The following is a 109,844-nucleotide window of genomic DNA, read 5'->3' as shown; positions in this document are numbered from 1 at the left end:
ACGCACGCACATATACACACATCCCCTGACTCTCCCAGAGAATATATCAGATCTTCTCCTTAAATCTCTACCAGCGAGTCTTCCCTGGTTGTCCGGTGGCTAAGACGTCATGCTCCCAATGCACAGGGCCCGGGTTCCATCCTGATCAGGATCTAGATACCACATGTCAAAATGAAGACTGAAGAGCCCATGTGCTGCAACTAAGGCCCAGAACAGCCAAATAAATAAAATAAAATAATCAAACCCTCTAACATCATATTCCTCTCAACAGTGTCTTTCTTCTTGCTTCCTGAGAGAACCACAGCCACCCTCCCCCAACATCCTCTCTCCTGCATCTTCACCGCCCACTCCACCTTCCCACTTTTAAGTGGGGTAACTAGCCATGTTCCCATCTGCTGAGCTTCTTCTTTTTTTTCCCCTATGCATAATCTTATTTTTTTTCTTCACCTATTCAAGAAATTGGTCTCCTGTGGGCTCAGGGTCTCAGGAGAGAAATGTGAGAAGCCCCAAAGCAGGAGTAGGTCAGGTTTCTTTTCTTTTTTTAAAGCCTCTTCAGGGCTTTGAACGGAAATAGCTTCATGGTCTGTTGGGCCTCAAATTGAAAACTCAGATGCCTTTAGGGGTTAATGGGTAAAGCTGGCCTGGTAGGGGAAAAATTCTCAGTTGCATTACAGAGTTGTGACTTAATTTTCCTCAAGCTTTACTGAGATATGCCTGACTTTCAAGAAACCATACATATTCAAAGTATACAGTTGATGGGGACTTCCCTGGCAGTCCAGTAGCTGAGACTCCTAACGTCCAGTGCAGGGGGTGCAAGTTCGATACCTGGTCAAGGAATTAGGATCCCACATGCCACACAGTGCAGCCAAAAATAATTTTTAAAAATAAAATTAAAACTATAAAGTATACAGTTGATGAGTTTTGACTTACGTATAAACCTGTGAAAATACTACCACAGTCAAGATAATGACCCAAAGAAACAAAAGACCTACTATTGTACAGCACAGGGAACTATACTCAATATTTCATGATAGCCCATATGGGAAAAGAATCTGAAAAAGAGTGTATGTATATATATATGTACACACACACATACACACAGACTTCCCAGGTGACGCTAGCAGTAAAGAACCCACCTGCCAATGCAGGAGTTCGATCCCTGGGTCAGGAAGATCCCCTGGAGAAGGAAATGGCAACCCAGTCCAGTATTTTTTCAGGGAGAATCCCATGGACAAAGGAGCCTTGCTACAATCCATATTGCAAAGAGTCAGACATGACTGAACCAATTTAGCATGCACACATGCATATATATGTATATATATAATATATGAATCACTTAGCTGTACACCGAAAACTAACACATTGACGTTGTAAATCAATTATACTTCAATAAAAAATAAATTAATTAAAAAAATTAAAAAGGGAGTCTGAAAAAGAATATATATGTGTATAACTGAAACACTGTGCTGTATACCTGAAACTAACACAGTATTGTAAGTCAACTATCCTTCAATTAAAAAAAAAAAAAAAGGTGACTTCTCTGGTGGGCCAGTAGCTAAGAATTCTATGCTCCCAATGCAGGGGCCTGGTTTTGATCCCTGATCAGGGAGCTGAACCCCCCATGCCACAGCTAAAAGATTCCCACATGCTACAAAGAAGATGGAAGTTCCCATGTGCCACAACTAAGACCCAGTGCAGCCAAATAAATAACAACAACAAAAAAAATAAGAAGCAGCAGCAGCAGCAGCAATGGCTTAACCATGAAGACAACAAAAATTGAAAATAAATAAATAAGTTAAATGTATGTTCTGAAGAACGTCAAAAAAAAAAAAAAAGATAATGACTCAAAAGTAATGAACATATCCATCATGTCTGAATTTCCTCCTGCTTCTTGATAAACACTTCATCCCTCACCCTTCCACACACACACATCCCCAGACAAGTACCAATCTACTTTCTATCACTATTGGTTAGTTTGCATTTTTTAGAATGATTTTCTGTAGGATGTACTCTCATGTCTGGCCTTTTTCCTTCAGTATAATTCTTTTGAGATTCGTATATGTTTAGCAATAATTCATTCTTTTTATTTCTGAGTACTGTTCCACTGCATACAACAGTTTATTTATCAAGTCACCACAATTTGTTTACGAGTCACCCACTGGTGGACATTTAGGTTATTTGTAATTTTTGGCAATTACAAATGAGGGTGGTATGAACATCGATGTGCATGTCTTTTTTTTTTTTTTAATCTTACTTATTTGGCTGAACTGGGTCTTGGTTGTGGCGTGTGAGATCTAGTTCCCTGACCAGGGATCGAACCTGGACCCAGTGCACTGGAAGCTCGGAGTCTTAACCACTGGACCACCAGGAATGTCCTGATGTACAAGTCTTTGTGTAGATATTTTTCATTTTTTTTTTAGCGTATATACCCAGGAGTAGAATGCCTGGATCATATGGTGGGTATATATTTAACTTTTAAAGAAAAGTCATTTTCCAAAGTAGTGTACCACAGTGTCCAACCAACTTCTATTTACTTTTAAAAAATTATTATTTATTTATTTATGGCTATGTGAGGCCTTTGCTGCTGCTCAGGCTTTTCTCTAGTTGTGGAGAGCAGGGGCTACTCTCTAGTTGTGATCTTCTCATTGCAGTGGCTTCTCTTGCTTCAGAGCACAGGCTGTAGGGCGTACACGATTCAGTAGCTGGGGTGTGTAGGCTCAGTAGTTGCAGCTCCTGAGCTCTAGAGCACAGGCTCAGTAGCTCTTCCCCAACAAGGGATGGAACCGGTGTCTCCTGCATTGGCGTGTGGATTCTTCACTACTGAGCTACCAGGGAAGCCCTCAACTTCTATTACTTTTAACAAAAAAATTTAGTATTTATTTTAATTCATTTATTCCTTGATCAGACAACTATTTACTGGGTACTGCCAGACCCTGTTCTAGACACTGGGGATTCAGTAGTGAACAAGACACACAAAATTCCCACTCTTGGGCAGCTGGTGTTCGACTTAGAACATCTCTCAGCCCAGGTGAGTTGGTCTTCTAGGTTGGGACCACACACACGCTAAGGAGACAGATGACTTGGTCCAAATCCTGGCTCTGCCATTTCCTAACTATGTGTCCTGGACAAGACCCCTTATCTCTGAGTCTTACACTGTGAAAAGGGGATGCTGATAATACCATCTTTACCTCCTAAGGTTGTGGCATTGTTGATTCACAAACTGGCCCCTGGACATAGAGGGTCAGAAAATGCCAAGAAAGAGGGATGTCCAGATAGAAAAGTGAAAGTGTTAGTTGCTCAGTCCCATCCGACTCTTTGTGGCCCCGTGGACCACAGCTTGCCAGACTCCTCTGTCCATGAAATTCTCCAGGCAAGAATACTGGAGTGGGTTGCCATTTACATCTGCAGGGGCTCTTTGTGACTCAGGGGTCGAACTCGGGTCTCTTGCATTGCAGGCAGATTCTTTGCGGTCTGAGTCACCAGAGCAAACCTGGTGGTAGATGGCAGGTGTAACAAGCAAGGGGAAGTTCATAGGAGGCTTATCTTGGGCAGCAAAAGATGAGCAGATCTCTGCACCCACCTGCAAGAATCTTCAAACTCTATGTACAGAGGCCTTGACTGGGCCGTTAGGTATACCATCTAGATGATCTCAACAACACCCTACTTTCCCAGGGTTGTGTGCCCCTGGAACAACTCCCATTGTGGGAACATTGGGCAGTGTACATTCCAAGGACAGGGGAGGGGGTGAGGAGCCTCTGATTGCCTGGGTCCAGCTCTCAGGTCAACTGGCAGTCATGTGTGTTCTCTTGATGACCTCCTCCAGCAGGCAGGCAAGCCACTAAACATTAGTTAGTATCTATCCTTGGGTTGCTGGGGAGCCAGAGAATAAATAAGCGAAACATACCGAAAGGTTGTTGTTGAATCACGACGCTGGGATTCTTGGGCCCCGGAGGAGAAGAATTCAATCCGGGGCCAGAGAGGAGGCTTGATCGCTCAGAGCTTTTGTGTAATAAAGTTTTATTAAAGTATAAAGGAGATAGAGAAAGCTTCTGACATAGGCATCAGAAGGGGGCAGAAAGAGTACCCGCTTGTTAGTGTTAGCAATGAGTTTATATACTCTCCAATGAATCCAAAGAATGTCTGGAGGTTGTAAAGACCTCACCAGACCTACTCCTATAATTTACATTTTAAGATAACAGAATTAGCCAGAAGGTTTAATCCATAGACTGTCCTCAGGCAGAATACATTGTTGTTACATAATCCTAAGGAATGTAGAGAAGGAAAAAAAAAAGTTTGTCCTTTCTTCCTCCTTGAGAATTCCAGACCCCTCTCTCCTTGGGGACCCCTAGACTTCTTATCAACCTGCCTAGGAAATGACTGTCTCATATACCATGCCTCTTTAAGGGTCATGAAATGGTGGCTTGTAGTGATTTTGATTTGCACTTCTTGAATGATGAGTGATATTTATTATCTTTTCAAGGCTTCTCTGATGGCTTGGCGGTAGAGAATCTGCTTGCAATGCAGGAGATGTGGGTTCGATCTCTGGGTCGGGAAGATCCCTTGGAGAAGTAAATGGCAACCTGCTCCAATATTCTTGCCTGGGAATTCCCATGAACAGAGGAGCCTAGTGGGCTACAGTCCATGGGATCTCAAAAGAGTTGGACACCACTGAGCACATTATCTTTTCATGAGCCTTTTAGCCACATGCATATCTTTTTTGGAGAAATCTCTATTTAATTCTTTTGCCTGTTTAAAAAAAATTTATTGTTTGGGTTTTGATGTTGCTGAGTTTTAGAAATCATATATATATATATCATATATATTCTGGATATTAATCCCTTATGATTTGTGGATACTTTCCCGTATTCCATGGGTTGATTTTACATTCTATTGATTGTTTCCTTTCATGCATACTCCAACCCCCCCCGGGCGGGGGGCCCCCGCCCCTTATACACTGCTGCTCCTGCTAAGTCACTTCAGTCATGTCCGACTCTGTGCAACCCCATAGACGGCAGCCCACCAGGCTCCCCCGTCCCTGGGATTCTCCAGGCAAGAACACTGGAGTGGGTTGCCATTTCCTTCTCCAATGCATGAAAGTGAAAAGTGAAAGTGAAGTCACTCAGTCATGTCCCACTTCTCGACCCCATGGACTGCAGCCTGCCAGGCTCCTCCATCCATGGGATTTTCCAGGCAAGAGTACTGGAGTGGGTTGCCATTGCCTTCTCCATTGACCATACTTGTGAGCATTTATTTCCAGAATTTGTATTTTTAACAAATTGCTGCTGAGAATAATTGATACATAGTATCAGATTGTTGCAGGAAGAGGGACTGCTTCTGTTACCAAGTCCAAGCTCTTTCTACTAGTCCTAGGCCTTGAAGACAAGGTGCTGAGGCAAGGAATTCAACTTTATTTAGAGAGCTGGCTGACCAAAATGGCAGGCTAATGTCTCAAAATAACCATCTTATCTGGGTCGGGATACCAGGTTCTTCTAAATATCAGAGATGAAGAGGAGATAAGGAAACAAAGTAACATGGTCATTAATCTTGCAAATATCTCCTAGAATGGTACACCTCAGGGAGATGTGTTAATTTCTTCCTTCCTGCCACCTACAGGTGGACAGGGTTCTGAACAAAGGCATTTAATTGTCAGGCAGAGGGGCAGGATTCTCCTAGGCAGGCCATTATGTATGATCATCATAATAAAAGCAATGGAAAGCAAGTCAGAGAAACTGTTTCAACATGGAATCAGAATTGACTTCTCCATGCAACACTTCCAGGGTCTGAGTGAGGACTCTTTTCTAACACTCAGAGATGAATTGTTTGAGGAGACACCCTTGCTGATAAAGCAAGAGACTTTATTGGGAAGGGTCGCCCAGGTGGAGAGCAGCAGGTTAAGGGAACCCAGGAAAGCTGCTCTGCCACATGGCTTGCACTGTCAGGTTTTATGGTGATGGGATTAGTTTCCAGATTGTCTCTGGCCAATCATTCTGACTCATGGTCCTTCCTGGTGGCGAGTGCATCTTTCAACCAAGATGGATTCCAGCAAGGAAGATTCTGGGAGGTTGGCAGGACACAGCATCAGTAGCAGTAGCAAATTCTTCTGAGTTAGTTTTTTTTTTACAAGACATAAAATGGGCTGGTGTGTCCTCCCTCCTTTTGTCTCCTCCTGAATTCTGGTTACTTATCGGTGACAGCACCCTGTTTTGTTTTTTTTTTTTAATCAGGACCTCCTGCTGTGAGACAATTCAGGCAAGCAGTTAGCATCACGCCTGGCCAAGGCATGTGGTTTTGGTCAATGGTTCCCTAACAAGATAAACAGGAAGGGAGGCTGTACTTTCTGAGAAGTCATAGAGAAGATGATGCAGAGATGCGAGTTTGATCTCTGGGTAGGGAAGATCCCCTGGAGAAGGAAATGGCAACCGGCTCCAGTATTCTTGCCTGGGAAATCCCATGGACAGAGGAGCCTGGCAGGCTACCTTCCATGGGGCTGCAAAAGAGTTGGACAAGTTGAACAACTAAACAACCACTGCCACAACAACAAAGTTTGAGCCTTATTATGTGCTCATTGTAATACATTCAGTTCAGCCACTCAGTCCTGTCTGTAATACATTAGCATATGTTAAATGACACACCCACAGGCACCAGGACAGTTCCAAGGCTGGCCATAAAAGGCCAAAAAGTGGGCAGTGGTGGCCCAATTCCTGGAAATCCCTGCCCCTTCCCCCAAATAGTTAGAATATTGTTTGTTCATTAGCATATGAAATTACCCAGCCTATAAAAACTAACACCCGCCGCCCCCATACCCCAGAGCCTCTCTCACCTGAGATGACACACATTCTGTCTATGGAATATGTGTTTCCCAAGATTGCTTTCAGTTGCTGAGATGACCCTACTTCTGCTTGTGGAATGTGTTTCTCTCTAAATAAAGTCGCTTTCACTTTACCACAGCTTGCTCTTAAATTATTTTCTGCCTGAAGCCATGGACCATAACTTGGCAGCCCATCCTGAATCCTTGGCAGCCTGCCCCATCAAGACCTGGGATGTGACCATTCTCTCGCTCCCCCTTCTCCTGCAACACAGGTAGAGGAAAGTCCGGCAAAGGCCCTGGGCTGGGTGGCTGCCTGGCAGATGTGGGGAGCAATGAGGAGGTGAGTGAGGCTGGAGCAGGTGATGAGGGGGTGAGTGGGAGGAGATGAGAGTCTGGCAGGTCCTCTGGGAACCTGTGGGCTTCCAGGGCCCTGGGCAGCGCATTCTCCTGGAGTGAGCTGGGTCATGTGACCTGGGCAAACGGTGGAACTGCAGGATGAGAAGAGGCCTCAAGATCAGGACGGTGGGTTGTCTCCAGCTGACTTCTGTGACTAGGGCCTAGGATGAACCAGGGGGACGTGGGAGGCTTATGGTATTAAACAAATTAAATTTTCCTCTCAGGTTAAAATTTCTTCCCAACATGGTGGGAGGAGGGCTCAACTTAGATTTCAAAGAATAAAAAAATAAAATTGTGTTTCTTGCAAACCTAATTTTTGGCCTGAGAGGTAGACCTCCGATCTATTTTTAAAATTTCCTCTGGCTGCCACTTGGAGGGCATGGGACAGGATTCCCAGGACTGGGAGCCAGGAGGCAGGGGGAGGCTGGGGCTGGACTATGATGGAGCTGTGGAAGGAGGGGAAGTGTGGGAAAGAGGGAGGGGAGGAAGGGTCCAGGGTGAGGCTTGGGCTCTGGTCTAGGGACTTGGGGATCATGAGGGCCCCCTGAAATGCAGACTAGAAGGAGGAATGGGTTTCTGGGAGATGCTGTGGCCAGTTTGGGACATCATGGGAATGGGAGTCCAAGAGGAGGTATCCAGTAGGAAGCCCAGAGCTTCAGAGTGAAGCCAAAGCCATAATTAACCAATGATACTCCAAACATCAGCCATTTAATTTCACTTTCCCATACTTTGCCTCGTATCTATGTGCCACCTATACACTTAGCTACTTAATCATTTTCTTTAAATCGATTTACTTAAAAAAAATTAAACACGTTTATTTATACAGGAAACATCATTTCACTCCAGGAAATGGAAAACGGCCATAAACAGAATAGAATAGTACAAATAAACCCAATGATTCAGCAAGGATCAAAGAGAGGTGCTGAGAGCATGGGCTAAAAAGTTGTTGGTGGACAAGTTATTCAGGGTCTCAAGACACTGCCCACAGAGCGTCAAAAAAGCTGAATTGTGTCCCCTCCCCAAATTTATATGTTGACGTCTTAACCCCTGGAACTCAGAGTGTGACTATATTTGGAGAAAGGGCTTTTAAGAGGTGATTAAGTGAAAGTGAAGTCATACAGGTGGGCTCTGATGCAACATGAAAGAAAAGAAAGAAAGTGAAGTCGCTTAGTCGTGTCCGACTCTTTGCGATCCCATGGACTGTAGTCTACCAGGCTTCTCTGTCCATGGGATTTTCCAGGCAAGAGTACTGGAGTGGGTTGCCATTTCCTTCTCCAGGGATGCAACATGAGTGGTGTCCTAACATGAAGAGGAGATTAAAACTCAGACACACACGCAAAAGAAAGACCATGTTGGGACTTTCCTGGTAGTCCACAGGCTAACACTGCACTCCCAGTGCAGGGGGCCTGGGTTTGAACCCTGGTCAGGGAACTAGACTTTTCCCACATGTTGCAACTAATAGTTCACATGTTGCAACTAAAAATCCCCTCATGCCGCAACTAAGACCCAGCACAGCCAAATAAATAAAATAAATATTTAAAAAAATACCCACTCCAGTATTCTTGCCTGGAGAATCCCATGGACAGAGGAGCTTGGTGCTTGGCAGGCTACGGTCCATGGGGTTGCAAAGAGTTGGACACAACTGAAGCAACTAAGAGTATTGTACGTAAAATAGGTAAACAACAAGGACCAAGTGCATAGCACAGGGAACTGTACTTAGCATCTCATAATAACCTGCAATGGAAAAGAATCTGAAGAATATATATATACATATATATTCTTTAAATATTCTTAAAACTAACACAACATTGTAAATTAACTATACTTCAGTTTTAAAAAACAAACAAAGTCAAAGGCTGAGTCCCCTCTGAGATTCCAGGGGAAAATCCATTCCTTGTCTTTTCCAGCTTCTACAGGATGCCTACATTCTTTGGCTCCTAGCCACATCACTCCAATCTGTGTGTGCGTCATCATATCTCTTCCTCTGACTCTGATCTCCCTGCCTCCCTCTTATAAGGGGATTTACATTGGGTCCACCTGAATCCAGGATAATCTCCCCATCGCAAGATCCTTAATTTAATCACATCAGTAAAGTCCCTTTTGGGCTTCTCTGGTGGCTCTGATGGTAAAGAATTCACCTGCAATGCAGGACACCCAGGTTTGATCCCTGGGTCAAGAAGATTTCTGGGAGAAGGGAATGGCAATCCACTCCAGTATTCTTGCCTGGGAAATCCAATGGACAGAGGAGCCTGGTGGGCTACAGTTCATGGGGTCGCAAAGAGTTGGACATGACTGAGAGACTAACACTATCACTTTTCAAAGTCCCTTTTACCACTTAAGGTAAAATATTCACAGATTATGGCTATTAGCAGGTGGACATCTTGGGAGGGGCATTATTCTGTTTACCCCAGGGAGGATCCAGTCAGAGAAGCTGTAGTTTTAGACAGCAGTGCCTGAGAGAGCCTCACTAAGAAGGTGATGTCTACCTAAGGGTCTGAAAGAAGGGAAGGAAGGAGCAAGGCGGATAATGGGGAATGGCATGCCAGGAACAGGAACAGCCAATGTAAAGGTTCAGAGGTCTTTCCTCAGACCTGTTTCCTTTTCCTGGAAACTCCTGCCTCTAAACGACAGGGGTCAGAAGTTGGTGTTGTCCCAGATGCCTCCTGAATCTTGCTTGTGGGGCAGAAGGGTCTGAGATCTCTAATCATCGTTGGTCTCTCGCATAATCTCTATAGCCCATGGTTCCTCAAAGGGCAGCTTGGCCTGTGGAGAGAGGCAGGAGCCTGGGTCAGAAAGGAAACAGGTCCAGCCCTCCCTGCCACCCGCAGTCCTGAGGAGAGATCACCTGGTCCCCGGCGGGGCTCTGTCTGTGCAGGGTCCGCCTGCGGTGCCACTGGCGCAGGGAGGCCCGGACTTCAGAGCTGAGGCCCTTGGGCGCGCGGGCCGTGTCAGGCTTGTAGTGGGCAATGTGGTACAGCGCCCCAAACCACGTGGTCAGGTAGTACCCGGCTATGGACAAGAAGAGGAGGTCAGCGCAGCCATCTCAACTCCCCCGAAGCCCGCCCCCCCCACCCCCGCAGGTTGCCCGCCTTCCCTCCCACTGCAGGCAGGGGGCCCAGGGCGCCCCTTGTCGGGTCCCGGGGTTCTAGGGCTGGGGGCTCACCTTCTCCCCGTAGTTCGTCCGGATCCAGGAGCTCCATGAGAAACTCTACGTCCAGCTGCGTCTCCCCAATGTCTGGACTCCAGATCAGTTCCTCTGTCAGCGCTGGCAGGAAGGCGTCGGCCCCCAGGGGCTCTAAGGGAGGGAAGGACAGGCTCTGGGGTTGGAGGGGACGTGCTGGCAACTTCCATCCCGTCCCCAAGACCGCGAGTGCTGGCTACCCTTCCACTTTGCGTATGCAAACCATCCTCACCCCAGGTCCCGCGGGACGTGTGCACAGTCGCCTGCTGCCTGGCTCCCACAACCCTCAAGTCACTCCACATACAGGTAGACTCAAGACCCCTACTTTACCTTGGTTCTCCCCACGAGCCAGACCCTCGTAGACGTCACTGCACACCGCCAGCAGGAGCGACACCTTGCGGCGCGGGACGCAGGCCGCGTGGAGGTGCGCCAGGCGCGCATGAATGCGGCTCCGTAGGGCGGGGGCGGGGCTTCGCCTCTCACGCCCCGCCCCCTGGGCTCCTGGAGGCCCCGCCTCCGCCCGCAGGGCTACCTGTCGCCGCCGTAGTTGCCGCAGCTGTGAGGCGCGGAGCGTGCGGAGTCGCATCCACAGGGCGGGCTTCAGAGGCGCCAGCACCGCGCGGTACAAGGCGGCCTCCACTGCGGGGCCTGTAGGGGTTGAGATGGGATTAGGCAGGGACGCCAGGTTGACCCACGCCACTTTCTCTCCACTGACCCACCATCACCAATCACCACCTCTCCCTAGTCTCTGTCCACCCACTTGTGTACACGTAGGTGTGAGCACATGTGGAAGAAGGATCCTGGGAATGAACAACCGCTTGGGAGAGACAATATGCGCTGTCACACATGCGTGAAACGGAGCAGTGGTGAACGGAGCAGGTGTTGCTACGTGTGGGACAGGGAGCGTGAGTAGAAAAGGAAACAGATGTGCTCAGAGATGGAGAGAACGAAGTTGGATGTGAACACCGATGCAGGGCCAAGAGAAGGCAAGTGTGACCCTCAGTTCCCTCTCAGCCCTCCCCCTTACCTAGATCCTCCTCCTTCTGGGGGGCCCCAGGCCCCCTGCTTGCGAAGACAGCCCTGACATCGGGATCCTTTGCTAAATGATCCTGGAGGTCAGTAAGGAGGTGCCGGACGTCCTGAAGCAGCTCTGTGGCCGGGTCCCCAGGCCTGTGGGGGCCCCCAGCATCTGAGGTGAGGCGTGCCCGGAAGCCCCGGAACTGCTTGGCCACGTAGCTGCTCCGGGCCCTGGCTAGAGCCCGGACGTGCCGAGTGAGCATGTCCTCAGGTCCTTCTTCATCATCTCTGTCATCCTCCTCCTCCTCTTCCTCCTTCTCCTCCACCAGGCTGGCCAGAGCTGGCCTAAGATGGTGTTCCTCTGGGCTGAGCGGGCCTTCCACCCAGGAGACACGGTGAGGGGCTGGGTTCCTGGGGGCTGATGTGAGGAGAGAGTTGGGTTCCACAGAAGAGCAGCAGCAGTTCCTTCATCCCTCAGGGGCCCCGGGCCTGCTTATCTAACCTGGACTGTGTGTCTCTGCAGTCTCTGGAGTTGTCTCTGCCGGGGTCTGGTCCATCTCCCATCCTCTGTGGGTCTCCAGGTAGAGCTTGTTCACCAGGAAGACCACCCTCCTTGAGGTGTTGAGTTGGATGCTGCCCATCTGCAGAGAATCTGGGGGACAGCAGGAGTGAGGTGTCCCAGGTGTCCAAGGGGCCAGCCTTGGAGTCTTAGTGTTCAGCCTCATTACTAGAGGAACTGGGATTCAGTTCCTGGTACCTCCTCACTCAGACCCAGGAGCTGAGCACCACCCCCCTCAACGTTTTCAGGTCCCCTTGTGCTGTGGGCTTAGTGGCCCACTTGTGTCCAACTCTTTGCAATGCCATGGACTGTAGTCTGCCAAGCTCCTCTGTCCATGGGGATTCTCTAGGCAAGAATACTGGAGTGGGTTGCCATGTCCTCCTCCAGGGGATCTTCTCAACCTAGGGAACGAACCAAGGTCTCCCGCATTGTGGGCGGATTCTTTACCATCTGAGCCACCAGGGAAGCCCCTCCAGCCCCCTTTCAGTTCACAGTCCCCTTTATCCTCCCTCAAACCCTGTAGTTCGGTCCCCCAGGTACCATCCTCCTGGACCGAGGAGGTGGATAGGTGGACTCTTTCTCCCTTGGAGAATCATGTCTCACCTGTGTTTTGGTCTTCAGGCCCCAGGGTAGGAGGGGGCAAGAGCAATGTTCTAGGCAAAATATCCCTGAGGAAAGATAAGCAGGAGCCACGGTGTGGGTGGGGTGTCATAGGGAAGGATCCTCCTTAGCACCTTTGATGGGTGACCTGTACCTGCTGGCTGATAGGAAGGCCAGGAGGTGGGGCAGATCTGGCATGCAGAGCTTAGAGGATTCCAGACACACACCTGGGATAGTGGAGGGGAAAAAGGGCAAGAAGGAATAAGTTAGAAAACTTGAGGGGTAGCATCGTTCTTTTTTCTGGGACTCTGTCTTCCCCAATCCTGCAGTTCCCCCCAACAACCTTCAGAACAGAAAAATTTCTAGCCCTTGCAGTCCCCTTCTTTTCCTGTGTTCTTATGCTAGCATCCCACTTATGCCACCAGATATGATTCATTCATTAGGCAACATTTATTAAGATAACTATTTATTTTCAGATACATTTGTCAAAAGGCTGATACATTCACTGCCTATTTGTAGCTTACCTTTTAGTGGAGGGAGACGAAAATGAATGAGCAAACAAATAATGCTAAGTGTATAGTGTATTGAGTGCCAGAAATGAAATAGAGTGATCGAAAGTGACTAGGGCTATCATTAGCTGTGGTGGTCAAAGAAGATTACATTTCTATAGAGGTCGAAAGGATGGAGACTAAACTAGCCATTCAGGGAAGGGCACTCATACAGGAAAAACAAATACAAAGGCCCTGAAGTTAGGACACATTTAGCCTGCTCAAAGAACAGAAAAAAAACAGTCTCTAGAGCAGAGAGAATGACAGGCAGTAGTGAGCAAGTGCTAATCATAATGTTATAGGCCATGATAAGGAGTTTATTTTTTAAATATTTATTTATTTGGCCATACTGGGTCTTAGTTGCAGCCTATGGGCTCTTCATTTTGGCATGAAAACAGCTGCCGCATGCAGGATCTAGTCTCTCAACCAGGGATTGAACCTGGGCCTCCAGCATTGGGAGTATGGAGTCTCAACCACTGGACCACCAGGGAAGTCTCATGAGGAGTTTAATGTTTATCTAAAATGTTGCGGGGCTTCCCTGGTGGCTCAGAGAGTAAAGTGTCTGCTTGCAATGTGGGAGACCCGGGTTTGATCTCTGGGTTGGGACTATCTCCTGAAGAAGGAAATGGCAACCTACTCCAGTATTCTTGCCTGGAGAATCCCATGGATGGAGGAGCCTAGTAGGCTACAGTCCACAGGGTCGCAGAGTTGGACACCACTGAGCGACTTCACTTTCCTTTTTTTTTTTTTTTAAAAGATGTTGTGTGTCCTTTGCAGGGTTTAAGGCAGGAATGTATAACATCTGGTTGATGTTTGAAAATACCACTCTGGCTGCTATGTCCAGAATGGACTGCAGGAAGAAAAGGGTGGGAGCACAGAAACCAGAGAGGTGGCCGCTGCAATTGTCTGGGCAAGAGGTGATGGTGGTCAGGATTAGGGTGATGGATGTAGAGAGGATTAGGAAGATTCAGGAGATATTTTACAATTAAAAATGACTGATCTTGGTGATAAATTTGTTGTAGACTGGAAACTTGAGGGTAGGCTTCTTACCTCCCGGAAGCTTCTGGATCTGGTAGGTGTTGACTTCCCCTGATGAAGGTCCTGTCTTCAACACCAGGACCTGTCCGGGATCATGTCCTATGACCAGGAAACTCTGGGGGAAGGGAGACAAAGGCCAAGTTGAAGAGGAATGCTGCAGAAGTCTATTACTATTGCCTGCCTAGTGTCCATTTCCTTTATTTTGTGTCCCACACTCCAAATTTCCTTTAGAAAACTCTATTCCACTCTCTACTCTAGGTCCTGCAGGTTGGACTAACTCTCCCAAGAGCCCTAAGGGTGGGTCCATGACCTGATCTAGCCACTAGGATTGAGTGTTCTCTGACCACTGTGGCTGGTTCAGAGATGGACATGTGAATCAAATGCAGCCAATGGAAATCTCCCACAGGAGCTCTTTGGAAAGAGGCCTCTTTTTACACTGGGGTTGCTAACCTGGTAAGTAAGATGTGGCCCTGTGCTTGGGCCAGCCATCTAGAATTGCTTTATCCAAATCTATTCTCTACTCCTTGCAGAACTCTAGCTTTGTTCAGGGCATTAACAGGCCCAGCCATAGAAGATAGGTAGTGATCAATGTAGGCACTGGTTCTCACCTCTGGCTGCGTAATTCCCAGGAGAGCTTTTATTTTTTGGTTTGTTTGCTTTTTGGCTGCACAGCATGGCTTGTAGGATCTTAGTTCCTCCACCAGGGATCAAACCTGAGCCCTCAGCAGTGAAAGCTCGGAGTCCTAACCACTGGACTGCCAGGGAATCCTTTCCAGGTGAACTTTTAAAACATACTGCTACCTGGGCCTTGTCTGTATATTCTGAATCAATTGTGAAGGCTTTTGTTTTTGCTGGTAAAGGGAAAAAATGCAGCTGGTGCCTCCTTTCTTCCTTCCTCCTGCCTGGAATGCATACATGTGCTTGGGTCTGGGGCAGCCAGCCGCTGGGCAACCAATAAAGGAAGTCTAGGAGAACTGCTGAGAGGTCCTTGATGTCGTTTGAGGAGCAGAACTAGAGCCTTCAGCTGTCTTTCTGGTTATGTTAGAAAGATAAAAGCCTACTTATCAAGATATTGAAGAACAAGTATTTATTTGCATTGAAAAATATTTAGAATTTCCCAAAGTTTAAAGCAAAGCCAAGGAATTCCCTGGAGGTCCAATGTTAGGACTCTGCACTTCCATTGCAGGGGGTCTGGGTTCAAGCCTTGGTCAGGAAATTAAGATCTCAGAAGCTGTGCAGTGTGGTTAAAAAAAAAAAAAAAAGCCAAGAAAAAAAGCCAAGAAAAAAAAAAAAAATGGGATGAAGAGAAATATATATATTGTCTGATGTTCAAGATCCAGACATCCCTAAAATTACTTTTACTTCTGGACTTTTTGTGCTTCCCTGGTGGCTGAGATGGTAAAGAAGCTGCTTATAATGCAGGAGACCTGAGTTCGATCCCTGGGAAGATCCCTTGGAGAAGGGAATGACTACCCACTCCAGTATGCTTGCCTGGAAAATCCCAAAGACAGAGGAGCCTGGCAGGTTACAGTCCATGGGGTCGCAGAGACTCGGCCATGACTGGGTGACTAACACTTTCACTTTCACTGGCCTTTTCAGTCATGTGAATCAATAAGCAGGGCTTTGGTTTGCCTGGTTTGTGTTGTGCTTGTCACTGGCAACCGGCAGGGTCCTAACTGGTTCAGGGTGTCATGGGGAGGGGCAGAGAGGGTGCCTAGGGGTGAGTACTTACCCCTGGTGGCCACAGGTCCAGAAGGGCTTTCGCACTGTGGGCGTCCAGCTCTGGGATCTGCCACACCCCCCATGTCCTCTGAAGGCGAAGGAGTGACTCTGGGGTCCCAAGGACCCTTAAGGGGGTCTCACCAGCTCCATTCGCCTGTGATGGGATTAGTCTGGGACAGGCAGGGACCAGGAGACCAGGGGACAGAGGAAGGCAGTTGGACTTTGAGATGGGGTCAGAGGTACAGGAAGGGGAAGCCTGGGGGCAAAGGGTCAGAGATGGGGTTCTGGGTCCTGTCTGGGGTTGGGTGGGACTTGGATGGAAGGGGCTTCTGAATCCAGGGAGGCAGAGACAGCCTCAGCAACCCTCACCTCTCCCGGTCCGTGGGGCCTGCTGAGGCCTTGTCCTCTGGCTGGGCCATCATCCTCAGCATGCAGGAGGCCAGGGAGCCATGGTCTGGCCTCTGGCAGGGAGGAAAGTATGTCTCAAGGCTGCTCCAGCCCAGGGGTAATATTCCAAATATTTACAACCCACATGGCAGAGACCTTGACCAACCAGGATGGACTTGAGACCCCTCGCTGTGCCAGGTGTTAATTCTTCAGTTCCTGGGTGGTGGGGAGATCTGGGGATCCTAGCGGGGAGGTCGGTAGGGGGAGAGGGAGGGGGAGGTAGGGGGAAAGGAAGAGGACTCAAAATAGCAGCTATTTACCAAGTGGTAGGGTAATATTTTTTTAGGGAAGCCCAGGTGCTCAGCTGTAAAGAATCTGCCTGCCAATGCAGAAGAGGTTTTGATGCCTGGGTCAGACTGATCCCCTGGAGAATGAAATGGCAACCCACTCCAGTATTCTTTAATTTAAAAAATATTTACTTGGCTGCACCAGGTCTTATCTGTGGCATGTGGGATCTTCAACGTTTGCTGCAGCCTGCAGTTTCTTCAGCTGTGGCATGCAGGATCTAGTTCCCTGACAGGGGATCAAACATGGGCCACCTGCATTGGGAGCGTGCAGTCTTAGCTACTGGACTACCGGGGAAGTCCCCTACTCCAGTATTCTTCCCTGGGAAATTCTATGGACAGAGGAGCCTACAGTCTATAGGATCACAAAAGAGTTGGACAGGACTTAGTGACTAAGCAGCAATAACAGGATGATATTTTATATTTTAACATCTAGTGAAGACTTATGAAAGTGGACCAAATGAATAACAACCGTTGTCAAAACCCAGGGCCTGGAAAAGGGCTCTGCCCATTGTAGACACTCTGTAAATGTGATAATATTTTTATCACATTATACGATGTCTCTTCTTCCTCCCTTCCCTGATCACAAAGGGGCCTTCAAATATTTTCCCCCAAGGTTTTATCATGAGAGGTCTCAGACAGAAAAATTAAAATAGGAACTTCCCTGGTGGTCCAGTGGTTAAGAATCGGCCTTCCCATGCAGGGGGTTCAGCTTTCATCCCTGGTCGGGGAACTAAGACCCCACATGCAAGTGAAAGTGCTAGTCGCTCAGCTGTGTGAGACTCTGCGACCCCATAGACTGTCGCCTGCCACAGCCTCCTCTGTCCGTGGGATTTCCCAGGCAAGAACACTGGAGTAGGTTGCCATTCGCTTCTCCAGGGGATCTTCCCCACTCAGGGATCGAATGTGGGTCTCCCACATTGTAGGTAGACTCTTTACCTTCTGGGCCACCAGGGAAGCCCAGGATACCACGCTGCAGAGCAAGTAAGCCCATGTGCACTGCAAGTACTGAGCCCAGGAGTTCTAGACCATGCTCCTCAGCAAGAGAGGCCCTCAGGCCCAAACAAAGACCCAGTGCAGCCAAAATAAGCAAATTAAAAAAAAACGGAAAGATTTTACAGGGAACATTTATCTACCCACTACCCAGATTCTACTATTGACATTTTACTCTCTCTGCTTTGTCACACATCTGTCCCTCTAGCCACTGGATCCCCACTCTTAAGCTGGTGTAGCTTCCTATGGTGGGTTATCAGTTAAGGAGGGCATTCTAAAATATTTTCCTTGCAGGAGTCCCAGGAGCAGAATCCTAGGTCCTTCCATCCATCCATCCATGTGCCCATACATCCAACAAATATTTACTGAAGTACAGGACCACAATTAGGTGCCTGGGGAAAGGGTGATGGGCAGAATAGGCCCCTGCTCCCAAGGGCTTCCCTTCTTCTTGGGGTGGGTATAAGGGATGCATAATAAGCAGCTAAACCAATCCATCAGCCCACTGTCCCGAAGTCCAGGGTGTTAGGAAGTGGGGGACAGAGAGCAGGTGCCCTGCCTAGGGGAGAGCAGGCAGGAAGGCTAAGGAGAGGGAGGCAGAGGCTTGCCTGGGCCCCATGAGAAGGCAGAAGGAGACGAGGGGTGCTGGGCAGGGTGTGACGGGGGCAGCTGCCTGATGCCACAGGGAGGCTGCGGGTCAGTGTAGCGGAGCAGGGTGGTGATGCCAGCTGCTCGGTCCCCTGGGGGCCCCTACCTGTTCTCCGAGGGGAGGCCTGAAGTAGCAGGAAGTGAAAGTTCCTCACAGAGAGAGAGGGGAAGCTGAGCTGGCAGGGGAAGAGGCGGGGCTGGGGGGGTCTGAAATGGACCCTCCTCCCTCCTTCTGGGGGTTCAGGTCTTAGGTGACCTGGCTTTGGAGGAAGGGACTCTGGCAGGTGCCTGGGAGTCCAGGGGTAACAGCCACGACACAAGGCTCCCACGGCCCCGAGCCCGCTCTCGGCACCTTTCAGCACTCTTCACGCTGCTTCTCATGATGGTTTCCTTAGCGGCCAGAGATCTAACCCCCTTCCTCCGGCAGCTTCCCTCTGGGCCCCAGAAAAGAAGAGCGAGGCCAGACAGCTAATCGTTAGTTGTTTTTTGTTTTTAATTCATCTCTAATAAGCAACACCATCTGCCCACCCCCACATGGGAAGTGGGACCCAAGAGAGGGGGCCTAGCACCCACTTTCAGAGTTGGAGGCAGAGGCCTGGGAGGCCTTGAGGCTCAGATCTCCCCATTGGGTGCATGGAGGGCACAACCCCCAACCCAGGGTAGGTTAGGTTTCATCTACTTGACCAGGGACCCTTGGGAGCAGTAGAGAGCGTGTGGGCCCTGGGGCTCTTGTCCTGGGACAGTTAGCTTCTGGAGGTACCCGTGGCCCCCTGAGCAGTTAGAGATTAGGGGGGCTGATCCTCGGCCGTAGGGGTGGTTAGAGGCTGTGGGCTGTTAGAGACAGGCTGCCCAAGCCTCTGCCCCCAAGAATGTTAAGAGATTTGCTGAGGTCAGGGGTGCTGGGACACCAGTTTTGGGAGGGAATCGTTAATACGAAGAAATGTTCTGAGCTCCCCAGAAAAGAGCTGTAAGTTAGAGGAGGGCCAGGGCTGGTTGGGGCTCAGCGGTCCCAAGGCTGGGGGTCCTGCCTGGGAGACGCAGTGGTCACTGGGGTTTCTCTCCCTCAGTGGTCCTGGGCTCCTCCTTGGTGGGAGGTGGTGGAGAATTCCTGGGGGAAGCTGAAGTAGTGGGGTTGGGGGACCGAGACCCCGACTGAGCATCTATGCTCGCATGCTCCTTCCGAACAAGGTCCTCCAGCTCCTTCTGCAGGGGAAAAATTCACAGAGGTCAGAGGTCATCATGTGTCATTCGGTCAGAGGACCTGCGGGAGGGGGATCCAGGGACTAGGCTCGGGGTGAGCTGGGGTGATAGCTCCTCACCTTCCATCCGAGGAGGTCGGCAAGGGCCAGGCAGCCCTGGTCGCAGTCGCCCAGCCAGGCCACGTCCCTGAGGGCGAGGGAAGAGTCAAAGCTCCAGGGCTTGTCCCAGCACCGGTGGCTCTGCCTGTCCTTTGCCTCCGTGCCTTCCCTCCCACCTGGGCCCTGTCCCTCCCAGGCTCCACCTCATCCTGCTGCAGGCCCGGGCCTCACCTGTAGGCCTTCTTGGAGTCAAAGTCCATGCCTCCTCCGAGGGCCATCATCATCCCGAGGAAAGGGTCAGTCTGTGGGGGAGGGGGAGCTCAGAGCACAGACTCTGGAGCCAGGGGGCCTGGGTTTGAATCCCAGCTCTGTGACTTCACTCAAGTGGCCTGGCCTCTCTGAACCTCAGTTTCCTTCTCCGTAGAGTGGGGGTAATCACCACACCCACTCCTAGGATGATGCTATCAGTGGGTTAACACAGAGAAAATGCTGAGCACAGTGTCTGCCACACAGAATGCTTTTTGCCTGCTGGAGGAAACAGCTGTCCCCAGGGGGGACAGAGGTCACCTCAGTTTGAAAAGACAGCTGAGAGCACAGTGACTCCTGACGGCACCGCTGCCGGCCCGGGGACCAGCAAGCCCAGACTCTTCAGTCACAGGAAGCTCAAGGTTCCTGTTTTGGCTTAAGTTGCTTTGGGCTGGGGTTCTATCATCTCCTCAAAAGGGTGAATGGGACTTCCTGGCAGTCCAGTGGTTAAGAATCCGCCTGCCAATGTAGGGGACATGGGTTCCATTCCTGGTCTGGGAAGATCCCACGTGCTGCGAGACGACTAAGCCCGTGTACCCCAACTACTGAGCCCATACCCTAGAGGCTGTGCTCTGCAACAAGAGAAGCCACTGCAATGCGAAGCCCGCCTTCCCCACGCCCCTAGAGGAGCCCCTAGCCACAACTAGAGGGAGCCCAAGTACAGCAATGAAGGGCTACTATAGACAAAAAGGAAGATAAAATAGGGTGACTGACCCAGAGGCCTGTGGAACCCTGGAGTCGGGGGAGCCTGGAATCTGACCCTGAGGATTCCAAGACCCCCAGGTCTGAGCTGAGGGGCCCAGAGCATTGGGCTTCCCCAGAGACCTGTCCCCTGGTTCCCGGGGGGCCTGGGGGAGGTGATGTGGGGCTCATGTGTGGGGGTGGCGGGGTAGGACGAAGAGGACTCACCTGGCCAGTCTTCTCCTTGTTGATGAGCAGGCGCGGGGTCGACAGGGGCGCCCTGGGGGATGGTGATCTGAGTGGTGAGGGCCTGTCGCGGCTCCCCCAGCCTCCCAGCAGCCCCCACAGCCCCAGCCCCCAACCTACTTGCCGATGAGGGACGCGAAGGGCTGCACCTGCAGGGAGGTGCCCATGATGATAAGGAGGTCCACCTTCAGGAAGTCCTACACAGCGGGAGCGGCCAGTGAGGTCAGCTGCCGGCCCCTGCCCCGCCCCTGCAAGCCCACCCGCAGCTACTTGGGGCAGCCACCTGCCGCAGGGCAGGACCTAGGCTGCCACCGCGTGGGCCGAGACGGGGCGGCCGGGACACTTACTGACTGCATGCAGGAGAAGAAACGCGCTGGGAGGTTCTCGCCGAAGAACACAATATCTGAGGGGGAGACAGATGGACAGACAGACATGGGGACAGAAAGAGATGGTGAAAAAGCAGGGGACAGAGACAGGGAAGGGGAGAGAGAACGGGCCGGAGCAGAAGGCGGACCGCAGGGCTGGGGCGGGAGTGTGGATGGGGCAGTGGGGATAGGCCAGGGGGCTATGGCGCCCCCTCTCCCTAGTCACGGAGAGAGGGTGACCAGGGTCGGGTGGATGGATGGGGAGCGTGGCCTTCTTGGGAAGGGGTTAGCGGGTGTGCAGGGTCCCAGCCCGGATCTACCTTGGTTGGTCCCAGGCCCCGCGGCTCACCAGGCTTCACTATGCTCTGACATTTCTCACACTTGGGAGTCACCTCGGAGAAGATCTTCTCTGGGCGTGGGGAAGGGGAGGAGAAGGAGGAGGTAAGAGGCTCTGGGTTGGGGCTGCAGCCTGCCCACGCCACCCCCTTCACTGTCAATACAAACACAGCTCAGTCATGGGGGAGCCTCCTGGGGCGTTTGCCCTGCCCAGGAAGGACCTCTTCCCAGCACCAGTCCACAGCTATTACATGAAAGAACAAATAAGCAGACACTTGTCCCCAAAAGGGGCAACTGGGTTCCACCAACCCCCAACTTGGGGAATCTGGACTTGGGAGTGAAGTTCTTTCCGTGGGTCTTTTTTTTTTTTTTTTTTAAATTTATTGATTTTTGGCTGTGCTGGGTCTTCATTGCTACACAGGCTTTCCTCTAGTTTCGGTGAGTGGGGGCTACTTTTTAGTTGTGGCGCATGAGCTTCTCATTGAGGTGGCTTTTCTTGGAGCATGGGTTCTAGGGCGCATGGGCTTCAGTAGTTGAGGCTGCCGGACTCTAGAGCACAGGCTCAATAGTTGTGGCGCACACATGGGGCTTAGTTGCTCCACAGCATGTGGGATCGTCCCAGATTATAGGTTTGATCTCTAATCTGGCAGGTGGATTCTTTACCACTGAGCCACCGGGGAAGCCCTTCCCATGGGCCCTTGAGGGCAGCCCTACTTCCATCACGCGTCAGGTCAGAGAGACCTGGTGGGTGCTAGGTCAGTGGCAGAGAGGGAAGAATTATGCAGATAATCTTGGGATGGGGACAAAACCTTAGGTCCAGGTGCTTCCCACTCTTAGGCTCAGTGACAGACCCCCTCTCCTCAACACACACACCATGCTAGGACAATCCTCCTCATTGCTTATTGATCAAAGCTGCAAAGGACTCTGTCACTTGCAATCCACAGAATCCTAGCTTGTTCATTCAAATATTCACTCATTCCTTCAACAAATATTTATATAGAGCAATGCGTTAAGATCTGCCATTTACTTTAAAATATTTCTGCATTGACAGCTCATATTTTGTGGGTGATGCTTGTGTTACTGCTGGAAGGGAACAGATAATGGGGTAATGTTAATTGTACATGACCCCCAGCTGCTTGCACTTGGGCTATTCAGGAACCCTTGCCCCAGGGGCAGTCAGCTGGCATTTTGTCAGAAGGGCTACATTCCAAAAGCCCTACTATCAGCACTGCAGCTGTCCTTGTCCCACATGGACACCAGAGGCTTTGTGAAATCAGCATAAAGAAGGTCAGAAACGGGTTTGCATGGATGAAATAAGTGGATTCTTAATTAGCACAATGGATATCAGAAATCAACTCTCACTGGCATTCTAGAAATGTGGATTGACTGGGTTTTTCTTCTTCTTCTTCTCTTTTTGGACACTCTGCCCTCACGTGAACAGGGACAATGACTTTAGCAAGCCCTGGAGTCTCTTCCCTTAGAGACAGCCCCTACCCAGCCTTCATACCAGCGTTGTGCGCAGCTTCACATGTCATGGACTCCGCTCACCTGAATCCAGCTAATGGGCTGGCTGAACCCTGTGTCTCTGGGGCAGTGCTGTCCAATATGGTGGTTACAGCCACATGTGGCTTTTACATTTTAATTAATACAAGCTGAAGAAAGTTAGAGATTCGGTTCCTTGGTCATTTTAGCCACATTATAAGAGCTCAGTTGCCTCATGGAGCAGATGGCTGCTATGTTGGACAGTGAAGATATATATAGAACATGCCCCTCACCACAGAAAGTTCTCTTAGATACTTCTGCTCTTCTCAGAATGTAGTTGTGTTGGCCTGGATGAGGCCTTCATGTAAGAAGGGGTCAGAACACCAAAAGGACAAAGGGCTAGGGTTTCATGACCTCATCCAACAGGCTGCATGACCACGTGGAGGCTGGTATACTAACACACGTTGCCGTGTCTGGGGCCTGCATCCATTATATCCTGGCTATGAGATGGGGTTGGGAGCAGAGAACCCCCACTGCCACCTCACATCTTTAGGGGCTGCCATTACCTGCTAAAAAGAGCCGCAGGGACTTCCCTGGGAGTCCAGTGACGGAGACTCCACACTCCCAATGCAGGAGGCCTGGGTTCGATTCCTGGTCAGGGAACTAGATCCCACATGCCCCAACTAAAGACCCCACATGCTATAATAAAGATCAAAGATCCTGCATGCCCCGATTGAAACCTGGCACAGCCAAATACAGAAACAAATAAATTTTAAAAAGAGAGAGAGAAAGGAAGAGCTGCAGAACTGCATAGGACAGAGCTGGTGTCTGTGTATGGAGACCCTTTCCCTGGTGCTGAGGAGCAGACAGGGGACAGGAAGCCTGCCCTCGGGGGTAACCTCCAGCCCCTCACCTTTCATCCAGCCCAGTGAGTACTCCTGCCGGCAGCCTGAGCTGATGCAGTGGGACGTGTAGAAGGTGCCGTGGGCCTCCACCAGGTCTTCCGGCTCCAGCCCAGCCACTCGCTCCAGGGTGTCTATGTTCTGGAGGGAGACACGGAGGGGAGTGGGTCAGGAGTGAACCACCTTCCCCTCCTAGGGGTCAGAAGACAGAGCAGGGGACTGCAGCTGAGAGAGCCAAGTGGGATAGGCTGAGAAGAGAGGAGGGGAGAGGCAAGGGGCAGGGGTGTGTCTAAAACTTTTTGTTTCCCCCTGATGGTGCCTCTGAAAAGTAAGTCATGGATGCTTCAAGGCAGGGGCCCAAATTCAAGTGCCTATGAACCCAGGCCACTGCCACCAACCAGCCCTGGTGTTTTTCTGCAAAACCAGGTCATTTTCCTTCCCTTTTGCGGAAGATCTGTTCTGTTAGAACCAGACTCTCTAGTGGCACCGGCCAGAAATTTGGTGAAATAAATGTACCAATCTTCAGCGTCTCTGCTGTGAACACAACCCTCTCAGATATGGCACCCTTGTGCAGTACCCAACCTGCACAGCTGTCTGTGGCAGGCTTGGCCAGATATTAACACAAATCAGTGAATCAGGAAGTTTTTTTGAGTTTTAATTACAGTTTTCCTATTTAACAGTTCGGTTTCTTACTTTGATCTGCTGCATAGGTAGTACATTAAATTCTTTTCAGACAGAATTACTTTCCTTAGTCAACACACAAGGATATTTGTCTCTTTCACATTTGTGCTTTCGCCAGCCATTTTGGAGCAGCTTTTGTTTGCCCACAAGAAATGCCACTGAGGCAGGTGCTTCTGGAGGACCTAGCGGATGTTACAGAGATGGCCAGGAACGTGCGGTCCACAGCTGACCCAATAAGGTTTCCCAGAGACTCTGCGAACAACCATTCCATTTCCAACTGCCCTCTCTGCTTCCAGCCAGCCATCAGTTTGTCCCCAAACCATGCAGACCAGAGCCTCTGTTTCCAGACTTTCTGCGGCTCTCCCTTGCCCCAGCCTGGCAGAAACGCTAGTTCTGCCTTTGTTCCTGAACTTAGTTTACCAACTTCCTCACACGCGAGTAAGCAGTGTGTATGCAAATAGCTGGGTTTCCCTGGTGCTCGGATGGTAAAGAAGGAGGGAGACCTGGGTTCGATGGCTGGGTGGGGAAGGTTCCCCTGGAGAACGGAATGGCAACCCACTCCAGTATTCTTGCCTGGAGAATCCCATGGACAGAGGAGCCTGGTGGGCTACCGTCCGTGCGTGGGGTCGCAGAGAGTTGGACATGACTGAGCAACTGACACTACTCACTACTACTCATGCAAATAACTAAACAGCACATCAAAGGACTACCTATGGCCTCTGTGTTACCTTTTGAGGCCCCTTAAGAGAAATTACCTATTTGGCTGCACCAGGTTGTGGCACGAGGGATCTCTGACCTTCGTGGCTGCATGCAGGAGCTTTGGTTGTGGCATGCAGGATTTTGTTCCCTGACCAGGGATAGAACCTAGGCTCCCTGCACTGGGAGCTTGGAGTCGGCCACTGGACCACCAGGGAAGTCCCTTGATGCCACTTTTGATGGGGCACCCACAAATAAAAACGAATGTGGCTGGGGAGTTCCCTGGTAGTCCAGTGGTTAGGACTTGGTCCTTTCACTGCCATGGCCTGGGTTCAATCCCTGGTTGGGGAACTAAGGTCTTGCAAGCTGTGAGCACAGCCAAAAAGAAAAAAAGAATGTGCCCAGATTTCCTGAGTGTTCTAGTGGTTAAGCATCTGCTGACGATGCAGGGGACATGAGTTCGATCCCTGGGCTGGGAAGATTCCACATGCCTTGGGGCAACTGAGCCCAAGTATCACAACTACTGAGCCTGTGCTCTAGAGCCCATGCACCACAATTACTGGAGCCAGCACATCGAGAAGCCTTGGCACCATAATGAGGAGTGCAACTAGAATGCACTCTTCAACTAGCGTGCAACCAACAAAGAGCAGCCCCTGCTCATGGCAACTAGAGAGAGCCCACATGTAGGAACAAAGACTCAGTGCAGCCAAAAAACAAATAAATCTTGGAAAAAAAAAATCTATCTTTAAAAGAAAAAAAATGATGTGGCTGACCCGTATGTACTGGTATGAAGGAATCTCTTCAAGATGTTAGAAGGCCCTGTGTACAAGATGTGGAAAAAGTCAACATATGAATTTTTTTGTTTGCTTGCCTAAGTGTGGACTATTTTCAAAGGAAACCCAAGAAGCAGGGAACAGTAGTGGCCCCCGGGGAGGGAAGCTAGGGCTGGGGAATACGGCCCAAGAGGCTCAGTATAAAGGACAAGCAGCAATGACCGCATGGAGACAGAGCAGCTGGCGTCTGGCCTCAGTGCCAGGCAGGGAACAGGGTGTGGTGAGGAGGTGGGCCACTCAGCTCTAGTCAACTGCTCCCCCCTCCACCCCGCCTAGAAAGCCACCCAGGGTGCAACCAGCTCTTCTAGATCTGCAAGAGGAGCCTGAAGTCTGAGTTTTCATCTGTAATCTCTTTTGATTGTCAAACCTTAGCTCACTTTCGGTTTCAAGACATCATGTCTCTGACTGACATGTTTTTAAAAAGCACGAGTTGTGCTTCTCCAGTGGCTCAGTGTTAAAATATTCGTGTGCCGATGCAGATGTGAATTTGATCCCTGGTCTGGAAAGATACCACATGCCAAGGGACAACTAGGGACAACTGCGCAACTACTGAAGCCCAAACAAAGCCCCTAAAGTCTGTGCTCCACAACAAGAGAAGTCACTGCAACGAGAAGCCCCTGCACGGCAACGAGAGAGCAGGCCCTGCTTGCTGCAACTAGAGAAAAGCCTGTGCAGCAAGAAGACCCAGCACAGCCAAAAACAAATAGGCTTCTCCCCTATAAATGGCAGGTTTTTTTTAATTAATAAAAAGCATGAAGCTGCTATGTGGCTGAGTATAAGGAAGGGTCTTCTAGATAAGGGCTTAAGGAAAAGAAAGCTGAGTATAAATCCAATGTATAATGTGAATGCCACAGATAGATTCAAAAGAGTGGAGATCACAGTGACTTGACTGAAGGAGACAACTGTTCTTCTGTTTGAATGGATCCTTGTGTCTTGAGATAAAAATAGCATCTCTTCAAAAGTGCTACATCGTCACAATTCAGGAAGACCTGAAGACAGTGTGTTGCAGAAAACTGGGTCAATGTCTCAAAAAGGGGCTGAGGCTGAAGAAGAGGGTGAGGAGGAGTTGAAAAAAAGAATGGTTTCATGAAACATGAGAGTGGAAAAAATGTTTCCACCTGTGTGTAATGTAATGCACCAATGTGAATATATATGTAGACTTGAATCTGTGTGTGAAGTATTCTAAGTAGTGGGAAATGCCACCACATTTCACACTGACCCCAGAACATATTCGTGTTGGCTTTCACGTAAAAATACCCTGTAGCTGCTGTGCTTTCATGGTTTGGGGCAGGGGAGGGGAGTGCCTCATATGGAGTTGGGGAGTCAGCCCTCTGAGCATTTGGGATGAACCAGGTGGTCCTGGCCCTGTGTTTCTCATGCTGAGACCCCTGTGATCTCCTGGTCTCTCTTGCTCTCCAGCTCGAGTCCAGAAGCCTTAGTATCTGGCTATCTGCCTACAGCTCCATGTGACTGTCTAATGGGCATCTCAACCTCGATGTGCCTTCAATTAAACTCCTCCTCTGCCCCCAACGCCTGCACAGCCCACTATCTCAGTAAAAGACAGCAGGTGCTCAGGCTGAGAGATGTCCAGCCATCCCTGACTCTTCTGCTTCTCTCAAGAACTGTTCATTCAATCCAACAGCAAGTCCTGTTAGTTCCACCTTCAAAACGGGTTCACAAGTCACCCACTTCTCCCCTTGGACAGCACCCTCCCTGGCCCAGCCTCCATCCTCTCCTGCTTGGACCATCACTGCAGCCCCCTTCCTGGCCTCTGTACCCACCCCTACCCCCACTGCTCCCTCCCACAGTCTGCCCTCCACATGCAGCCAGAGGGACCCTGCGAACACCTGGGGTAGGTCACATCTTGGCCCTGTCCAGAGCACTCCTGTGGTTCTATCTCCCACTAGGCAAAGGACAAAGCCCTCCCGGTGGCCCCCAAATGCCCACATGGTCCACCTGTCACCTCCCTGACCCCATCTCCTCTGTCCTTTCCTACTACTGTCCTCGCTCACTCAGATCCAGCTATTTGAACATGCCAAGTGCAGCCTCACCTCAGGGCCTTTGCACTGGCTGTTCCCTTTGCCTCTCTCCCTGAGATATCCCATGGCTCCCTCCCTCTCCTCCTACAGGTCTTTGTTTAAATGTCCCTTTTTTCTGTGAGGCCTTCCCTGACTTATTGTTCACAACAGCACCCTTCTCCCCACTCACACACAGAACTTCTGATTCCCCTTTTCTGCTCAGCCCAGTGCTCCATAGACATCTCAGCATTAACATTAACATTAAGCATTAACATCTCAGACTAGATACTCCACTCATCCTTCTTGTCCACTCTCCCTCCCCACCCTAGTGTCAGCTCCAGGAGGGCAGGGATGTCTGCTCCTTCTGTCTACTGCCTGTACGGCCTGGCACTTGTTGGCACTCAGGAAACACCAGGACAGAAGCTGACGAACAGGATTGACAGCAGGGCCATGGTGAAGATTTCATGAAATCACACACAGAAGGTGCTTGGCTTCAGGTGAACTGTTTGTATCATGTCTCAGCGCATTCCATGGATAAAAGGTCAAGTCTATCCTGACCTGGGGCTCCCCCACAACCCCTACCAGCCCGAGGTGGGAGTACCTGCCCCCTTCTGAGAATTCTGGACCTGAACAAAAAGACTTCATCCTCCCCCTGGTGGCAGATTCTGAGGCTGCAGGGTCCAGATTGCCAGGCCAGGAAGGAAATAATAGAACACCTATTTCTATCCATGGGTTCTCTCTCTATTTTACAAATTTGGGTTCTGAGATATGAATTAGAGCAGGCACAGTATCACTGCTCTAGAAGATCATGTAATTCAACACGTATTTATAAAACAAAAGTAGAGGCACACTTTTCACTATTGGGTGTGCGAGACCCCAAAAGTCTCACCAACTAGGAAGTCAAGAATGTGAGCTGTCCTTACCTGAGGACCTCTTGGTGAGGCCCTCAGCTAAGTGCCTGACATACATAAGCCGTGGCCCCATGGCCCACACAAGGCCTTTGTGCAAATTATAAGAGGGTACCCCTTTCTTAAGACTCTATAGCCACCAACCGGAAAATTGTCAGCATGCAGCGACCGTGTTGGGCTTCCCTGATGGCTCAGATGGTAAAGAATCTGCCTGCAACGTGGGAGACCTGGGTTCAGTCCCTGGATGGGGAAGATCCCCTGGAGAAGGAAATGGCAACCCACTCCAGTATTCTTGCCTGAGAAATCCCATGGACAGAGGAGCCTGGTGGGCTACAGTCCATGCGGTCACAAAGAGTCAGACACGACTGAGCGACTAACACTTTTACGCTTCAGTGATCATGCTAGACCAAGTCACTTCAGATCATCTGATGGAAAACCCAAACAACTATGGTGCCAAAGGTGTCTGCTCAGAGAAGGGGTCTTTTCTCAGTACTCATGGGGTGGCCCTGAGGGAGGTCACTGCCACGTTACCACAGGCCTGAGAAGGTGAAGTGGTTCTGACCTCTGCTTTTTTTTTTTTCATCCATCCTGTGTGGCATGTGGAATCCTTGTTCCCTGAACAGGGATCAAACCTGTGCCTCTGCATTGGAAGCAGCATGGAGTCGTAACCACTGGATTGCCAGGGAAGTCCCTGGCCTCTGTTTCATAGAAAGGGAAACTAAGGCTGAGAGAGGCGACGTGACTGACTGCAAGTCACACAACAGAGAGGCTGCGGCCTGAGCTCTTGACCCCTCCTGCCCGCCCGCTTCCTCCCAGGATCCCGAGGTCCTGCCTACCTGTGTGTAGCAGCGCAGGAGCAGTCCTTTTTCCTTCAGCAGGCGGATGAAGTAGTGGCAGATGGTGGGCTGGAGGGAAGCAAGCACGGCAATGCTGAATGTACACCGCCCTGTGCCAGGAACTGTTCCAGACCTGTTTCTCCTAATGGAATCTTCACACCATGAGGCACAGACCTTCATTATCCCCATTTCACTGGTAGGGAACTGAGGCTCAGGGAGGGTGACTGGCTGGCCAAAGTCACACAAACTGTGGAGTTGGGGTTAGCACAGAAGCAGCCTGGCTCCAGAGTCTGGGCTCTTACATGTATCATTAGCTCATTTAAGCCTCACAGCATTTCTTTTCAGGGACTATTATCTGCTCCATTTTACAGATGGGAAAACTGAGGTCCAAGGACACAAGAGCATGATATGAGAGAACAGGACTTGGACTCAGGTAGTCTGGGCCCAAAGCCCACACTGTTTTGTTTTGTTTTTTACTGTGCTTCAAGGCTTGCAGGATCTCAGTTTCCTGACCAGGGACTGAACCTGGGCCATGGCAGTCAAAACACAGAATCCTAACGATTAGGCCACCAGGGCCCATGTATTTAATAGCTGTAGGATATTTGTCTAAAGGGCCCTGAAGGGGTCCTTCCCATGCCTGCTGGCCCCCAATTTTTCCTGTCCCCACTTCCACAAAAAAGAGCTTACCTTGAACTGCCCAGGATAGAGTTCCTTGGCGAGAGCAAAGAAGGGCTCTGGATGTTTCTGTGGGAGAGAGAGCCGGAGGGCAGGTGGGCACCCAGATGCCCCTGGTGAGATGTGAGCAGGAGCCAGGAGGCCCATCCACCCCTCATCACTACAGACTTTCCTCGCTGTGTGACACGCACCTTGAAGTAGCTGATTTCAAAGATGGCCTCCGGGTAGGGAAGACGGTATTTCTCCAGGTTGGCGTAGAGGCCCGTGTTTGGGGATCGAAAGTCAGGGATGCCCGCAGCTGGGGGAGGAGGGGTAATCAATAAGGGACTCTGGCTCCTTTTCTTTCACAGCCCCCCCCCAACACAGCTCCTCCCCAGGCCCTCGCAGGGGCGCCCCCACCAGGAAGTGGCTTTTCGGGGAGGGGAAGCACTTACAGGTGGAGATTCCAGCTCCCACCAAACAGATGACCCTGCGACCTGGAGGAGGAGAGTTTAGGCAGCGTGCGCATTTCTCTTTTTCAACTTACATTTGTGTATTGTTGTTTTGAACATCAAACATTCCTCCAAAATATGAACCATTTACCTTAAGAGAGTTGTCTTTGCCATAAATTAAGTACTGAGCTGATGTTTACAATAGATTTTTGACAACTTAAAAAACTTATTAGTGGCACTGCTGTCTAATAATCAGATATATTATCAGAGACTGAATGTAATGATTAAGAAAGTAAAGTTTACAAAAAAAAAGAGCAATGTTTCCCCTTCCCATTCTTACCTTTAAGTAATTTCACCTATCACAGTCCCTGAAGCCATTTACTCTGTGCCAGGCCCTGTGGCGAGCACTCCAGATCCCTGAATGGCTTTCCCAGCCATCTCAAGGTGGGTGGTGTTAACATTCCCATTTTACAGATGAGGAAACTGAGGCTTAGACAGGGGAAGGGGTCATACAGTTGACTGAGGGAAGAGCCAGCATGGGGTCAAAGAATCCATTGGTTAAGATTACACCAGTGTAGTAAAGATTCATGAAAAGGCCACTTGGAGAGAAATTTCTCCTCCTAGCTAGATCTAGACAAACAGGAGATCTTCGTGAGAGGTAGATCTTAGGGAGAAGGCTGGGAGGGTGTGTTCCCCCGGAAGTGCTGCAGGTTATTGTGAAAAAGAATCTCTGGCCATCTCTTTATCTTCTGGACACAATATTGCACAGCCATCTATTTCCAAAGTCTGATACACATTCCTCCATCCTATCCCTTCCCTCTATAATCAAATGCATGTTAGCCACCAGAAGTCAAGAATTTTCAAGAGAGGATCCAAGCTGGGCCATTCTCAGCTCACACCCAGTGAGCAGCAGAGTGGATAAGGGCTCCCCATCCCGGCTTTCCTGTGCCCCAGCAGAGTTGTGGAGCAGGTGGGGTGGGGGTGGGTCTTAGTTCAGATCACCACACTGGGCTTTAGCTTCCTGCTCTGTAAAATGGGCACAATCACTGTACTGGCCTCGTGGGAGCTGTTGAGAGAAGGAATTCTCTCCTGTGAAGCTGAGATCAATGCCTAGCACTAATGATTCTTCGAGACACTAGTACTCAACTTCTTCAGACACGTGATTCGTATCCCTATAAGTACTCTGTTTCCCCATTGTCACCAGCTTTTGGAAAAGATGGGAAGATGTGGGAGGGGAGAGGTCGAATCATTTCACAAGCATGCAGGGCTGTGAAGAAATAGCCTGACTGTCTCTCTGGTGGCTGGCTGGCAGCCCTGCCATGCAGCACCCTTGGCATCTGTCAGTCAGCTGATGGACGCACATGAGTGTGAGGGCCTCTGGGGTGTCAGGATGCCATTGGACCAGGGTTGGCAGGCCCAGTGGACCCAGTGGAAGGGAGTGAGTGTGCACTCTAGATTCAGGAGCCCTGACTGCCTCTCGCCAGCTGTGTAACCCTGCCCCAGGTTACAAGCTCTCTGTGTCTCAGTTTCTTCCTCTGCCCAGCTGACTCCCCACAGGTCTCCTGTGAAGATCATATGAGGCTACGCCTGCCAAGTGCATAGCCCAGTGCCTGGCAAAAGGCGAGAGCCCAATTCATTGTTATTTATTACTATCCCTCACAGGCACCATCAATTATTCTAAAACCCAGGTGCAGGAGGACGGATGGAATGAAAGCTTTGTAGCCACTGCCTGTATTCTCTTTGGGGCCCACCCAAGCCAGAAGATGGGGCTTCCTGAGTAGCTCCGTGGTAAAGAATCCACCTGCCAATGTGGGCAATGTGGGTTGGATCCCTGGGTCAGGAAGATCCCCTGGAGAAGGAAAGGGCAACTGACTCCAATATTCTTGCCTGGGAAATCCCATGGACAGAGGAGCCTGACGGGCTACGATCTGTGGCATTGCAAAGGAGTCGGACATGATTTGACTAAATGACAACAACAAAGGCAGGAGATGGATGAAGGCCATCAGGGTGAGGACCCCCAGGAGAGGGGGGCTCAGGACGTCCAGCCTGGCTGCCTGCGGAGAGATGGCAGCAGCTAGAGGACAGGGAAACTGCAGGAGATGTCCTCAACAAAAGGCTGTTCAGGACCCTCAAAGGGTCGATTGTTCTAGTCAAGGACTGCTTAGGGCTCGGTTTCTCAGACTCTGGTGACCTCAACTCGAGGCAAGAAATATAAATTACCCGGTGACCTGGTAAAAAGATCTCTACACCACACCCGGAACAAGCCTCTTATAAGAATCGTCACGGGGCACACTTAGGCAACGCTTGCTCTGTTTCAGGTATTTACATCTATGAATTTATGTAATCCTTCTTTATAATCCTGGGGCTTCCCTGGTGGCTCAGACGGTAAAGAGTCTGCCTGCAACTCAGGAGATGAGGGTTTGATCCCTGGCTTGGGAAGATCCCCTGGAGAAGGGTATGGCAACCCACTCCAGTATTCTTGCCCGGAGAATCTCATGGCCAGAGGAGCCTGGCAGGCTACAGTCCATGCAGTCCCAAAGAGAAGGGAGGAAGCCACGGGGATCCCTGGGGGAAGAGTCTATTCCATAATCTTATAAGGTAACTACTATTATTACCATCTTCACTCTAATAAGCAAGCCTGACCAATAGAGACATGGTGATGGTTCGGCGAGTAAGACTGTGACCCAAGCTGGGCCAATCGGAGCCAATCTCTGCTCTTGTGCTTGAACCACTGGGAGAAAGATGCTGTTTTTCAGTGGGAGCTGCTAGGCTGGTGGAACTTGTTTTTACAGCTTCTAGGAGCTCCCAATACAGAGAAGAGTGGAGAAAGGGCTCAGCATAGAAGTTGCTGAATCCAGCCACACTTCAGGGTCAACAGTTACAGGATCAACACACTCCCTTTTTGGCACCAGACAGTTTGAGTTGGGTTTCTTGCGACTTGCAGATGTAAGCTGTGAATGGTTTGGAGCTGAGAAGTCATGAGAAGAAGTGGCGGGGTCGGGTGGGGGGAGAGTCACGCAGGAAGGGGCCCAGGGCGGGGAACTCACAGCGCTCGCTCTGCATGTAGCGGCTCACTCCTTCCAGGGTTAGCTCATCTAGGAGTCGCTCCTTCTGGGTGCCCAGGCCCAGAGTCTGGGAGAAGAAATTCCGCAGGAAGTCCACTGCCCAGAAAGAAGAGAGACAGCGGTTGGGTGGGTGTTTGTTCAAGGGGACACAGAGGCCCTGAGTGCCCCTGCCCAGCCCTGGGTCTCCTGTCTTGCCACGACTAAAGGCTGGATGCCTGGCCAGGCCAGGGATCCCGAAATGCTGCATCTGGTCTTACACACTTTGCATGTCACCCCCAGTGGAGGTGAACACCCAGATCCCTGACTTAAACTGCCCTCCAGCACCCCCCAGAACCGTGCTCCCAAGGCAGATACTCACTCTCTGCTTCTCCGCCAGTGGCTCCTGCCTCAGTGTCTGAATCTGAATCCTGGAAGGGGTGGAGGTGGGGTGACGAGGCCCCAGAAGTGGGGTTAGGGAGGGGAAGAGGGGATGACACCAGGGTTCTGGGGAAAGGCTGTGGCTGGGAGGTAGGCCCGAGGGAGTGAAGGGCAGCGGGGACCGTGCTGGGGGCGCGTGTGGGCTCTGGGACAGGCCGCCTGTGTTGGAAACTCAACTCTGCAGCTCGAGAGGAGCGCGGCCTCCTGTGGGCAACCACGTTTTTTTCTGAGACTCCGCGCCCCTCCTCTCACAAGTGGAGCTCGGAGGACTGAGGAAGGCCACCTGGAGGGCTGCGAGAAGTGAGTTCCTACGTGAGGCTCTCAGAATAGCCCTGGTTGGGGGCGGCAGTGGTGGTGAGTGCTCAGGAAGTGCTCGCTACTGCTCTCATCACCTCCCATTGCCCACGTCCTCACCTCATATCCCCTCCAGTCCCCTGCCCTGCCCAGCCGCCCTGCAGCCTGCATCACCTACGTCAATAATGCTGGTAGAAACGCCTGGGTCCTCACCCTGCGCCGTCAGCCCTCTGGCTTAAAGCCTCCCCACTCCACCCTTCCAACCTTTCCGTCTCCTTTATCAACTTCTCTCCTCGGCCAGGCGCCCAAATCGCGGGTCTGGGACTCTGTCCCGGGCCCTCCCTCCCGTCTCTGTCCGCTTTCCCTGGGCCAGCTCCCTCATGCACGCCAGTGGTCTCAGCCTAGTTTCTGAGGATGCCACCTTTCTGTCTCCAGATCCAGGGTTTCTGCAGCCCCCGGATGCCTCCCCCTAAGTATGATCCCAGACCCCTCACTCTCACGGTGTCCCAGACTGGCTTCAGTATCTCTTCCAAACCTGCTCCTCCTCCTGGGGCCCTAACTTAGTGTGGCTTCTGTCCCCGTGTTTGCCAGATGTCTCCTGCCTCCCTCACCTGCCCTCCTGCCATAGCACGTCCCCTCCCCGGGGCTCCACGTGGGCCAGCCTGTCCCTCCAGGACCCCTGCCCTGGCCTCCGCCCTAGCTCTCAGTCTCAGTCTCCATCTCTGATCTACTCTCCTCCTCTCTCTGTGTTGACCTGTCTGGGTCCACCCTTTGCCCTCCACATCAAAGGCCTTTCTCTTTGGCTTCCCCAGTTTAATCATCTGATCACAAACATCTGTGGCGTTTACCATGATGCCCGCTCCAAGAAGTCTGGGATTTTTCACGGTCACCACTGGGTAAAAATGTGTGAAGTCCCTCAGTCGTGTCTGATTCTTTGCAACCCCATGGACTGTAGCCCGCCAGGCTCCTCAGTCCATAGGATTCTCCAGGCAAGAATATTAGAGTGGGTTGCCATGCCCTTCTCCAGGGGATCTTCCCAACCCAGGTCTCCCGCATTGCAGGCAGATTCTTTACTGTCTGAGCCACCAGGAAAGCCAGGTTTCCTTGCTTTAAGATTGTATCTATATAAGCTTTACAAAACTCTGACCATTAGGCAATGTATAACTTGAAGGTGCTTGCCTCCTGAGTCCCTCACCCACAGCCCCGCCTCCCCCACCCCATCCTCCCCTTCAAGATAGCCACTATTAACAGTACAATGGTAATTACTCCAGATTTTTTTCTCTGAGTTGGCGATGGACAGGGAAGCCCGGCATGCTGCAGTCCATGGAGTCGCAAAGAGTTGGACACGACTGAGCGACTGAACTGAACTGAAAACTCATTATTTCCCCAGAAATGGGTCACCCCACAGTACAATGCTGCGCCTCGCATTTTCCACCAAACAATATATCACAGACCCGCCAGCTACAGAGTGTTGCATTGTACGGTTCATAGTTCATTTAACCCATCAACTGACAGTCGTTTGGGCTGTTTCCAGTTTGGCTGTATTGCACAATGCTGCAATTTACACCCTCGGATCTCTCTCTTTGGGACTGAGGGTCCCTTTTCCACATGAAACCTTTTTCTCTAACAGTGGCCAGGCTTTGGGAGCTAGGCGAGGGAGAAGCCTGGTCTGACAGGGAGCTCTTGTCCCCTTGGTGTGGCTCGGCCGTGCATCTGTGGGGCGCTCTCGTCACAGCTTCTGCTCTGCCCTACATGTGAACCGCGACCTCGTGTCTGTGGGTGGGCTGGCACGCTTTCAGGCTGCAGACAGTGAAGCTCTGTGGAAGGAGGCGAGGGCCCTGCCCAGCACGTGGGAGCAACTTGGTCTCAGGGGGAAGCTGAAGGTGATGGTGGAGCCTCTGTGACCCCTGCTTCCAGTGAAGTGTCTGGGAGGCAATATGTCAAGGCGCCGAGGGTTGCAAACCTGTCCCTGCTCTTCTAGCCAATGGACAGAGGACAAGTTGTTAAAGAACTCAGTTTCTAATTCCTTGGCTATAAAATGACCACAGTAGACCTGTATTCCTCCCCTCCACCGCTGCCCCCGGGATGCTAGGATGCCCATCAAACACAAAGCAGAGTACCCAGTTGGCTTAAATACTCAGTAAATGCTAACCATCAAGGTAATCAGCCACCTGAATCCTGAATACATGACACTCTTTCATGCCCCCCAGGATACCCTCTGCCTGGGACAGCACTTCTCACCTTGCCTAAGAAAATCCTAAGTTACTCTACACTGACTACCATGTGCTGTATCTCAGTCTGACTCTGCGATCAGCCTGTGGATTCTTGCCGGGAGGGGACTGGCTGGAATCTGTGTGATCTCACACAGTTTACTCTGCGCTCCCAAAGTGCCCTGCGCTACTTTCATGATCACCAGCAGAGTCACTGTCGAGTCACATGTCTGTGAGATCTGTGAATTCAGGAACCAAATCTCTTCCATGCCCACTGGGAACAAGGTTCAGGAGGGAAGGCGGGTAGGAGGGGTGTGCAGGGAGAAAGGAAAGTTTGCAAGGGCAGGCCTAGGCTTGAGGCCGCACACCCTTCTCTGACAGGCCCCAGAATCCACCATTCCCCCACAAGGGGAGGCGGGGTGAGGAGCTGGGGCAGTGAGCTGAGGGCCCTGGGGTATCTGACCCCCTTCTGCCACCTCCCCCCGGTGCTGGGTGTGGGAAGTCCATCTCTCTCCTTCCCTCCACCCTTGTCCCCATCTCACCTGAGCCTCCTGCACCTTCCCTGCCTGGGTCTCCTCAGGGTCAGAGGCTGGGGGAGGAGGGGGAGCAGACGTGGTTACAGTGAAGAGGTGGTTAAGGGGAAAGAAGGGCTTCCACGTGGGGGTGTAGAGAGGGGCAACAAGACCTTCCAACCTAGTTACACGGGGTGGGGGCGTAAAAAGGGAGTAGCTGGAGGGAGGGAGAGGAAGAGAAACAGACCTTATTGGAGTGGAGAGTGCTGGGAGGAGAGATGGTTGGTGAAGGACAAAGCCGCTGGGACAAGGAGGCTTAGGAAAGCGGAAAGAAAGTAAAGGCTATAAGGGCATGAAGGAAGACTTAGGAGGAGTTAGGAAGGACACAGTAGTGGGAGGGTTAGGTTTACAAGCAGAAGAAAATGTAGAAAGAAAGAGAAGAGAAGGGATACTGGGCCTGGAGGCAAGTTTGCAAGAAGAGGTGGTGGGGGCGGAACGGAAGGGCGAGATGGTAGGTTTAGAAGAGGAAGGAAGAGATACGAGAGGACACCAGGGGTCCCCAGCACCCTACAGTTCCCACTAACAACCAGGTACCCTTAGCAACCCGGACAGCGATATTCTAAGTCCCTAGTAACAAGGGTCCTTAGCAACTAAGGTGCGAGACACACGCTATCATTAGTCACTTAGGGGACGTGGCAAACGGACCCTTAAAATCTCGCGACCCAGAAACCCACCAATCTAGCAATATGTATCACAACGGCTCCCTGAACCTCATTCCCCTCCATGCAGCCCCCATCTCCTGCCCCACCATTCCCGCCCTCGGGCCCCGGGGCCTGCAGCCCTCAGCCAGGCCCCGGCGCGGCCCGACCCTCCCACCAGGGCCCCCGACTCACGATCCGGATCGGCCATGGGCGCGGGGCGGGGGCCCTCGGGACTGTCACCGACTGCTCTATCCCGTGACGGCACCGGAAACAGGAGGGGGCCGAGATAGGTCAAAGAACTACAACTCCCAGGAGGCATAGAAAACGTCCGGAGCGTGCCCCTCTGAGGTAAGAGGAGACACGCGAGAGCCGGACTACGAATCCCAGAGTGCCTCGCGTCCGCAGCCATGTTGGTAAAGGGCGCGCGGAATGAGTGGGAAAGGGTAGAGAGTCGCAGTCCATCTGAATACTCTGATTGGTCACGGTGTAGTATGAGGGCGGGGCGCTTACTATTTAGCCGACTCTGATTGGATGAGTCCGGGGGGAGTGTTGGGGAATTCCCAGCAGGGCGGAAGCGCCAGAATTCCAGGCAGAGCCCAGCGACTGGCGGGCAGTCGCTGGGGTCCCCTGAGGCTTTGGGGGCTATGGCCGGGGTCGCGTGTTTGGGGAAAGCTGCGGACGCCGATGAATGGTGCGACAGCGGCCTGGGCTCTCTGGGTCCGGACGCGGCGGTCCCCGGAGGACCTGGGCTAGGCGCGGAGCTGGGCCCGGGGCTTTCGTGGGCGCCCCTCGTTTTCGGCTACGTCACTGAGGATGGCGACACGTGAGTGAACCTTAGCCTGCCACACCGAGCCTTAGGATCCCACATCTAATTCCCTGTTAGTCCCTGATACTGACTTTCCAACCTCTTAATCCTAAATTTGTCTTCTAATGCTTGCTCTGACCTCTAACCCCCAAGTCTAACCCTTGATAAAATCAATTTCCAAGCTAGTTTTTATCATAACCCCGTCCTTTCTGAAACTTTGGCCCTCAGAGTTTCATATCCATTGATTGATTCCACATTCAAAACTCAATTTGAGCTTCCTGACCCCCAGTCCTGAGACCTATCTTAAAACTATAGCTCACAGGCTCCTGACATCTCACCTCCAAATATGATCTTTGATCCTTAGCTCCTAATTTAGGAGCTTTAAATTTTGATTTCCAAAATTAACGTTTGGCTTTTGACTCTAAGATCTCCCACTTTCTGAGCACTGATCTTCAAATCCTCATTGAAAGAGAAAATGTAAACTCTATGACAGCAAGGATTCCTCTGTTAAACAAGTATTTATCTAGCACCTACAGCGTTTCAGGCCCAGTTGTAGATGCTGGTGATAAGGCAGTGAAGAAAGCACAACAACTTATGCCTTGTGGAGCTTACATTCTAGTGTGTGGGGGGGTCTATAAATGGAAGGGCAGACAGACTTACAGGAAGGAAGAAAGGAACGGTGGGAGGAAGAAAAAAGAGAGAAGGAAAGAAAGAAACAGAAAGCCGTATAGACACAAAGTAAGAGAGAGAGAGAAGGAAAGAGAGAAGAAACAGAAAAATGAACGAAAGAAAAATGGTATGTCAGAAGACAGTAATTTCCTTGGTGAAAAATAAAGCAGGAAAGAATGAGACAAGTAGATTATCTGGGGAGAGTATTCCAGGTAGAAGGAACAACGTCATAAAGACCTAATTGAGGGAATGTACCCGGGGTTTTTGTGTGTTGTTTACTGCCGTAGCCCCAGTGACAGAACAGTGTTTGACCCATAGGAGGCGCTCAAGAAACACCAGTCTGCTCAGAGAACCAGCTGTGCTTTCATTTATTTTCTGTCTCTTTTCTTGCTTTCTGTTGTGTTTATCTCTGTTTTGACTTTCGTTATTTACTTTCTTCTGCTTACTTTGAGTTTATTTTTGTTCTTTTTCTAGTTTCTTAAGGTGAAAGCTGAGGTCACTGATTTGAGGCCTTCCTATTTTTCTAATATAGGATTCATGTAAATTTCCCGAAGTAGCGCTTTAGCTGTATCTCATCAATTCTAATGTGCTGTGCTTTAATTTCCACTTAATTCAGTATAGTTTCTAATTTCTCCTTTGGGCGGTGGATTATTTAGGAGTATGTTATTTAGTTTCCAGATATTCCAAATACCTTCCTTTTGTTGGTTTTTAGTTAAATTCTATTGTGTGTGTGAAAAGAATGTCTGTTATCTTGTTGTTGAGTGTAGTTCTCCAGATGTCAGTTAGAGGTTGTATGGGTTTCTTTTCTAAAACTTTTATTTATTTACTTTTGGCTGTGCTGCGTCTTTCTTGCTACCCACGGACTTTCTCGAGTTCCGGTGAGCCGGGACTCCTCTAGTTGCGGTGTGAGGGCCTCGCATTTTGGTGGCTTCTCTTGTTGCGGAGCAGTGTGTCTAGGGCACAGGCGCAGTAGTTGCTTCGCGTTGGCTTAGTTTCCCCGAGGCATGTGGGATCTTCCCGGATTAAAGACTGAGCCTGTGTTCCCTATCTTGGCAGGTGGATTCTTTAGCACTGGACCACCAGTAAGTACTGTGCTGGTTTCTTTGGTTCTTCTCTTTTCCAAGTCTTGCTGGTAATTTCTGTCTACTTGATCTATCAGTTATTGAGAGTAAGGTATTGAAATCTTCAAGAATAATTGTAGGTTTCCTTGTTGTTTTATCAGGTTTTCCTTCATGTGATTGGATGCTCTGTTATAAGGGGTGCAAATGTTTAGGTTTATTGTGTCCTCTTCCTGAACTGACCTCTTTATCATTGTGAAGTAATCTGCACTATCCCAGGTAATATTCCTTGCTCTGAAATCTACTCTTATTTTAAAAAACTCCTACTGACTGACAGGCGTTAGTATGGTATATCTTTTTCCATCTTTTTATTCTTAACCTAGTTTTAAATTTATTTGAAAAGCTGTTACTTGTAGGCATCATATAGTTAGGTTTTGCTTATTTATTTATTTATTTATTTTTGCTTTTATTTTTGTTTTTTTTTTTTTGCTTTTTTTTTTTAATGTTTATTTTTAATTTATTTGGCTGCATCGGCTCCTAGTTGCAGCGTGTGGGATCTTGTTCTCTGACCAGGGATTGAACCCTGGCCCTCTGCATTGGAAGTGCAACATCTTAACCACTGAACCATCAGGGAATACCCTAGGTTTTGCTTTTTTATCCACTCTGACAGCTTCTCTGTTTTTTAAAATTTGTGTTTATTTAGCTGTTTCTTTTTGGCTGCACTGGGTCTTGGTTGCTGCGCACAGGCTTTGTCTAGTTGTGGCGAGTGGGGTCTGCTCTCTAGCTGTGCTGTGCAGGCTTCGCATAGTGGTGGTCTCTCTTGTTGGGGGGCACGGGCTCTAGAGCACATGGGCAGTTGTGGCTCATGGCGTTAGTTGCCCCACGGCATGTGGAATCTTCCCAGACCAGGGATCAAACCCATGCCCCCTGACTGCCAGTGTGTTGGCAGGCAGATTCTTAACCACTAGACCACCAGGGAAGTCCAGTGTCTACCTTTTAATTGGAGTGTTTAGACTATTTGTATTTAATTAATTATTGATATGGTTATGTCTGTCATCTTGTTATTAGTTTTCTACTTATCTCTCCTTTGTTTACCTTTTTTCCCTGCCTTTTGGAATGAGCACATTTTGTTCCATTGTATTTGTTTTGTCAGCTTGTTACCTTTTACTCATTATTTTTTATTTTATTGGTTGCTGGGAAAGATAGGTTGGCAAACTGGTTTCCAGGCAAAATCCAGCCAGCCACCAGCTTTTGTATGGCTGTGAGCTAAGCATGGTTTTTTACATTTTTAACTGGTTGGAACAAAATCAAAAGAAGAACATTTCATGGCAAGTGAAAATTACCTGAAATCCAAATTTTAGACTCCATAAAGTAAGTTCTGTTAGAATCCCGCCACGCTGCCCATTCACTTATCAATACATATCACCCATGGCTGCTTTTGTATGCTAACAGCAGAGCTGAATAGTAATAGACCATAGCATCCACTAAGCCTGAATTATGCATCTGGCCCTTTACAGAAAATGTTTGCTGACTCCTGCTTTAGGGCTTATAGTGGCCCATGGGCTTAGTACATGCTCCCCAACCAGGGATCGAACCTGCGTCCCCTGCATTGCGCGGCAGATTCTTAACCACTGGGCCACCAGGGAAGTCCCCACTTTAACTTTATTATGTGCCACCTTCAAGTGCTGTTGTGCTCCTTCTCATAACACAAAAGAACCTTAGAATCGTGGGTTTCCATTTGTCTCTTCCTGGCCTTCAGTGTGTTGCTGTCATAGATTTCCTTTACCCATGTATTCTAAACTTCAGACATTGTTGTTACTTTTGCTTAAACACTCATTTCTTTTTAAACCCTATCAGAAGAGAGGAGATTTACATATTGAGAAAGAAAAAAATCTTATGTACTTACCCATATAGTGACTGTTTTCAGGGTTCTTTATTCTTTTGTTTTCCATATTTTCGTTTGATGTCATTTTCCTTTTTTGCTCACAAGTTTCCTTGGACATTTCTTGTGATGTGGGTCGGCTGGTGATGAGTTCCTTCAACTTTTGTGTAGTGGAAAGCATGTATTTTTGTCTCTGTCTTGGAAAAATATATTGGCTGGGTTAAAGCATTCTAGGTTGACAGCCTGTCTTTGAGTACTTGAAAGCAGCAGCTCCGCTGTGTTCTCTTGTATTATTTCCTTTGTGAAATCTGCTGTCATGCTTATTTTTATTCCTCTGTACTTAAGGTATCTTTTCCTCTGACTACTTTGAAGGTATTTATCTTTATTGTTGGTTTTGAACAGAGTTTCCATGTTGGGCCCTGGTGTGTGTGTGTGTGTGTGTGCGAGCTAAGTCGCTTCCGCTGTGTCTGCCTCTTTGCGACCCTATGGACTGTGGCCCACCAGGCTCCTCTGTCCGTGGGATTCTCCAGGCAAGAACACTGGAGTGGGCTGCCGTGCCTTCCTCCAGGGGCTCTTCTGACCCAGGGATCCAACCTGTGCCTCCTGTGATTCCCGCACTGGCAGGCAGGTTCTTTACTGCTCAGTCGCTGGGGAAGCCCCATGCTGACCTCAGTTACAGATATGTCCCATGGCTCACTGACGTTCTTCCCATTTTTAAATATTTCTCTTTGTGTTTCATTCTGGACAGTTGCTATTGTGAAGTCCTGAAGTTTGCTAATCTATTTTCTGCAATATGTAATCTGTTGTTAATGCCATCCAGCATATTTTTCATTTTAGGTGCTGTAGTGTTTTTTTTTTTCAATATTTATTTATTTGCCTGCACCAGGTCTTAGTTGCAGCGTGTGGGATCTGGCTCCCTGATCAGTGATTGAACCCTAGCCCCCTGCATTGGGAGCACAGAGTCTTAGCCGCTGGACCACCAAGGAAGTCCCTGTGTCTGATTTTTTTGGTGGATTTGAGATGGGCGTGAAACCTGGTCCATGTTACTTCTTCTTGGGAGAGAGTAAAACTCCTACTTAGTAAACATTGGAGACCTGTCCCTGGTGGTCCAGTGGTTAAGACTCCATGCTTCCACTGCAGGGGGTGAGGATTCCATCCCTGATTAGGGACCTAAGATCCCATATGTGGCCAAAAACAAAAACAGAAAAATGAAATAAAACACCAAAGAAAGATCTTAAAAAAAATAAATAAATAAAATAAAAATAAAAAATAAAACACCAAAGAAACAAAAAATACCAAACCAAACCAAAGCAAAACAAAAAAGCACATTGATTAAATAAATTTGCTGAATTAACTCTGACCTGACCCTCCCAGATTCCTGACGGCTGGTTCTAGAACTGTGGGTCATCATGCTTCGCCCAGTGGGTCCTCCATGTTTGTTGAAGGAATGAGTGCAAGAGTGCTTGTCCTCATAAGAAGGAAAACAAACAAACAACCCCTCCACCAACCAAAGAAAAAAATCCCCAGTTCAGTTCAGTTGCTCAGTCATGTGCGACTCTTTGCGACCCTATGAATCGCAGTGTGCCAGGCCTCCCTGTCCATCACCAACTCCCGGAGTTCACTCAAACTCATGTCCACAAAGTTGGTGATGCCATCCAGCCATCTCATCCTCTCGACCCCTTCTCCTCCTGCCCCTAATCCCTCCCAGCATCAGGGTCTTTTCCGAGTCAATTCTTCACATGAGGTGGCCAAAGTATTGGAGTTTCAGCTTTAGCATCAGTCCTTCCAATGAACACCCAGGACTGATCCTCTTTAGGATGGACTGGTTGGACCTCCTTGTAGTCCAAGGGACTCTTAAGAGTCTTCTCTAACACCACAGTTCAAAAGCATCAATTCTTCGGCACTCAGCTTTCTTCACAGTCCAACATTCACATCCATACATGACCACCGGAAAAACCATAGCCTTGACTAGACAGACCTTTGTTGGCAAAGTAATGTCTCTGCTTTTGAATATGCTATCTAGGTTGGTCATAACTTTCCTTCCAAGGACTAAAGTGAAAGTGAAGTTGTTCAGTCGTGTCCGAATCTTTGTGACCTCGTGGACTGTAGCCCACCAGGCTCCTCTGTCCATGGAATTCTCAAGGAAAGAATACTGGAGTGGGTTGCCATTTCCTTCTCCAGGGGATCTTCCCGACCCAGGGATCGAACCCAGGTCTCTTGCATTGCAGGCAGATGCTTTACACTCTGAGCCACCAGGGAAGCCAATTTCCTGGCTGCAATCACCATCTGCAGTGATTTTGGAGCCCAAAAAATGAAGTCTGACACTGTTTCCCCATCTATTTCCCATGAAGTGATGGGATCAGATGCCAATATCTTAGGTTTCTGAATGTTGAGCTTTAAGCCAACTTTTTCACTCTCTTCTTTCACTTTCATCAAGAGGCTTTTTTGTTCCTCTTCACTTTCTGCCATAAGGGTGGTGTCTTCTGCATATCTGACGTTATTGATATTTCTCCCGGCAATCTTGATTCCAGCTTGTGCTTCTTCCAGCCCAGCGTTTCTCATGATGTACTCTGCATAGAAGTTAAATAAGCAGGGTGACAGTACACAGCCTTGATGTACTCCTTTTCCTATTTGGAACCAGTCCATTGTTCCATGTCCAGTTCTAACTGTTGCTTCCTGACCTGCATATAGGTTTCTCAAGAGACAGGTCAGGTGGTCTGGTATTCCCATCTCTTTCAGAATTTTCCACAGTTTATTGTGATCCACACAGTCAAAGGCTTTGGCATAGTCAATAAAGCAGAAATAGATGTTTTTCTGGAACTCTCTTGCTTTTTCCATGATCCAGTGGATGTTGGCAATTTGATCTCTGGTTCCTCTGCCTTTTCTAAAACCAGCTTGAACATCTGGAAGTTCACGGTTCATGTATTGCTGAAGCCTGGCTTGGAGAGTTTTGAGCATTACTTTGCTAGCATGTGAGATGAGTGCAATTGTGTGGTAGTTTGAGCATTCGTTTGCATTGCCTTTCTTTGGAATTGGAATGAAAACTGACCTTTTCCAGTCCTGTGGCCACTGCTGAGTTTTCCAAATTTCTGGCATATTGAGTGCTGCACTTCCACACCATCATCTTTCAGGATTTGAAATAGCTCTACTGGATTTCCATCACCTCCACTAGCTTTGCTCGTAGTGATGCTTTCTAAGGCCCACTTGACTTTACATTCTAAGATGTCTGGCTCTAGATTAGTGATCACATCATCATGATTATCTGGGTCGTGAAGCTCTTTTTTGTACAGTTCTTCTGTGTATTCTTGCCACTTCTTCTTAATATCTTCTGTTTCTGTTAGGTCCATACCATTTCTGTCCTTTATCGAGCCCATCTTTGCATGAAATGTTCCCTTGGTATCTCTAATTTTCTTGAAGAGATCTCTAGTCTTTCCCATTCTGTTCTTTTCCTCTATTTCTTTGCATTGATTGCTGAAGAAGGCTTTCTTATCTCTTCTTGCTATTCTTTGGAACTCTGCATTCAGATGCTTATATCTTTTCTTTTCTCCTTTGCTTTTTGCTTCTCTTCTTTTCACAGCTATTTGTAAGGCCTCCCCAGACAGCCATTTTGCTTTTTTGCGTTTCTTTTCCATGGGGATGGTCTTGATCCCTGTCTTCAGTACAATGTCATGAACCTCCGTCCATAGTTCATCAGGCACTCTGTCTATCAGATCTAGTCCCTTAAATATATTTCTCACTTCCACTGTATAATCATAAGGGATTTGATTTAGGTCATACCTGAATGGTCTAGTGGTTTTCCCTACTTTTTTCAATTTAAGTCTCAATTTGGCAATAAGGAGTTCATGATCTGAGCCACAGTCAGCTCCTGGACTTGTTTTTGCTGACTCTATAGAGCTTCTCCATCTTTGGCTGCAGAGAATATAATCAGTCTGATTTCGGTGTTGACCATCTTGTGATGTCCATGTGTAGAGTCTTCACTTGTGTTGTTGGAAGAGGGTGTTTGCTATGACCAGTGTGTTCTCTTGGCAAAACTCTATTAACCTTTGCCCTGCTTCATTCTGCATTCCAAGGCCAAATTTGCTTGCCTGTTACTCCAGGTGTTTCTTGACTTCCTACTTTTGCATTCCAGTCCCCTAAAATGAAAAGGACATCTTTTTTGGGTGTTAGTTCTAAAAGGTCTTGTAGGTCTTCATAGATCCATTCAACTTGAGCTTCTTCAGCGTTACTGGTTGGAGCATAGGCTTGGATTACCATGATATTGAATGGTTAGCCTTGGAAATGAAAGCAAGCAAAGCATAAAAAGAATACTTGACCTCTGCCTTCTGACCCTGGTCCTTGTTCTCAGGGCACTGCACTTGGCGGTGATTCACCAGCATGAGCCCTTCCTGGACTTCCTCCTAGGCTTTGCAGCTGGTACCGAGTACCTGGACCTGCAAAATGACTTGGGCCAGGTGAGCCGCCCGTGGACAGCATAGGGCTTGGGGGCCAGGATTCTCAGTATGGCCCCTCACCCCTACCTTCTGCTCCTGCAGACGGCCCTGCACCTGGCCACCATCCTGGAGGAGGCGTCCGCGGTAGAGAAGTTGTATGCAGCAGGTGCCAATTTGCTGGTGGCGGAGCGTGGAGGCCACACGGCGCTGCACCTGTCCTGCCGCGTGGGGGCCCATGCCTGCGCTCGCGTGCTGCTCCAGCCTCGCCCCCAGCACCCCAGGGGAGCCCCCAAAACCTACCTCGCTCAGGGCTCTGACCATACCCCTGACACTGACCACACCCCTTTTGCCCTGTACTCTGAACCTGACGTGGAGAAAGAAGAGGATGAGAGTGAAGAGGACTGGAAACTGCAGCTGGAGGCTGAAAACTATGAGGGTGAGGGTCCCCAGTCACCGTGAAGGGCGCAGGCTCCCAAGAAGAGTGGGGACAGCTGGCTCTGGGCTCAGCTCTCCTGATGCAGAGCTTGGCTCCTTGGGAAATAATCCCAGTAATGATAATAATACTCAAGGGACCCAGGCATCAGAACCAAGGATGCCTGCTCAGCCCCAGGTTATTGAGAACCACAGGCCCCAGCCCACCTGGGACAAGGGAACTCAAAGGCCAGGCCCTCTGAAACTCTGGCGACTCAGGTTCCCAGAGGCTGATAGCGAGGTTCAGGGACAGCTGTCCTCAGCCAGACCTCATGGGAAAATAGATTCTGTCTACCCAGGGCCCTCCCCCATCTCTAAGCCCAACTATTCAGTACTTGGGACCAGACCCCCACCACGGGTGGAAGGTCAGGACCCAGGGTTCAGGGACCACCTCACCCCCCAAGGACATGGACCCAGGAATTTGGGGACCTGGTTCTTTGTGAAGTAAGACCAGAGACTCAGGTCCCCTGTCCGAAGCCCCTGGGCTCTTCACCCCTAGGCCCCAGACAACCCCACAACCCAGGCGTTGGCACTGCCAGCAAGTTCCAGATCACCTGAGACTTAAGGGATTTGGAATACAGGGCCTCTTTGATGTACCCAGGAATGCAGAAGTCAGACCCCAAACTCCGTCAAACTCAGGTCACAAAACCCTCCCCAAAGATGGTGGCATTGGGGGCCCAGTCCCCTCCCCTCCATCATCTGACATCGGTCACTCTGTCCCTAGGCCACACCCCACTCCACGTGGCTGTCATCCACAAAGATGCAGAGATGGTCCGACTGCTCCAGGAGGCAGGAGCTGACCTCAACAAACCCGTGAGCCACCCTACGGAGAAGGTGTGGCAGGGTGGGGGGTCATCTCTGAGTGGGGCAGGGCCCCAGTGACCTCTCTGCTGCACCCCTCAGGAGCCCACCTGCGGCCGGAGCCCCCTGCACTTGGCCGTGGAGGCCCAAGCAGCTGATGTACTGGAGCTTCTCCTGAGGGCCGGTGCTGACCCTGCCGTCCGCATGTATGGTGGCCGCACCCCACTCGGCAGTGCCACGCTTCGGCCCAACGCCATCCTCGCCCGCCTCCTCCGTGCTCATGGAGCCCCCGAGCCCGAGGACGAGGACAAGCCTGGCCCCTGCAGCAGCAGCAGCAGCAGTAGCGACAGCGAGAGCGGGGATGAGGGCGTGAGTCAGGAGAGAGCGGGCGGCCCAGCGGGGGGGTCAGGGTAAAAGCGGGCAGGTAGAAGGGGGAGAGAAGACATTAGGCAGCTTACTGAGACCCACTGACATTAGGGCTGCTCTGATTAGAGAGCTCAGGCAGCCGTGCCGGTGGTATTAGGGGAGACCTGGACAGGGGTGGTGGGGAGAGCTCGGGCACCAGCGGGTGAGAATTGAAGGCAGTGGCAGAGGCAGAACTCAGGCAGAGAGAGAGGTAAGACCTCAGTCGTAGTGGTTGGTAAACACAGGCAGCAGAGGATGGCCGCAGGAGGAGTTTTTTTTTCAGGGAGCAAGAGCGGGAGAACGCAGGCTGCGGGAAGGTGACCTTGGGCAGCAGTGATTCAAACACTGGCAGCAGTGGGGAACGACCTCAGCCAGCGGTGAAGGGGCTTCCTTGGAGAACCCAGGCAGCGAGACATGACTGTGGGCAGGGGTTGTCGCTGACTGGCAGGGGTTGAGGAATTTGGGTAAAGGCAGGAGGAAGTGGGGCAGAGGGGGGAGACCTCCCTGTGGCGGCTGAAGGACTGGAGAGGCCGCAGGGCCGGGAGGACACAGGTGGCCTTGGAAGAGGTGGTGAGAGAACTAGGAGCTGGGATTCAGACTTGGGAGCGGGGACCTCGGGCTTTGACGCAGCACCCGGTTCCCACAGCGGGTGGGGGAGCTTGGGCAGCAGGCAAGGTGGCAGCTGCCTGAGCCCCTCTGCCTGGCCCCTCTGCCCCCAGGATGAATACGACGACATCGTAGTCCACAGTGGCCGGAGCCCCAACCAGCTACCTCCCACCCCAGCGTCAAAACCTCTCCCTGACGACCCCATCTGACTTAACTGTTAATAGTTTCCCATTTAATAAAATGTTAGTTCCGACAACCAGTGACTAGATCAGCGGTTGCCTTGCCAGGCCTCCAGGTCGTTCCTGAGCCCCTGTCCCTCTGAAATCAAGTGTGATGCCATCAGCCTTGGTGGTTTTCTCTGTGCTTTATTCACTCGGGGTCGGGGGTTGGAGCGGGTTAGGGCATCCGGGCTGTGACCTGAGTCAGGCGGAGCCCAGCCCCTCCACCCAGCTCAGACTTGGCCCCTGAGGCCTGGTTTCAAGGCACAGCCTTCTCCCCTCTCCTGCCGGTTGGGGAGCAGGGTGGGGTGGCAGGTTGGGGGTCAACGGTACTAAGCCGTATAGGGTGTGTGGGGGAGGAGGACGTGAGGTCAGGGGTCAGCCCCCCTCCTGAGCTCCTCTCGCAGCATCTCCATCACCTTCTTCAGCTCATTGTTCATGTGCTCCAGCCGCTCCACATCGTGCCCCTGGCGGCAACAGAAGCAGGGTCTCAGCACCCACCTTCAAAGGCAGGCCACCTCAGTGGTTGTCCACAGATGTGGGCCAGGTCAGTTCACACGGTGGCAACTGCAGCAGTCTCCCTGGTCATCGTGGACTACGATAGTGACCCCGCTGGCTGACCCTGGAAGAGTCCCGTGGGCTAACATGGCCAGCGGTGAGGCCCACGGTGTCTGCCATAGCCAGCGGGGCGGACAGAGGACTCGCAAAGGCGCTCAGCTTGCATGCCGTGACCCATCTGCCAGGTGAGGGCCGTTTCTGTCACTGCTGTTGACCATGTGACGGCTCTGCTCTCCACGACCCACCAGTGGTGTCCGCCTAGGCCCAGTGAGCTGCGCACGGCCGCTGCTTTTCATGGGGCCAACACACTGGTCACAGACTAGCAATGGTAGCTAACTCCGGCGCTTCTGGGTAATAAGGGTGGCCTCTTGGTTGCTGTACGGGAAGTAGGCATGGAAGCCCTCCTGGTCCGGGGAAGGCCCCGCCTAGATGTTGCTACCTGCTCCTTGGGTCAGCCCATTCATGGTGGATGTTGCTGTTGGTGGCTACTTGGTAGGATGTCCACTGACCTCTGGTCTACCCTGCTCCCCCATTGCCGCCTCCACTCACCTCCCTGTCCGAAGCCTCTTCCTTCTCCTCCTGCTGGGGCTCGGCTTCTGGCTGGCGGGAGTGGTGGCGGTCCTCGTGTCTCTCTCCGCCCGCCTTGACCCCCTGCCACAGGCTGCGGCCCTCACCCAGCACCTGCACTCCCTTCTCCTCTGCCTCGAACTGGGCCGTCTCATCGCTGGCCTGCTCTGCCAGCCGCTTCTGGGGGGCCCTGCCGCCCTCCAGATGCTTCTTCCACAGGCCCTCCAAGGCCTCCATGGGCCCCCTCTTTTCTTCCTCTTCCTCCTCTTCATGGTCCTCCTGGTGGAGCTGGCTGTGGAGCTGCTCATGGACGGCCTGTTCCCGCACCTCAGACTTGTGGGTCCTTTCTGCTGCCTCCTCCTCCTCTTCCTCGTCGCTCACCTCCTGGCTGGACCTCGTCTTCCCAGCCTCTGGCTTTTTAAAATCCCCAACCAGTAGGCCGTTCTCTTCATACATTTCTTGATGGAAAGAGGGGATGTTCTCTGTGCAGCTAATCAGGAGACAGACCTAGACAAGTTCCGGGGGGTGGGGGTGCCCGGGGTCCCTCAGGTGACAGCCCAGACCTGGGAGAGGAGGGTCAGTACTGGGAGACACTCTGCCCCCATCCTGTACCCTTGCAGGGAGCCCCAAGGGTGGGGCTGTGGGCCAGGCTCCTTCAGTCTGGACATGCTTAACAGTGCCGTGCCAGTCCAGAGAGTGGCTCTGGGATGAGAAGGGGATGCCACTGCCTCCAGGCAGCCCTGGGCAGACCCCTGGTGGGGCGGGGGCTCCTAAGAGGAACTGGGGCCTGAGCACCTCTTACCTCTGTGGAGGAGAGCCACGCAGGGACCTCGCCTCGCCTGGCCCAGCATCAGCACTTCTGTGATCACCTCTGCCAGACAGTGCGTCAGCTGGGGGTGAAGGGTCAGAGGGGAGATTGAGGGCAGGGCAGATGGGGAGAATGAGAGCGTAGGAGGGTTGGAAGGGAGACGGAGATGGTGGAGGGGGCTGGGGTCCCAGGGAGATGAGGTGGGGTGAAAGGGCCACAGTCCTTACCTCCTCCTTGGAGGGTCTGGGTGCCAGGGGAGCCGCGGTGGCTGTGGGGGAAGGAGGTGGGTGCTGGGCTCGGACCCCAGGCACTGTCCCTGGTGCTGATTCCAGCTCCAAGGTCGTCCCGGTACCCACAAGTCCACTCCCCCCAGCCCACCTGCCAGGGGCACTGGCTCTACTTGGAAGCTCAGTTAGGAAAGCTCTAGTCTGGCCCCGCTGGGTACACTGTCCCCATCCCTGGTCACCTGAGTCCCTGCTACCCCAGCTGGCTGCTGAGGTTGCCCTGGTCTCTGGCACTCACCAGCCCCCAGCAGAGCAGGCAGCAACAGCAAGAGCAGCATGGTGGACCCTTGGCGCTGCATGGTTGGGCGTCCAGACCAGGGTCCTTGGTGCTGTGTGGCCAGGATGGCAGCTCCTTTTAACCCGCACCCGCCCTCCCCCATTGAGTGGCCTCCACAGGGGAGGAAGTGATGTCACCGCCTCCCCCTCGCTGCCTGAGGCAGGGCAACAGCTGTGGGGCGGAGAGAGACCTGTTTGTCTGAGACCCTCAATTATTCATGGGGGCGCGCTGCCCTGCACCCTCCTCTCCAGCTTCCGGCCCCTGAATGCCTGCTTGGAGGGTGGGGGCTTCTCTTCCCACATAAACAGGGTCTGACTGGGGCTTCCCTGGTGGCTCAGACAGTAAAGAATCTGCCTGCAATGCAGGAGACCCGATTTCAATCCCTGGGTCAGGAAGATCCCTTGGAGAAGGGAATGGCTACTCACTTCAGTATTCTTGCCTGGAGAATCCCATGGACAGAGCAGGCTACAGCCCACAGGGTCACAAAGAAGTGGACATGTTAGCACGATGAGCTTAAGGCCCCGCTGGGAGGTGGGACCTGCTCTGAATGGAGAGGCAGCCACTTACAGACCATCCTCAGGCAACCCCTTGCCTTCTGGAAAGCAGGTCTCATAAATCTACTTCCTCAGAGTTGTATCTGGACCCCACCTAAGTCCCAGCTCCTCTGCTACCAGCAGTGCAGCCCTGGGACAAGTGCTTCATCCAAGACCTGTTAACTCACTTGTGAAATGGGGCTGGTGACAACCTATTCCACAGTTGATAGGAAAGATTAAAGTGATGCACATACATATTAGCTTGGGTGGTGCCTGACACGGAGAACTACACGGGCCCGAGCTCCTTCATCCCAGTGATTTTTATTGGACACACACTGTACGTCCAGGCCTCTTCTAGACCCTGGGACTACAACAGAGAATGAGGCTATGGGCAAACCTCCCTGGCCTCTTAGAGAGGGGAAGAGAGACAACACTCAAGGAAGGAGGAGGGACTTCCGTGGTGGTCCAGCGGTTAAGAATCCGCCTTGCAATACAGGGGACACAGTTTCAATCCCTGGTCAGGGAACTAAGTCCCACATGCCCCGGGGCCAACCAAGCCTTCGAGGCAACTTCTGAAGCCCACTCGCGCCACAAACAGGGAATCCGCGCACTACAATGAAGATCCTGCATGCTGAAAGTAAGATCAATGCTGCAACTAGGACCAGAGGCTGTCAAATTAAAAAAAAAAAAAAAAAAATCTGCCGTCTAATGTTCCAGTGCAAGGGACGTGGGTTTGGTTACTGACCAGGGAACTAAGATCCCACATGCCATGGGGCAGCTGAGCCCTCGTGCTCTGGAGCCTGCATACCACACCTAGGGAGAAGCCTTCGCACTGCAACCAAGCCCCGACAGTCAAAAATATTAAAAAAAAAAAAAAAAAATGGCAAGAAGGAAACAGATGTGGCACATCACAGGAGCACGGCAGCTAGAGCCCGGGATTTTACTTTGGCCAGGCTGGTCAGGGGAGCCCTCTCTGAGGAGGTGACATTTGGGCTAAGGCCTGAGGGATAAAATGCAGGCAATCGCACAAAATTTAGGGGAAGAATAGCTAGGATAGAAAAGTCGAGCAAGTGCAGAGGCCTGAGTTGGGACTGAGTCTGAGCGAACAGGCAGGCAGGTTGGGGGGCCGGCCAGAGCACAACAGGGAAGAGGCCAGCAGAAGGGGAAGGTGGGGGGCAGTTCCCGGGGACCCCGGTGACAACTTGTCCTCCTCCCCCAGGGAGATGGAGCCACAGGAGGGCTCTGAGCAGGGAGGCCTGATGCAGTTGCCCACAGGGTCCCTCTAGCTTTGCGTGGGGGGACAGGAAGCAAGAAGAGGCTGCTATGATTCTCCAAATGGGAGATATAAGGATGGACAGGACAGGGGACGAGGCAGCAAACGCAGGCTCTGGGAATTTTTTTTTTTTAAGATTTATTTATTTTTGGCTGCACTGGGTTTTCGTTGCTGCATATAGGCTTTCTCTGGTTGTAGAGAGTACAGGTTCTAGGCGCACAGGCTCAGCAGTTGCAGTTCTTGGGCTCCAGAGCTTGGGCTCAGTAGTTGTGGAGTACAGCCTTAGTTGCTCCATGGCATGTGGGATCTTCCCAGACCAGGGATCGAACTTGTGTCCTCTGCATTGGCAAGTGGATTCTTAACCACTGGGCAACCAGAGACCCCCTGGAAATATTTTGAAGGAGGAGCTGCCAGGGTTTGCTGAAGGATGGGATGTGGACGTGAGAATAGCCGAGGATGACCTCAAGTGCTGTAGTTGGAGGAGCTGCGAAAGCAGTTCCAGGTACGGAGGTGGGGGCTCCAAGGGGGAAGTGGGTTCTGGCTTCACCGAGCTCAAGCTGCTTCCCGGCCCACCTGGGGCTGGGGACTGAGGCGGAAGGTTGGGTGTGAGGTGCCACTTATCCCAGGGTCAGGGGAGAGGCCTCAGCATCCTCTTGGTTCCCTCAGTGACCCCCAAGCTACCCTCTATGTGCTCCGGGGTTGCTGGACATTTCTGGCATGGTCCCTGTAGCCACAGACCCCTGGATGGTTCAGCACCTCTGAGAAACTGGCCAGCATCCCTGGCAAGTCGGCCAGGCCACCTCCCTCACTCACAGACCCACACAAGCCTTTGTTCTGACTATTTATTAGGGAACTTTCTCTTAACCACTGAGGGTGGGAAGAAGGAAGGAGGCATGGAGGCCTCCTCTCCCTCTCCTTCACCCTCCCCCAGACCTCCAAGTCCCCTTGGAGGAACCACTGCTTCCCACTGCAGGATGGGACCCCCAATGACAACAGGGTCTCTGACTGATCCCCAGGAAAAAGAGGCATAGGAGAGGTGGACCCTGAAGTCCAGAGGCCCAGGTGAGGAGTGGACATGAAGAAGGTAGATATCGGGAGAGACTCAGGACACCAGGTCCCAGGGGCCCAGGGACCCCTAAGCTCCAGGAAGTGGTGACAACCCTACTGGCCAACAAGGATGAATCCTCAGCTCAAGGCAGGCTGGCCCGGGAGCCTGGGCTTCTGGGGCTGGTTGGGGCCGATGTACTGGAGAGGCACGTGGGTGGGGGTGGTGATCCGATCGGTGCCGAGGTAGGGCTGGAGGGCAGGGGGCACAAGCACCGAGCCGTCCTGGGGAGAGAGCAGGCCTCAGGCGGCTGCCCGGCCAGCCTTCCAGCCTCTGGCCTCCACCTCCCACCGTGGGATCCTCCCGCCACCCCTGCCCCTCACCTTCTGCTGATAGCTCTCCAGGAGGGCGATGAGGAGCCGAGGGACAGCACAGCCAGTGGCGTTCACCTGAGAGGAGGGGACGCTCAGATCCAGGCTCCAGCGGGCCCAGGGGAGGGGCTGCGGTGGTGGGTCTCCGGCGTGGGGGTGCAGGGCAGGGCAGGCGAGGGTGTGGGCTCACCGTGTGTGCGAACTGCAGCTCCCCGGCCTCGGTCTGGAACATGATGTGTAGACGGCGGCTCTGGAAGTCCGTGCAGTTGGAAGCACTGGTGACCTGGGCGTGGGGGTGGGGTGGGCTGAGATGATGGGCCGTGGGGGGCAGTGGACGGGAGGGTCCTCTTTCTCACCCTGAGGGCCCCGCCGGGCAGGGGGCTCACCTCGCCAAAGCGGCCTCGCCCTGGCATCCAGGCCTCGATGTCGAACTTGCGGTAGGCAGGCAGGCCCAGCTCCTGTGTGGGCATGTCCAGGACTCTGCAGCCCCGGAGAAAGACAGGGCGAAGGGTATCGGGTGAGAGGTGGGGCAGGGGGCGCAGTGGGAGGTGACGGAAGGGGAGGAAGCCCCAAAAGAGGAAAACGGAGGTGATAAAGAGATGATGGTGGCAAAGGGGACGAGATGGTCACGTCACCGGGCTGTTTGTTCACCTGGCTCTTTTTCCTTCTATAGCAACAGCACCCCCAGATTTCTGTAATGGGTCACCCAGAAAAAAGTCCACACTCCTCAGCCTCTCCTGAAAACGTGTGTCTGACAGGGTGAGCGAGGCGGTGGGGCTTGCGACATCCAGTCACCCCCTTAGAGGGAAGGGGTGTGCCCTCTCCTCAACCTCCCCTTCCCACTGGAACGTAAAAAGCCGTCCTGGGGCTTCCCTGGTGGCTCAGTGGTTGAGAATCCACCTGCCAATGCAGGGCACATGGGTTCGATCTCTGATCCAGGAAGATCCCACATGCTGTGGAGCAACAAAGCACACGCGCCGCAACTACTGGGCCTGCGCTCCGGAGCCTGGGAGCCGCAACTACTGGGCCTGCGCTCCGGAGCCGCAACTACTGGGCCTGCGCTCTGGAGCCCGGGAGCTGCTACTACTGAACCCGCGTGTCGCAACCAGGGAAGCCCGAGCACTCCAGAGCCCATGCTCTGCGAGAGAAGTCACCGCCACGAGAAGCCTGCACACGGCCACTAGAGTAGCCCCCGCTCGCTGCAACTGGAGAAAGCCCGCACAGCAATGAAGACCCAGCACCGCCAGTAATAATAATAAGTAAATGAAACAGTATTTTAAAAAGCCATTTGGACTAGGCGGATGAGACAGCACGCTAGGGACGGGGAGTCACGGGAGGCAAGGGACTTGGTCTCGACACTGAATCGTACACAGGCTTTTATGGGTTGACAGGTAGACGTCCTGTATACAATCCTAACACGGGCAAAAGGGGGCAGGGGAGAAGAGGCGATGAGGGTTTTCAAGATGGGGGAGCACCAGCCAGCCTTTCCCCACCCCTCACCCTCTGTCCCCGACCCCAGACCCCACCATCCACCTCAGCCCCTGGCCCCTCCCCGCACCGGAAGTGCAAGCCCAGCTCTGTCAAGATCTCCATCTGAAGGGACAGGAACTCCTCCAGCAGCTCCGAGCTCTGCTCCAGCCCGGGGCCCGTCACCCCAAACATCTCCACCTGGGGCAGGGTGAGGGGCACAGGAGTCAGGAGGCGCCAGGCTGTTGGGGTGTCCCCGCCACAGTCCTAGCTATGTCAACCTTGGTGAAGTGGTGTACTCGATACAGCCCCCACGGCTCCTTCCCCGTGTCTGTTTCCGCCCGGTAGCAGGTACTGGAACAAACCATCCTGGCGAGGGGGTGGGTAAGTGGGGTCAGGGAGAGGACAGGGGATGTCACAGGTGGGGACAAGTTCTAAAGGAACAAGGCATCACCTGATTGGCAGGTCCCTGAAGGCCACGGAGTGGTCCATGAAGTAGCCTGGGAGGAGAAGGGGACAGAAGGGGTCAGCCAGGGCCACCATCCATCCACCCACAGGAAACCTTTGTGGGAATTAGAAAAGGTGTCCCTTCTGGCAGACACAACCTCATGTCAGGACACGTGGCTGGAACAACCTACACAACTGTACACGTAGGCCCTGGGCGTGCAGCCGCCACCCCCGGGATGCTCCCGGCTGCCCCCTTCTGGTCCCTCCTGCTCCGAGGACCCCTGAGGGGCTCTCGCTCGGCTCTGGCCCCCAGGTGTGCTCTCACCTGCAAGTCCCACCTCTGCTGTCCCGGCCAGGTTGAGGTCTTCGAAGCGGGAGGGGTCGATGTTGTAAATTTGGGATGGTTTGGCATTTGGTGTCATCCCACAGCCTTCCTGGGGAGGAGGCCAGAGGACAGGTAACCGCGGGGGCCCCCGTTCTGTCATCACATCCCCTGCTCCTCCCCTGGAAGAAAGGGAAGCCCCCCGCATGCGTGTGCACGCTCAGTCACTCAGTCGTGTCTGACTCCTTGTGGCCTCATGGACTGCTGCTCGCTCGCCAGGCTCCTCTGTCCACGGAATTTTCCAGGCAAGAAGACTGGAGTGGGTTGCCATTTCCTCCTCCAGGGGATTATCCTGACCCAGGGATCAAACCCACAGCTCCTGCATTGGCAGGCGGATTCTTTACCACTGAGCCACCTGGGAAGCCCCAGATTCACCCTGAGTTCCCTGTTATGAGGCGACCCCCTCAACCCAGCCCCAGGGCAGTTTCTTTGGGGGAGCAGGCTGGTCTTGCTGAGTGGGGCCCCCATAACAGGGCCTGACACATGGCTGGGCATGGGGGACAGAGAGTCTTCACTCACAAACACAACTCCTCGGAGAAGGTCTGGCACCGTCATGGGGGTGAAGCCCTGGGAAATGGTAGGGAAGGGGTGAGGAGCAGAGCTAGGACCCCCACCAGACCCCAAGCTCAGGCCTGAAGAACACACACTGCAGAGGGGGCTAACAGCTGCCCCGTGTCACTCTGAAGCCCATTCCACTGGAGAGGACACTGAGGCAGGCCCGAGCAGTGGGCCCCTGGGGTGCTGGGGCCCTATCACTGGGGCCTCCCGATGTCCTCACTCAGGTTACCATACAGGGCAGTGGAGGTGTAGTTCTCCGTACAGATCTGACTGTGTCCCCCACCAGTGAACACCCTCTGTGACTCCCAGCACCCTGAGGATATGTCCGAGCCCCTCACTGTGACCAGCGTCCCATCGGTTGCTGCATGACCAGCCCTCGGCCCTTGCCGACCCCCCCAGTTTCAACAGACACTGTTCTTTCCCCAACACTTGCTGTCCACTGCAGGCAGGCAGTGAGAGCCAATGGTGACAGGTGCAGGCTCTCGGGCCAGCCCCACACGAGCCAGAGGTCCTGGACAGCTCCTCCCTCAACTTCTCCATCTCTAAAGGGGACAGTAAGAGCACTCTCCTCTTAACGCTGCCTAAGAATGAAGTATGCCAATGATACACATAAGCTCTGAAAACAGTGACTGGAGTAGATGTCACCCCCTCCTCTCCACCTTGAGCCTTTGGAGCTCAGCATCAAAGCCACCCCCTCCAGGCAGCCCTCCCATTCTGGCCCATACCCGGCGGATGAGCTTGTTGAGTGTGAAGTTGACCAGGCCGTACTGCAGGAGGGCCCCAGCCCCGCGCAGGTAATAGGAGCGGTGGCCAGACACGTGCGACAGGCGCCTGGGAGACAGATGGGCAGACAGGTGGGGGCCTGTGGGCTGGGGCTGGTGGGGGAAGAAGGGGGACTCAAGCACCCCGGGGCAGAGGCCCAGCTGCCAGGCGGGAGGCCGGTCATCAAACATTCATGCCAGGCGAGGCCCTGGTGGTTCCACATCCCAAGCTGAGCCCAGTGAAGTGGAGCCGGCAGCCAGCTGCTGGGGTGGGGGGCTGCTGAATGGCAGGGTCTGGGAGGGGGGGCTCACTTCTGACGGATGATGTCGAGTTTCTCGGCTATTTCCAGGTGGCCCCGGGGTTGGAAGGAGAAAGCTGTATGTGGATGAAAAGCAATGGGGTAAGAGGAGAAGAGACAGGGAACAGGGGATAGAGAGAAAGGGGATTAGAGAGACAGCGAGGGGAGAGGGAGGGAGAGAAAAGGAGAGAGAGAGGAGGAGAAAGAGCCAGACACACGCACACACACATGTGCTCACACAGGAACACACACACGCACGAGACAGTGTGAGAAAGCCCAGGGCTTTACAGGCTCCAGCCGCAGTCCCAGATCCCAGGAGCCCCCACCCCCAGCCTGGGGTCCCCCAGCCTGGGCTCTGGCCTACCTGGCTTGTCTCCAACCACATGGAGCACACGGGCCTGGCTTTCGTCCCCAACAGGCTGTGGGAAACAGTGGGTGTCAGAGGGAAGGGGGCGCCGGACAGGGCCTTGGTTTCCCCTGCCACCCAGCGAGGGGCTCACCACGTCTGGGTGGGTCTGGTTGGGCAGCCTCAGTGCCCGCAGGTAGAACTGCTCTTCGAGCTGGGCCTCCTTGGGGTAGAGGAGTGTGAGCTGCTTCCGGATCTCCCGGCCACGTGCCCGCAGACTCTGATATTGGGGGTCCTGGGAGCGGGACACATGGGGTCAGCCCAGGAAAGGGTGGGGTCCTGGCTAGGATAACCTGTGGGGTGGACTCTGTTGCTTCTTCTTCGGGCTCAACATCCTGAATTTCCTTTCAGACACCTCCCCTCACCACCCCGTGGCACGTCCACAAGGACATGACTCTGGCTTGGCCTACTAGAACATTCCACCGCTCAGCCAAAGTGACTGGCTTAAAGACAGGATCCAAGACAAACTCATGACAATCAGCCCCAGGGCTTTGTCTGGAAGTATCAAGAAAATGGTCCTCTTTGCACCAGACCTTGTCTTCCCTTCCCCCAAGGGGAGAAAGCGGAACCAAATATGGAGGAGCCAGGAGCTGGATCCAGCTGTACCTGAAGCCAGGATTTTCAGTTTTATGAATCAACAGAGCCCGTTGTTATCTTTCTTACTCCTACTTGAGTTACGTTTTCCATCACATACAATGGAGACTTTATGACTGATAATGGTTATCTGTGCTGCCCACCCCTGATCAGGGACAGGATATCAACTCTGTAGTACCTGCTGCACTTCACTGTTGTCCCGGTTTGCCTGGTAGAAGAGAGATGAGGAGGTGATTAGAGTGATGAAGGTGGGGATGAGGGGGAGGGGAGAGGGGTGAAAGGTCAGGGCTAGGGGATCTGGATTCCTTGCTCTGCCAGTGCCGGGCTGGACCCTCCTCCACTCTGTACCTCAGTTTCTCCATCAGTAACACTGGGAGGAGGCGAGGTAACATGACGGCAGTCACACCCCGCAGCTCAGTTTAGTGCTGCCTCGTGGCTAGCCCTGTGCAGAGGACTCTCAGATGATCCGGTTTCTTCATAACCCCCACTGTGAGGTTCGCATCAATGTGGTTCCCATTTTGTGGATGAGAGAACTAAGACTCGGAATGGTAAAGTCTATGAGCATGCATATGGAGGCCTGACACCAACAATCTTTGATACTCGGAAACTTCTGCGGTCCTGAGCACCAGGGCATGCAGCAGAACTGGGTCTGAAAGTTGGGTGCCAACCAGAGTGTGCTCTTGGGCAAATCTCTTTCCCTCTCCAAGCCTTGGTATCCTGGTCTGTGAAATGGGCTGAGAGCAGGAGCTCCCCAGTCAGGCTGTTGCCTGCTGTCCCCCAGATGATGAGCTAGGGACTTCCCTGGTGGTCCATTGGTTAAGAATCAGCCCCAGGGATGCCTGGCCCTGGACGGTTGTGGTGTGAGATGATGAATGTCCATATCCTTCAAACTCCTGAAACTGGGTTTCCCGCTACCTGTAGCCAGAGGCATCTTGCTGCCAGCCCCACACCTGCCCAGGACCCCCGCGCTCACCACCAGGGCCCGCACTGCCTCCGTCACGGCCCCCTTCTCCTCCTCCAGGCTCTGGATCTGTTCCCGCAGCTGCCTCAGCTCCTGCCATGTTGAGATCTGGGATAAAATATACACAGAATTTTGCACATTAACTGTTTTTTAAGTGTACATTTCAGTGGCATTAAATACGTTTATATTGTGCTAGCATCACAACTACCCATCTCTGGAACCACTGAACCTTCCCAAACTGAAACTCTGTACCCATTAGACATTCCTGCCCCTGGCAACTACCATTCTACATTCTGTCTCTGTGGATTTGACTGAGACAAATCCAGAAGCCTCACAGAACTGGAGTCACATAGTGTTTGCCCTTTTGCGACTGGCTTACTTCACCTAGCGTAACGTACTTAAGATAAATCCATTTTGTAGTATGGGCTTCCCAGGTGGCTCAGTGCTAAAGAATCCACCTGCCAACGCAGGAGACACAGGGGTCGGGAAGATCCCCTGGAGGAGGAAATGGCAACCCACTCTAGTGTTCTTGCTGGAAAATCTCATGGACGGAGGAGGCCGCCAGGCTACAGTCCATGGAGTTGGAAACAGGCAGACATGACTGATCAACTGATCACATTGTAGCATGTGTCCGAATTTCCTTCCTTTTTAAGGCTGAATATTATTCCATTGCAAGTATTTGCCACATTTTCCTTTACAAGATTCTTTTTGACATGGACCGTTTTTAAAGTCTTTATTGTATTGGTTACAGTATTGCTTTTGTTTCACGTTTTGGTTTTTTGGCCTCAGTGCTTGTGGGGTCTTAGCTTCCTGGCCAGGGATCGAACCTGCATCCTCTGCTTTGGAACATGAACCACTGGATTAACATCTTAACCACTGGATTACCAGTGAAGTCCCTACCACATTTTCTTTATCCATTCATTGATTAGTGGACACTTGGGTTACTTCTACTTTTTGGCCACTGTGAATAATGCTGCTATAAACATGAACATACAGGTATCTGTTTGAGTCCCTGCTTTTCTTTCTTTTTTTTTTTTGGCGGGGGGGGTGGGGTATGTACTCAGAAGTGGGATTGCTTGATTACATGGTAATTCTATGTTTAATTTTTTGAGGAACTGCCATATGTTTGTTTCAAGTTAACTTCTCTGAGCCTTAGTTTCCCCTCTGTTAAAATTGTGGAAATAATGGCACCCATCTCACAGGGTTGCTGTGAAACTTAGAGACTCATCTGTATAAAGCACTTAACTAGATTGAATGTATACGGGGTGGGGTCCAAGAGAGGGCTGGGAGGATTTGGGGTCCCTATCGCCCCCAGCACTTCAGCAGGGTCTAGAAATATGCTAATTTCAGTCCTAGTTCACCAGCATGTGATATTATGTAAGTGCTAGCTTTATTAGTAGTAGTAGAGTGAGTATGCGGAGAAGGCGATGGCACCCCACTCCAGTACTCTTGTCTGGAAAACCCCATGGACAGAGGAGCCTGGCAGGCTGCAGTCCATGGGGTCAAGAAGTGGGACATGACTGAGTGACTTCACTTTCACTTTTCACTTTCATGCATTGGAGAAGGAAATGGCAACCCACTCCAGTGTTCTTGCCTGGAGAATCCCGGGGACAGGGGAGCCTGGTGGGCTGCCGTCTATGGGGTCGCACAGGGTCGGACACGACTGAAGCGACTTAGCAGCAGCAGCAGCAGAGTGAGTATGAATTCGGAGAAGGCAATGGCACCCCACTCCAGTACTCTTGCCTGGAAAATCCCATGGACGGAGGAACCTGGTGGGCTGCAGTTCATGGGGTCACTAGGAGTCGCACGACTGAGTGACTTCACTTTCACTTTTCACTTTCAGGCATCGGAGAAGGAAATGGCAACCCACTCCAGTGTTCTTGCCTGGAGAATCCCAGGGACAGGGGAGCCTGGTGGGCTGCCGTCTATGGGGTCGCACAGGGTCGGACACGACTGAAGCGACTTAGCAGTAGCAGCAGAGTATGAATGTGTGTGTTAGTCGCTTAGTCGTGTCCAACTCTGCGATGCTATGGACTGTAGCCCGCCAGCCTCTTCTGTCCATGGAACTCTCCAGGCAAGAAACCTGGAGTGGGTAGCCCTGCCCTTCTCCAGGGAATCTTCCCGACATAGGGATCGAGCCTGGGTCTCCTGCATTACAGGCAGTCTCTTTACCGTCTGAACCACCAGGGAAGCCCAGTAGTATGAATATTAATATTCACTGCCTTATTCTCAACACCAGGTACAGAACATACGCACTCCCTGCTGCTGCTGCTGTTAAGTCGCTTCAGTCGTGTCCGACCCTGTGCGACCCCATAGACGGCAGCCCACCAGGCTCCCCCATCCCTAAATACGTTCAAAAACACATTCGTTCATAAAATAACACTACTTAACAGCACTCTTGCCTGGGAAGTCCCATGGACGGAGGAGCCTGGTAGGCCGCAGTCCATGGGGTCGCTGGGAGTCAGACACGACTGAGTGACTTCACTTTCACTTTTCGCTTTCATGCATTGGAGGAGGAGATGGCAACCCACTCCAGTGTTCTTTCCTGGAGAATCCCGGGAACGGGGGAGCCTGGTGGGCTGCCCTCTATGGGGTCGCACACAGTCGGACACGACTGAAGCGACTTAGCAGCAGCAGCAGCAACTGCCTGATACTTGCGGGGTAAGTGCATAACTCTTCCTCTCACTCCCCAAAGGCAAGAGTCTCCCCTTATCCACTGATTCATATCTCTGTTTCCCGTTTTCCTTTGTGGCTTTACCATAAGCCTGTCAAGAGGTCTGAGCACAGAGGACGCGAGAAGACAGTAAGTTCCCAGCACGCTTTATGGACTAGGAGCATCATGGCTATACGGACAGTAGGGCCTTAGCACTCCGTGGTATCTGACACGTACTTAGATGCCAGGCACATCACATTGGCTAAACTGGGAAGGAACTAAAATTCTTGCGATCAGAACGCCCCCTGCGGGATAGTATCTTGTAAGCCTATTTCGTCCGTAAAGCGAACAGCCAATAGGCAAAGCGGACAGGCCCCGCGGAGGTTGGGCCGCGCAAGCGCACTCACGATGCCGGGCAGATCCTTCGACCGCAACTCCCCCTTGCGGAGCTCCAGCGCGCGCGCGGCATCTTCCGGGTGTGCGCACAGTGGTTCCATATCCAGCTGAGGGAGCGCGCTGTAGCCCTCACGCGCGTGTTCGTACAGGAGGTTCCGGTCCTGTCTCTCCGTAGCGAAACTTCTCTTGAAGCTCTGGTTACAGACACAGCCTCCTCGAAGCCGCAGGCACCGACCAGCCACTAGAGGACCCAAGCGCCGCACTACGGACGCAGCCATCTTGGAAGGCGGACAGGAAGTCACGCACCCTTCATTCCGCCCACTACTCATTTAGACCAATTACAAAGCTGCTATTCTGCTCGAGACTAGCCAATCAGACCGTGGAAGGGGTGAAGCCCTTCCATGCCTCAAAAAAACAGTTCAATGAGAACAGTTGCCCAAGATTGACACTATCGTTGTCCAATCGTTCTCTGTTCCCCGCTGCTTCTGTGTACACGAAGAGGCAGAACCAGCCAATCACTGCCAGGGTAATCCCCAGATCGAGCTAGGGATCGGTTTCTGCGTGTCGGCGACCCGGCTAGGGTCTGTAAGGTCTACAAAGCTCGAGTTCTCCAAACCTCCGGGGTCTCCCTTCAGGTTCCCGTTTTATTCTGTGTGTGAGCAGAGACAGTTGGCTCCCCGAGAGCTTATTCAGTGCAAGCCTAAATTTACGGAGGGACTTTCTGTTAGCAGCGTTAGGGGTTGAGGTTATACGGTAGAGGAAATTGCTTAGATTTAACCGGAAGGCTAAATAGGGAGGGTGGGGGAGAATTTGGGGTTCCATTTTGGGTCAGCTCGTAAAGAATCCGCCTGCAGTGTGGGGCACCTGGGTTCTATTCTTGGGTTGGGAAGATCCCCTGGAGAAGGGAAAGGCTGCCCACTCCAGCATTCTGGCCTGGAGAATTCCATGGCCTGTATAGTCCATGGGGTCACAAAGAGTCGGACACGACTGAGTGACTTTCATTTCACTAAATAGGGAGAGTAACGAAGGCCACTTTCTCTTAACCCCTTATACAGGGACTCTGCAGGCGGTGGAATGTCTTGGTCCGGCCTTCTCCGTGGCCTTAGCATGTCCCTAAATTATGGTAAGTGGGGGGCTTGGGCTGCCCCTGGGTGGGAATTTGGCTCTTCATCTGACTGAGATGGAGCCATAGGGAGGCTCTGAGCAGGGGAGGAATGTATCTGACCCAGTGTCCACAGGGTGCCTCTGGCTGCGTGTGGGGAGCGGACAGTAGAAATAGAGAGACATGGGAGGAGGAGGACAGGAGAGTCCAGTGGGAATCAAGGGTAGACAGGACCAGGGTGGATGCTGTGGAGGAGGAAGGGATTCCGATCAGTTTTGAAGTCTCAGTTGACAGAATCTGCTCATGGGGATGGGATTGGGGGTGACAGGAGGAGGAGTGACACGGCTCAGAGACCAGCCTCCCCTCCGCCTCATAGGGTGGCTGTGGGGCGGTGTGTGTTAATGTAGATATGATGCATAGAACAGTACAGGACCCAGTGGAAACCTGTGAGTTAATTCTTACGAAATGCTCAAAAAAGAACCCAACACATGGTGATTGCTCCATAAATGTTATTAATATTACTCTCAGCCATGAGTACCCCCAGCCATAAACAAATATAGCCCCGGGAAGTACTTGGAACGGCATCTCGAACAAAACAGCGAGTGGCTGATGCTATTATCTGTTCGCTAGGATAATAATCCCTCTTCCGCCCTCTTGGTTGTCTTTCCAGGCCTAGCCCTGGCCCCCCGGCCTTGGTCCATGCGTCCGATGGCCACCCTGAACCAGCTACACCGTCGGGGCCCCCCGAAGTTTCCACCTTCGAAACCAGGCCCAACGGAGGGCCGGCCACAGCTGAAGGGCGTGGTCCTGCGCACCTTTATCCGCAAGCCCAAGAAGCCCAACTCAGCCAACCGCAAGTGTTGCCGCGTGAGGCTCAGCACTGGCCGGGAGGCCGTCTGCTTCATCCCTGGAGAGGGCCACAACCTGCAGGAGCACCACGTGGTCCTTGTACAGGGTGGCCGCACGCAGGACCTGCCGGGTGTCAAGCTCAAGGTCGTGCGCGGCAAGTACGACTGTGGCCACGTGCAGAAGAAGAAGTGACTGTGGGGGACCTGGTGGGTGGATCATCACGCAGGAGAACTTTCTTTCCCTTGGTGCACCCGCAGTGCCCTCAGGAAGCAAGTCCAGCTCTAGAAGCAGCTGGTCTGGGTTCAAAGCCCAGCCCAGTGGACCCTTAACCCATAGGGGTCCTGGGTGCCCCTCTCCCAACACCCTTGGCTTCCATGCTGGCTCCAGCAACCTCTTCTGCTGAGACAAGACTCTGTACTGCCATCTACTGGGGAGGGGTTGCAGTAGAGACCCCCAGCCCCCAAGGTTTGTGACCTGGACCCTCTTGTGTGGTATTCACCCTCTTTGTGGTCTTGGCAACTGGACATTCCCCCTGGCCTCAATTTCCTTCATCAGAAAAAAAAATAACTCCGCTCACAGTATCCCCTCTGTTGGATTTGGTGACGATTAAACCAGATGCTTTTACGTGTATAATAGCACATGCAGTGACTGCTGTTATAAGCTTTGGAATCAGGTGGGCAGCACTGAAGTCCAGTTCCCCTCCCTTCAGGCCAAGGGCCTGGACATGAAAGCCCTCCTGTCAAGCTTCCTCATCTGAAAAGTGGCAGTAATTGTAATGTTGGTGGCAAAGGGGTGTTGCTGGGATTGGTTGGCGTGAATGGCTCTGCTCAGACACACACACCTGGGTTCAAATCCTACTTCCACCTCTTCCTTGCTCTGTGACTCCAGGTATATTTGTTCCCCACTCTGGCTCCATTTCCATGGCACTGAGAGTGATGCGGACCTCACCTGATCACGTGCTTGGCCAGGTTAGAGGTTTCTTTCCCTGTTTTTTGGCCACACTGTGCGGCATGCGGGATCTTAATTCTTCTACCAAGGATTGAACTCTCTCCCCTCAGACTGGAAGTGCAGCGTCTTGCTCACTGGACCACTGGGGAAGTCCCGTGGTTTTAAGACTTGGGAGCTGAGCATATATCATTGGGCTCTGGAGCCCAACGTCTGGTGCAAGTCTGGCTTCCCCTACTTCCCAGCCAGGTGACCCTGGGCAGGCCTTTTAAACTCTGAACCTGTTTCCTTCTGGACCAAATGGCAGCGACAACCGGGTACCTCCCTGAAAACTGCTGGGAGAACAGCTGAGAACAGGCAGGGGAGCTGTTGGCTGAGTCCTGGTGACCCATCTGTGTTCTCGAAGCTCACCCACTTCTTGCATGGTACTTAGCACACCTGAGGTTCTCACTTTTGGAAATATCCCACACGGCCTTCTAGGATCAGATCTGGGGGCAGACAAGCACATCAGTTACAGATAAAATCCCCCATCAGCTCACGCTCTGCACCAATTTTTTATTAAGCTAGCTTGTCAGCTGCACTCAGCTAGGGAAACAGTGGAAGACACCAGAGAAGCTTTGCTCCTGGAGTCCTTCTCCAAGTGGGCTCAAGTGTGGAGAAAAGGAGGCTGTCACCTTGGCAGAAGGAGGGCTGCCCGACGCAGGGCCAGGAGGTGGGGGTAGAGGATATAGTTTGGGGGTCAGTGCAGACTGCGCCTTAGGAATTCTGAAAGAAATGGCACCTGTATGGCTCAGAGGACAAGTGCTGTTGGGTGCGGTGCTGGAGGAGCTTGCATGGGCCCCACTACTGAGTCCCAGAGACTCCCCCAAACGAGAGGACGGGTTCCCTTTGAGGCCCCTGTCGGTCCCCCCGAGGACAACCTCTGCTCCCTGCCAGCAATTGCCTTACCCCCAAAATATGCTGACAAGAGTCCTTGTCCAGGATTGTCAGCAGCATTCCTCTGTTTTTAACCTGGGCTTGGCCTTTGTTTTTTGACTCAGTGGGTTTGATCCCTGGGTTGGGACGATCCTCTGGAGAAGGGAATGGCAATCCACTCCAGTATGCTTGCCTGGAGAATCCCATGGACGGAGAAGCCTGGTGGGCTACAGTCCACGGGGTCACAAAGACTTGGACACGACTGAGCGACTAACACATCAACTGATAGGGTTTCCCTGGTGGCTCAGTCACTAGAGAATCCACCTGCAATGCAGGAGATGTGGGTTCAATCCCTGGGTCAGGAAGATCACCTGGAGAAGGAAATGGCAATCCACTCCAGTATCTTTGCCTGGGAAATCCCATAGACAGAGGAGCCTGGTGGGCTACAGTCCATGGGGTCGCAAGAGTTGGACATGACTTGGTGACTAAACCAGCATCAACTGATCAGCACACGTGTGAAAAAGAAATTTACAAGTACAATACAGGTCTCTGAGTTACTCTTTGACACTGCCCTGGGGAAGCAAGTGACCAGCCCGGTTGGATCCCTGGTTCCTTGGCTGAAGTAGCAGCAAATGGGGTTCACTGGAAGAGTGCCGGGAACAGGCCACACAGGACCTCCCCCGACCCTTCCTCAGGCATTCTCTGGCTCCTGGCTGCAAAAGCCGCCCTTGATTGATGTTAGTGTCCGGCAGATGGCAGTCTGTCCAGGAAGGCTGGGTCAGGCTGGTTGGCTAGGACAGGCGGATCCTGACCCTCACACTGGAGTGGGTCACAAGGGTGCCGTAGTGCCCCACCCAGGAACGCGTGTCTCTTCCATACTGCTCAAAAGACACGTAGCGGATACCCTTGCCAAAGTTGGTAAAGACGTGGGAGACCTGCGCAGAGAAGGAGAGGGAGGGAGTGAGGCTCCAGGGGCTCATCTTCCTCCGCCTCCTTGACACATCATCACCATCACCTGACCCTACTCCAGGCATTGGGGATATCGCAATGCAGAAAGCAGCCCAAAGAGCTCATCCCGGGACATCCTTCTAGTCCAGTGGTTAAGAATCTGCCTGCTAAGGCAGGGGACATGGGTTCGAGCCCAGTCTGGGAAGATCCCACATGCCCTGGAGCAACTAAGCCTGTGTGCTGCTGCTGCTGAACCCACAAACCCTAGAGCCTGTGCTCTGCAGCAAAAGAAGCCGCCGCTGTGAGAAGTCTATGCACTGTAACTGGAGAGTAACCCCCGCTCGCTGCAACTAGAGAACAGCCTTTGTGCAGCAATGAAGACCCATTGCTGCCAAAAATAAATAAATAAATCTCCTGGTGAAGCTGAGAGTCTAGACTCTGATGCTGAAGACAGAGGAGGGAAAGGGCAGAGGAAATTCTGCAAGTGGGTGGGGTTGTAATTTGAGTAAGCAAGGGGGCTGCACTGAGATGACATTTGAGCAGAAACCTGGTGGAGGTGGGGATCTGGAGGAAGAGTGATCCAGACAGAGGAACAGTGCAAAAGCCCTGAGGTGGCAGCGTGCCTCGAGCAGAGTGAGAGAAGTAGGAAAGGGGGTCAAGGAGGCAGTGGGCAGATCGCGTGGGGCATTTGAGATGGGCCCCAGAAGGACTTTGGCTTCTGGCCTTTAATTTTTGGGGGACATGCCACTTGGCTTGTGGGATCTTAGTTCCCCCACCAGGGATGGAACTTATGCCTCCTGTAGTGGAAGCAGAGTCTTAACCACAGGGAAGTCCCTTGCTCTGGCTTTTTTTGTAATTTTTTAAATTGAGCTGAAATTCAAATTCACCTAACGTACCATTTAAGACTACAATTCAGTGTTTTTTTTTTTTTATTTTTTTTTTACATATTTGTAATGTTATGCAACCATCACCACTATCTAAATCTGGAACATTTCATCACCCTAGGAAAAAACCTCAAATCCATTAGCTGTCATTTCCAATTCCTCCCTCCCTCTGTCCTCTGGCAACCACTAATCTATCTGCTTTTTGTCTCTATGTTGTTGAGTCACTAAGTCGTGTCTGACTCTTTGCAACCCCATGGATTGCAGCATGTCAGGCTTTCCTGTCCTTAACTATCTCCTGGAGTTTGTTGAACTCATGTCCATTGACTTGGTGATACCATCCAACCCTTTCATCCTTTGTCGCCCCTTTCTCCTCCTGCCCTCAGTCTTTCCCAGCATCAGTCTTTTCCAGTGAGTCGGCTCTTTGCATGTGTCTCTAGGGTTTGCTTATTCTTGAAATTTCATATAAATGCTATCATACAATATATGGCCTTTGTGTCTGACCTCTTTCATTTAGCACAATGTTTCCATGCCTCACCCACGCTGAGGTGTGAATCTGTACTTCACTCTTTTTTATAACTGCATGATAGGATATTGGCTTTTGTTCTGAGATGTAGTCGTGGGAGGGTTACAGGCAGGTGAAATCCGTGGTCTGACTCACTTTTTTTTTTTTAAAAATTCACTTTTTAAGGTGGCTCAGAGGGTAAAGCGTCTGCCTGCAATGCAGGAGACCTGGGTTTGATCCCTGGGTCAGGAGGATCCCCTAGAGAAGGAAATGGCAACCCACTCCAGTACTCTTGCCTGGAAAATCCAATGGACAGAGAAGCCTGGTAGACTGCAGTCCATGGGATTGCAGAGTCGGACACGACTGAGCGACTTCCCTTCACTTTCTAGATGCTGAGTCTGAGTGTTGGGTTGGGGTTGGAGGGAGGAGATCAGGAATTGAAGCAGAAGACCAAAGGTTACTTTGATAAGTGAGGTATGATGACCGTGACAGCTTAGGCTCAGGAGCCACTGTGGCTTTGAATCAAGCCCTGCATGCTTTAGGGTGAGTTTGGGTGTCTCTCCCATCCCTCAGTTTCCCCAACTCTAGAATGGGGATGGAGCAAGGATTTTGGTTCACCACTGCTTTCCGAGCAACTACAGCAGTGCCCAGTACACATTAGGTGCTCAATAAATGTCGATTGAATAACTAGGCCATTGTGCTAATGAAATGAATTAATGGGTAAAACTTTTGGACAGGCCTATAATAAGGGCTTAATAATTGTTAGCTGTTGTTATTATAGATACAGATGGTGGTGCTGAGAGCTGAGAACCGAATTTGAGCAGGGTGAGAAGTGGGTGTGCCTTTGGACAGGTCAAGGGTGGTGTGGAAGGCGGTCTGGACCCACCTGTCGGCAGCCTCTCTCAGTCCACTGAAGGACCGGGTTGGGTGAGGCCGAGAACTTGACCACTTCATTTTCATACACGTCCAGGAGGCGGACCCGAAGCCGGTAGATGCAGCCGCAGTTCTCCCGGGCACCCCACCTGCCAGGTGGTGGTGAGCCTTCACGTCTCCGCTACCCACTTAGGTCTCTGGCCTCCAGGAACTTTGATGATGCCAGGCCTGGGAACCTAGGGGGAGGAGCCTAGGTGCCCCTGAGGTGAAGCCAGAGCCTGGAGGGGGAGCCTGGGTGTTCCTGGGGTGGGGCCAGAGCTTGGGGGAGGAGCCTGGATGTTCCTGGGGTGGGACCAGAGCCTGGGAGAGGAGCCTGGGTGTTCCTGGGGTGGAGCCAGAGCTTGGGGGAGGAGCCTGGATGTTCCTAGGGTGGAGCCAGAGCCTGGGCTCACCAAAGGTCCGTCCCTCCATGGCTCTACTATGAGAGCATAGCGTCCCTTCTTTCAGCCTCACTATGAAGGGGACACAGTAGCAGTGCCAGCCCGTGGGGGTGACCCGGTGTGAAATGAGCCCGTTCTGTAGAACTGCCACCTCCACCGGGGTGGCGGTGCAGGCCGGTTGCCACTCTTCACTCACCAGTCAGCCACACAGATCTCGATTTGGGCGCTGTCGAGCAGCTCCTGCCACACCCCTTCCATCACCAAGTCCACAAGCTGCCTCTTAAAGCACCATCTAGGAAGAGGGGGATAATATGGGGTGGAGGGCCAAGAGTTCCATCATTCAAATCACAGCCCAGAAATCACCTCCTCCGGGAAGCCTCCCCTGACTACCCTGTCCGAAGCAGCCCCTTAGGGCTGTGGGTATCCCTGTTGGCCTCTCAGATTCCCCTCCATCATTCACTCCGCTGTGGCACCAGGAGGCTGGACCATATGCAGACTTGCCCCTTATACTTGTGGGGATCCGAACATGAATGCAAATAGAGGCACACCATAGTAGACATCTGAGCGAGAGTTCTGAGGTCTCCACACGATCCAAGAGGCCCCCTGTCTAAGACTGTGTTGCCTGTATGGAAGGGTCTCCCGTCCCCTCTACTTCCTATTGGGTCAGTCAATGGGAAGCTTTAGCAGCAGATAGAAGGGAGAAGAGAATGGAATCAGGGTATTTATCCTCCTGGCTCCCTCCCAAGGGATCATAGTGGGACTTTGTGTCTCTCCAAGAAAGGACCCTCTGCACAGTGCCCTCTCCTCCCAGCTTTCTCTGTCATCATGTTTCGATAACTGTTTCCTCCCTTAACCCTGCCAGGCCTAGGGGTGATAATGTCCCTTCCCCCAGCCTAGGGTCCTGCAGTATCTCTTGTGTTCTGCCTGTGCCTTTGTAAATAGTCCTTCTTGAATTGCAATGTGCCATAATAACAGAAATAGTGATTTATCATGAGAACTGATAAACTGACCAGAACAGAGTGCTCAAGGACACACCTAGCTATGTATGGGAACTTCAAAAATGATGGAGGTGGCGCTGACATTCTGTGGTGAAAGGAAGGATTCTTTAGTACATGGTGTTGAGAAAACTGGCTCAGTATATAAAGGGAAAAACAAAAAAACTGGATCCTTACCGAACATCACATTCAAAGGTGGATTAAAGATCTAAATGTAAAAGATAAAACTATGAGGTTACTAGAAAAGAGTAGAAGCGAGCACTGTTAGGATCTAAGGGGAGGGAAGGATTTTTTTAAACAAAATTTCAAAAGCAAATTCTAAAGCAAAAAGATGAATTTGATCATATGAAAATAACAAAGAATACCATGGACACACTTAATTCATATGGTAGAGTGGGAGATTTCTGTAATGTCCAGGATGGACAAAGAATTGACATCTAGAATATACAGAAATTCTTGTATATCCACGAGAATAAGACATCAACCTTAATAAAAATATGAACAGGCAGGGACTTCCCTGGTGGTCCAGTGGCTAAGACTCCATGCTCCCAGTGCAGGGGGCCTGGGCTCGATCCCTGGTCAGGGAACTAGATCCCACATGCTGCAAGTGAGAGTTTGTATGCCGCAACTAAGACCTGATGCAGCCAAATAAATAAAGTATTAAAAATAGGAACAGGTAACTGACGAAAGAGGGAATTCAAAGGCTAACAATTATTAGTCGAATGACTGAATACATGCATGTGGGAAGGAGAGTGTGAAAGTGGGCGAGGGTGAGGATGAGGACCGTTAGGTAGGGTTCCCCCTCCCTCGCCCCAATGATCAAGGGCCACTCACTCGAACGAAGTCACGAAGCAGGTCTGGGAAGGAGCGCCCGGCATCATTATGAGGTTCTTTTCCACGGCCCAGCCATTCCCGCCGTGCTCCACCTCCCAGCCTCTGAAGCCCTCTGTGGGACATAATAGGGTTAAACACGAGGGATTCGCGCTCCAGCTTGCCCAGGAGAGAGCCCGCCACTACCTAATGTGCCCGTCCACAGGCCCCTCCCTCCCAGCAGGCAGCATTTGTGGACCCACCCCCCGACCGCCTCACTCAGCTCGGTGCATCCACTCAGCTTCTTCTCAGCCTCCCTCGGCCTAGTCCCCTGCCCTGCCTCTCTTAAATCTCTTGAACCACTTTAACTCTGGCCCCACCCCGGGGTGCTACCTCTGGGATCCTCTAGCCTTGACCCCGCCCATTTACTCAGTTCCCCTTCCCACAACCTCTCAAAACGGCCTGATAGTTCTATGCAAGCTCCGCCCCCTGTCATAGCCCAATCGGTTTCTCCCCAGCCCTCCCCTGGCCCCTCCCGCTTTAACCACTGCCCACTGAGTTGAGGGGACTTTCCCAGTGGTCCAGTGGCAAACACCCTCTTCCAACAACAAAAGAGAAAACTCTACACATGGACAGCACAAGATGGTCAATACCGAAATCAGATTGATTATATTCTTTGCAGCGGAAGATGAAGAAGCTTTTGACAATCAGCAAAAACAAGACCTGGAGCTGACTGTAACTCAGATCATCAGCTCCTTACTGCAAAACTGAAGAAAGTAGGGAAAACCACTAGACCATGCAGGCACGACCTAAATCAAATCTCTTATGATTATACAGTGGAGGTGATAAATAGATTCAAGGGATTAGATCTGGTAGACAGATAACTATGGATGGAGGTTTGTAATATTGTACAGGAGGCAGTGACCATAACCATCCCAAAGAAAAAGAAATGCAAGAAGGCAAAGTGGTTGTCTGAGCTGAGAGGAGACGAAAAGCGAAACGCAAAGGAGAAAGGGAAAGATACCCATTTGAATGCAGAGTACCAAAGAACAGAAAGGCTTCAGCAATATGTGAACCGTGAACCTCCAAATGTTCAAGCTGGTTTTAGAAAAGGCAGAGGAACCAGAGATCAAATTGCCAAAATCCGCTGGATCATGAAAAAAGCAAGAGAGTTCCAGAAAAACATCTATTTCTGCTTTACTGACTATGCCAAAGCCTTTGACTGTGCAGATCACAAGAAACTGTGGAAAATTCTGAAAGAGATGGGAATACCAGACCACCTGACCTGCCTCTGGAGAAACCTGTATGCAGGTCAGGAAGCAACAGTTAGAACTGGACATGGAACAACAGACTGGTTCCAAATAGGAAAAGGAGTCCGTCAAGGCTGTATATTGTCACCCTGCTTATTTAACTTCTATGCAGAGTACATCATGAGAAACGCTGGGCTGGAAGAAGCACAAGCTGGAATCAAGATTGCATGGAGAAACATCAATAACCTCAGATATGCAGATGACACCACCCTTATGGCAGAAAGTGAAGAGGAGCTAAAGAGCCTCTTGATGAAAGTGAAAGAGGAGAGTGAAAATGTTGGCTTAAAGCTCAACATTCAGAAAACTAAGATCATGGCATCTGGTCCCATCACTTCATGGGAAGTAGATGGGGAAACAGTGGAAAAAGTTTCAGACTTTCTCGGCTCCAAAATCACTGCAGATGGTGACTGCAGCCATGAAATTAAAAGACGCTTACTCCTTGGAAGAAAACTTATGACCAACCTAGACAGCATATTCAAAAGCAGAGACATTACTTTGCTAACAAAGGTCCATCTAGTCAAGGCTATGGTTTTTCCAGTGGTCATGTATGGATGTGAGAATTGGACTGTGAAGAAAGCTGAGCGCTGAAGAATTGATGCTTTTGAACTGTGGTGTTCAAAAGAGAGAGTCCCTTGGACTGCAAGGAGATCCAACCAGTCCATTCTAAAGGAGATCAGTCCTGGGTGTTCATTGGAAGGACTGATGCTAAAGCTGAAACTCCAATACTTTGGCCACCTCATGGGAAGAGTTGACTCATTGGAAAAGACCCTGATGCTGGGAGGGATTGGGGGCAGAAGGAGAAGGGGACGACAGAGGATGAGATGGTTGGATGGCATCACCGACTCGATGGACGTGAGTTTAAGTGAACTCCAGGAATTGGTGATGGACAGGGAGGCCTGGTGTGCTCCGATTCATGGGGTCACAAGGAGTCGGATGCAACTGAGTGACTGAACTGAACTGAAAGAACAACAAGGAGAGGTAAGAAAGCCTTTTCAAGTGAAGAATGCAAAGAAATAGAGGAAAACAATAGAATGGGAAAGACTAGAGATCTCTTCAAGAAATTTGGATGCGAAGGGCACATTTCATTCAAGGGATGGGACAGAAACCATAAGGGACTAACTGAAGCAAAAGAGATTAAAAGGAGGTGGCAAGAATAGACAGAAGAATTATACAAAAAAAGGTCTTAATGACTGGGAAAACCACAATGGTGTGGTCACTCAGAGCCAGACATCTGGAGTGTGAAGTCAAATGGGCCTTAGGTAGCATTACTATGAACAAAGCTAGTGGAGGTGATGGAATTTGAGCTATTTCAAATCCTGATGTCAACATTCTAGGAATCAGCGAACTAAAATGGACTGGAATGGGTGAATTTAACTCAGATGACCATTATATCTACTACTGTGGGCAGGAATCCCTCAGAAGAAATGGAGTAGCCATCATGGTCAACAAAAGAGTCTGAAATGCAGTACTTGGATGCAATCTTAAAAACGACAGAATGATCTCTGTTCGTCTCCAAGGCAAACTATTCAATATCACAGTTATCCAAGTCTATGCCCCAACCAGGAATGCTGAAGAAGCTGAAGTTGAACGGTTTTATGAAGACCTACAAGACCTTTTAGAACTAACACCCAAAAAAGATGTCCTTTTCATTATAGGGGACTAGAATGTAAAAGTAGGAAGTCAAGAAACACCTGGAGTAACAGGCAAATTTGGCCTTGGAATGCAGAATGAAGCAGGGCAAAGACTAATAGAGTTTTGCCAAGAAAATGCACTGGTCATAGCAAACACCCTCTTCCAACAACACAAGAGAAGACTCTACACATGGACATCACCAGATGGTCAACACGGAAATCAGACTGATTATATTCTTTGCAGCCAAAGATGGAGAAGCTCTATACAGTCAACAAAAACAAGTCCAGGAGCTGACTGTGGCTCAGATCATGAACTCCTTATTACCAAATTCAGACTTAAACTGAAGAAAGTAGGGAAAACTGCTAGACCATTCAGGTATGACCTAAATCAAATCGCTTATGATTATACAGTGGAATTGAGAAATAGATTTAAGGGCCTAGATCTGATAGATAGAGTGCCTGATGAATTATGGAATGAAGTTCGTGCCATTGTACAGGAGACAGGGATCAAGACCATCCCCATGGAAAAGAAATGCAAAAAAACAAAATGGTTGTCTGGGGAGGCCTTACAAATAGCTGTGAAAAGAAGAGAAGTGAAAAGCAAAGGAGAAAAGGAAAGATATAAGCATCTGAATACAGAGTTCCAAAGAATAGCAAGAAGAGATAAGAAAGCCTTCCTCAGCGATCAATGCAAAGAAATAGAGAAAAAGAACAGAATGGGAAAGACTAGAGATCTTTTCAAGAAAATTAGAGATACCAAGGGAACATTTCATGCAAAGATGGGCTCGATAAAGGACAGAAATGGTATGGACCTAACGGAAGCAGAAGATATTAAGAAGAGGTGGCAAGAATACACAGAAGAACTGTACAAAAAAGATCTTCACGACCCACATAATAATGATGATGTGATCACTAATCTAGAGCCAGACATCTTGGAATGTGAAGTCAAGTGGGCCTTAGAAAGCATCACTACGAACAAAGCTAGTGGAGGTGATGGAATTCCTGTTGAGCTCTTTCAAATCTTGAAAGATGATGCTGTGAAAGTGCTGCACTCAATATGCCAGAAATTTGGAAAACTCAGCAGTGGCCCCAGGACTGGAAAAGGTCAGTTTTCATTCCAATCCCAAAGAAAGGCAATGCCAAAGAATGCTCAAACTACCACACAATTGCACTCATCTCACACGCTAGTAAAGTAATGCTCAAAATTCTCCAAGCCAGGCTTCAGCAATATGTGAACCATGAACTCCCTGATGTTCAAGCTGGTTTTAGAAAAGGCAGAGGAACCAGAGATCAAATTGCCAACATCCGCTGGATCATCGAAAAAGCAAGAGAGTTCCAGAAAAACATCTATTTCTGCTTTACTGACTATGCCAAAGCCTTTGACTGTGTGGATCACAATAAACTGTGGAAAATTCTGAAAGAGATGGGAATACCAGACCACCTAACCTGGCTCTTGAGAAACCTGTATGCAGGTCAGGAAGCAACAGTTAGAACTGGACATGGAACAACAGACTGGTTCCAAATAGGAAAAGGAGTCCGTCAAGGCTGTATATTGTCACCCTGCTTATTTAACTTCTATGCAGAGTACATCACGAGAAACGCTGGACTGGAAGAAACACAAGCTGGAATCAAGATTGCATGGAGAAATATCAATAACCTCAGATATGCAGATGACACCACCCTTATGGCAGAAAGTGAAGAAGAGCTAAAAAGCCTCTTGATGAAAGTGAAAGAGGAGAGCGAAAAAGTTGGCTTAAAGCTCAACATTCAGAAACCTAAGATATTGGCATCTGATCCCATCACTTCATGGGAAATAGATGGGGAAACAGTAGAAACAGTGTCAGACTTTATTTTTTTGGGCTCCAAAATCACTGCAGATGGTGATTGCAGCCATGAAATTAAAAGACGCTTACTCCTTGGAAGAAAAGTTATGACCAACCTAGATAGCATATTCAAAAGCAGAGACGTTACTTTGCCGACTAAGGTCCATCTAGTCAAGGCTATGGTTTTTCCTGTGGTCATGCATGGATGTGAGAGTTGGACTGTGAAGAAGGCTGAGTGCTGAAGAACTGATGCTTTTGAACTGTCGTGTTGGAGAAGACTCTTGAGAGTCCCTTGGACTGCAAGGAGATCCAACCAATCCATTCTGAAGGAGATCAACCCTGGGATTTCTTTGGAAGGAATGATGCTAAAGCTGAAACTCCAGTACTTTGGCCACCTCATGCAAAGAGTTGACTCATTGGAAAAGACTCTGATGCTGGGAGGGCTTGGGGGCAGGAGGAGAAGGGGACGACCGAGGATGAGATGGCTGGATGGCATCACTGACTCGATGGACGTGAGTCTGAGCGAACTCTGGGAGATGGTGATGAACAGGGAGGCCTGGCGTGCTGAGATTCATGGGGTCGCAAAGAGTCGGACACGACTGAGCGACTGAAATGAACTGAACTGAAGTGAAAAGATGATGCTGTTAAAGTGCTGCACTCATTATGCCAGCAAATTTGGAAAATTCAGCAGTGGCCACAGGACTAGAAAAGGTCAGTTTTCATTCCAATCCCGAAGAAGAGCATTGCCATAGTTAACGTTCAAACTACCGCACAATTGTCCACACAATCCAATCAACTCACAAGCTATCAAAGTAATGCTCAAAATCCCTCAAGCTAGGCTTCAACAGTATGTGAACCAAAACTTTTCAGATATACAAGCTGAATTTAGAAAAGACAGAGGAACCAGAGTTCAAATTGCCAACACCCAGTAGATCATAGAAAAAGCAAGGGAATTCCAGAAAAACATCTACTTCTGCTTCACTGACTACACTAAAGCCTTTAACTGTGTGGATCACAACAAACTGTGGAAATTATAAAAAGATGGGAATACCAGACCACTTTACCTGCCTCCTGAGAAACCTGTATGCAGATCAAGAAGCAACAGTTAGAACCAGACATTAAACAACAGACTGGTTCAAAACTGGGAAAAGAGTACATCAAGGCTGTATATTTTCACCCTGCTTACTTAACTTCTATACAGAGTACATCATGTGAAATGCCAGGTTGGATGACACACAAGCTGGAATCAAGACTTCTGGGAGAAATATCAACAACCTCTGATATGCAGATGATACCACTCTAATGGCAAAAAGCAAAGAGGAACTAAAGAGCCTCTTGATGAAAGTGAATCAGGAGAGTGAATAAGCTGGCTTAAAACTCAACATTAAAAAAAACTAAGATCATGGCATCCAGTCCCATCACTTCATGGCAAATAGATGGGAAAAAGTGGAAACAGTGGCAGATTTTATTTTCTTGGGCTCCAAAATCACCGCGGGTGCTGATTGTAGCCAGGAAATTAAAAGATGCTTGCTCCTTGGAAGAAAAGCTATGTGTATTAAAAAAGCAGAGACATCACTTTTCTGACAAAGGTCTGCATAGTCAAAGCTACGGTTTTTCCAGTAATCATGTATGGATGTGAGAGTTGGACCATAAAGAAGGCTGAGTGCTGAAGATTTCATGTTTTTGAATTGTGGTGCTGAAGAAGACTCTTAAGAGTCCCTTGGACTGCAAGAAGATCAAACCAGTCAATCCTAAAGGAAATCAACCTTGAATATTCATTGGAAGGAGAGATGCTGAAGCTCCAATACTTTGGCCACTTAACGGGAAGAGCCAACTCACTGGGAAAAACCCTAATGCTGGGGAGAGCTTGAGGGCAGGAGAAGAAGGGGACGACAGTGGATGAGATGGTTGGATAGCGTCACCGACTCAATGGATGAGTTTGAGCAAATTCCAGGAGATGGTGAAGGTCAGGGAAGCCTGGTGTGCTGCCGTCCACGGGGTCGCAATGAGTTGGACATGACTTAGTGACTGAACAACCACCAAGTCTACAGTTCCAGCAGAGCGTCACCTCTGCCACGGCTCCGCCCCTTGGCGCCTCCTCCTCTGTCTTGCCAGCCAATTTGTACTCCCTCCACTGAACCTCCAATACTTTGGCCACCTGATGCGAAAGCCGACGCATTGGAAAAGACTCTGATGCTGGGAAAGACTGAAGGTAGGAGAAGGGGACGACGTAAGACGAGATGTTTGGATGGCATCACTGACTCAGTGGACACGAGTTTGAGCAAGCTCCGGAGATGATGAAGGACAGGGAGGGCTGGCGTCCTGCAGTCCATGGGACCGCAAACAGTTGGACAGGAGCGACCAACTGAACAGCGCTGCCCACAGTCCCTGGCTCCTCCCACTCAGTCTGTCTCTTCCCCAGCTCCTCCCTGGCCTCGCCCACCCAGTTTCTCAAGGACCATGTCCCTTGGCTCCTGGCCCCGCCCACCCATCCCTGGGGTCTTTTCGGTCCCACCCCTGGCCCCGCCCCGCCCCTCGGCCCCACCCCCGGCACCCACGCTCTCCGCAGGAGTTGAAGATGAGGTTGCGGCCTAGGGGCGCTCTCAGGCAGTAGCGCGCCAGAGCGCATAGCGGGAACTCCTCCTCATCCTCGCTGTTGGGCGGGCAGCGCTGGGCCACTGAATAGAGGGCGCGGCCCTCCGCGCTGCGGTCGCGGGCCAGCTGCAGCAGCCAGACGGTGGGCCCGTCCACCACGTCGCGCCAGGCGCGGCACACCGGGCGGCAGCGCATCACTAACGCGCGCGGGGGCACGTGGCTCAGCACCTGCACGAGCAGCTCCGGGGGCAGCGCGTCCAAGGCTATGGGCGGGTCCGCGGGCAGCCGCCGCCGCCGCGAGGGCCGGGCGCCCATCTCCGGCCGCCAGAGTCCTGCGGATAGAGAGGGGTCGGCGGGTTAGGGCAGCCTGGCCTCCCTCCAGCTCTCCTTCCAGGACGCAAGGAGAGCTTAACCGTGACCTCACCAGGTACACGGGCGACAGGGAGGCTGCCAGCTCCAAGAAATTCAGCATCTGGTTCCTGCCACTTGGCTCCAGACAGCGACCGGTTTCTCCCCATCTTTCCTCCTTGAGCAACAAACTCCTAAGCCTGACCATGACCCCAGGAGGGCTGCTCACCACGGCTTCCTGCCGGTGTCCTTGTGTCAGGCTGAGCACTTTACATATGACCATACGCTCACTGAAAGCCTATGAGAAAAACCCACCGAGAGGGAAACCATTCCCCAGGTGTCCCAACTCTATGCCCTTTGGAATCCATGACCTGTCCTCCAGCAAAATCCATTTCCTCAGTCTCTTCGCTGAACATTCTTGTCACCTTCTTGCTCTAACCGGAACCCAGCTGTCCTGTGACCCTTCCGAGTGGGTACATCTTGCTCCTTGCTACTGTTTCCAGATCATTCTCTCTTCCTCAAACGCCCCAGCTCATCAGGGTTGATCATTTGTCACTTTGTCAGCATCAGCTGGTGACCCAGATGACTACTCATCACTTCTTAGGGCTAGGCTCATTGCCACTCAGGTCGCTCTTATCAACATTCCGGGTGATTTCCAGATCCAGGTTGATGAGCCTCCCTTCTACCATCCGGGTCTCTCTTGTTCCCTGACCAGCTGTCCTCCTAGCCCTGCTTTCCTGTGGCTGCACCTACACCTTGTCTCAACGGCCTCTTCAGAGCCTCCGTGTCAGGCTTCTCACTCTCCAGTCATCACCTCCTCTCTTTCCAGCTCTGTCCCTCCAGTGCCCTCCACCCTCCACAGCCCTGCCAACCCACTGTGATCTCCCATCCTTTGTCCCTACCTCTTTTTCATTGCCCCCCACGCCATCAATTCTCAGTTCTTTATCCAGCTTCAGTTCCTTGGTTAATCATTAAAAACATTTTTTGCATACACCCTGGCCTCCTCTGGCTTCCTCCCACACATGACCTGGTTAAATCCAAGGCCTCCACTTACCTGTGCCTGTACTCACACGGTTTAAAGCAGCTGAAGAACAACACACAACTCCACTGGCCAGCTCCACTTCAAGTTTGTGAACTTGGCGCGCGAGCGGGCCTGCAGCGCTGTCTGGCAATGAGATTACAGTTCTCTTACCCACTAGCTCTTCCTCTCTATACATAGTTATTTCACACCTTCTCCCCTGACCTCCAACACATCACACTTCCTTCCACCTTTTCACTCTTTTCTTGCTTCTTCTTTATTTTTGGCCAAGTGGTGTGGCATGCAGGTTCTTACTTAGTTCCCCCTAACCAGGGATCCAACCAGTTCCAGAGTCCTAACCTCTGGACCACCATGAAAGTCCCTCCTTGCTTCTTATTTTGCAGAAAAAAAAAAAATCGATAGAAAGTGAATGTCCACAGACCCCCACTGCCCCATAGACCCTCCCTGCCCTCTGCTTTCCCACCATAACCGTGCCTCTTCCAGGCCACTGTCTCATAGTTCTCCTCTCTCTCTGCTGCACCTTCAGCTTCCCTCTCTGAACTGGGTCATTCTCACCAGCCCACAGAGTCATCTCATATGAAAATGAATGAAAAATTCTCTTGATTCCAGTTCCCTTTCCAGCTATGACCCCATTTCTTTGGTCCTCTTTATAGTAAAACTTCTCCAAAAAGTTGTCACACTCACTGCTTCCATATGGCCTACTGCTATTCTTACTCAAACCTTCTCTAATCAGGCTTTGCCCTCCTTAAAATGTTAATCGCTCAGTTGTGTCTGACTCTTTGTGACCCCATGGACTATAGCCTGCCGGGCTCCTGTGTCCAAGGAATTCTCCAGGCAAGAATACCGGAGTGGGTAGCCATCCCCTTCTCCAGGGGATCTACCTGACCCAGGGATTGAACCTGGGTCTGCAGCATTGCAGGCAGATTCCCTGAGCCACCAGGGAAGCCCCTCCTTCTCTACCCTGAAATGTCAAGGTCACCCCCCAGTGACCTCCCTTGGTGCGGAACCAATAGTCACTGTTTGCTCAGTGTTCACATTGCTTGACCTGTTCACAGCACCCGACACAGGGGTCGCTCTCTCTTCACTCTTCACTTCACTCCGCTGAGCCCCCACATCCCTCTGGACCCCTTCCGGCTATTTCCTCCTCCTTCCTCTGATCTCAGGGTCAAGGGTTAGTCTTTGAACCTCCTTTATTCTCCATCAGTACTCACTCCCTTGGGGATCTCATCCACTCTCATCACCTCTCACCTGGACCATTGCTGTCTCCCTGCTCCTTTCCCCAACAGCCTGTTTCCCACAAGCAGCCAGGATAGGTGTGAACACCTGAGTTTGGGTCCAGTCCCTGCCTGCTCAGAGCCCTGCTGGGCTCCACCACATCAGGGTCTCGGAAAGGAGCTCACTGTGGCCCACAAGCCCCATGTGATCAGCACTCGTCATCTCCCTGCCCTCATTCCCCCTTACTCACTCTGCCCCAGCCATACCAGCCTCCACACCTCAGAGCCTTTGCACAGGCTGTTTTCATCACCTAGATCCAGAGTACTTCTTTGCTCACCACACTTCCTTCAAACTTTGGCTCAACTTCTCCACGAGACTGTCTCTGGCCACCATATTTACAATTTCAGGGCCTCATGACCATCACCTACTTCTCCTTCCCTTTTCCTTACTTTATTCTTTTCTAACACTCCTATCACACCATACACATAAGTATAGGCAGATTCTTTACCATCTGAGCCACCAGGGAAGCCCATATATTGATATAATTTACTTAAAAGTAAATCTTCCGTATTGTCTGTTCCCCTAGCCACATTGTAATAATCACTATGAAGGCAGAATTGCTGCTGATTTCACACACTGCACACCAGTGTCCACACCAGTGCGTGACACATAATAAGTGTTTAATAAAGAGATATTAAGTGACTGAATGTACGAACTGTCACATCAGAAACCCACTTCACAGATGAGGAAACTGAGGCATAACAAAACGAAACACCTTTATTTAAAACAAAACAAAACAAAACACCTTGGCAAAAGGGCTTAATGATGAGATGCTGATTCCTGAGTACAGCCAGCCTGGGTTGACTCCCAGCTAAGCCTCTTGCCTCAAGGGCAAATCTCTTCATCTTTTTGTGCCTCACTTTCTTCTTCTGAAAATGAGGGTGTTAACCATACTTCCCTCATAGGGTTATTGTGAGAATGAAATGAATTAATATTGGTAAAGCACTCAAGAAATAACCTCCGGTATCTCATAAATAAAAGTGATATTAATATATTAGACACTAAATTATGTTAGTTGCTATTATTATTATACACCATAAAAAGATGACGAGCAACCATTTAGCTATGATATTTCCATCTGGTGACATTTATTGGGCCCTTCCTAAACCACCGTGCTGAGCATTTAAGATGCATCATTGCACTGAATTCCATCATGGTGTTTTAATGGCCAAAACGATCCTCGGCGATTGCCCTGGGTTAAGAGCCTTCAATGATCTAATGCTTGTTATATCATCTAGTGCCAGTAAGTGCTCGATTCATGTCAGCTGTTACTATTTTGAAATAAATTGATTAAGATATTGTTAAGAATTAAGCCTGTATCAGGCAAGCAGTCTGTGGACATGGCACAAAGCCTGACTCCGCTTTGCCCCCACAACAGAGAACTGAAGTTGTGGAGACAGGCTTTAGAGACTAGAGTGTACTTTGCCCCCAGGTTGCACTAATAATTAGCTGAAATTTACAAGTGAGTCCACCAGCTTGCCCGGCATGGACATGAAACTCACCAGAGCCTAGTTCCCTGGGTCAGCTCTCCTTAGGAATGTGCCGATCGCTGGTGAGTGGGGGATTTCTGGACCTGAGAGTGGTCCCCTCACAACACGAGGGCAGCCAGACTTCATTGGGGAGCAAGGACTTTCAAGTGATGTACTGTATGAGCCCTGGGTATTCAAAATGCTTATCTGTGATCCTCTCCTGAGGACCATGAGGTGCCTTGTAGCCACCACGTCCAGCCCAGCTGAATGCCAGCTACTGGCTGGGTCAGAATGGCAGGTCACTGCCTGCTGCCAGGGTGTTTGGATGTGTGTGTGTGTCTGTGTGTGTTTGGTGGGGAGGATAATTGTGTCAGTTGTCACACTGACTGCAGGATGATACTGGTATTCCGTTTCCAGGGACCTGTGACACACAGCAGACATCTTCTCCAAAAGGCTATAACAACGTATCCAGTCTGAGTTGCTCTTTTCCACCACTTGATCATTCTCCATTCACACCCCTCCCCTTGACATGGGCAGGCCTTTGGGACTGCTTCACCTTTTCAGAGCATCACAGAAATGATGTTGCTAAGGGGTTGTGGAGGTTGTGTTGTCTGGGGATGCATGCCTGGGGAGCTGTGAGTCCAGTGGTGTGCTCCTAAATGTTTAACAATGGGCTCTTGGACTTCCCTGGGGTCCTGTGGTTGAGACTTTGTCTTCCAATCCAGGGTGTGCAGGTTCGATCCCCGGTTGGGGGATCCATGAAAGACATGGTTTTCAGAGCTTTTGGATTTAGGGATTGTAGCATTTGCTGATTTCTGTGGTGTGACTATACTGTCCATGGCTGATGGCAAACTACCAACATGATGTCTCTGAACTTTGGAGTTGGGAAGCACTGTCCACAATGCGCTCCCCGGATCTGGTGTGAACCAGTTCCAGCACACCACCACCTGAGTCACCATGTGAGTCTGGCTGTCCTGAAGTCGTCACAGTAGAGAGACCACAGGAAGATATATATACACATATATGCTTGGGGAGCCTCAGCTGTTTGGGTCTTCCCATCCTAGGTGCTCGTAGCTCAGCGGTAAAGAATCCACGTTCGATCCCTGGGTGAGGAAGTTCCCCTGGAGGAGGGCATGGCAACCCACTCCAGTTTTCTTGCCTGGAGAATTCCATGGACAGAGGAGCCAGCTGGGCTACTGGGGTCGAAAAAGAGTTGGACATGACTTAGCAACTGAGCAACAACAACGATGTCCCAGGTGCTAGACAGGGAAGTTAATGAGCCCTCAGATGACCCAGCCCCAATAACCGACTGCTGGGACCTGCACAGCAGCCCCTGAGAATTGCTTAGCTGAGCCCAGTCAGTCCCAGAGCCATCAGAATAATAAAGGAATGGGTATTGTTTTAAGTCACCGCATTTTGAGTGGTCTCTTATGCAGCACTTGCTAAATGTAACGATGGTCAGTGACTTGTATTGCAGGGGACAGGTACTACTCACAGAGGAAGGCTGAGAGAATCCCAGGCAGGATTAAAAGTTCCATTTGGAATGGATAAAGATGTGGTCCGTATATATAACAGAATACTACTCAGTCATAAAAAAGAACGAAATAATGTCATTTGCAGCAACATAGGTAGACCTAGACATGATTATATTGAGTGAGTTCAGTTCAGTTCAGTCGCTCAGTCGTGTCCGACTCTTTGCGACCCCAGGAATCGCAGCGCACCAGGCCTCCCTGTCCATCACCAAATCCCGGAGTTCACTCAAACTCATGTCCATCGAGTCGGTGATGCTATCCAGCCATCTCATCCTCTATCATCCCCTTTTCCTCCTGCCCCCAATCCCTCCCAGCATCAGAATCTTTTCCAGTGAGTCATGAGGTGGCCAAAGTATTGGAGTTTCAGCTTTAGCATCATTCCTTCCAAAGAACACCCAGGGCTGATCTCCTTTAGAATGGATTGGTTGGATCTCCTTGCAGTCCAAGGGACTCTCAAGAGTCTTCTCCAACACCACAGTTCAAAAGCATCAATTCTTCGGTGCTCAGCCTTCTTCACAGTCCAACTCTCATATCCATACATGACCATTAGAAAAACCATAGCCTTGACTAGATGGACCTTTGTTGGCAAAGTAACGTCTCTGCTTTTGAATATGCTATCTAAGTTGTTCATAACTTTTCTTCCAAGGAGTAAGCGTCTTTTAATTTTATGGCTGCAATCACCATGTGCAGTGATTTTGAAGCCCCCCAAAATAAAGTCTGACACGTTTCCACTGTTTCCCCATCTATTTCCCATGAAGTGATGGGACCAGATGCCATGATCTTTGTTTCCTGAATGTTGAGCTTTAAGCCAACATTTTCACTCTCCTCTTTCACTCTCATCAAGAGGATTTTTAGTTCCTCTTCGCTTTCTGCCATAAGGGTGGTGTCATCTGCATATCTGAGGTTATTGATATTTCTCCCGGCAATCTTGATTCCAGTTTGTGCTTCTTCCAACCCGGCGTTTCTCATGATGTACTCTGCATGTAAGTTAAATAAGCAGGGTGACAATATACAGCCTTGACATACTCCTTTTCCTATTTGGAACCAGTCTGTTGTTCCATGTCCAGTTCTAACTGTTGCTTCCTGACCTGCACACAGGTTTCTCAAGAGGCAGGTCAGGTGGTCTGGTATTCCCATCTATTTCAGAATTTCCCACAGTTTATTGTGATCCACACAATCAAAGGCTTTGGGATAGTCAATAAAGCAGAAATAGATGTTTTTCTGGAACTCTCTTGCTTTTTCCATGATCCAGCGGATGTTGGCAATTTGATCTCTGGTTCCTCTGCCTTTTCCAAAATCAGCTTGAACATCAAGAAGTTCACGGTTCACGTATTTCTGAAGCCTGGCTTGAAGAATTTTAAGCATTACTTTACTAGCGTGTGAGATGAGTGTAATTGTGCGGTAGTTTGAGCATTCTTTGGCATTGCCTTTCTTTGGGATTGGAATGAAAACTGACCTTTTCCAGTCTTGTGGCCACTGCTGAGTTTTCCAAATTTGCTGGCATATTGAGTGCAGCACTTTCACAGCATCATCTTTCAGGATTTGAAATAGCTCTACTGGAATTCCATCACCTCCACTAGCTTTGTTTGTAGTGATGCTTTCTAAGGCCCACTTGACTTCACATTCCAAGATATCTGGCACTAGGTAAGTGATCACACCATCGTGATTATCTTGGTCGTGAAGATCTTTTTTGTACAGTTCTTCTATGTATTCTTGCCACCTCTTCTTAATATCTTCTGTTTCTGTTAGGTCCATACCATTTCTGTCCTTTATCAAGCCCATCTTTGCATGAAATGTTCCCTTGGTATCTCTAATTTTCTTGAAGAGATCTCTAGTTTTTCCCATTCTGTTCTTTTCCTCTATTTCTTTGCATTGATCGCTGAGGAAGGCTTTCTTATCTCTCCTTGCTATTCTTTGGAACTCTGTATTCAGATGCTTATATCTTTCCTTTTCTCCTTTGCTTTTCACTTCTCTTCTTTTCACAGCTATTTGTAAGGCCTCCCCAGACAGCCATTTTGCTTTTTTGCATTTCTTTTCCATGGGGATGGTCTTGATCCCTGTCTTCTGTACAATGTCACGAACCTCCGTCCATAGTTCATCAGGCACTCTATCAGATCTAGTCCCTTAAATCTATTTCTCACTTCCACTGTATAATCATAAGGGATTTGATTTAGGTCATACCTGAATGGTCTAGTGGTTTTCCCTACTTTCTTCAGTTTAAGTCTGAATTTGGCAGTAAGGAGTTCATGATCTGAGCCACAGTCAGCTCCTGGTCTTGTTTTTGCTGACTCTATAGAGCTTCTCCATCTTTGGCTGCAAAGAATATAATCAATCTGATTTCGGTGTTGACCAAAGTGAAGTAAGAGAAAAATGCCATGTAATATCACTTATATGTGAAATCTAAACTATAACCCAATGAACTTATCTATAAAACAGAAACAGACTCACAGACATAGAGAACAGACCTGCGGTTCCCAAAAGGGAGGGGAATGAGGGAAGGACGGATTGAGAGTTTGGGATTAGCAGATGCAAACTATTATAAATAGAATGGATAAACAAGATCCTGGGATTTCCCTGGTGGTCCATTGACTGTCTCTGTGCTCCCAATGCAGGGGGCCTGAGTTCGATTCCTGGTCAGGGAACTAGATCCCACATGCTGCAACTAAGACCCAGTGCAGCCAAATAAATAATACATAATTTAAAACAAATATTTTTTTAAAAAGACCAAGGTTCTAATGTGTAGCACAGAAAACTATGTTCAATATCCTGGGATAAGCCATAATGGAAAGGAATATGAAAAAAGAAGGTGTATGTATGTATAACTGAACCACTTTGCTGTACAGCAGAAATTAACCCAACATTGTAAATCAACTATATTCTCTTCTTTTTTGCTTCAATTTTTTTCTTAAATCAACTATATTTCAGTAAAATAAGTTTTTAAAAAAGTTCCATCTGGGCAGAGGTACTCATTTGAAAGTTGATTTTTTTTCCTTCCTGTTTCTTGATCTAAAGTCAGGTTACCTGTATGTTCATTTGTGAAAATTCCTCAGGCTATACAGTTTGTTTCTAGAAAAGGTTTACTGGAAACAATAATAACAATAAAAACAGAGATGGTAGTCCATGGAAAGGAACCAAAAGATATCCAAAAGGCTCTCCGCAAAGTTATCAAACAAAAAATAGGATGAGGACGACGATGATGATTTTAAAAAGTGAGTGTTAGTTGCTCAGTCACGTCTGACTTTTTGCAGCCCCGTGAACTGTGTAGCCTGCCAGGCTCGTCCATCCATGGAATTCTCCAGGCAAGAATACTGGGCTGGGTTGCCATCCCCTTCTCTGGGGGATCTTCCCCACCCAGGGATGGAACCTGGGTCTCCTGCATTGCAGGCAGATTCTTTACCATCTGAGCCACAGGGGAAGCTGCTTCACAGATACATGAGTCATCCTTGCCCAGGGGGCATGCTAGTCTTCTCTGTATCGTTCCAATTTTAGTATATATGTGCTGCCCAAAGCGACCACAAAAGGATTATTTTTAAATTCAAGAACCCTTGAAACTATTAAGAGGTAGCTTTTCTCTTTCCTCGGTGGTTCCTCGAATCGTGTAGGGCCTTTTCAGAGTGACTGGAAAATTTTGCACAAAAATACCCCCATGATTCAGTGGCAAAACCATTGCCATGGTATAATAAGCATTATTTTATGATTATTTCTGATGGTCCTGGGGACTACCTGGGCTCAGTCACGTGGTTCTCAGGGGCTCTTGTGCCGTGGTCCTCAGGCAGAGCATGGCACTCGGTCATCTTCTGAAAGTTCGTCACTCCTCCGCTGAGCGCTGGGACTTCCCCAGGCAGATCCTCATCTCCATGTGGTGTCCCCTGCTAGCTGCACACTTTTCCCAGAGTAGTTACTCTTGATGAAGATCCAATCATATCATTTCATTTTCACAGCTCAGGATTCATTAAACTATCTTCATTTTATATAGCATTTTTGAAAGTAATTTTATTTATTATTCTTATTTTTGGCCGTGCTGGGTCTTCATTGCTGCTCGGCTTTTCTCTAGTTGCAGAGTGCTCTAGGGCGGAAGGGTGTCAGTGGTTGCGGCTCCCAGGCTCTAGAGCACAGGCTCCATAGTTGTGACACACGGGCTTAGTTGTCTGGAGGCATCTGGAATCTTCTCGGATCAGGAATCAAATCTGTGTCGCCTACACTGGCAGGCAGATTCTTTACCACCGCACCACCTGGGAAGCCCTATAGTGTTATTTTTACTTGGTTAATTTTCTTCCTTAACTTTGTTAATTTTATCTTTATTAAATTTAGCAAGTATACTTCCATCGATTTTGAAATTAGTTTTATGATTTGATCAACTAATAATATAGTGGGATAACTTAGGTACAACCATTGCTTATTTATTATTTATTAATTTTTTTTTGGCTGGGCCATGCGGTATGCAAGATCTTTAGTTCCCTGACTAGGGATCAAACCCTTGCCCCCTGCAGTGAGACCGCAGGGTCTTAACTGCTGAACCACCAGGGAAGTCCCAACCTTTGTATATTTATAAATGTATGGGTGTACTTGCTGTGGTATTTATACATTTTTGTACTTGAAGTGTCATGTCACTAACTTTTGTTTTATGAATTTGGAATACTGAGCAAACAGTTGCTGTGAATGGTAATGTTTCAGTATCAGTCTAAAAAAATACATAGGCTTTGTCTTTGTCTCCCTATCTTAGGAGTCACTGTATAATTAATTGAGCGTTTCTGTATGCCTGAATTTTTTCAGCATTCAATCATGGGGGTAGAAAAGACTCGACTGTCAAAGATTCAATATCAGTAAATCCCATTAGGACCCTCTGCTGGGGGCAGGGAGTGGCTGAGGGTTTCCAGGACCCTAGGCTGCTGCTCCCTGCAGGGCGGCTGGTGGTCAGGAGCTCCCACTATGGAGGCAGACAAGCCAGGTTCAAATCCTGGTTCTGGGCTTCCCTGGTGGCTCAAGGGTAAAGAATCCACCTGCCAAGGCAGGAGACACAGGTTCAGTCCCTGATCAGGGAAGATCCCAGATGCCTTGGAGCAACGAAGCCCATGCTCCACAATAACGAGCCTGTGCTCTAGAGCCCGCGCTCTGCAACGAGAAGCCACTGCAATGAGAAGCCCGAATGTTGCAACTAGAGTAGCCCCTGCTCATCGCAACTAAAGAAAAACCAGACCAGCAACAAAGACTCAGCACAGCCGGAAAAAAAAAAAATCTGGTTCTGCCTTTTCTTGGGCAGGCTATCACTTTTGCATGTTGCTGGCCTCTGAGCCTCAGTTTTCTTGTCTGTAACATGTGACATACAAATAACTATTCTATCTCAAGGGCTGGATGTGAGCAGTGAAGGAGAAATATCCTTAAGTCATGTCTGGGACTCAGTAAGTATAAGTAAGACCCAATAGTGGCTCAGATGGTAAAGCGTCTGTCTACAATGCAGGAGACCCGGGTTCGATCCCTGGGTTGGGAAGATCCCATGGAGAAGGAAATGGCAATCCACTCCAGTACTATTGCCTGGAAAATCCCATGGACAGAGGAGCCTGGTAGGCTACAGTCCTGGGGGTCGCAAAGAGTCAGACACGACTGAGCGACTTTACTTCCCAATGTCATACAAGAACTACTAGGATTTCACTCTTTGGATGAAGATTCGGTAATCTGAACCTAGTGAGATGCCCTTTGTGGATGTCCCTTGGGGAGAAGGGAAATGGGAGAGGCGGGTGGGCACATGTCCAACTCATCTCCCTTTCAAAACTCTTGCCAACTACCCAGGGCACCCATGTTGAACTTGAACTTCTCAGGGAGAATGCATGAACAAGCCACCAAGCCAAAGCCAGGAATTACCTCCAGTAACACTTCACGGAGATACAGTGTATGCACCGAGATAAGCGAGGGAATCTCAGTGGTGGGATTTGGGGCACATTTCTGTGGTTCTTCCCTGGTAGCTCAGCTGGCAAAGAATCCGCCCGCAGTGAGGGAGCCTGAGTTCAACCCCTGGTTTGGGAAGATCCCCTGGAGAAGGGAATGGCTATCCACTCCACTATTCTGGCCTGGAGAATTCCATGGACTGTATAGTCTATGAGGTTGTAAACAGTTGGGCACGTCTGAGTGACTTTCACTTTCTGCGGTGTGTGCATGCATGCATATATTCTATTTATATTTGCCCAAGAGTCCTATTTCCCAGAAATTTTTAAAAATTAAAAAAATACATTCACGGGTGTCTAATTTACATCCAATAAAATGCAAACTTTCAAGTGTACAGTCTGTGTTCTAACAGCTGTATGCAATGGTAAAACCTTCCTCATAAATAAGAGGTGAGACATTTCTGTTACTCTAGAATATTTACCCTTTCCCACCTCCACCCCAACCACTAATTTGCTTTTTGTCACTAGAAGTTTTCTTTTCTAGAGTTTCATATAAATGGAATCATATGGTGTGCCAGTTACCAATTTACTGCCTTACAGATCCAAGTTGAGAAACTGGAGTTTTAGGCCTTTAAATCGTCTTCCTTCGCTGGCTGCCATGCTACAGTTTTCCAGTAGAGGGAGCCAGAGAGGTGTTGCAGGAGGAAAGAGTTCTGCTTCTAGCTTCCAGACGCGGTTCCCCAAAGGCAGGTAGCTTTTCCTTCCGCGTTCACAAGGGTACACTGTAGGCTTCTCCAGTGCCTGGCAGTGAGGAGCACCCCTCAGCCAGAATCTTGCCCTGGCACCCACCTCAGCTGGTTTCTTGGCTGAGTGCCTCTGGTGAGACACTTCCTTGTGAACTGTTTTCCCTAGCATCCTTAAAGGACCGACTTCTGGCAAGTTCCAGAGGGTGGATTTCCAGCAAGTTCCACAGCCGGAGCACCAAAGGGACTCCTTTGCCCTTTAGTGATCCATGTCCAAGTGTTCTCCCAAGGCGTCAGGGTCTGGGGACTTCCTTGGTGGACCAGTGGTTTAAGTCTCTGTGCTCCCAATGCAGGGAGCCAGGGTTCAATCCCTGGTCAGGGAACTAGATCCTGCATGCAAATAAAAATAGATGTTAAACAAAAACAAAAACCCCCAAAGCGTGAGGGTTTCTGGGACTGCCAAGGACAGTCTGGAGCTGACACCTTTCTCAAGCTCTCTATCTTAGATCTTAGGGGTAGTGGCTGCTCCCTGTATTTATATTCTTTACCATTCTCTTTATTTCTCAGTATCTACTCCTTCTAACTCTAATCCCCTGCTATGATGAATAAATCTGTATATTAAACATTCTCCCTTCAAATTACTGTGTGGTTTCAGTCTCTGGATTGGACCCTGAGTGATAACCATAGGATGCACCCTTGTGTCTACTTTCCTTCAGCAGAATACTGTGTGATTCAGTCACATCGTTGCTGTATTAATCGCCAGCTCACTCCTGTTTATCACTGAGTAGTACTCCATTGAACAGATAAACCACAATCTGTTTACTCACTAGGCGTGATGGACATTTGGATTGTTTCCAGCTTGAGGCTGTTATGAATAAAGCTTCTATGAACATTCACGTTCAAGTGGTTGTCTGCACATATGTTTTCATTTCTCATGAGTAAATACGTAGGAGTGGAATTCTTGGATCACATGTTCTTCATGAGAACACATCCAATCATTTTTTTTCAGCATGACTGTGCACTCCCATCAACATGTATGACGGCTGTACTTGCTAGCACCTTGTAGGTCAATCTTTTCAATTTTAGGCAGAATGGCTTCCGTTTCATGCCTTGGAGAGATTTCCCTCTACCTGACATTCTCCCTTATCAATTTTAACACTTGACTCTTGAACGGTGGTGCTGTCTCTATTTTATTTTATTTTTTGGCCACACTGTGCTACTTGCAGAATCTTAGTTCCCCAACCTGGGATTGAACCCGAGCCCTCAGCAGTGAAAGCGCCCAGTCCTAATCACTGGACTGTCAGGGAGGGAAGTCCTGCCAGTGTTGTTCCTAACCTACCACAAATGGTTACAGAAATATCATCAAGAAACAAGATTGAGACGTCGCTTGTGGTCTAGTGGCTAAGACCCTGAGCTCCCAATGCAGGGGGCCCGGGCTCAGTTCCTGGTCAAGGAACTAGACCCCATATGCCCCAAGTAAGAGTTCACATGCTGCTGCAACTGGAGCCTGGTGAAGGCAAATAAGGGCTTTCCAGGTGGTGTTAGTGGTAAAGAGCCCACCTGCCAATGTAGAGAGGCAGGTTTGATCCCTGGGTTGGGAAGATCCCCTGGAAGAGGGCATGACAACCCACTCCAGTATCCTTGCCTGGAGAATCCCATGGATAAAGGAACCTGGCGGGCAGCAGTCCATAGGTTTGCCAAGAGCTGGACACAACTGAAGCAACATGCATGCAGCCAAATGAATAAAAAATTAAAAAGAAATGAAATATATAAGCAAAAGGGTATATTGTATAGCACAGGGAATTACAGTCAAACAAACAAACAGAAAACCCCCCCAAAAACAAGACTGAAAATTTCTTGCTCTTTAGAATTATTTGCATGTACAAAGATTTGGCGTGCCTTCTCCTTCAAGAAGGAAGACTGAGCTATAACTAATCAGGGCCTGCACTGGCCTATAAGAATCTTTAGGTAGATTTTTTTTAAGGCACCTCTTCTGGGTGAAGGCAAGCCTAGGGTAGCATGACCTGGTGACTGGAGCAAGGCATGGATTTGAGTCCCCACTCATACCACCGCCCCCGGCTGGCCTCACAATTACAACAGCTGGTCCTGTGCTGCGTGCGTGCTAAGTCACGTCCAAAACACTTTGTGACACTATGGACTGTAAGCCACCAGGTTCCTCCATCTGTGGGATTCTCCAGGCAAGAATACAGTGTGGGTTGCCGTGCTCTCCTCCAGGGGATCTTCCCGACCCAGGCATGGAACCCAGGTCTCTCATGTCTCCTGCACTGGCAGGCAGGTTCTTTACCACTAACACCACCTGGGGTTCTAAGTGAGGTGCACTGGGTGTAAGCCAGCAGGGAGTGGTGCAGCCTCTGTCAGTCTGGAGAGAAGAGCCCAGCGTGGAGGCCGTGCCAGCACTCACTCCGGCTGACTTACTGCTCAGTAGGAAGGTGGGCCTAGTTTGGCCACATCTTCCAGTGTGTCAAGAGACTGGAAATCCCTGTGTTTATGTGAAATCACCCGATTTTTAAATGTTAGCAGTGTATTTAAGGGAAAAAAAAAATTATTATAGCACAGTGTAAGCCAGAAGAGACAGACCTTCAAACCCAGGAACTGATGGGGATGATCTTTTGCGGCTTCCGTATTATTCCCATTGATTGTCACGACATGAGGAAACTGAGGCCCAGAAAGGTGAAATGATGTCCACAGCAGTCAGAAGTGGAGTGGCATGGACTTCCCTGGTGGCCCAGAAGTTAAGATTCCACCTTGTAATGCAGGGTACATGAGTTCAATCCCTAGTCAGGGAACTAAGATTTCACATGCCTGAGAGCAACTAAGCCTGTGGGCCACAACTAGAGATCCCACATGTTGCAACTAAGACCTGATGCAGCCAAATAAACACATATTAAAAAGAAAAGATTTCTTGGATATAATATCAAAAGTATGATTTATAAAAGAAAAAATGGATTAAACATTATCAAAATTTTAAACCTTTGCACTTCAAAAGACACTATTAAGAAAATGAAAGACAAACTACAGGTTGGCAGAAAATATTTGTAAATCACACACTCGATAAAATACTTGAATCTAGAATATATAAAGAACACTTAAAATTCAATTAAATGACAAATCAATTTAAAAATTGGCAAAAGATTTGAATAGACATTTCACCAAAGAAGAAATACAAAGGACTAATAAGCAAATGCGGGCTTCCCAGCTGGCACTAGTCGTAAAGAACCCACCTGCTAATGCAAGAGATACGGGTTCAATCCCTGGGTCGGGAAAATCCCCTGGAGGAGGCCATGGCAACCCACTCTAGTACTCTTGTCTGGAGACTCTCGTGGACAGAGGAGCCTGGCTGGCTACAGTCCATAGGATCACAAAGAGTCAGCATAACTGAAGCGACTTAGCACAGCAATAAGCATGTGAAAAGATGCTCAACATCATGAGTCAAGACGGAAATGCAAATGAGAACCACAGTGAGGTGCCACTTCATGCTGTCTAGAATGGCTGCTGTCCAAAAGACTGGTGAGGACAGGGAGAACCTGGGACCCTCATACACTGCTGATGGGAATGTAAAATGGTAAAGCCTCTTTGGAAAACGGTTTCTATAAAAGTTGAACATTAAAAAAAAAGAAGTGAAATATAAATTTACCATGAAATCCAACAATTCTTTTTTTTTTTTAAATTATGTATTTATTTATTTTGGCTTCAAGGAATATGGGATCCTAGTTCTTCAACCAGGGATCAAACTTGTGCCCCCTGCATTGGAAGCTTGGAGTCTTAACCACTAGAAGTTTGAAACAGCAATTCTACTACTAGGCTATCTACCCAAGAGAAATGAAAACGTATGTCACACAAAGACTGACTTGACTGCCAAAGTGCATAGCAGCATTATATATTTGAAAACAACCCAGGTGTCTATCAACTGGTGAATGGATAAGCAATATGTGGTCTATCCATACAGTGGAATACTGCTCAACACTAAAAGGAATGAGGACTCCCCTGGTGGTGCAGTGTTCAAGAATCTGCCTGCAAAAAAAAAAAAAAAGAACCCCCTGCAGGGGACACTGGTTTGATCCCTAGTCGGGGAAGATTGCACAAACCGCAGGTCAACTACGGAGACCTCCTGCGGCAACCACTGAAGCCCCAGCACCCTGGGGCCCCTGCTTAATGGCAGCTAGAGAAAGACCACGCACAGCAAGGAAGACCCAGTGCAGCCAAAAGTCAAAACAAAACAAAACAATGAAAGGAATGGAGTAATGGTACAAGATACAGTGAGAATGAACCCTAAGACAGCACAGTGGAAGTGCTGGATACAAAAGGCTACATATTGTTTGACGGATCTATATGAAAGGTCCAGAAAAGACCTATCTAAATATAGGGAAAGATGAGGAGTTGCTGTGACTGGACGTGGGAACAAGGAGTGACCACAGCTAGGCACAGTGGATATTCTGGAGGTGATCGAAATGCTCTAAAACTGTAGTGCTGGCTGCCAAACTCGGAAAACTCACTCAATCACTGAATCGTGCACTCAACAGGGCTGAATTTTATGGTATGTAAATTACTTCAATAAAGCTGTCAGAAAAAACACACCCAAACCCTGCACACGTTACAGTTACAGCGTGTAAGACTTAAATAGGGTAATAGAACAGACCATAGATGTAATCAGCCTTCATGGTGTGAAAGCAAATGCATTACCGACAAGATGGGAAAGGAAAGGTGGGGGAGGGGACGCCAAGACACTCCTCTCACTCACTTAGTATCACGGGAATCAAAACTTGCCAGGATAAAAAAATACAAGTGAAGCATAAAATGTAAAGTCTCAAAGGTAAATAAGAAATGATCTTAGAAAAGTACAATTGTTAAAAATTAGTGGAGTGAATACACATTGAGCTAAATACCATCTTTCATAGCTGACAGTAATAGACGATTTGGAATTCCTCTATTTCTCTGTCATTTTCACTGTCATCATCTTCTCAGTTATCCAACTGCCTTCTGAACCACAGCATGGGTGAGATGAGAGGCAAAGTTACTTTGGATTTTGGGATATTCTAGTTTAAACGTCATGGACATCATGTGTATTAAAGAATATGCTTTTATAAAAAAAAAACAACCAACCAACCAATAATACAACGTTACCATAATTTCCTTATAATCAGTGAGAACTCCCATACACACCTGATGAGAGTAAAAATTGATGCAACCACTTTGGAAACTAGTTGAGGATTTTTTTTTTTAAACAGAAGTTAGAAAAGTACCTTTCCAACAAGCTGGCAATTTGACCCTAAAGCCAGGAAACATACACTAGGATATTCATGACAGCATTGACCCTCATAGCTCCAATCTGGAAATGATCCAGGTACCCACATAGGGTGTAAAAATGAATTAAGGCCGTCATAGAACGGAAGACTAAGTAGCAATAACAATAAGTAAACACAACAGCACAAATGGACCTCAAAGCATAATTTGGGGTGAAATTTACCAGAGACACAAGTCATCCAGAGTGTGAGTCCCAGGACAACCAGACAGTCAGGGTGGCCTGGGGCAGTCCTGATTTATACCCAGTGTCCCAGGGTAATTAGGGTAAATATCAGTGACCCCATCACTTCCAAAATTACCTGGTTTGAAAATTGGATGATAAATTATATTCTCACACCAGTGATTTTTAGAAAGTTTACAAACAGGCTAAACTAATAAATGCTATTTAAGAATATACATACAGGTACTAAAATCATACGTGTATGTATACATATATATATATACATACATATATCAGTTCAGTTGCTCAATTGTGTCTGACTCTTTGTGACCCCATGGACTGCAGCACACCAGGCTTCCCTGTCCATCACCATCACTGGCACTTGCCCAAAATAATGTCCATTGTGTCGGTGATGCCATCCAACTATCTCATCCTCTGTCGTCCCCTTCTCCTCCCGCCTGTATGTTCATATAGATAAAACAAGCAGAAACTTCCCTGGTGATCTAGTGGCTAAGACTCCATGCTCCTAATGCAGGGGAAAGTGTTAGCCGCTCAGTCGACTCTCTGCGACCCCCATGGACCATAGCCTGCCAGGTTCCCTGTCCATGACAGACAAGAATACTGGAATGGGTAGCCATTCCCTTCTCCAGGGGATCTTTCCGACCCAGAGATCGAACCCAGATCTCCTGCATCGCAGGCAGATTCTTTACCATCTGAGCCACCAGGGGGCTTGGGTTCAATCCATACTTGGGGAACTAGATCCCACATGCCACAACAAAGATTGAAGATCCTGTGTGCCACAACTAAGACCCAGTGCAGCCAAATAAACAAATACTAAATATTAAAAAAAAAACAACCCACAACACGAAACAAAATAACCAAGCAGGGAAATGAGCATTATAAAAGTCAGGATGCTGGTTCCCTCTGTGGGGAAGGAGAAGGCTACTTACTAACCAGAGAAACATCTAGGGGGCTGGCAATGTTCTCCTTGTTGGCCTGGGTGCTGGTTATATACTTTGTTATATATTTCATGTACTTTTCTGAATGAGTGTTATATTTTACCATTTAAAAAATTATTAATGCTATCAATGAACACCATGATTATTTAAGTCAAAGAAGGGAACAGTCGAATTGCATCTTAGTACAGATTAACAGTTCACATTGGTTGATGCTTTCTTGGTGTGAGGCACCCTGGAAAATTCTTTATGTGCATCATCTCATTTCCTGGAGGCAGCACTGACATTTCTGGGGCATCACAGGGCCAGCCAGGGACACTGGTTTTGGGAACTGCTGGTGACAGCCTGCAAAGGAGGTGGCACTGGGGAGAGGTGAAACTTTGTCAGTTGCGTATTCAGCCAGCCCCAGGTTAGCCTCAGCCCAAACTCAAACTTTTTCGTGAACTTGGGCAAATGGGTTTCCCTCTCTCAGCGTAGATTTCTCCTCTGGAAAATGGGACGTGAATGGCCAAACGTCCTCTCCAGGCTTCCCTGGTGGCTCAGTCAGTAAAGAATCTGCCTGTAGTGCAGGAGATCTGGGTTTGATCCCTAGGTTGGGAAGGTCCCCTGAAGGAGGAAATGGCAAGTCACTCCTGTATTCTTGCCTGGGAAATCCCATGGACAGAGGAGCCTGGTGGGTTAGAGTCCATGGGACTTAGTCCATTTAGACTAAGTGACTAAACCACCACCACACTCCACAATCCCTAAATGCGAAAGCTCTGAAAACCAGGTCTTTCACAGACCCGCTTGGTGGCAGACCTGCCTGGAACTGATGGAAGGTTTTATTTATAATATGAACATGCATTTCACTGAAGAATTATCCATGTGTTTGATTACTCCCTGCTAGGGATTTTTTTTTGGAAAAAATTGTAAGTAATTATTTATTTTTGGCTGCCCTATGGCTTCGTTGCTGCACGCAGGACTCTTTGTTTGCAGAGAGCAGGAGCTGCTCTCTGGTTTCCGTGGGCGGGCTTTTTATTGTGGGAGTTTCTCTTGTCGTGGACAAGCTCCGCGCCTTGCCTTGTCTAGGCGTGGGGCTCCAGTAGTTGTGGCTGTGGGCTCTAGAGTGTGGATTCAGTAGCTGTGATGCACAGGCTTAGTTGCCCCTTCGCATGTGGAATCCTCCCGGCCCAGGATCTAACCTGTGTCTCTTGCATTAGCAAGCAGATCCCCAGCCACCGAACCATCAGGGAAGTTTACCCCAATAAGGATCATATGTAATATACAGGATGGTTCTTTGTGACCTGCCTCATATTCAGTTCCCAAATGCACTGAATAGCAAAAGTTTTGGCTAACACGCTGTGGCCTTGTAGTAACTCTCACTTCCCATGGTGATGGGGAAATTAAACAAGATCAAGGCCAGCTACGCGACTGGAGTCTGGGGCTGCACCTCCTTAGGTCAGAATCATGCAGTCACTGAAACCATGCCTGGAGGGATTAGGTTCAGAGGATTCGTGCCTAGGAAGGAGCAAAATACAGCAGGACACAAAACTCCACCAATGGCAAGATCAGAGCCATCTGGTGAATTTAAAAAAGGCAAAAGATGGACCGTCCTAATAGTTCAGTGGTTAAGAATCTGCCTTCCAGTGCAGGGGATGCAGGTTCATCCCTGGTCGGAAAACTAAGATCCCATATGCTTCAGGGGCAGCTAAGCCTGTGCGCTACAATTATTGAGCCCCAAGAACAGTTAGGATGTTGTGCATAATTATTCACAGGTGAGCTGACCATAGTTGTTAAGAAAAACCCTTCACAAAACACTAACAGCTACTGTTAACTGAACACTAAATCCTCCAGGCCATGTGGACAGTGCTTTCCAAGATCTCACAGAAGTCTCACCCACAGCCCCATGAGGTCGGTGCTATTTTTCAGCTGGGGAAACTGAGGCTTGGAGGAGGGAAGCAATCAACCCGAGGTCACCCAACAAGCAAGGGGCAGATTGGGGTGGAGGACTCCAGGGTTGTGCCACTGTGCATGTATTCATCTCTGAGTTTCTAAACTTTTATCTTACTTTCTTTATTTTTTATATTTGTTTATTTTTCTGTCTCAATGCATTTTATTTATTTATTTTTATTGGAGTATAGATGCTTTATAATGTTGTGTTAGTTTCTGCTGATAAATCGTCTTTAGTCGCTTCAGTCGTGTCTGACTCTGTGCGGCCCCATAGACAGCAGCCCACCAGGCTCTCCCATCCCTGGGATTCTCCAGGCAAGAACACCAGAGTGGGTTGCCATTTCCCTCTCCAATGCGTGAAAGTGAAAAGTGAAAGTGAAGTCGCTCAGTAGTGTCCGACTCTTAGCGACCTCATGGACTGCAGCCAACCAGGCTCCTCCGTCCATGGGATTTTCCAGGCAAGAGTACTGGAGTGGGGTGCCATTGCCTTCTCCGTTATCTTCCCTAGATTTCACCATAAAAATGTCACCACAGAAAAGCTGAAAATACAGTTAAAATGGATATCTCTGTTCCATATTTTGCCATATTTGCTTTCTCTCTCTCTTTTGATGAACTATTAAATACCTGAATATGCATCTCCTAAGAAACAATAAGAACCCTCTATAGGTCTATTATCTCTCAACCCACTAAGAGAAATTCAATCTACTATCTAATACTCAGTCTGTGAACACTTTTTCTCATTGTTCCAAGGTCTTCTGGAATTGTATCTTCCAAACAAAGATGGGACTCACACACTGCTGGGGGTGCTCATTTCTCTCTAATCTCTTTTAATCTAAAAGACTGCCCCTGGGAATTACCTAGCAGTCCAGTGGTTAGGACTCCAAAATCTCACTGCCAAGGGCCGGGTTTTTTTGGATACCTGGTCTGGGAGCTAGTATCGCCAAAACGAAAACAAAAACAAAAAACACTGCCCTGGCCTTTTCCATTTTTGTTAAACGGATTATATTACTTTTATCAGGAAAAAAATAAGGCAGTCTCATTTATATTTGATTTGTGAACCGTATGTATATCTTGATTGGATTGAAAAATTAGCATTTAAATAAATATGAAAACTTTATTAAAAGGAGAATCAACAGATTCTATATATGTATATAGAATATACAAATATATATAGATATGCTTAAAGAAAAAGAAATACAAGTTTACAAAAAATTATTTCTTTAGAGAAGCTAAAAGGAATGTTGTGATTATACAGGGAGGAGAGAAACTATGAAGATGATAAGCTTCTGTCCCCATCTATTTTTAGCAAAAGATTACAGACATTGTGTAAAAGTTGATAAACTAACAAATAACAATGGAAGAATTTGCTTTAAAGATTTGGAAGGAACTACCAGAGGAATAAAGAGCAAAAAAGGTTTAAAACGACACACCACGGATCACAAGTTACTCCTGCCATTTCTGAAAAGTAATTTAATTACAAAATTTAAAAACTGGCTGGGGAGGAGACTGCGCTTGTTTAAAGGATTGATATTGCATGCAAACCTTTGTCTTTTGTACTTGTGTTACTGGGACAGTAAAAAACATGTTATTGTCTATTTAAAAAGTAGATTGGTAATACTATAGTCTTTCAAAATAGCGGTAAACAGCTGCCGTCTAAAGTTGAAAGATCAAGACATGGAACGTTAAGAAATATGACCGGTCACTGCAAAAGTTAACTTAGAACAAAGTTTAAATTGGGTAGAGCGGCAGCAGCTAAAAACAAACTGCCCAAGTTGCTAAAGCAAGAAACGGTGCTCTAAGATCTTCGGATTCGTAGATTTTCCTGCCAGCCAGAGGACACAAAAAACAGAATTGGTAAAAAGTGGTCCGCCCTTTCACCAGCTGCTGTTGAACACGTGTTGGTCGAGTACGTGGTGGGTGGGGGTGGTGTTTAATAGTGGCCTCTTCAGACCAGCAGGCGGGAGGAGAGGCGAGGGCTTTAGCGGACCGGTTTTATAGCCAAGCCCTTTTCCTACGATCTGGGGCTTTCAAACGTGCGTTCGTGTAACTCTGGACTTAAAGGGGCAGAAGCCGGGGAAGGGGTGATGGGGCGCAGGACTCCGGGAACACGCCACTCCGGGCCGGGCCTGGGACGGAAATCCTACCCGGGGCACCCCAGCTGCGAGTGTGGACGGACACCGGTCCCGACCTCGGTCCCTACCTGTCCCGGCGCTCACCTGGAGGCCTGCTCGGAGGTGGCGACGGACTACGATCCCCTTCCCCACCCTGCTCTGAGAGGCAGTCCGGGGGGTTGCTCCTCGCGATCGGCCCCGCCCAGGGAGTCCTCTAGGAGGGTGGGGGGTTGGTGGCGGCGGCTGAAGTCTGGAGCTGTGAAGTCCGGCGGGCAGGCGGGCGGCTGCGCGGAGCCGGAGCGAGGGAAGGGCGGGGTCTGGGAGGCTGCAGGCGGCGGGGGAGGGCTCAGCTGCTGCGAGGCTGGCGGGGAGGAGACCTAATCCCTGCGCTCCCGGATTTGGGGGCCTGCTCCTCGCTCCTTTGGAAAGTCTATACTTTCTCCACGTGGTTACCTGCTGCCCAGGCGCCTCGCGATCTAAGACTAGGGTGGGTCGGTGGAGGCGGGGTGGCGTGGTGGGGGGAGGACATTTCACCGCAGGCATCTCCAATGGGAGAGTTCTGCCTCCGCCGCCCCCCCGCCCCCGCCCCGAGCCTCCCACGGTGGGAATTGTCCCGTCTGCCCCCACTCCCCAAATTCCCCTCTTTCCTTCTTATTCCAGCTGATCTTGAATGGCTTGAAGCAGGTTCCGGCTAGAGATTGAGGTCTAGCGGTGGCAGTGAAAGCGCTGAATCCTAACCACTAGACCACCAAGCACAGTGGCCAGTGACCAGGCCTTGGCCCATCAACTGTATAGAAATGAGTTTCCACATAGAGACGGAAAGTAGTTTTTGGAAGAAAAAGGGATAGACACGTGGGATGGCCAGGTGGGGCCATTTCTTCCGGGTTTCCTTTGGCCAATCTTGCTTTGCCTGGTTCTGAGTCTGTATTTGGTTTATTTCACGGTCCTCCCGTCTGCTGGGGCTTGCCTGGTGGCTCAGACGGTAAAGAATCTGCCTGCAATGCAGGAGACCTGGGTTCGATCCCTGACTGGGGAAGATCCCCTGGAGAAGAATATGGCAACCCACTGCAGTATTCTTGCCTGGAGAAGTCCGTGGGCAGAGGAGCCTGGCAGCCTACAGTCCATGGGACCACAAAGAGTCAGACAGGATTGAGCAACTAACACTCCTATCTGTGCCTCAGCTTCTCTTAGCCAAGATGGATTCCATCCAAGAGGCCTACAGTAGGTTGACATCACTTACCATGAGGTGACGCCCCCCTGCCTTTTGACCTCCGAGGAGCCTTTCTGCGCATGTGTAGTTGAGAATGTCTCCTTGACTTCAAGAATGAGGAACATGGGGTCTTTTATTTCTTATCTGGGCAGGGCCCAGTGCTTCTCTGGCTTCCCATCTTCGAGAACCTGCCCACAGGGGACAAACGCTGGCTGTTCAGACTGGGACCATCTATCTCCTGCCTCATAGCCACCTGCCTCCAGCTGCCTCCAGCATTCACATCTCTTTCATCATCTGTTTACTCCTAGTAAATGGCTGAGCTGTGACTCCAACCCTGGGTCTGGTGAAAAACACTTGGACTGAAGCTTCTGTCTGCAGGAATTCTCTGGAATTTATGTTGTGTCCCCAGGGTAGTGTCTCAGAAGCCCAGGCTTGTTCTTAAGTTGAACATCTCTGCCACACAAACTCCTGGGGCGACAGCCAGGGTAATGCTACGTTAGAAACCTGCCCCTCCCCTAAATTGCAGGCAAGAGAATTAATCCGAGGTTCACAGTAAGGATGGGACCAAGACCTGTTTCTCTCTTGACCTCTGCCGTTGCCCTTCACAGTATTTTTTTTTCCTGATTGCCTTAGATGGTGTGCACTCAAGAACTGACCTTACACATCCTCAATTCAGTTCAGTCGCTCAGTCGTGTCCGACTCTTTGCCACCCCATGAATTGCAGCACACCAGGCCTCCCTGTCCATCACCAACTCCCGGAGTTCACTCAGATTCAAGTCCATCGAGTCGGTGATGCCATCCAGCCATCTCATCCTCTGTCATCCCCTACTTCTCCTGCCCCCAATCCCTCCCAACATCAAAGTCTTTTCCAATGAGTCAACTCTTTGCATGATGTGGCCAAAGTACTGGAGTTTCAGCTTTAGCATCATTCCTTCCAAACAACACCCAGGGCTGATCTCCTTCAGAATGGACCGGTTGGATCTCCTTGCAGTCCAAGTGACTCTCAGGAGTCTTCTCCAACACCACAGTTCAAAAGCATCAATTCTTCGGTGCTCAGCCTTCTTCACAGTCCGACTCTCACATCCATACATGACCACAGGGAAAACCATAGCCTTGACTAGACAGACCTTAGTCGGCAAAGTAATGTCTCTGCTTTTGAATATACACATCCTAGAGGCAGCCTTCTGAACGCCAGGCCTCCCGTGCATGCGTGCTAAGTTGCTTCAGTCGTGTCCGACTCTTTGCAACACCATGGACTGTAGTCCACCAGGCTCCTCTATCCATAGGATTCTCCAGGCAGGAATACCCGCAGTGCATCGCCATGCCCTCCTCCAGGGGATCTTTCTGACCCAGGAATTGAGCTTGCATCTCTTACGTCTGCGGCATTGGTAGGCGGGTTCTTTACCACCAGCGCCACCTGGGAGGCTACTAGGAAATCATCAGCAATCCCAGTTACCCCAGTGCTCAGTCATCACAGGCTCTATGGAACTGATAGAATGTGTCTCTGTACTTAGTACAGTGTAGGTGCTTCTGTCTTGGGGCAGAGAGAATTCAATGAGAGGCAGAGTGACAGGTAAGGAAAGAGTTTATTAGTATAGGAGGCTTGAGTGCTGTACTTTGAGAATTTAGTGGGCTATAGTTTTATAATCAAAGAAAAAGTGGGGAGGGGGAGAAAACCACCTTTTTTCTCATTCTTGAGTAGATGTCAAGCTTCCATCATCAGCTCCACCTTCATGTCAGGTGGAGTTTTCATGTCCCTACCTGGTCAAGCCAGCCCTGTTCTGGCACAATGGAAATGAGCAAAGAAGCGGTAACATATGCTAAGAATAGTAAATCATCTCAGGTTTCAGTATAATGTCACCCTTTCCTTATATTTTTATTTTTGGTGTGCCCAGAGGAGCATTTCCTAGGTATTATTAACTTACTGAGCTCACTGGACAGGATGTGGGTCTCATTTCACCATCATTTTTTACCGTTTGGGGGCATGTCTCAGGCTTCTGTTGCATGGTTTTGTTGCTAAGCAAGTCTGCTTGGCTTTGTGCTTAAGCAAACCTGCTTTCTTCTTCTTCTTCTTCTTTTAAAATATTTATTTGGCCCCACTGGGTCTTAGTTTTGGCATGTGAGATCTTTGGCATGTGAGTTCCCCGATCAGGGATGGAACCTGTGCCCCCTTCATGGGGCTCCCTGTGTAGTCCTGTGCAGTCTGATGGGCCTCCTGACCACCAGGGAAGTCTCAAACCTGCTTTCTCGAATGATCGCTGACTTACAGGGGTCTTCCATACTTTTTTTCTCTACTTACAATCCCCCAGTGGGATGAAGGGTTCCCCTGGTGACTCAGATGGTGAAGAATCTGCCTGCAATGCGGGAGACCTGGGTTGGGAAGATCCCCTGGAGGAGGGCATGGCAATCCACTCCAGTGTTCTTGCCTGGAGAATCCCCATGGACAAAGGAGCCTGGCAGGCTACAGTTCATGGGGTCACAGAGTCAGACATGACTGAGAGTCTAAGCACACACACACACAGAGTGGGATGAAGTATTTAATCACCTACTTTGTCCCTTTACTCTGTCTCTACCAACTAGGCTAAATGCTTTATATGCAATTCTCTACAGCTGCCTCCTCTCCTGAGAAACTGAGGCCCAGAGATGGGTAGGCTTTGCATGAGGTGTAAGTCACTTGCTTGGTCATACAAAAAGGGGTTTAAGGCTCCTCTCTGCAGGTCCCCTCCGCTGGAAGCCTGGGAAAGGCACCACAGCACTGCCAGGAGGACAGTGTGAGATCTGCTGTCTGTAGCAGCCATGAAATTAAAAGACACTTGCTCCTTGAAAGGAAAAAGTAGCTATGAGAAATATAGAGAACATACTAAAAAGCAGACATCACTTTGCCAACAAAGATCCATATAGTCAAAATTATGGTTTTTTCAGTAGTCATGTACAGATGTGAGATTTGGACCATAAAGAAGGCTGAGTGCCAAAGAATTGATGCTTTTGAACTGTGGTGCTGGAGAAGACTCTTAAGAGTCCCTTGGACAGCAAGGAGATCAAATCAGTCAATCCTAAAGGAAATCAACCAAGAGTATTCATTGGAAGGACTGACGCTGAAGCTAAAGCTCCAATATTTGGCCACCTGAAGTGAAGAGCCGACTCACTGGAAAAGACCCTGATGCTGGGAAAGATTGAAGGTGGGAGGAGAAAGGGACGACAGAGGATGTGATGGTTGGATGGCATCACCAACGCAAAGGACATGAGTTTGCAAAAACTCAGGGAAGCCTGGTGTGCTGCAGTCCATGGGGTCACAAAGTCAGACTCAACTTAGCGACTGAACAACACCACCACCACCCATTAAACGCTGCTGCTGCTGCTGTTGCTGCTAAGTCGCTCAGTCGTGTCCGACTCTGTGCGACCCCATAGACGGCAGCTCACCAGGCTCCCCCGTCCCTGGGATTCTCCAGGCAAGAACACTGCAGGGGTTGCCATTTCCTTCTCCAGTGCATGAAAGTGAAAGTGAAGTCGCTCAGTCGTGTCCGACTCTTAGCGACCCTATGGACTGCAGCCCACCAGGCTCCTCCGTTCATGGGATTTTCCAGGCAAGAGTACTGGAGTGGGGTGCCATTGCCTTCTCCGCAGTAAACACTACCTCTCATTATTTGTACCATCCACCTTTCAAAGCATTTTCTGATACAGGTTGTAAAAATTGTTGTATTAGTAATAATGTTTTTAGTATAGGTCCACACACAGTTCCTTATCTGAAAGATCTAGGACTAGAGAGTATAGATTCTGGATTTTTTGTTTGTTTTTTTAGAAGTCCGTGGGTTGGGAAGATCCCTTGGAGAAGGGAAAGGCTACCCACTCCAGCATTCTAGCTTGGAGAATTCCATGGACTGTATAGTCCGTGAAGCCCCAAAGAGTTGGACACGACTGAGTGCCTTTCACTTTCAGAATGTATGTGAGGCATATACAGCATTCTGCAGCATTCCCAGAAGGGTCAGGACAGCCGTCCACAATCACGTGATAATTCTACTTCAAAGCATGTGTAGAGAGAAGCACACTCTTAGTGGGACAGTTATAAATATGTGATGAGTTCTGTTAGGTCTTATTGCTTGAAGACTTTGGGGCCTAGTTTATGAAGAAAGTTTGCCGGTAAGAGACTGTAGCAATGGTTTTTTTTTTTTTTTTTTTTTAATTGATACCATTATTAAGCAACTGCTTTGCAGACTTCAGGTTATGTAGATTTACAGGCACTAAACAGTTTATTTCAACAGGTAATGCTGGCTTATTACAGATAAAATGGAGAAAAAACACAGGGTATCCCCCTCCAAAATTATTGTATTATCAGAGGGTGTCAAAACCATTGGTAAAAGGCTGTTGGAGAATAGTCCAGAATTATTACCCATCAGATGACTTATTCATTAGAGAGGGGGAAAAATATACCTACCAAGTGAGGGATGGTGGGTGTTGGCAGACAGACTCTTAACCAAATGATCAAATGATATCCTCAGTAGTGGGACGGCATGACCTCAAGGGTCTCTTGATGTGGCACTATAAGAAGTGTACAACAACGCCTAAGCAGAATGCTAGTTAAAAATATTTAAATCTCGATTTATTTTTTAAAATAATTTATGTCTTTATTTTTGGCTATACAGGGCCTTCCTCTGCGTGGGCTGATCTCCAGTTGTGGCGAGTGGCGGCTGCCCTCTGGTTGTGGTGGTCGGGCTTCTCATTGCCGTGGCTGCTCTTGTTGCAGAGCAACCAGCTCTAGGGTGCACAGGCTTCACTAGTCGTGGCTCGTGGCCTCCAGGGCACAGGCTCTGTGGTTGCGGCACACAGGCCTAGCTGCTCTGTGGCCTGTGGGATCTTCCTGGACTGGTGATCGAACCCATGTCTCCTGCAGTGGCGGCCCTGGGTCACCGGGGAAGCCCTAAGTTGACACTGAATAATGTGAAAGCAATCAGTGTTGAACATAATATAACTGGCCCCTGCCAAAAAAGAACTGTCCAGAACTTTTCAAGAAAGTCGACAGGAAAAGCAAAAAAGAGACTAAAGAGACAAGAACCAGAGTCAGTTTGTGCAGCTTGGCTGGGGCTTGAATTGGTGATTTCCTCTGGGTTCTGTCTTGCTCGGGGCTGGTTTTCTTTT

The 109,844-nt window shown here is 49.9% G+C and overlaps 7 protein-coding genes and 3 non-coding genes across 14 annotated transcripts; 3 read left to right on the top strand and 7 right to left on the bottom strand.

Moving 5' to 3' along the window:
- Nucleotides 1-9,435: 9,435 nt before the first annotated feature.
- Nucleotides 9,436-16,657, bottom strand: RINL (Ras and Rab interactor like). Its single transcript, XM_040252716.1, has 11 exons — nt 16,239-16,657; nt 15,880-16,039; nt 14,160-14,262; nt 12,716-12,788; nt 12,565-12,629; nt 11,905-12,054; nt 11,413-11,820; nt 10,716-11,033; nt 10,368-10,499; nt 10,050-10,213; nt 9,436-9,967 (listed from the first exon to the last, which is right to left on the bottom strand). The coding sequence occupies exons 1-11, from the start codon at nt 16,298-16,300 to the stop codon at nt 9,905-9,907; spliced, it is 1,698 nt and encodes a 565-aa protein (XP_040108650.1). The 5' UTR covers nt 16,301-16,657; the 3' UTR covers nt 9,436-9,904.
- A 2,052-nt stretch (nt 16,658-18,709) lies between these two features.
- SIRT2 (sirtuin 2) lies at nt 18,710-38,424 on the bottom strand. Its single transcript, XM_040252753.1, has 16 exons — nt 38,324-38,424; nt 37,461-37,507; nt 34,356-34,404; nt 33,980-34,093; nt 30,936-30,977; nt 30,693-30,799; nt 30,514-30,570; nt 29,827-29,895; nt 23,866-23,995; nt 21,484-21,543; nt 21,117-21,172; nt 20,890-20,966; nt 20,752-20,803; nt 19,768-19,838; nt 19,558-19,624; nt 18,710-19,441 (listed from the first exon to the last, which is right to left on the bottom strand). The coding sequence occupies exons 1-16, from the start codon at nt 38,337-38,339 to the stop codon at nt 19,283-19,285; spliced, it is 1,173 nt and encodes a 390-aa protein (XP_040108687.1). The 5' UTR covers nt 38,340-38,424; the 3' UTR covers nt 18,710-19,282.
- TRNAE-UUC lies at nt 25,511-25,582 on the top strand. Its single transcript has one exon. It is a non-coding gene; the product is annotated as a tRNA-Glu (tRNA).
- A 163-nt stretch (nt 38,425-38,587) lies between the features above and the next one.
- On the top strand, nt 38,588-49,527 carry NFKBIB (NFKB inhibitor beta). Its single transcript, XM_040252779.1, has 6 exons — nt 38,588-38,954; nt 46,891-46,996; nt 47,078-47,411; nt 48,171-48,259; nt 48,350-48,616; nt 49,372-49,527. Exons 1-6 carry the CDS (start codon nt 38,776-38,778, stop codon nt 49,465-49,467), a joined length of 1,071 nt encoding a protein of 356 aa, XP_040108713.1. The 5' UTR covers nt 38,588-38,775; the 3' UTR covers nt 49,468-49,527.
- Nucleotides 41,225-41,297, bottom strand: TRNAG-UCC. Its single transcript has one exon. It is a non-coding gene; the product is annotated as a tRNA-Gly (tRNA).
- An 80-nt stretch (nt 49,528-49,607) lies between the features above and the next one.
- CCER2 (coiled-coil glutamate rich protein 2) lies at nt 49,608-52,094 on the bottom strand. The gene is made up of 5 exons (XM_040254104.1): nt 51,932-52,094; nt 51,637-51,677; nt 51,389-51,491; nt 50,584-51,059; nt 49,608-49,943 (listed from the first exon to the last, which is right to left on the bottom strand). The coding sequence occupies exons 1-5, from the start codon at nt 52,071-52,073 to the stop codon at nt 49,848-49,850; spliced, it is 858 nt and encodes a 285-aa protein (XP_040110038.1). The 5' UTR covers nt 52,074-52,094; the 3' UTR covers nt 49,608-49,847.
- On the bottom strand, nt 49,608-64,438 carry SARS2 (seryl-tRNA synthetase 2, mitochondrial). The gene is made up of 17 exons (XM_040252731.1): nt 64,128-64,438; nt 61,080-61,175; nt 60,285-60,314; nt 59,607-59,747; nt 59,471-59,525; nt 59,120-59,183; nt 58,772-58,877; nt 58,008-58,055; nt 57,432-57,540; nt 57,114-57,159; nt 56,941-57,028; nt 56,751-56,860; nt 55,579-55,672; nt 55,383-55,475; nt 55,205-55,270; nt 50,584-55,105; nt 49,608-49,943 (listed from the first exon to the last, which is right to left on the bottom strand). The coding sequence occupies exons 1-16, from the start codon at nt 64,392-64,394 to the stop codon at nt 54,962-54,964; spliced, it is 1,557 nt and encodes a 518-aa protein (XP_040108665.1). The 5' UTR covers nt 64,395-64,438; the 3' UTR covers nt 49,608-49,943; nt 50,584-54,961.
- Nucleotides 64,439-64,539: 101 nt separating this feature from the next.
- Nucleotides 64,540-66,702, top strand: MRPS12 (mitochondrial ribosomal protein S12). 3 transcript variants are annotated; one of them, XM_040252844.1, is made up of 3 exons: nt 64,540-64,697; nt 65,172-65,239; nt 65,889-66,700. In XM_040252844.1, exons 2-3 carry the CDS (start codon nt 65,191-65,193, stop codon nt 66,257-66,259), a joined length of 420 nt encoding a protein of 139 aa, XP_040108778.1. In that variant the 5' UTR covers nt 64,540-64,697; nt 65,172-65,190; the 3' UTR covers nt 66,260-66,700. The 3 variants fall into 3 exon arrangements, with proteins under 3 accessions (XP_040108778.1, XP_040108779.1, XP_040108780.1); XM_040252845.1 differs by having other exon boundaries at nt 64,540-64,767; XM_040252846.1 differs by having other exon boundaries at nt 64,660-64,751; nt 65,889-66,702.
- An 845-nt stretch (nt 66,703-67,547) lies between these two features.
- FBXO17 (F-box protein 17) lies at nt 67,548-103,708 on the bottom strand. Of its 3 annotated transcripts, XM_040252791.1 has the most exons (7): nt 103,607-103,708; nt 82,141-82,251; nt 80,702-81,070; nt 73,404-73,515; nt 71,771-71,866; nt 71,148-71,283; nt 67,989-68,862 (listed from the first exon to the last, which is right to left on the bottom strand). In XM_040252791.1, exons 3-7 carry the CDS (start codon nt 81,051-81,053, stop codon nt 68,719-68,721), a joined length of 840 nt encoding a protein of 279 aa, XP_040108725.1. In that variant the 5' UTR covers nt 81,054-81,070; nt 82,141-82,251; nt 103,607-103,708; the 3' UTR covers nt 67,989-68,718. The 3 variants fall into 3 exon arrangements, with proteins under 3 accessions (XP_040108723.1, XP_040108725.1, XP_040108724.1); XM_040252789.1 differs by lacking the exon at nt 103,607-103,708 and having other exon boundaries at nt 67,548-68,862; nt 82,141-82,424; XM_040252790.1 differs by lacking the exons at nt 71,148-71,283; nt 71,771-71,866; nt 103,607-103,708 and having other exon boundaries at nt 68,463-68,862; nt 82,141-82,424.
- Nucleotides 89,808-89,919, bottom strand: LOC120873386. Its single transcript, XR_005723459.1, has one exon. It is a non-coding gene; the product is annotated as a U6 spliceosomal RNA (small nuclear RNA).
- Nucleotides 103,709-109,844: the final 6,136 nt, after the last annotated feature.

The sequence above is a fragment of the Oryx dammah genome, unplaced genomic scaffold (genome assembly GCF_014754425.2).
Source record: "Oryx dammah isolate SB20612 unplaced genomic scaffold, SCBI_Odam_1.1 HiC_scaffold_13, whole genome shotgun sequence".
Lineage (NCBI taxonomy): Eukaryota > Metazoa > Chordata > Mammalia > Artiodactyla > Bovidae > Oryx > Oryx dammah.
This window is presented reverse-complemented; position numbering and strand designations above follow the sequence as displayed.

What these genes read in the sequence shown, in the direction of transcription:
- FBXO17 (XM_040252789.1), bottom strand. Translation starts at nt 82,303, where the DNA reads ATGTATAGAGAGGAAGAGCTAGTGGGTAAGAGAACTGTAATCTCATTG. An exon ending in CCGTGTGAGTACAGGCACAG is followed by an intron (nt 81,071 to 82,140) that starts GTAAGTGGAGGC and finishes CTCTATCCGCAG; the next exon opens with GACTCTGGCGGCCGGAGATG. An exon ending in CTTCAACTCCTGCGGAGAGC is followed by an intron (nt 73,516 to 80,701) that starts GTGGGTGCCGGG and finishes TATGTCCCACAG; the next exon opens with AGGGCTTCAGAGGCTGGGAG.
- RINL (XM_040252716.1), bottom strand. Translation starts at nt 16,300, where the DNA reads ATGCTGAGGATGATGGCCCAGCCAGAGGACAAGGCCTCAGCAGGCCCC. An exon ending in GGCCCCACGGACCGGGAGAG is followed by an intron (nt 16,040 to 16,238) that starts GTGAGGGTTGCT and finishes TGCCTGTCCCAG; the next exon opens with ACTAATCCCATCACAGGCGA. An exon ending in GCCTGAAGACCAAAACACAG is followed by an intron (nt 12,055 to 12,564) that starts GTGAGACATGAT and finishes GCTGTCCCCCAG; the next exon opens with ATTCTCTGCAGATGGGCAGC.
- CCER2 (XM_040254104.1), bottom strand. Translation starts at nt 52,073, where the DNA reads ATGGGGGAGGGCGGGTGCGGGTTAAAAGGAGCTGCCATCCTGGCCACA. An exon ending in GCCTGCTCTGCTGGGGGCTG is followed by an intron (nt 51,678 to 51,931) that starts GTGAGTGCCAGA and finishes CTTCCCCCACAG; the next exon opens with CCACCGCGGCTCCCCTGGCA. An exon ending in CAGAGGTAAGAGGTGCTCAG is followed by an intron (nt 51,060 to 51,388) that starts GCCCCAGTTCCT and finishes CTTTCCATCAAG; the next exon opens with AAATGTATGAAGAGAACGGC.
- NFKBIB (XM_040252779.1), top strand. Translation starts at nt 38,776, where the DNA reads ATGGCCGGGGTCGCGTGTTTGGGGAAAGCTGCGGACGCCGATGAATGG. An exon ending in GTCACTGAGGATGGCGACAC is followed by an intron (nt 38,955 to 46,890) that starts GTGAGTGAACCT and finishes CCTTGTTCTCAG; the next exon opens with GGCACTGCACTTGGCGGTGA. An exon ending in TGCAAAATGACTTGGGCCAG is followed by an intron (nt 46,997 to 47,077) that starts GTGAGCCGCCCG and finishes CTGCTCCTGCAG; the next exon opens with ACGGCCCTGCACCTGGCCAC.
- SARS2 (XM_040252731.1), bottom strand. Translation starts at nt 64,394, where the DNA reads ATGGCTGCGTCCGTAGTGCGGCGCTTGGGTCCTCTAGTGGCTGGTCGG. An exon ending in ACCAGACCCACCCAGACGTG is followed by an intron (nt 59,526 to 59,606) that starts GTGAGCCCCTCG and finishes TGTTTCCCACAG; the next exon opens with CCTGTTGGGGACGAAAGCCA. An exon ending in TCAACAAGCTCATCCGCCGG is followed by an intron (nt 58,056 to 58,771) that starts GTATGGGCCAGA and finishes ACCATTTCCCAG; the next exon opens with GGCTTCACCCCCATGACGGT.
- SIRT2 (XM_040252753.1), bottom strand. An exon ending in TCTATCCTGGGCAGTTCAAG is followed by an intron (nt 29,896 to 30,513) that starts GTAAGCTCTTTT and finishes GCTTCCCTCCAG; the next exon opens with CCCACCATCTGCCACTACTT. An exon ending in TCCTGCGCTGCTACACACAG is followed by an intron (nt 23,996 to 29,826) that starts GTAGGCAGGACC and finishes GTCTCCCTCCAG; the next exon opens with AACATAGACACCCTGGAGCG.
- MRPS12 (XM_040252846.1), top strand. Translation starts at nt 65,191, where the DNA reads ATGTCTTGGTCCGGCCTTCTCCGTGGCCTTAGCATGTCCCTAAATTAT. An exon ending in TAGCATGTCCCTAAATTATG is followed by an intron (nt 65,240 to 65,888) that starts GTAAGTGGGGGG and finishes TTGTCTTTCCAG; the next exon opens with GCCTAGCCCTGGCCCCCCGG.